Below are 144,179 nucleotides of genomic sequence, written 5' to 3'. Positions count from 1 at the left end.
AGTCTGTACTGAATTTGCCTAAAATTGTCATTAACCAGTTTCAGGTCTGTGCTACAATAATTAGCTTATATTGTCATAGCCAAAGCTACATTCTCCAAGCTTTTCAGAGTTCACTCTATGTCAACCTAGTGATTTTCCTGATGTTCTACACCACTCCATTCATCTCTTAATCCCTCTTTCAGTTTAGCAAACAGGTTTGCTATTTTAAATGTGACTAATAATGAAAGAATATTTCACCCTAAAATCTATCTCTTTTCATTAGTGGAGAAGTGTGAAAGATGACTAAGAAATAAGATAAAAATAAAATGAAGAATTATTTGTGTGTGCTGGAGCGAGGTACAACAATTTCAACATATAATAATTTTTAGTTTTGAGAAGCTAAATGGTAGGTGAAGGGACTGGGGCTAGCTTGAGCATGACACACATGGCTTTGGCAGGCTTTGCCCTTCTCCCCCATTCCCCTGTCTTGCTAAAAATATTAAATGACACTCCTAGAGTTAATCACCAAGTACTATTCCCTTATTTGGTCACCTGTATCTCCTCTCTATGGAAAGGAAGACCTTTGAACCTCTCTCTGGGGGAGGAACAAATACCCCTGATCCTTTCCCTTGTCTCTTTTCCTTCTCCCTCATCCTCTTTCTCTTTTATCACTGCATCCAAGCCCATTCTAACACAGACCTCCCCGTTATCTTCTCTTAAAATTTATGCCTACAAGGTCATTTGCTGCTAGTTTTCTACCAGAGTCAGAAAAAAAGCCCCTTTAATTTTTATTTCCTGGTAAATAAAGGAACTCTCTGTTACTGCTGTCTGAGTGGCCAGGCTCCAGCATCACAGGGCCTTAAGAGTAATCCACAGGGTGAGAGTAAACCAGTCTTTTCTATTCGAGGGGGTTCAGGAAAAGAAACATTCACACACTCTCTTGATGGCTTTCTTCTTTCTTCTTCTCTTCTCTCGTCTTCTGTGTTCTTTCTACTGTGTACATTTTCCCCGACAGCTTATATTACCCCAACCAAGTTTTTAAGGCAATATAGTAATTGCAATGTGTTAACATTCTGCTTTTCAAGTGAATGATTGCAATGAATACAAAACAAACAGTAAAAAACAACATGTTTTCCATATTCCTTACACAATCAAACATTTTATGTACTACAGGTGAAAGCAAATTATCCCAAGAATCCACATACATTCATACCTAAACAACTTGTTGTAGATTAAATGTGTGGGAAACCAAGGTGTGCTTGTCAGGTCTTTTCCTGGCAGGCAGCATTTTGCAGTTACAAATAAAGGGCCAATTAGTTTATTCCTTTTCTTGAAGGTAATCTTGTGAAGAGTTTTAAAGGAATCACAAACCTAAACGTTTATATATGAAAAAGAATCTGTCAGCTGTATTTTAAATCTTTAGGGTACGTATCTACTCATCAAGAGTTTTACTAACAGAAGATTGAGGACAAAAATGGGTATAAGAAATCAATCATTACCTTTGTTTATCAACCAATCCTAGCAAGAAAGATACATCAGCCAATAATAATTGGGCTGCTTGGCTCTTATTTTCTAACCTTAACAAGTTTAACTATGTGCTTTTATAAAACTTCAGATTGTCTCCTTGAGTTTTTCACCTCAAAGCCATTTCACAAAAACATCATAGTCTAACTTTGCTATTTTCAAAGCTTCGTTTCAGCTGTGATGCACCCAAAACCTGACACATCTCCCAACATTAAGGTTAGAAGAATTTAAACTAGCTGGGCTACTGGAACTCAATTGTTAATCATTAACTTGAGCTACAACCTATGCAGTTCCTCACAGACCCTGTCTGTTAAACATATCCTCATATTTATTTTTATTAAAAAAAACACTATATAGGCTATTATTATAATAATTAATTTAGATATTACAACATAGGGAGGGGTATTCTTCTTGATAATCAATAGATAAAAATACCCAGTAGAATGAGATCTTTCCAAGAGATAAACACACTGTGTTATAGGCTGTGGAGATCTCCCCACATCCACTCACTTCATGCTACATACTAGAAAAAGAGAGCTGAAGCAAACATGCAAAGACAGAGAAAAGCAGAAGACACTCAGGGTATGCAGTCCCATGACCTTGCCTAAATGAGATTGGTCCAAGAAATTTTCCTTCTGGTGGCCTGACACCTGGAACTTCAGTTGCCACCTGCTTCTCCTCTAGCATGGATGGCCAAAGGTACTCTGTGAAAACAGGTGTTTTTGCATGGTTCATGCCTAATCTGTGGTCTGGGAGAATCTTCATTGTGTGGCAGTCCTTTTCAGTAGGAATAGAAATATTGAGGATATTGAGAGAGATTTTACAGAATGGTTGAAACTCCTTATTAAGGAAATTGTTTATCTCACAAATTGGCTGTGATCCTTATAGTCTCCCAGTTCTGAAATTTGAGTTGTAGGTTATTCTTTTAACTAATGACTGGTGCAGAAGAATTGTCTGTATTCTGTCAATCATGTTCTAAATAAACGCTGATTGGCCAGGCAGGAAGTATAGGCGGGAAAACCAGACAGGAAGTAGAGGTGATGCCATGAGAACAGGAGAATTTTGGGAAGGAGGAAGTTGATTCCTCCCACTCCTGCCCAGACCATTTAAGCAGCAGGATGTGATCTACCCCACTGAAAAAGGTACTGAGACGCATGGCTAACATAGATCTGAAAAATGGGTTAATCAAGATGTGAGAGTTAGTCAGTGAGAGGCTAGAGCTAATGGACCAATCAGCTTATAATTTATGGAGACCTATGTGTGATTTTCTTTGGGGCTAAGCAGTTGTGGGGTACCGGGCAGGACAAAAGCCCCAACAACAAGCAGGCTCCCCGATTGTGTTACAAATGACATAACATTAGTCAAAATTTTGCAGAAGCATTTGCTTTATTAAAATGCATCTTTGGTATTGAAGAAAAAAATCTTGCCTCAGTAGGCAATTCTTTCTCAAATAACATAGGTAATAATACTACTTTTATCTTGATTTCCTTAAGATCTATAGATGGCCACCTGCTTACTTATGATGATGTCAAGTACACACTATTGTCTTTATGTGTGAACCTGGATACAAAGCCAGTCATACACCTTTCTGTGTCATATTCTCTGTTTCTTAGTCTGAGATGAGAACTGCATGTCCCCTGAAATTAATAGACACAGACATAAACATTCTGTTTTGAGCTATTTGTAATATCTGATTGCAAAATGTCCCAAATCCCCATCACCTTACCTACTTCCCTGCGATTGTCTAGGATTAAATCTTCCTGTAGAACTTCTGGGATCCATATCTGGAGGACAAAATATAGTTTCTCTTGAAGCGGCATGGGTAAAACCAAATGTGTTGCTAGTTCATTTTATTCTTTGGCAACCGACTTTGAGGTATCATTCAAGCACAGACAAAAGCACAATAGAAAACTCGTCTTGTTAAAATACTACTGCTTAAGAAGGTTTACTAGTAACGTCTAATGAATATTTGTGCATCTGAGTATTTTAATATTCTGTGGAGTGACTATTGAGATTTCTGGCTTCATTGTGGGATGGGAAAAGCTGTAGTTTCAACTCCACATTTAACACAGCAATGTAACTTTGATTAAACTGTCAGACAGTAGAAATTTCTTGACAACTGACTTTGCTGTATTCTAAGGGATGAAAAGCTCCTTCAAGCAGAATACTTGAATGCCTGGAATAAAGTAGCTAGTAGTACAATACAGATAACATCGTTACCCAATTTCAAAAGCCAGGTGTAATAGGGAGTGAAACAATGTGGACCCTTTGGAGGGTAAAAAGAGAACAGAAAATTCTCTTGCTTAAGCATCTCTGCACCATAGACCTCAGCAAATGCTCACGAAGTTTATAAAGCATATAATAGTTGTTCTTTATGCCAGAAGGCTGAGATAAGAGCCAGTATAGAAAATTGCCCAGGAAACACGAACCAAAAGCTTTCTTAGAAACACTCTCTCTAGAACAATGCTCAAAGGGACTGTGGGGACTGGCTTGCACCCAGTTCTCAGTACTATGTTCACTAGAGCTTCTGCAATGGCTGAACTCAGCAAATTCATGGAGATGCAATTGGCAGGGGCCTCTCTGGAGCATAATGTGCACCCCAGTATATGCAGACGATTTAAGCATGGAGTCAAGAGATGTGTTGCTGGAAGCTTAGGATTCTGACCATTCACTGGCCTTTGGGACTCTTCTCATCCTAGGTTGCCTTGCCCAGCTGTAACACGTAGGGAGGTGCTCAGTCTTAATGCGCCTTTACATGCCATGCTTTGTTGACACTCATGGGAGACCTGCCCTTTACTAAAAAGATAACGAGAAGGAATGGATCGGGATCGTGGGAACAGAGAGTGGTTGTGGGGCAGGGGAGGGGGACTGGGAGGAGGGGAAGGAGGAGAAACTGTGGCCAGGATGTAAAAAACGATTTAATGCTCTTCACCCTGTGGAGATTTAGACTCATTTAGGTCAGCTATATTTTTTTTTCTGTCTCCATATTTTTCTCTTTTGTAATGAAGATGTCTATCTTGTACCTCTTTAACCATCTTTAAGAAAAACACAATTATTTCAGGAAGGGATCTGCCTCAGGAAAAACCATGCCCTGAATTTTATTTTATGATTTAAATAAGCGTATTGAATTTGAGTTGACCAAACCTTTGAGTTGATCTTGAAATGAGGTAAAAGTTTTGATACTATAAAGATAAATGTATTTGGGGGTGGTGGTTATAGGGTTAATGAGCTTGAGGGTTCAGAGGCAGCAAATGTGGTTGAAATGCCTCCTTAAAAACTCATTACTATTTCCCATTATAACAGTACTGCTAGGTGGCATCTAAAAGAGGGGGTTAGGATGTGATAGTCACATTTATAAATACCTAGATAAATGGTGTTGTCTGGAATTGTGTTCTTTATAAAACGGAAGAGTTCAGCCTTCCATTGTGCTTTCTCGTCCTCTTTTCTCTCTGCATGAAGAACGAAGGACCTTGCCAGGTGGTGGATTTCCCAGTCTCTAGAAAACTAGGGTTCATTACAGAGTCCTATACATGTACTGCTCTGTTATCCTTGAACAAAACAAAACAATGTGTTACACAAGTTCAACTCATATAATAGTTGACATTATTTTAAACCACTACCAAAACTTTCTGAATTTGAACCAAAACAACTACAATTTGGAATATTACTAAAAGTGAACGAAATAATCAGACATGCATTTAATAGAATGTTCTCATATTCTGAATGCTTGAACTGAAGAGAAAATTAAAGAAGACAAAGAATTTCTCTAAAAAGAGATTTAATTTTGTAACAGATGAAAGATTCAATATTGTTATATGTCAATAAAATTCTAATCAAAACCACACCATGATTTGATTGTAAATATTGACAGAATGATTCTAAAATCTATATGGGAAAGAAAACCAAACAGAGAACCCAAATAATTTGAAAAATAAGGACAAAATTGAATGACTGACACTTTCTGACTTAAAGACTTATGATAGTATAATAATCAAGACATTGTACTATTGATGGAAATAAGACTTGTTGATTAATGAAGCAGAACAGAGCTTTCAGATATCGACCCAAATAAATATAGTCAACTGCTTTATACCACAAATGGAAGAAGGCAAATTCGTGGAGAGCAGCCAGTGTTCTACTCTTCCATTAATAAATTGTGCAGAAAAATTGGATAGTCATGTGTAATAGCATGAAAAATCCCATACATTTCACATTATACACATATAGACACATACCTAATGTATAAAGTATAAAGCAAAACTGTAAATGTCTTGGTTACATTGTTTTATGCAAAAGTTTTGGGATAAGCAACTAAATTAAAAGTGTCTAAAAAGCAGGCATAAACAGACAAACATAAAAAAGGACAAATAAATCATAACATATTTAAAATGCTTGTTCTGTAAAATTCATTATGAAAGAAGAAAGAGATAAGCTAAACATTGAGAGCAAATATGAACAAATCTTATTCCTGTCTAATCACATGTGTGAGAATAGACAAGGAGTTTAGAGAACAATGATAAATCAAAAATATACCAAGCCCTAGAAATAAGACAAGATCTTAGTAGGCATCTCATCAAGAACTATATAGACTATAAGAGAGTTTTTGGAAGTTGCAAAATAGCCTTCATTATTAGTAAATGCAAATTAAACACTCAACGATATGCCATCACAAATATACCAGAGCATCAAAATTAAAGATAAAACAAAATCACTGTAAAGCATCATGTGGGCAAGGCTCACACTTTAGAGGTTGCAATGCAAAATTGGTAAATTAAGTTTTAGAAGAGTGTTGAAGATTACTAAATTTTACACATTTATGCTAAGCTTAGCATGCCCTAGACTCAGCAATCTCATTGTCTGTTATTTATCAACCACAATGAAAATGATCATATACAACTAAATGAACAAGTTAGTGATGGTTAATTTTCAATCTCAACTAATTTAAAGTCACTGGACACACCACTGTGAACATGTCTCTGAAGACTTTTCCAGAGAGGCCTGTCTAAGGAGCGTTGACTCACCCTGTATGTGAGCAGCACTGTGCTGAGAAGTAGAGCATCAAATGATATGAACAAAACCGGAAAAAAAAAAGGAAAGCAAAAATTGTACTCTGCTTTCTAATAGAGTGAACAATAGTATGCTACCAACTACCTCATGCTCCCTTAGCCTTGCCAACTCTTCAGAATGGGCTATATGTCTTTGAATCATGAGGCAAAACAACCCTTCTCTTTTTAAGTTGCTGTTATCAGGTATTCTGTAACAGAAGTAAGAAAACTAAATGATGCAATGTTTATAGTGTATTTTTTCATCATCATGGAAAATTTTATTTCTTTTGTGAAAGAATAAACAAAAATTAACAATTAATAACAATATAAAGAAATATTCTCTCTACAGATGTAATATACATATTATATATGTATCAAATATATATAACATCATTAATGAGTTTCAAATAAGTGTATGTCAATGAATAAATTTTAAAACAACAGAATATGCACTCTTTAATTCCTTTATCAAAGACATCAGTGTAGAAACCCAGATCAACAATGAACAAAGGAACTGAACCACTGGTTGACAGAGCACCATGATAGATACAATTGATATAGGATTCAAAATATGAAGGAATTTAGATGATGGGATGTGGAACTGTTCTTTAACTTAAGTGTGGTTGTTAGTAAATGGCTATTCTTTTAAGGCCATACAATATTATATCAAAAGAATCTTACAAACAAAACACCCCAAATCTTAGCCAGGTGGTGGTGGTGCATGCCTTTAATACCAGCACTTGGGAGGCAGAGACAGGTGGATCTCTGAGTTTGAGGCCTTTCTGGTCTACAGAGTGAGTTCTAGGCTAGCCAGGGATGTTACACAGAGAAATTGTGTCTCAAACAAACAAACAACAACAACAACAAAAGAAAATTCAAGAAACAAAAGAAACAAAACTCCCAAAACAACAACAACAAAATGAAAAAACCCAAAATATTTAAGAAGTATGAATAAAGAAGTAATATAGGTATGCAATTTCATAATAAAATATGCAAAAATTATTTACTTCTTGTTACTTTAATACCCCAAATAAAAAATTTTAGTATTATCATTCATTATAGAAAATATACTTCTGCAATATGATCCTTAGTTTATATTTTAAACCTCATTGATTTTTACACTTATTTTTTAACACCATTAACCTTTTGGTATTTCTAACAGCTGTATTCATGATAGAGCAGATTTTAAAATTCTTCCTTAAAAGTCACATGCTGTCAACAACATAAATTAATATAAATGAAGCAGCCAGTTCTCTTATCTTAGTGATAACTGCCTGAGCATTCTTATATTTGTGAACTATTAAATGATTTTAACTTATCCATACAAAACTGAAAACTCTCTTTATATTTCACCTATATACATGATGTATACACATATACATACCCACACAAAGGAACTGTAGAGAAAAATCAATAAATAAATGTTCAAAAGAATTAAAATATATTTATGGCTAGAAACCCATTATGAGTGAGTACATCCCATGTTCCTCTTTTTGGGTCTGCCTTACCTCACTCAGGATAGTGTTTTCTATTTCCGTCCATTTGCATGCAAAATTCAAGAAGTCATTGTTTTTTACTGCTGAGTAGTACTCTAATATGTATATATTCCATACTTTCTTCATCCTGGACTGGGTCTAAAAAAAAGCATGGGATAAAACCAGACTCGCTGAACATAGTGGACAATGAGGGCTGCTGAGAAGTCAAGAACAATGGCACTGGGTTTTGATCCTACTGCACGTACTGACTTTGTGGGAGCCTAGGCTGTTTGGATGCTCACCTTACTGGACCTGGAAGGAAGTGGGAGATCCTTGGACTTCCCACAAGGCAGGGAACCCTGACTGTTCTTCGGGCTGCTGAAGGAGGGAGAGTTGATTGGGGGAGGGGGAGGGAAATAGGAGGCGGTGGTGGGAGGAGGCAGAAATCTTTAATAAATAAATAAATAAATAAAATTAAAAAAAAATAAAATACAAAATTTAAAAAGAAAAAAGGCTCTAACATGATATTATGAGACTAGGTTGCTCTAAAGATGCCTTTGAGGTCATTTTCTACTGGAAATCTACTCCTGGACATGTAGCTTACACCAAAGAGTAGTTTATTTCCTCAGTAAGATTCCCTTGAAGGAAATTGAGTTCTCATTTGCAAATGGCTATCATCTGGCAATACCTCTGCATTGTGAATAAGGGCTGTAACCACTTCTTTCAGTTCTAGGGTATAACATGTTGCAGAACCTGCTGAAATTGCTTCGGTTTCTGGGAGTTTGTTATATGTATTGGTCCTATTGTATTTATAAGACCACTTTTCCTTGATATCTCCCAAACCATCGGGCTCTTTAACTTCTTGTCTCCATTTCTAAAGGGCTCTCTGGGCCCTGAAGGGAGGGATTATATGGAGACATCTCCATTCTTCTTAGGGCCCAGCGTTCCTAGGTCTCTCATTCTCTGGACATTGTATGTTTGTGGGTCTCTGTATTTGTTCCTATCTGCTGCTGCAGGATCAAGTTCTCTAATGATGGATGGATAAGGCTCTGATCTATAAGTATGGCAGAATGTCAGTCGGAGTCATTTTCTTGCTATATTTCTTTAGCAAAACAGTAATATTTGTATTTACCCTAGGTCTCTGATCTGTCTAGTCTCAAGTTCTTGGTCACTCAAGAAGCATTAAGTTTGGTTTATTTTAATTCTAGGTGTTGATGTCTAGTTTTCTCTTTGATGTATGGGTGTTTTGTTCCTTGGTTTCTGATCTTTAAGAAGGTGTAGAGGCTGTATCTTGCCTGTAGGGAATTCTAGGATACTGCCAAGTATGAGCACTGGCTGTTCCAAGTTTAAATGTGTTAGGTATTGGGAGCTGACATATAGGGATTAGGCTAGGTTAGGTGTGGGGGTGGGGTGGGCTGGGGTGATAGTGATGGTGAAAATTCTACAGAAGGTGGGCAAACAGGTTGTTCTGATCAGATCTGCCTATGATCTCCTGTGAAGGAGATCAGAGAGTGAGGAGAGGACATAATAAGTAGTAATCTACAGAGCTGAGGGTGAGACTGGGGGATTATATTTGGAGGAATGGCAGGATATTGAAGCTGACTTCCTTGCTGTGTAGGACTGTTTGCATTTCTGGCAGGCTGGTGCGGTGGTTTCCCAGGGGATGTCTGCCAGAGTTGGGGGCTGTGACAATGGGATGAGTAAGAAGGAAGGTTAGAAGAAATTTGTGTCATCTGCTGGTGGTGGAGGCAGACAAGAATGGGGAGGGGTTGAGGCAGGTGGTCTGTCACATAACTGGGGGTGAGGAGATAGACCTTAAGTCTGCAATTAGGCTGTCCCTTTGCCTGCTGTCATGGCCTGTGGGTTCCAAAAGAATCTCTATAAAAGCTTTTATGAAGCCCCAGTTCTTAAAGACTAATATCTGTAGAGACGGGGGGGGGGCACTTATCCAAACTATATCTGTTGTATAAAAGAATGAACTACAGCTATACATATTTGCTGTGGGATAATGCTCTTGTACACTGTAAAGATCTGTCAACCATATTAGTTTAATAAAATGTTGGTTGATCAGGAAGTATGGGTGGGGTGACAAGACTAAGAATTTTGGGAAGAGAAAAAGCAGAAATCAGTCACCAGCCAGATGCAGAGAAAGCAATATGAGAATGCCTCACTGAAAAAAGATACCAAGCCATGTGGCTAAACATAGATAAAAATTAAGAGTTAATTTAAGTTGTAAGAGCTACTTACTGATAAGCCTGACCTAATACACCAAACAGTTTATAATTAATTGATTTTCAAGTTCTTGTTGCACAAGCTGTTAAAGTAGGCATGGAAGATAGGGCTGTTAGCACCACTGCTGACATGGTATTCAGGAACACTAGAGAGCTCTGAGAACTGTCAACATTGTGAGTTCAAGTACCTACTCCCCAAACATGGACCAAAAAGAATTGTGTTGAGCCACTGAGGATTTTCCTTGCTACCTGTCCCCAATCATAATTCCACAATGACACGAAGACCACTATATCAGGTAACCCATTCTCTTTACTCATTATACATATTTGGGCATTGAACCAACACATTTCTTTTGAAATGCATTGTCTTGACTGACACTATGAGGGGGAAACTGTCGTCAGTCCTTTGATCTGACATGTAATCTTACATGAAGCCTCACCAAATACCTGTGCGTGATCTTAAGAAAGTAAGTAGGAGCCTCCAAGTGATTGATTAATTTATCAGTGGTACAGAAGTAGAGACACATAGAATAGTTGACTTTAGTAATTTTCTATGTTGTTAGTGTAATTCATGTCTAGTTGTCTATACTAACCAATGATAGCATTAATTAGTCTTCATTTGGATTGCCATTAGATTGTCAGGTGGTATTGAGTTCTATTTTAAATGATTAATAATACTCACAAAGTCTAAATTAGCATTTAATTGCTCTAAACCTAACGTAACAACATTGTTTCTGTTTAAATGACTCTTCTTAAAGAAACTAGGAGTATGATCCCTACAGTAAGTGTGATGGTGCTGGGGCGTAATGAGGGGTCATTAACACCATCATCATTGGAGCAGACTCTGTTTTGAAGGCGAGAGTTAACTCAAGCCCCAACCCCCACACTATTCCTGTCATGCCTTTTGGCACTAGAAGACAATAAGAAGATCTTTGCCAGATGCTGGCTCTTTGACTTGCAGGCTTCAGAAACAGGAGAAATGCTGTTCATTAGAAACACTGGGTGTATAGTATTCTGCTATAGGAGTGCACAGTAGACTGCTATTCTCTGAGTTCTTGGCAAACCAGAGTTCTGCAACAATGCTAAGGACAGAATGGTGTTACTTATCACAGAGCCTGTTAATATGACCATTATAGAACTTTTATTTTCATTGCTATATCTTTTATATCAAGTATAGTGGTTTGTGTGATATCTAATAATAAATTAATAACATTTCAGATTTCTTTCATTATCCCCACCTCTTGTAAATCTACTTATTTGATATTCATTCAACATTTTTTTTTAATTTTTCATGTGTTTCCTACACCTTGTTCCATAACTCTGGTTGTTGCTACCATAATAGTGGAAAAAAATTGCTTTTCTAATTACTACATCTTTAAATTGTCACAGTATATCCAACTCTGGGCATTGAGAGCCAGCTGGGTCACCCGAACAGGGTTTCTGAGCTTCATTTCTGAATGGTATTTAATAGAGATGCTGTGTCTTCTAGTACCAAATTTCCATGAGAATTCCATCTGCTATCACAGTCTTTTATTGCATATGTTCCCACAAGTCATACTCTTGACCTGACTGTAGGATTTTAGAACCATTTCCCAAATTAAGTGAATGTGAAGATAATATTCAAGGGAAAATATAAATGTGTACCAACCTACATATTTCTACAAAGGAGAGTTTTAATGCACTCCTATGAGCTTGATAAATAAGCATTAAGTTGATAAATAAGCATTAAGATAATAAATGTCAGGAATACAACCTTTTTTTTTATTTTTGTTTTGTTTTCGAGACAGGGTTTCTCTGTGGTTTTGGAGCCTGTCCTGGAACTAGCTCTTGTAGACCAGGCTAGTCTCGAACTCACAGAGATCCGCCTGCCTCTGCCTCCTGAGTGCTGGGATTAAAGGCGTGCGTCACCACCGCCTGGCAGGAATACAACCTTGAAGATGGTCTAAGTTCTCCTTGCACAGACTCCTCTTTGTCTCAACATATGATGGATACTTGTTTAGCAACAGCAGCCTATAGAGAGAGAATGAGCCAATTCTTTAAACTTCCCCCTTGAAATAATATGGTATTTGCTTCTTCTTAATCTTTCCTGTCACTAAATCCAGAGATCATTTCTAAACTGGAGCATTCAGAGTCAAACCAAGTCATTTATTGGCTTAATTCTTTAATATGTAAACTCCGATACTTCTCAGGGTCTGTCTTTACCTCCAAGTCACCTTACAAATCTGAAAGGACCAACTGGTTTTAAACACCAGGACTTTGCACATAGAAGCCCCTTGTCTGGACCTGTCATATTAATGCCCCTGTACCGTAGAGATTAGCTTGATTTGGGAAATAACCAGGCAAGCTAAAGGATGAAACAATTATATTTTTATTTATTATCAGGGGAAAACTCATGAAACAGGAGCGAGAAGTCCAAGATCAGCTATTTCAGCCCCACAGAAATCACAGAGAAAGAGCATCTGGGCTGTGCACCCATTTAACTTCCGGTCCTAGCAAGCCATGCCTTAACTTGGATTCACCTCTTAAAGATAATTGGCTAACAAGATTTCCTCATTACCTCTCCCCTTTGTCTAAACAAGAGCAATACAAACCTAACACAAAACTATGTACAGTAGGAAAAGATATCAAGGATAAAATTACAAACAACATAAGCAATATTAAGCAAGGAATACATGATAAATGTTTTAATAAGCATTATATTTCAAAGCTTGCATCGGCTTGGCTAAATCATGAGAGGAAGGTAACTACAGCTATCTAAACTTCAACCCCATTGAAGGCCTGAGAAGGGAGATGATATAACTTTTGTTGTCAGGAAGTGCAATCAAGCAGCTTCCAAAGCCAGCCGTATATAGTGGAGCACTTGAATGGGGTTTGTGGATCTGCTTGGAAAAGTAACTGAGACCACGCCCACAGCTCAGCACCACCTGCCCTTGTCTGGGCAGGCAACGAAATCAGGACCGCTAGGAGTGCACAGGCGGAAGAGCATGGTGGATTTTTGACGCCATACACAGAGATATTTCCAGGCCAAGCAATGCTCTGCATGGCATATCTAGCTATTACTCAGATAAAAAGGGTTTATGTGCTGCATGCTCGTTCTCAGAGTTAAAGTGCTGAGCATGGCTCCTACCTGAAAGACCCAGAACTGGCAGTAATGGTACCTCCACTGTTTTTAAGTGGAGAAAGGCGGAGTCAGAAAAAAAAAAGCCTGAAGTCCCCACCAGAGCCAGACGCCAAATCTTTAGCCGGTAAGCCACAAACACAAATTACTAGAGATGGATTAAATTAATATATAAAAGTTAGCCAATAAGAAGCTAGAGCTGAGAGGCCAAACAGTGATTTAAATAATATAGTTTCTTTGTGATTATTTCAGGGCTAAGTGGCCAGGAACTAACTAGTGGCTTCCTCCTACACGGTACCATCCTCTCTTTCCACTAAGGCCTTCAAATTTAGAGGACAGACCATCCGAAAAATCTAGACTATGAGAGAGTATTGATCATGTAATAGTTGCTATTAAGGTGTATTATCAAGCAAATTGGAAGTAATCATATATTGTTCAATGAACTGTGAATTTCTGTTTAGCAGTTTTCACGCAGTTTCCTGAGAAGATGTCATAGTTCAGAAGCTTGCTTCATCGCACCTGTTAAAACTGATATAGAGATTTTTGTAGTAACCTTCCATGGGACATTTCAAAGGGAAGCCGGTTGCTCAGCGGTAAGCAATGCTTCAGTGCCTATAACTCGGGTCTCATACTCTTTATTCTTATACAACATGAAGAGTTAATTTAGTTTTAGAGGAGAGGCCTTTCTGTGGATACATGCCACAAGAGTGTCAGAACCCTTCCTTCGAACTTTTCAAAGTGAGTGGCAGGTGGCTTTATCTAAATGGAGGGTGCTTTTCTCCTCTACCTTTTAATTGTGGATCGTTCCTTAAGGTGTTTTATTGTAATTGTTCACAGCTTGCCTTGCTTTATTGATTAAACTGCTGTGAAGCTCTTGGTGGAAGTGCAGCATAAACCATGTGATAGGAGCCTTTTAAGATCACTGCTATGCTTGCACTCAGATGGCTGCGCTTCTGACGGCTGTGATTGAAAAACAAATGAGATGTTTTTAGGAATCTGGAATCACATTAATCTTGACATTTCACCACTCTCCTCCCCACCCAGGGTGATTATTAAATTCCATTTTTAAAGAGAAACTTCTAATTAAACATTATTTCCTCTTTTGTTGTTAGGAAAGCATTCAAAATCTATGTAAATCTCAGCTCCTGTATGGAATGTCACTGTTTTTATGTTTGGGTGCCTATTAGGTAGGCAGATGACTGAAATATACTTATACAAATATTTTAAAGGGTGTGGGCATATATTTCCTTCTGGTGAAACTTATTGGGAGCTACTTAGAAAACAGAAAAAGTAAATGTGGTTCAGAATGGATCTGTTTTTGGTAACAATCATGAAATATGAAGTCATTGAGTTCACTAAGCTTAAATAAGTCAATATAGGAGGTACATTGCATGTCCCTGAGATGTCTAAGCACAGGGAGATGTAATTTTCACACAGCAAAGTCTTCAGGAATGCTGAGCGTCTGATTACTGTATTTCAAATTAAGGTTCCATTACCTACTTGTTTTGTGATGTTAGGCAACCCCTCAAACTCCTTCAGTCTATGACTCCTCATCTACAAAAGTAGCATAAGGGCAATGTCCCATGAAGGTGGATGATCATAGTGTCAGCTCTGCTCTACTCGTTTTCCATAGACAGAAAGCTCTGCTTGCACGTGGTCTAGAAGAAAAGAAAGGCAATTTCTGTTCATTGGGTTCTTAAGTAGCTTAGGATGGATGACACTGTGCTGAATGCGAACTTGTTAGAATTAAAATAGTGGCATCATTTCCCTTGGGTAGAAGAAAATATCACTGGAAGCCTTGCTAAGTCAATAGATGGTTGATGTCGTGCATGTGAATAGTGTGTGTTTTTAAAGAAGGCATTTAGACGGAGGAGGAGCCACCAGTACTGATGCATAAGTCAAAGCTGTGGCTGGCCAGTATATTCTTCAGAATTGATGTTACCAGTGTTTTGTATTCAGAGATTATGGTAAGAGTTACTACTTGTATTTCATTACATGTGCACGGAGAACATACATAGTCAATTCAAAAAGAAATACTAATTTTATCTAGTAGGAAAAGTCTCAGTATATACCATTATGGATGACTCTGACTGGCATTAATTATTTGGGCATTGTAACATCAATATTCAATTTACCAACATTAGGACCCTTTTCAGGAATGAAATAGCCATGATTTATCACCCTACATTAAAAAGGTTGAATGGCATTATCACACATACATAATTCATTTTAATTAAATGCATATTCTCAAATAGTTTCTTAATGGCTATCCAAGGCCTCATTAATCTTAAGTGTAACAACCTGAGATCCTCTGAGAGGTCATGTGATAATTCAAAATTCACAATCAAGACATGGAATGCCCAAGTACAGGATACATTAGTTGAGACTCATGGGTTAAGTATATGTTAAATTTAATATTTATTTATTTTACAATTACTTCAAACAAATATTAAAGAGATACAGGCACATTTTGATAAAAAAAGGTGGAGTTTTTCATCATCATTTAAAAAATTCCCTTCGAAAGGACACTGAAATGTGCATGGTTGCCAATTTATTTTCACTGAGCAGGTTATACAGCAGATTGTGATATACAGGGTTAAACAACAACAACAACAACAACAACATGGTCACCTTGCCTTGTGTGAGAGTATCCTGTACACCTTATACTATGAATTTATAAACATCAGAAAGTTCTGTTTTGTTTACTTCAACATCATCGGAGTCTAGAATTTTATATCACGTACAGGCACTTGGTAAATGTTCCACAGAGAGAAAGCCTGGTCTTTAAATAAACTAGAATATATTAGCATTGTTAAAGTCTCAGGGATGAATCTTCCCTGCCTTGAACATCTTTTTATTGAATACTTTGAAAAAAAGTAATATAAAGAATATTGCTCTAATCTCGAGTTAAGTCTTGTACCATTGTCCCTAATACAATGCATTCTGATTGTGAGGCATCAAGCTTAAAACTATGATTAGTAACTTTCAAAAAATTTGCTAACATTACTAGTGAGGAATACATAGATATGACATACTACAAAAAAGTCAAACAGAAAAAAAGCTTTTATCTTTGTGAACTCTCAGTAGTAAAATAATAATTACTCATGAAATAATTATAGTTTTCATGTTTTTCTTTAGTTTTTTCATTTGTGTTGCCCATAGATTAAAAGATCACATTATACTGCCCCTTAGTATTTTGCCAGTTTATTTTTAATAATATCCTTACGTTTTTATTTATTTATTTATTTATTTTTGGTTTTTCGAGACAGGGTTTCTCTGTGGTTTTGGAGCCTGTCCTGGAACTAGCTCTTGTAGACCAGGCTGGTCTCAAACTCACAGAGATCCTCCTGCCTCTGCCTCCCAAGTGACATTTTTATTTTTTTATTGATTTTATTGAGCTATACATTTTTCTCTGCTCCTTTTCCTCCTCTCCCCTTACCTTCTACACTCTCCCATTGTCCACATGCTCCCAATTTACTCAGGAGATCTTGTGTTTTTCTATTTCTCATGTAGATTAGATCCATATATCTCTCTCTTAGGGTCCTCATTATTGTCTAGGTTCTCTGGGGTTGTAGGCTGGTTTTCATTGCTTTATGTCTAAAAGCTACTTATGAGGGCGTACACATGATGTTTGTCTTTCTGGGCCTGAGTTACCATACTCAGTATGATGTTTTCTAGATCCATCCATTGTCTGTGGTTTGGACTAATTTCTTGAGTATTTCTTGTATATTTTGGAGATCAGTCCTCTGTTTGATGTGGGATCTTTTCCCATTCTGTAGGCTCCCATTTTGTCTTGTTTACCATGTCCTTGCTTTACAGAAGCTTCTCAGTTTCAGGAGGTCCCACTTATTAATTGTTTCTCTCAGTGTGTATGCCATGGGGGTTATATTTAGGAAGTGGTCTCCTGTGCCAATGTATTCAAGTGTACTTTCTCTTCTCTAAGGTTCAGTGTGGTTGGCTTTACGCTGAGGTTGACCACTGAGGGAGCAATAATATACTTCTTGATAATGTACTACTGCAAAAGGAAAATACATATCCTTGGTACATTAGTCAATCTGAGAGAGTGAAATGGTATGTAGATACAGGCATGCTTGCAGCAAACATATTTTGATATTTCAGACACATTCTCTTTGTGTCTGAAAAATTTTAGACAATGTTCTGTGTTTTATTATACTATCTACCTATCATCTATCTATCTATCTATCTATCTATCTATCTATCTATCTATCTATCTATCAGACTATTTTGTGCAAAGACTTGCTTTTAGAAACCATGAATTTTGTTATAAAATTCAATATTATTAATTTTTACTGATATTTTATTATTTCTAATTTTTCTAATAATTATTGGTTGTAATGTTATTTGAAAAAGTTCTTAAAGTAGGAACTTGGAGTATCAATTTAGGAGTCTTACCTTCTATATTTAATCATAAATCTATTATTTTTGCTTCTATAGTTTCTTTCTATAGTTTGTTTTAATTATTTCTTACCATGCCCATTTTACTACTAATTTTATGGTAGGTTCAACCTTTCTGTTTTTGAAAGTTTAAGTCAAATACAAAGTCTTATTATTGTTTAAGACATTTATTTGGGACTTGGCAGGTACCACTAGCCAATTTGTAGACAATCAGCTGCATAGATAAATGCAAATCAAAGCATTATTACATTCATTTCTCTCTTTAAACACATTTATGTAAAATAACTGTGTTTTAGTCACAGATAATAACCTAGGGCTCTAGAGATACCTTAACAATCTGACTTAGAACCCCTGTGGGAGAGCATCCAGGCTTCATCATGGGTCATGCAAATTGTTCTGCTTGACTAGTCAAGGAAGCTGGTTGATTTGTTTTTCTACTGGGTCAGTCATTGGCCTTAAGGCTTCTGGAGTCATTAGACTCCAGGAAAACTATATGAACATTCATGATGAATAGCAAAGGAGAAAGAAAAGCATTCATCTTTTTCAGTGAAGGAACAGGAATAAAGGTCATGACAATAGCTCTCTAGCAATCTGTTTAGAAATTCTAAATGCATCGCTCTTTCTATGGAGGCTGCCACCCATGGAGAGGAAGGAGAAAATGACAGATCCCAATAATGAAGAGTCTTTTTCTATCCCTTTGCTTAAATTTTATTGTAAATGAGTCTCCCATCTTAAACATTGCACAGCATGACCATGACCATTTAACTCAGCCATTGAGCTACTCATTGGATAATTATCTTTTATATGGATGACAGTTTTACATGCTTTCCAATCACATAACTCCATGCTTAAACACATTCAAAAATGATTGTGTACCAATGCAAATGGTGATAAGAGGAATATTAATAGCACTAAATGCCTTCATTAAGAATTTGGAGAGTCATACTAGTGACTTCACAACACACCTGAAAGCTCTAGAACAAAATGAAACAGACACACTTGAGGAAAATGGATGCCAGGAAATAAACTGAGGGCTGAAATCAGTAAAAATAGAAAGAGAATGTATAATACCATGAATAAATGAAACAAAGAGTAGGTTCTTTGGGAAAATAAACAAAATAAATAAACCCTTGATCAAACAAACTAAAAGGCAGAGATAGAATATCCATATCAACAAAATCAGAAATGAAAAGGGGACATAACAGTACTTCAAGGAAATCTAGAGAATCATTAGGTCATAGTTCAAAAACCTGCACTCCACAAACTTGGAAAATCTAAAAGAAACAGACAAATTTCTTAATAGAAACTATTTACCAAAGTTAATTTAAAATGAGATAAAACAGTTTTTAAAAAAACCAATAAACCCTAAGGAACTAGAAGCAATGATTAAAAGTCTCCCAGCTAAGAAAAGCTCGGGGTCAAAAGGCTTTAATGCAGAATTCTACCAGATTTTCAAAGAAGAGCTCGTACCAATACTTCTCAAATTATTCCATAAAATAGAAACAGGTGTGAGACTTGGTTCTCTTGTGGGACTCCTATCAGTGGGAAGAGAGACTTCTCTGAGTTTTTGATTGACTTTTGGTATCCCACTCCTCATACTGGGTTGTCTTGCTCAGCCTTAATATATAGGGAAGTGCTTAGTCTTACTGCAATTTGATATAACATGCTTTGTTGATACTCATAGAAGAGCTGTCTTTTTCTAAACAGAGGAGGAAAGGATTGAGAAGTGAGAATAGAGGGTGGGCATGAGGGATGAGAAACTGTGGCCAGAATGTAAAATAAACAAATGAATACATTTATAAAAAATGAATGTATACATGTTTATCTCAGGAAAGAAGAAAATTGCTTATATTTTTATATTAACTTTATTATTACTGACAGTTTTAGATTTTCATAAAAATCATGATAGATCATGAGGATTTTTTTCATATAACCTAAATACAATTAGATACTTATGTGTGCCTCTGTGTGTGACTTAGAGTGTGTGTATGTGTGTGTGTGTGTGTGTGTGTGTTTGTGTGTGTGTGTGTGTGTGTGTGTATACACGTTTGGAGGCTGGATTTTGGCTATCTCCTTTCTTTACCTTGTTTGTTGAGACAGTATCTCTAATTGAACTCAAAGCTAAACAAGATGGGAGATAGCTTCAAAGACACAGGGCATTCTGGACATAGCAGGGCAGCTGCACATATGACCTAGAGAAGATTGTGAGAGCATGAACAAACACTTCTGAAAGCTCAATCTAGCTCATGTTGCATTATCAAGAAGGAAGGTAAGCACAAACTCTGATGTATAGAAAAGTAGCTATTGATAATTGATAGCTTCTGGGAAGGGGGCAGTCAGTTTTTTTCAAGAGTGTAACCCCTGGTAAGTATGTCAATTGTACTCCAGTGCAAGTCAACACGTTCAAGAAAATACACAAAGTTCAACTTAGACTTCATGGTTTAAAGGAGAGAGAGAGAAAAGAAAAGAGTGCACAAAACTGGATGTGTAAGGACCAAAGGGTCGACCTTGAAAAAGTTGCTTGGGAAGGATGAATATGATCAGAACACATCATTGTATACCTTTCTTGGTACCAGAAAGTCCCACACAAGTTTCCAAAGGGAGACATTTGTCCTACAAAGCCTTTCTATCTACGAACCACAATAATGACAAGCATGACATCATAATCCCAAGACTGTAGTAGTGGGATAAATACCTTGGTGGTAACCAACAGTTCTCGAACCACATTCTAAATATGTTCACATACCTGCATATAAATAAGTATAGTTCTCTCTCCCTACCAAGAAAGCATCTTTTTGCAACAGATAAAGACCAATACAAAAATCTAAAACCAACTAAAATGAAAAGTTGTGGACCTCAGTATCTCTGGATACATATCCAAACACTCTCACATCATCCAGGGATCACTGCAAAAGTGGTGGGGAGGAGACAGGAAGTTTGAAAGACCCAGATCAGGCAGTTTGCTGTGAGACAGTATGTGCAGAAGCTACACCCATGAAGCCTCATCAACCAGACTGCCTAAACCTGAGCAGAACAAGGACTACAATAATCATGCTGAAGTAGACAGAGAAAAGCAAATAAGGCCTCAACACTACACAAAGAGCTACTGTCCACTAAGGAATGCTGAGAGTTGGAGAGGTGATCTTCCCCAGGGAAGAGTTGGACAATTGATTATCCAGTGCCAAAATGGTCATCTCTGAAAACACACATATAGTGAGTTAGAAAGGGAAACCTAATAGATGGAAATAAAAGTCCGGCCAAGCTTCAGTATTGGGGTACAGTGACTTTGTTGTTGTTGTTGTTTGTTTGCTTTGGTACTTACTCAGCAGATAGAAATGTTTGGCCTTGTTCCAAAGTGGGTAGTGAGAATCTTCTTGTTCATCTTTGAGATAAACTCACACTTTATCTCAGGGGCCTGGACCACAAGATCTTCCTCTTTTTTTGCCTCCTAAGTGCTGGGATCAGGGGCATTACCCAGCCTCCCCTATTCATTGATTCTATTCTAGTTTTGTTAATATTTATTTAGATAGGTCTGTTTGTTTTTTTTAGGTTTTCGTTTTTTGTTTTTTTTTTTTTTTTTTTTTTTAGGAGGATGGCCATATTAAGCTTCCTACAACCTTTTGATATTAGCACTCATTATATTTATTTGTTGACATGGTTATCCAAGTGTATGCACAATTTTTCTAATGTGGCTACTTATGGATTATCATTAGGTTATTCTTATTTCTTTTGTTTGGATATAAGTATTTTGTTAGATATGCCAATTATAACTATTTTCTTCTTTTTAATTTCCTTTTCATTCCTTCGTGTATATCTTTTACAGAGATATATTTAAGTCTCTGACTTCAATATTTGTTTTATGAATGATGCTTTGATTCTGTTTATGAAATTGTGCTGCCAGGTTTCTCCTATTTTTAATTCAAGAAGTTTTATAGTTTTCCATTTTTATACAGGCTTTTGATGTATTTTAAGGAGTTAATTGATCTTTATTCTTATTATTAGGTTGCATGTAGATATCCAGTTGTTCCAGAACCATTTGTTGTAAAGACCTTCTTTATAATTTTTCTTTTTCTTTCTTCTATCTCTTGTCTTTCCATCTCTCTATTTCTTCTAAGATCACTTGATTGCACACTTGATTATATTTTTATAGCTTTATTTCTGTTTCCTGTTGTCTCTATTTGGTTCCATAAATATGCTTGTGTGTTATTTCATCTAAACTATATCACCTTACTCTGGCTTTATAACAAGCCAGAAATTCAGACACTATAATCCCTTCAATTGTGTTATTATTTGGTTAGCTATTTGCCCACCTTTTTTAAATCAACAAATTACTTGCAATTTGTTTATGACTGTGTTAGCTTTAGAGATAAAAGATGATAAAATCTATTCATATTTCTGCATTTTTCTCAGCTGTTAAATAAGTTTTTTGGTTTTTTTATTTTTTTTATTTTTTTGGCTTTTTTGAGACAGGGTTTCTCTGTAGCTTTGGTTCCTGTCCTGGAACTGGCTCTTGTAGACCAGGCTGGCCTCGAACTCACAGAGATCTGCCTTTCTCTGCCTCCCGAATGCTGGGATTAAAGGCGTGTGCCACCACCTCCTGGTTAAATAAGTTTTTTAAACAGATAGTCTAAACTCTGGAGAGAGTGGAAATCTAACAATATCATGGACTTGGTAAGGAAATCATGGTGTGTAGAGTGATGCTTTCCTGCACAGTTCCAGAAATTTCCTTATGTCCATTTTAACTTTCAATAGTTCTTTATCTACATGAAACTTTTGTGTGTTCTGATGTACTGCTGGAAATTCTCCCAAAATATCAAATCCAGAATCATGTCAACCATAGGTACAAATTCTGTTTTGGTATTTTATTAGTTTAAGCACATAACTTACAGATTTAAATCATCTATCTCACAAAAGTAAATAGCTTGTGATATGTTTTTATAGCCATTTTAATATCAGGATTTTGAGTGCTAAAAAGAAAGGTTTTATTACCAAGAGTGGTCCACCCGGGAACACAAAAGGACATGCACTAACTCACCAGTTCTTAGCATGCCCTACTTTTTTTTTCTTGCCCTCAGCAGTCTCTGCCCCAATAACACCAGATGCTATAAAGAGACCACAGGAATAAAAGGCATGCACTTTCTTCACAGTACAATGTGTAACAATAGGACCCTTTATGTCCACAGATGCAAACGCAATGCAGGGATTTCCTTAGCAGTACCACAGTGATATTAAAAATTCAAAGTGCAGCTAAATGCCGCAAAGGTGCCCTCAGGACAATAGAACAATGACATTGTGCCTAAGAACTCACCACTTCTAGCAGGGGCAGAGCATGTGTGGGTGGGAGAACAGGTCAAACTCTTAAACAAAGACATCTATGTGTTCAAAATGAATCAGGTAAATCACAGATAGGCAGGTAGCCAGGTAGTACTTAAAGAGCTTACTTTTAATTTCAGGGTTGGTGTTGGAACTTCAGATTTTGTTGTATATTGAACTCTTTGGACAAATCAAATCTGAAATGTGTTTTTTAAAAAAAAGCTTTTCAGTTTGGTTTTGAGGAAGTAATTGTATCCCTTATTAAGGGCATATTTTAAATAGAAATTAACTATATTAAACACTCAAATACAGAGTACACGAATAAATTGATATTTTTGTATTTTATGCATAATTAAAATTTCCAGTCCCACTTGACTTTTATTAAATTGGTAATCCTAAAATCACTTAACATAAAACAGCTCTGCTAGCAAAGAATGAGTCATAAGTAAGTTTGTCTGACCATCTTAAACGCACAACTATTTTTGGCAAATATGGAAGTATCCCTAATTACCTCTAAGCTTTTTCTTAAAGTTCCTCCAGTTAAGGACAGAGTGATAAAAACAACAGCATGAAACTGGTCAGGCAGTTTTAGGCAGTGACTATGAGACAAGCATATCTAATTCTTGTCTTCAGCCTGAAGCTGGAAAAAAACGAAAAAAAACAAGAACTTCAAAACACTTTGGTTCTGTTTCGGGAGGAGGCCAGAAATGCCACAAGGTAGCTGTTTCCTTGTGTGACTTCATATCTTTCTTCCCTTCTTACCTATCCTAAATGAATAACCCTGTCTTGAACCTCTATCTGAAGAATTCTGAGAGACACCTGACTTTGTGGGTGGACTGGTTGAATTGATTAGTCTGTCTTCCCATCCCTCAACCCCTTTTCAACCCTAAACCCTATAAAATGCATGTATCCTGTAAGGGTCAATGTCCCCAATTTACTAGGATTTGATACTTTAATACTGGTTTTCTCTCTTACATTTCCACCTGCAATCCTGAAAAAAAAAAAATTTAAAAAAGTGCCTGTTTAGACTCTCCTTCCTGCTTGTGATTTTTACTTTTTAATTAGTTAGACAAGAGGCCTGGAAGCCACCACCCTGGTGTTGCTTTGACATCTCTTGATCTTTCTGAGACCCTAGCACACTGTGTTGCGCTCACATAAAGTGAGTGATCAAGCTTCAACTACTTTCAAAGACCTCACCCTTCCCATATCAAAACCTTGCTCAAAAGCAGCATTATTTAAATGATAAAATGAGAGGAAATGGGTTAAAACAGGTTAGTAATATAGTTAAAGGTCTGTGTGCTTCTAAAAGGGGTCAAATCACTCTGAAGATGGAGGACACAGTTTTTATGAAGTACTGATGGCTTAAATGAACATAAAATAAAAGTAGAAGGTAAAGGTGAATTTAAAATATGTGAAAGGAGTCTCGAATGGAGGACAGAATTGTGATGATTCTGTGTTCTGAGAATTCTGAACCAAATCACACAAATTGCCTGAAAAAGGCCCCCTGCTTGTTTGGGGTTTTAACCTTAGATTACCTTTAAGATTTTTGTTGCAGAAAATATCTTTTAAAAGATATAAAAAAGATTTGCCCTGTATGACAGATTTTCCATTCCACCCTCGGGGGTAGGCAGCATTAACTGCTTTCTGACCCCTCCTACTTTGACATCTTTGTTTTGGTGTGATCTTTGCAAGAGGATCAGATACACTGTACTGTACTTTAAAGCAGTGCTTCCCACACAGAGGTCCTAAAAGATAACACTGACCCATTGACAGCTGCTTGCTCACGTCAAAATAATGTAACAAAAGGCTCTCAGCTAAGTTTTTAAGCCATTTCTGTTTTCCCATTATAGACAAGAATATATTCTCTGATTTTCTTTGGCTGGGAGGGACTTGTGACTTCTTTTAATCATCATTTATTTAGAGACTGGGATGGTAAGTGGATGTGTGAACAGGTATTGATGTTGAAGAAAGGTTAGACACTCAAAGGAATATAAAGGGACATCTTCAGAGAGTTCATTAAGTAAAATCTCCACTGGCATATAGATGATGACTGTGTGTTTTCTACATTTATGCTCCCATTATGAATGAATGATGTACCCTGGCTATTTATATACTACTTTGCAAGTGATAATGTTAAAGGGAGAACACAGAAAAATCATCCGTTGGAGGCACAGAAAGAAACATTTTGTCATTTTGTCATGATCACTGTGTAGAAACTTAAAAATTGATGAACAAAATGTGTGGAAACCATGTACTGGAAGACGGTAAGCTTCTTCAAAGCTTCACACACAAGACAGGCTTTATTTATTTATTTTTTTCATTCTTTCTTACAGGATCAGTCTTTCCTGGAAAGGATCTAAGTGAATGGCTCCTTCTATAAAGGTTTGTATTTTGCATAACATTCTGTTGACCTTGGCATACAGACCTATATTCTTTGCCTCTGAGCGGTCAGTTTCTGCATTGGAGTCCCAGTAAATTGTGTCTGCCTTAGGTGCTTCCTCCCTCACTAAGAAGGGGGATTGATTCGAAGATGTAAAAACCCAAATACCTTTGATGAAGTTTGTCATGTTGGTTAATTTTTTGGTTCATTTAGAAAGAGGCAATGTTGACCTTTGTAAATTCTTCCATCAGAATGGCCTGTAGGCAAGCCTGTGGGATATTTTCTTGATTAGTGATTGATCTGGGAGGGCTAAGTCCTTTCTTGGTAGGCAGCTGTTCCTGAGTTTTGCTTTTTTTTTTTTTTTTTTTTAAAAAAAAAAAAAAAGACTAAAGACTAAGCTAACCATAAAGAACAGCTAATCACGGAGAGCAAGCCTGGAACCAATGTTTCTCTGTGGTCCCTGTTTTAGTTCCTACTGCCAAGTTTAGTTCTTGCCTTGAGTTCCTTCCTCGAATTCTGTGAATAATAGACTATGGCCTAGAAATGTAAACCAAATTACTGCAAATTTTCCCAGTTGGTTTTGGTCAGTTTTTGGTTACTGCAGTTTGGAAGTAAACTGGAACAATATCCAAAACAAACAAAATCTTTGAGCCTATTTGGGGAAATCTATTTTGTAATCTCACATTTGGATTTTTTGTCTTTTTTTTTTTTTTTTTTTTTTGATTTTTCCAAACAAAGTTTTTTTTCTGTGTAACCTTGGCCATCCTTGAACTCACTCTGTAGACCAGGCTGGCCTCAGTCTTAAAGATTCACATGCCCCTGCCTCCAATTCAACATGCTTGGATTAAAGAAGTGTGCCACCACTGTCCAGGAATTATTCTGGATAGTAACTGTTCCTTGGCAATGAACTTGAATAAAAAAACATAAATGATAGGGTTGGGGAAGATCCACCACTATTAGTATAGATTTCTATAGCTTCTGGCAGCTCAGTGAGAGGAAAAAGGAAGAGATGGGAGGAGGGAAAGAATATGATTAAAACATATTGTATAAAAATATTCAGGGATGAAATGATGTTAAGATGAGGCAAATCTTCATTTGTCAGAACAAGAAATCTGAAATGCAACAATGAAGAAGCTGTATGAGCAAATTTTAGTTTTAGGGAAAAACACCAGAGAAGTCAGAACCAGGCAAAAATTTTAAGCACTTGTTCCAAAGCACCAGGTTTAATATTAAAAAAGGAATAAGCAGGAGATGGCTGTTTTTCTTTTTGTTATTATTGGATAGATTGTTTTAATAAAAACTGATTTGAATTTTTAAAAAGTTGTAAAATGAACAAGGGAATTTTCTAGTAAATATTTGTTAAACAATTGTTAATCTGGATTAAATATGAAAAGAATATAATTTAGTAATCAAAAGTTTACCTGAAAAACAATTTTAATTAAAATTTTGTTTTATACAGTATATATTCCTGATTATTTTTATCCTCCTCCACTCTGAACAGAAGAATTTTATCTTCTTTATGATGATATTTTTAAAGGCAGTTATGCATTATATATGTTCATGCAATCTGGCTTCTTCTAACTTACCAGTAACCCTGCCTTAATGAAAGGCTTTTTGAGAAACAGTGTAGAAAGGACTCTTGGCAAAGGCTCTAGGCCGGATTTGTATAAATTATCCCTTCAAAAGTAACCTGACAAAGAGGATAGCAAAAAGCCCAGGAGACCCCAAGCCCACACAGAGAACTACACACTACTAAGGGATGTGAGTGCAAGAGAAAAGGTTTACCCAGGGAACAGCACACGAATTGGTTATCCAAGTCCTAAACGGTCAGCTCTGAAAATATACACACAATTAACAGAGAGACTGAGCAGGTTATATTTAGAAGTGTGTATATTCATACGATAGCAAAGTAAAAGAGGCCATCAATTCGAACAAGAGTAAGGAGGGGTATATGAGAAATTCAAAGGGAGGAACGGGAAAGAAGAAACCATTTAAATATATTCTCAAAAATCAAAACACTGAGTTTTAAATTGTAAACAGAAAAGTCAGTTTGTGTCATTGTAGTTCCACGAATCTTCTTTAAAATGTAGACTAAAGCGTCTCTTCAGTTGTTAAGTGACATTGCTGCTCTTTCTTGCGGCCAGTGGCCAGTTCCCAGCACCTATTTCTGGTAGGTCACAGTCACCGTTAACTCCAGTGCTAGGGGAATCTGATACACCCTGCGGTAATCCAGGGACACTTGCAAATGTGTGTGTGTCTGTTCAGTAAAAATACAGTTTTTAAAAATCCATTATATAGTTCATTATTCTTGAACTAAAATGGTGTGATTTAAATGTATTTCAAATTTCGCGGTTTTTATCTTTATATTTCCTAACTAATTTTTAAGTAAAATTAGTTCATATTTCACTATTAAATTTCATTCCACAGTAGGTTGGTTAAAAACTTGTGTAACTGATTACAATCAGTATGATAATCAGTTTATATTGAGGTGTATCTTTTACTGAAGATCTATGGAGTTTGAAGAGTATCTATATATTTTTGAGACAGGATTTTTATGTGTAGCTCTGGCTGTTCTGGATTCATTCTTTAGATCAGGCTGCCTCTATTTCCCTGAGTGCTGGATTAATGGTGTGTGCCAACACTGTCCAACTAATTTTTGAAATTAAAAAAAATTACATAGGCTGTAACTGTTCCTTTATAGAAATGAAATGTATCTGAGGGAGAACCTTCCTTGGTATGTTAAACACTTTTCATAAGGCTCAGCAAACATTTCTTGAGTCTGTTTTACTTGATTGTCCCTTTCTTGTTTTCTAGAATTTATGTTTATATAATAAGATATAACTTGTTTCTTGCCTAAAAGGCTTATGGAATCCATCAAAGTGGAACCATATTGCTACTAGTGAGCAAGTGCTGTGTGCATTGGAGTGGAGATTAAATTTCTACATATGGACTATAAAGTTAGAATGCATTTTTATTCATATTTTATTTGGAGATATCATTGCAAATAATCTCTAAACCTCAGAAAATATGCAAAATTGTCTTTTGAACACCCACTTATCTCATCTCAAATTATAAAATCTAGTGTCTTGTTATTTGTGTGCATTTCTGTTATTTATCACTCCCTGAATCATTTAAGTATAACTTTTAAGAAATTCTTTCACAGCTAGCTAGTGGTGGCATGCGCCTTTAATCCCAGCCCTTGGGGGACAGAGGGAGGTGGATCTCTTTGAGTTCTAGGCCAGCCTGGTCTACAGGCAAACCAAAGTAAGAGCATAACCTACATGATCTTCAGTTGTCATTCATTGGTGTCGTTTCATGCTGAGTGGGTCTCTGGTCAACATTGGCACCTTCATTTTGGAGTTTTGATCATTGAACATCTAGGAAAATGTGGGGGGAGATAGAAAAGAGGCAGAAGGGTGGCAGTATGTTTTTTAGATTACCCATGAGCACCAATGGAGACAACCCTGTGGGAGACAGATTTCTGTGAAGACATTCAATTTTACTCCAGAGTGTACGATATATATATATATATATATATATATATATATATATATATATATACACACACACACACACACACACACACACACACATATATAATCGGGGCACTTGATGACAAACTCTAATTTGCATTAAGTGTTAGACTCCCATCACAAGGCTCAGTATGTGGCAGAAGGATCTTATAGTGGATCCATATTGTGGAGCTTAGAGAAAACACTGGTAGGCTTATGGCAGGCCATGACCTCTAAGAAACCAGCCATGTATTTTGACAGGAACACATTAAAATAATGAACACAAAGTTTTCTTCCTCCTTATATCATTGAGTCACAAGAATATCTGCATATGTGAGCAGCTCAAACTCATTAAATCATGAAAAAATAAATGTTAGCAGTGTTAGTAGATGTCTGAAGTTTTTTTTATAGATTTATCTGCTGACGAGCAATTAAAATAATTCTAGAAAATCAAAGCTGATGCTTCAGTATTTTGCTTATTAAAAACAATAATATCAAGCAACCAGATAATAAAAATAATTAGTATTCAAAACAGTATATCTGCCTTAAGGCCACATGTTTTCACATCAGAGCCCTCTAGAATGTTTTCTATAATCCCTTCTCTCTCTCCACATTCCCAGTTCTCCTTATGTGAAATCCTGTCTTTTCCACAACCATTCAGGATTTTCAGGGATCATAACCATATGCAGCCATTCTTTTTCTGTACTGATTTCCTGTTTTTAACTAGTCATGTCTCCAGAACATGGATAGTTCTTTCCTAAAGAGTATTCTCCTTTTCACTTTGGGGATGTATTTATTTCTCAGCTCCTTTCTTCACACACCACCCTTTCATAATCTTAGTTTGGCACCTTCCTTTATGCTCGGCAGTCTACCCCCTTCACCAGTGCAGTTTTAATTCTACAAGAAATTGCAATCATCTCATGACTAGATAAAACTGGGACTTCTTATGTCCAACCTATTTCACCCTCCAAACTAAATATTGAAAACAACCTATTAAACTCACAATACATCTCTGTTCAATCAAGAATTTAAAAAATACCGCATGTTCTCTTTCAGCCACCTGCTCACCATCTTGTAGACCCCTAGTGACTTCTCTATTTCTAGAATAACAGAAATTAACTTTTCTATCACCCTTTGCATGGACTATTTCTTCTACTCAGAAGGTTTCATTTAGAATTCTCAAATCCCTCTCCTCCTCATTTTCCTTTTTCCTTAACTATCCTCAAGTGACAAGTGTGTCCAAAGTATGCTTTAGATATGCTAGATAATATGGTACTTCTAATAGTCTCCGTGCTCTCCAAAATAGCTATTACTGCTGTTCTCATCTTCAGATAGGAATGTTGAAGATATGAGCAATTAAATCAAAGCAGCAAGGCAAAAATTCCCAGCTGGCAGTTTTGTGGGAGTTCTTTATGGGACAGATTCCTGACATTGCTTCCTAACTGTCGTTTAACTACCAACTATAACTGCTATTGTAGCATCATGCCTTCTCTTGATGATGCATTTCAAGTACTTAATATCTTCCCTTCTGCTTATGTATTGTTCTTTGCCTACTACATATTGAATACAACTTAAAGGTAAATACTTAAACTTGCTCCTTGTCATTCTTTATCACTGAATATAATACCTGAAACTGTGACAAATAAAAGGACAGAAGGGGAATTAAGAGGGAAAAATGTATCAGTCAATTCCAAATATATGAGGAAATCCAATGAAAATAGGTTTTTTCAATGTGAAATGAAGATGTGAAATTAAGAGGTTTCAGATGTGCTGATTGTAACCAGGGAAAAGTGTGTTGAGGAACCTGGGTCTATGTCCTCTGCAAAAGAAATGAAATTAGGATACTATGGTAGGTTGGTTCATTTTCCAGAAGCAGAAGCCTTTTAGTGGCCCTGCCTTTCATTGTATAGACTATGAGTACTTGAGTTGGCTACACCAAGCAATCTGGTAACACAGATTTGCATGAAATACAAAAAAAAATGACTTAGTAATTACATACAACATTATGTATCTTAACAGTGTTTTCATTTGCAATTTTATTTATTACTCTTGTTTATGATGGTGAATATTTATTATCTTTATCTATCTCTTTGTAGGTATAACTGACAAATGGTTATCAAAATGATCCATATTTTATTCGGCTGAGTTATCTTTATTTTGGTGTGTATGCAGGAGAGAGAGACAGAGAGAGACATGGATGGAGACAAAGGCAGAAAGATGTCATTCTCTAGTTGCTTCCACTCCCTTTTTGATATGGGATATATCACTAGCCTGGAACTATCTAAATACACTCATCTGCTGGCCAGCAAGTTTCAGTGGCTCCTTTTCAGGCTGCTGTGTTTGGGATTGTAAGCACACAATCCATGACTACATTCCAATTTTTAGCATGGCTTCTGAGAATGGAATTCAGACCAATTATTTTGCAAGGTAAGTACTGTGCTGACTCAGCTTGCACCCCCAGCCTAGCTGTTCTCCTCTTTTAATGAAAGATCTTAATATTCTACCCTAGTAAATTTCCATTCTCACAAATGTACTAATTGGAGTTTTTCAGAGAAGCAGAACCTACTGTATATTGTATAGAGAGAGCTTTGTGGCAAGACAATGCTGACTCAGCTTGCACCCCCAGCCTAGCTGTTCTCCTCTTTTAATGAAAGATCTTAGTATTCTACCCTAGTAAATTTCCATTCTCACAAATGTACTAATTGGAGTTTTTCAGAGAAGCAGAACCTACTGTATATTGTATAGAGAGAGCTTTGTGGCAAGACAAAAGTTATGATTTTCATTCATGAGTCAAATACCTGAGTCATGGTGTAAAGAATGTAGTAGTTATGAAGTCAACATTTCTTTCTGCATGTTATACTTATGCACATATATATGTATATATACACACACATATATTTATATATAACCATCACAAGGAATACTTCACATCAGAAATGACTGTGGCCAATGGGAACTCTATCTTCCCAATTACACTCCCTGCATCTGGAAAGTAGACTAAAGCCTCTTTCTATTAGAAAACCTGGAAGATGCCATTGGTTAAACTCCCAGAGTTTACTGGAATCCTCATCAAAGTGTGGTAAGATAAATAAGATAGCTTATAATTGTTCTTGAATCCTGCAGACATCTTTGCAGTATGCAGAAGTACAGTCAATTAGCAAATGTGTTTATGATAGATATTAATATATTTCATATTGCTATAATGAAACATGAGTTTGAGTATTTTCATAAATTAAAGGTTTATTTAATTCACAGTTCTGATGACTTGAAGACATGCTGTTCTCATCTGCACGGTTCAAAAAGCATAATGGCAGATGAGAACAGAGCAGGAAAAGGTACAAAATTTGGAGCTCACATTGCAGTGATAAAGCCCACAACGCATGCAGAACCAGTCTCACATTGTCACCAAAGTTGAGGTCTCCAATGACCATAGGATCACCTGTGAAGACAGACTTTATAAGGTTCCATTGCCCCATCCCTCATATCACTGAACTGAGAATTAAACTTTCAATGCATGGAGGCTTAGTGTGCAAACCATATCTACCCTGCAGCAGTGCCTTAAAGTGAGGATATCTCTAACTGCATAAAAAACAAGATGCGGTGTGTAAAAAGTGTGAGACTATACATGGAGTGTCAATAAACCAAGATAAATAACAACACAAAAGAGACCCAGTGAGTCCCTGTTGTTCAGTGGTCAGAATGGAGAGTCTTTCTTAGAAACTACTGGCAACTCTATCCTTTTCCTGATTTGAAATGTTTAAAATCATGAGAAGGTTTGGGATCATAATAAAGACTGAGAGTTCACATGGTTAAAAAGTCTTGAGATAGCCATTTACCTTACAGAAAGCAAGATATTAAAGTGGGAAATGACTTAAATTATTTCTACAAAACACTTGACCATATCAAGTATACTTGAATAGGACACAGTAGACTGTAGCTTAAGAAACCAATGTTCTTCATTGGAAGAACTGATGAAAGTCACATTAGAAAAATCTTAGGAAACAAGCATAGCATTTACAACACAGTACTCACAAGTACACCTTCCTTGGCTATTGCTTCACTAAAGCTGAACCTCCTACAGGGGATTACTCATTCTCAACAGGAACTCACAGTCTCCCACAGTTACCAGTGTGGAGTCAACAGCACCCCCTCATCACTCACTAAGTGAGACAAGGACGGCATAGAGCACTGGGGAAGCTCTTCGGCACTGTGGAGATGAGAAATCTTTTAGTTTCTACTCAAATGAAGAAGAGTTGTGGCAAGGTTGCTTCTGCACAGTTTGCAGAATGCATTGGAACATTTATTTTTTTTCTTAATAGCTTGCTACTTATTCTCTCCCACAACACAACCATGAATCCATACAGCCAAAAGATGGGTCTTGAATTGATTTAAATGGCTTCTGCCACATCCAAAAATATTATTCTTCTCTTCCTACTAAAATATTCTTGTACGATAAGATCCTTCATGCACACCTCTTTTTTCAACAAGATTTTTCCCCCAGAGATCCTTTAGCTTCCTTCCAGGAACATGTTGTAAGTTTGCCAGTCTTAGATCCCAGCTAAATTTAAATAAAACCAAAGATGCATCTTCATTCTACATTAATGTTTGCAAATGTGTATTAGAATCATTATATATATATGCAAAATGTATACTGGTATGTGGTGGAGTGCCAGGGATAAAGAACTGAAAAATAAACATTTCCCCCTTAGACTTGTATATTAACAATGTGATTTTTAATAAGTAATTTATCTACATGAATTTTAGTATCTTCATAGAGTTGAATAGATAGAGTATCCTATATTCTGTGCATGTTTAAGGAGAATACCAAGATTAAAATTGTGTGAACTTATTGGTCAAACAAATACACAAGACAAATTCTTCATGACTTACTTCACAACGTAAAATCATTTGGAACATGCCAATATAAACAGGTTCTTCCCTTCAAACATGAATACATTGCATACATGTGACAATCTCTGGAAAATGTACATATTTTTAATGAAATTCATACATATTTCACTCCACCAACATAGGTGATGTTGTTTGTCCACTTCTTAAATTTTGGTAATTCCATTTAAACTTCTGCACACATATCCACAGTAAGGATGAAGAAAAGAAAGTATTTTGTTGTGATTTTAAACAGACAATTATTCTAAATATGTTTTCCCTGCAATTTGAACATTCATGAGAAACAAGCCTCCCGAAATCCCACTATGCATTATGATAGCTTTTTAGAAGTCGTAATACTAGGCAGCATTGTACTGAATCCTGGTTCTGCTTGGAATACTACATTTGCATGTGGTTTTCTATTGAAATAGAATATGTGCACATTACAGTTTTTCCCACATTAAAGAACAGAACATTCTGCCTCATTTTCTTTTCCTTCAAATGCCATCTATGAATGGAGGTCCTATTGATTTAAAAACTCATCAATAGGAGGGTGCATTAGATAAATTTCCACCAAACAGATCTAAGCTTTAAAGACATTATTCAAAATTTATTCCGTTACTCTTTCTATCCTGTCACTTTTAATAATAAAGAACACATTTTAACATACTCATTAAATTTTGAGGTTTTTTGGAAAACAAAGCCAGCTTCCACAATGCATCTGTAACTACTCAGTTTCATGAACCTCAAAATGAGTTTAGGAAATTCTGGGAAAGCTTTATCTATTGTGTCCATGTATAGAATAACATGAATGTGCATTGTATATTCTTTTGCTGACTTTCAAAAACAGCATAAAGGGTCACAGCTATTTCCTCACATATTTCTTTTAATAATTCATTCTTTGAGTATTTCATACATACATATACTGAAACATGATTGCATATATTTCTCATCACTACCTTCCAAACTCCCCTGGATATTCTAACACATCTCCTCATAACTTCATATATTATTGCTTTTGTTAGAAACAACTCATCAATTAAGTCCAATTAGTTCAGCCCATTAATGCAGGATGGCCTCCCCTAGAACATGGGTAACCTATCAGTGGCCATCTTCAATAAGAGTGATTCTCCCTAAGTATCAGCTATCAACCACCAGTAGCTCCTATGTAAGGGTTGGGATCTCATGAGCTCTTTGTTCATGCTTCATCTTGTACAGGTAATAGCAACTGTTGTGAGTTCATAAAGGCAATATCCATTTCATGTCCAGTGGACAGCATTTTACAGCACTCTTATCACTCTCTGACTCCTAAAATCTTCCTGTCTCATTTCTATTGTGTCCCCTGAGAAGTGATATGTCAACCAGAAACCAGGGGTGGATTAAGATCTCCCATGTAGGATGACACTCTCAGTCTCTATTCTCATCCCTTTGACCAAATACTGGTTTTCTGCATCACCCATTGCCCATTGCAAAAAGATGCTTCTCTTACTAAAGTTGTGAGCAACCCAGGTCTATGGGTAGAAACATTAAAGTAGTTTGTTAATATGATCATTAAGCAAAATAACAAAGGAAAGTTCTACTCTACGATTTATGACATTACCAGCCATGAGCTGTTGACCAATGTTATAGTTTCAGGCATGAAATTCCCTCCTCTAGATTAGGACTCAAAATCAAACCAGAAAGCAGTTAGTTTTACACACTAATAGCCATGGTATCATTTCACTAGTGGATGTATCTTGCCTGTAGGTTGGTGTTGTAGAATGCAGGATACAGTGACAGTTAACAAACATTGAAGTCTTTTCTCCATCAACAGCTTACAAAGTACTTTTTTAATTCTATGGAAACTAACATTCATGGAGTAAGTATCCTCGTTGTTTTGAGATTGAGATTGTTTTTCCTATGTCCTCCAACAAAGCAATCAGATCTTACTGTAGAGTTAAGATGGGTTGCTAAGAGCAATGGCAATAGCCAATGTTGTTTAGGAGATCTCTGGGGTCTCCTTGACCAATAAATAAGAAACAGGGACATATCCCAAGCCTGATGGTTGGATTTTCATTTAATAACTTATATCTTCTTAAGACAACCTTGTCAGCCCATACAAAGTATCTCCATTTAAATATCATTTTAAGATTATCTTACTAACAAGAGTTTTTGTAAGACTTTCATACATCCTTACTTTGATCTACTAACTCCTCAGTCACTCTGTTTTGTGTGACACCTATCTCTGTGATTGAAACATTCCATCATTCAGGGAAGCTCCTGTAGAAGGAAGGTAAAGAACTCCACATAAATTCTGGATGTCCCTGAAACTGACCAGATTCATTAGGTCCTCCCACTCACAGTAAGCAGTAAAGTAACTGAGGGTGATTCTCAGACATATCCAGTAACAAAGAAGATCAGTTGCCTGGAAAAAAAAAAAAAAACAGAGATAAGCCCAGTTGCCTGAACGATGTTTATAGCAATTGCTTCATTTGGAAAGGATGCTCTTCTAACTGTTGAGCTGCCTGTAGGCTGTGCAGTGTGCTCCAGCATCCCAGATTTTCTGGGCTGTCTCCCTTTCTGAGATGTGTTTTAGTGAACCAGCTGTCTTTGAGTCATTTCTGCTCCTATAAGTAACCCCTTATCCATATTACTTTATGTAACCCCATTAAATGTAATCCTTCACCAAAAACGTTAAGCTTGGGTGGTATCTATACTTTGCTCTGTTACAGACTCCCTGTCTGGGATGATAGATGTTTTATAGCATCATTTCAGGGATTTTTGTCACACACTGCTCCCCTACTCCCATGCCCTTGTCTACATCCTTGCTCAAAACTTAAACCTGTCTTCTTCTTTCACATCACGTATGTTTTCTTATCCTTTCCAACTATGAATTATGTATTTAATTGGGCTGCTTTCCTTTTAATTTTCATTTTATTCCTCACTAAATGGTACAGTCTCTACCACAATCTTTTAAACCTGAAATTTTGTGACCTAAGTGTGTGTGTGCACATGTGCGTGTGCATGTGTGTGTGTGTGTGTATTGTGTGGTTGTGGGGTGTGTGTACAGGCTATACTATTTCCAAACTTCAGCAGGAAAATACCAGTTGCCATATACAATGAGCAAAGTGGTCATGCTGTAGAATGAAAGGGTATTTGGGGCAGAGCTGTACTTTCTTAGTTTAGATTTAGCTAGATAAGCCAGGAGCTAGTTAGCTTGTGAGCTGACTTTAGATTAAAGGATGAGAGAAGTTAAGATCAGAACCATGGGCCAGACAAAAATTACCACTATAAGTCACTGGGCTAGTTACTTTATATTCTGAAGCCACAAATAAGTGATGTTGAAGGGCGATAAAATACCTCAGAAAGGTTATTTCTAATGGACCTGACACTAGAACCGAATATTTGCATTATAAACAAAGTTTTTATATAAAAAATACCTTCAAGGATTTGGAAAATTTTGGGAGTGAATAAATAGTAATAAGGTGGTTTTTTATTTATTCATTTAAGAGTAGTCACTGTGACAGTGGCAACTGAATGGACTTCTCTTCTTAATAATGAAACTCTAGGAGGAAAAATAATACCATGAAAAGTTCGTTTCACTGTTCCCTGAAAAATCAAACTCATAAGATTTAAGGATATTCTCATCACAAATTTCTAATATAATTCTGGTTTTGACTTTAATGAAAAAGTTTCACACCCTATCAGTAACACATGATGCACCTGTTTCCACAATCAGAAGGTCATACTGTTAGGTAGATAACTGGTAGGCAATAGAAAATTATTGCATTGTGTACCTTATGTGTTTCTTTCCATAGTTTTAACCAAAGATCTTTGGTCCACAATACTCGGAATTATAAAAGTCATTTGAATTATAATAGTTATTGAAAATTTTAATTTGTATTGAATCTGAATTAACATGCTATTAACTCTCAAGTGATCATGTATAAATTGATGATGATACATTTGATAATTGGTCTATTTTCATAGTGGTTTGATATTTTCTGGGCAAGAAGAACGTATCAAATGATGATGACAATGATGATCCATGTACGAGAAGGAAGGAAGGACAGAAGCATTTAACCTCAAATATGACGCTGATGCAGTGAAGGTCTTGCTTACCTCATGCTTCTCATATGTTAGTATTTCCACGGGGAAGAAAGTTACTAACCATGTTTTATATTGCTGGGGCTATTTCCTTTTTTTTCTCTTTTGTTTGTAATAGTGTTAATTGAATTCAAGATATCATATATGCGAGGCAAGTACTCTGACACTGAAACGCTTCCCAACCCTGAACTTGCTTTGCCTAATTTGTCTATTATGTAGAACTTTGTGTTTAAAGCATCAGCGGAGAGTTGCATTTATATATTGCCTCGTGTGTTACATACAAGATATTCATGTTTAAAAGTCATTATCTTCTGAAAGCTCTTCCCCAAAGATCTAGCTCATAATGACTCACATGAAAAGACTTCAGTAAATAGGTTTCTTGAAATACCTTTTCCATCTCTTATTTTAGACTATTGTCCCGTTAACCCCCACGCTTATTTCATGGATATTGTGAAATTGATTGAAGGGATTGACAGAGAACAAGTTCTAAAGATAGCTTTGCCACTTGAAAAGAGATGCTGATCTGAACAGGAAACTGTGAGTTTACAGAATAAAATATGCTCAGTTTGACTGTATCTTGATAACACAAAGCCATCCAACTGTTCTGTGCTACAAGGTTACTCCAAAGAATAATGAAAATTTAAATCAGTTGTCACAACATTGTAGCCAGTTCTTTTTTTCTTTTTTTATTGATTTTTATTGAGCTCTACATTTTCCTCTGCTCTCCTCCCTGCCTTTCTTCTCTCTTTCAACCATCCCCCAAGGTCGGCCTGCTCCCAATGTACTCAAAAGATCATGTCTTTTTCTGCTTCCTGTGTAGATTAGATCTATGTATGTCTCTCTTAGTGTCCTCATTGTTGTCTAAATTCTCTGGGATTGTGATTTGTAGTCTGGTTTTCTTTGCTTTATGTTTAAAAACCACTTACGTATGAGTACATGTGATAAGTGTCTTTCTGTGTCTGGGTTATTTTATGAAACAACCTTGTCTCAGTTCAGTTTCTTTTTCATATCCCTGTCTGATATTCTATCAAAGATGCCAATTGGTGCCTAGTTCCCAACAAGTTAATATTTTGACACGTTACTCTCTTTTGGGGGTGCATGAGTAGGCCTCTAATTACAGTTTTCTAAATTCATATGTTCGGTTTGTGTTTCTTTGCTTTCCCCACACACTGATAACTTACACTTCAGAATAACTAGACTCAGCATTCTTATGTGCTGCAAATGAGGCATTTTTTTTTACTATTTTAAAATGACCTTTCTTCATTCTGTGTTAAATCCGTGTAAATATCTACTAATATGAAATGAATTATACTGTGGCTATGAAATTCAGACCAACAAACTAAAGGATTCATTGAGAAGAGACTTCAAATGTCGTAGTGCACATTGGTTGAAATGGTCCAAATGTAAGATACATGTATACGATTGATATATTCATGAACACATGATATATTCCAAATCAGTAGTGTAGTAGTTTTAGAGTAGGGCTTATAGCCTTTTCTGCATTGATTCTGTGTGGTCTACTTGCCACACATAGTTTAAGAAAGCCTCAATAATGGAACTTTCCTTATGAATAAGAAGAAAATAATCATAAATGAATTACAAAAAAGCATTAGAAATATTTAGCTGCATTGAATTTTTCTCTTCCTTCCTTCCTTCCTTCCTTCCTTCCTTCCTTCCTTCCTTCCTTCCTTCCTTCCTTCCTTCCTTCCTGCCTGCCTGCCTGCCTGCCTGCCTCTCTCCTTCCTTCTTTCTTATTTTAAACATAAAATTTATGTTAAATTAAATGTTAAGAGAAAAAGATTGAGCTCTTGTATAGATGAAGGAAAGGGTTGCAGTGAGACACGTGAACTCATTTAAAAATAATTTTAAGAACCCGAAGCTGTAAAATGTGTTTGTGTGTGTGTGTGTGTGTCTCTCTGTATGTGTGTGTGTATTTTCATAGAAAACTATTGATCTTCATCTGAATTATAAGTTGAGAAAAGTTAAATGAAAATCTTTTAGGGAGAACATCAAAGGGAAGACAGATGTACAGTACCAGAGGGATGAACTGCTCAAATGCGGTGTTCTATTTAGCATCCAAAAGGAATTGTCAGTTCACTGCATCACAGAACGTGAACCCATTGTCCGATTCCTCTCTGTTCTACCTTTCATGAATTTAAATTCTCTAATTTAACAGAGTTTGCCTTAAACTTGTTTCAGAAAAAATATTTTGTGCATTTTTTTATACCTATTTAGTCAAGTAAAATGTAGATTTGTATCCTGCTTGACCTTGTTTGCTGAACTAGGAGCAGTTCAACCTCATAAATAAACAAGCCAGTACAAATTCCAATTCACTTAATGGTTAGGTAAGCAGCTTTATATTTATTCTGGTTAGGTATCAGGAGCAGAACAAATATAGGAGCTTATTTTAGTGTTTGATTTACTTTTGGTTGAATCATTGAATTAATCTATTGTCAGAGCCTCTAGGATGGATTTCAAAGCATTTAAGTATACTGAACTGAACTCAAAATCTCTGGGCTGGGAGTGCTGAGTGTGGGAGAGATTAGTTAGTGGTTGTAGTACACAAAGCAATCCCAGGACAATCAGAGTATCTGTGACTGAAGATTTATATGATGCCCACCAGGAAGTGGTCTCTTGCTTTAATCTATGTCTTCCAAATTGGGCAGTGAATGGAACTCAGAGATTCAAAATAATAATAATAATAATAATAAAATAATAATAATAATAAAATAATAATAATAATAATGAGTTTAAGTCACTTGCCTTGTATTGGTTTTCTTTGCAAAATCAAAACACTTGGTTTTTATTTTTAACTTACACAATTAAGGCCAAACTCATCTATCTGATAACTCTTTTAAATTTTCGTCAGAAGCAAACAATAAGCCAGTTTTTGGAATTCATTATGTCAATATTGTCTGCTTTGTTATAAGAAGGCAAAAGCTAAGAAACATTGTGGTACATTTCCATTAGGTGTGTCTGAAACTGAAAATAATCAGGATGCATAGACCTGACCAATGAATAAAGACTAAAAGATAACTCTTAGAACAAGAGCATGTCCAATTTAGACTATGTGTTTTATTAATTTACTCTGAGGGTTTGCAGCATATCCTCGTCATCAGGAGTGCTTGCTGCTTTTCCAGGAGGACACCAAGATTGGGTTCCTAGCACCAAAGTGCAGAAGCTCACAACTTCTTGTAATTCCTTTTCCAGGAAATCTGATATCCTCTTCTGACCTTGATAGATACACACGCAAACAACACTCACATGCACACATGCACAAACATACAAACAAAACACATGTTAACAAATAAAATGAGGTTACATTATAGTTAAAATGATTTTTAAATAATCTGTAAATTGCAAAGTATGTTGTTCAAAAAAGTATCTATTTAAATTATGTTCATGGATTGTATAAAAATGAATTATTGATCACATATACCTCTCTTTGAATTAATATCTGGATTTTTCTCTCCCTTACTCTGGCCTCCTGGGAATTGAATGAGGGAGGAAAATAAATATTAGAGTCAAACTGATTTCATCAAAGTGTGTGTATGATCTTCTGAGAATGCTTTGAACTTGGGTACTTATGCTCCTAATATTAATTTTATATTTTATTTGATGTTTATTTTTATATTTTAATTTTATTGTTATGTATTGTGGGTAAATTATTAAGACCTGGTAAATTAATACAAATGATGATAAATCCAGGTAGTTAGCCTTTTCATCTGTCCAAATGTTTGCAGTGATGTACGATGGAAACTCTCTAATTCTTCTACACTAGGGACTTAGAAATACACAGATTCCTATAGATTGTCCTTTTACGTCACAAAATAGCACAAGTACCTGCATATTTCAACACTGTTTGGATGTTAATTTACCTTTTCGATTATACCTATCATACCTGCCTAATCTTCAGTGGCCTCTTTTCTAACGTTTTATTCTATCTGATCAACACTTTTAGATTCTGTATTGACTGAGAACACACAGAATGATGGCTTCCTGCTACAGACTTATTTCTCTTAACATAATGTTCTGTGGTTCCATCCATGCTTCCTTAATGATCGTCATTCCTTTCTTTCATGGATGAATACAGTCTCTGGCATTAATGCATATTTGTTAATCCATTCATCTATTTTCATATGGATGGATGTTCAGGTTTTAGCTATTTTGAATTGTGCTCCAATAACCATGGATATATTCAGGAGTCTCTTTGACATAATGATGTCATTTTCTCTGCAATGCACACATATTATGAGATATTTGAATTGTGGTAATTCTACATTCAGTATTTGAGGTATCTTTATTTTGTTTTCTATAATAACTACAGTAATTGTTTATTTCCCAACAGTGTCTGATATTTCTATTTATACTCTTCCCATATTTATGTTTGATAATAGTCACTATAATTATAATTGGGATGTAATGATGAATTTTGGTAGTTTTGATTTATATTTCATGGGTGATTTTGTCATTTACAGATATTTTTATGGTAAATGTTTATAAAGTTTTTCATTTTTATTAGACTTATTTGATTTTTATATATTGATTTCCATTTCAATTAGATCCTTCCCTGAAGTCTCGTTATAGTTTCTTCAGTTGTGATTAATGGCAGCAGTGACAGGAGAATGGACAGAGTGTACTTATTCAGTCCTGATGATTGTTTATGGTCCAGTATATTAGTGGATGCTAGAACAATGAAGGGGTTATACCTCTTAAGTCCTGAGACTGTGTATCAAGGCCCCAATTCATGCCAAATAAAGTCATCTTTCCTTTTGGCACAAGGCCGTTGACATGAAGTCTTTTGATTCTTCTTGTGTGTGTTTGTGTATGTGTCCCAAGAGAGGCAAGTGTTAGGCCCCTTATCCACATATTTTTCTTCCAAATCATATTAGTGGTAAAATTTGAGATGTAAAAGTACTAATTCTAGTTCTTGATATATTGAAAACATCCAGTAAGTGTTAGGACGTACTGAGAAATAAGTGTTATAGCTCTTTCTTTGCATAGGTCATACCATCAATTAATTCTCAGAAAGTCATTACTTAATTGCTAAAAGTCACAGAAGTGAGAGCAAGACTTGTTTGAAAAACAAAGGAGTTCTGTAGGAATGAGAAGGGACAAGCTAAGCAACAGAATGCAGAGTACCTTACATGTCTGTAGCAAAAAGAAACAAAAATATATATGGCTAAACTCTAGAATATGAAATAAACATTTTTTTTCCAAATTTGCCTACACTCTGTGATTTCTCAAGGAATAGTTAGTGAATGAATGAAAAACAGCTACCTGGGGTGTTTCTGTTAAGACTTCTGGATTTTATATTATTGTTGGAATTTTGAAAATTCTTTTATTTTCTGAGATCATGATTTTATCATTTCTCCCTTTCTTCCACTCTCCAGACACTACCATATGCCCCTTCTTGCTTTTGTTTAAATTCATGACATCTATTTTCTATTAATTTTTGTTAGATATATGTATGTATATATATATGTGTGTGTGTGTATGTATATGTATATTTATAAACCCACAGAGAATTTTAAACACATACAATACTAAATTACCTGGAATAAAGTTTTTGACACTTCTAAATATTTTCTTAATTCATTCCAGCTACCTTCAAATGGAAGAATGAAACAAGAGAAAGAATAGTATTTAAGCACTCGAGTCAGGGATGTGGCAGCTCTCAGGAAACAGAATAAATCTCAATGATGACTGAAAGTGCTTTATTCTTGTTGAAGATGAACACAACTTTATGTCTGCAATGTGTGTCAGTGTGAAAAACAAAACCAGAAGCAGTAAATACATCACTTACAGCTTACTTTCAAGGTCAACATTTTGGTGTTTTTCAGTTTTTATCTACCCTGCAAAATTTATGTGGAGAACACCTGTATTATGAAACACCTTTATAAAATCTGGGGGATACTGGGATCATCTTTTCCTACACACTGTTCTGAGTACTAGAAGGTAAAGGAGATAAATTTGGAAAAAAAGTATGTCGGTGTCTCAAATATGTAAACCCGATGATTTGTGTGAACTTTGTGAATATAAACTGGATCACAATGAGAGAATGCTTGCTCAATGCTATGGATCCAGTTTCTCATAGGAAGGTCTTCTTCAACAGCAAAACTTGGCTTTGTGTATTGAAATTATATCAGATCAGCCCGAATTTGTATTTTTTGTGCCTCTTGAAATCACAGACATACTATTGCTCCTGGATTTATTAAGGGTCATACTAAGTCTGAAACAAAGTCCAAATACTCATATTCTGTTTCATTTAAAAGAGAGAAAGAAGAAAAGCTGTTGCTTCTGGCTATAGTTAGAAGATTAAGAGAAGTTTCTGGAGTAAAATGATTTAATGTCTGCATTTGGATTTTTCGCTTTTTCCTCTTCATTCTACGTTAGCTCACTATGGGTGGCTGACACCCAAATTGTGTCTGTTTTCTTTTCACAGCTGCCTAAATTGTAAGTCTTTTTTTGGAAGACAAGCTTTCCTTCTGGCTGGCTGAAACATTGGCCATTTTTTTTTTTTTTTTTTTTTTTTTGGCCAGTGTGTGATTCCTGGAGGAATCCCAATTTCATGGGACACAATGTTGTCATGGTCTGGAAGTCAAAGTGAGTGGTACAAGTTCTTTTCAAAATAATTAGTTTGCCTGACAGAAATATTGGTGGAACCGCTTCTGGTGTGAGGTGATTTCCAGGCTAAGTTCTGGGTTTGACAGAATTTCTAACCATGTTGTAGAGACTTCATTCTCAGGTTTTAAGACAATCAGAGACAAGGTGAGACACTGTGCTTGGGTGGTCATCATTCAAGTCAGTAAAAATAGATCCTCTCCGAGTAGAATTGTATCTATTGTACTAAGGCAAGTTTTACTAGAAGTCATAAATGTATGTTCTAAACAATGTATGGTCTCCAGGGAAATCGAATGGTAGACCTGTGAGAGGGTTCAGGGTTAAAGGCACTTGTCACTAAACTTGGTGGCCTAAATTAGATCCCTTGACCCACATGGTAGAAGGCGATAACCAATAACTAAAAGCCATACTTGACCCGTGCATGTTCACCATGACATGACTCTGTACCACAAGTACATGCTTACATGTACATGTGCACACACACATACATACACATTTATGCTAGATATACAAATGAAAAATATTATTTTGCTTCTTCTTTTTGTCTATTTGACAATTTCTCAAACCAACATTTTGTGAGCATTTTGTCACTATACAAGCTGTTTGGATTATTAAGAATCACTAAATCAGCATTGTGAATCTGTTTGTGGTCTAGAAACAAAATGGAAAGGCTTTAAATACATGTCTGTGCCATATTTTCATACTGGAATCAAAATTCAATCAGAAGTGTCTCATACTCACTGAGACATCTGTCTTCATTTGACTTCCTAGCAGTAACATAGTCCAAGGGTAATTAGATCATCGGAGTTCAAATTTTGACTTCACCCATTATCACTTCTTATCCCTGGAAAGTAACATATTCTCTATAGGTAAAAATGTTACAAGTTTTATGTATTTAATTTTACAGTTCTAAAAATAGGATAAGAAAAGATGCATATTTTAAATTGACAGTGAATGGTTACTCATTAAATCATGGCAATTTAAAATTAAATATACCTAGCTATAGTTCAACTGCAAACTATGCTAGTTACACTACCTGTCTTCCCATAAACCTCTACATATCACATTAACAATTCACATAAATGAAAGCCCCGGATATTCCTGTTAGTTTTATCAATATTTCCAGCATTCTTAATCTCCTCCAGTTTTCCTATCCTGGAGGAGAGATTTTTCTTTTGATTGCAGAAATTTCTGCCATTTACTCTTTTCATTTCATTTTTCATCATTACATTGGGAATTTTATGATCAGAGTGAGAATTTTAAATCAATTTTGTTACCCAGATTGGTTTTCTCCAATAACATTTTATTGACTATTAAAGCAAACTCAACCCTTCTAATCATGGCTGAAACATTTCCTATGTTCTTATTTTAAACTCTCATAATGTACTTAATCTGGAAGTATTCAAAAAGTGATGGTGTGACCTCATATGTCAAATAATATAAAATTTTAAATTAACCAAAGTTCAATTTTGTTGACAGAGGTTTCTGTGCCATCAGTCCTAAAGAAACACACAGAGGCCTACATTAATTACAAACTGGTTGACCTATTAGCTCAGGATTCTTATTAGCTAATTTTTACATCTTTAATTAGACTATAATTCTTGTCTGTTGAACACATGGCTTGGCACCTTTATCAGCGAGGAATTCTCATCTTGCTTCCTCTGTGTCTGGGTGATGACTGCAGACTGAGATTTTCCTCTTCCCAGAATTCTCCTGTTCGGGTTGTCTTGCCTGTACTTCCTGTCTAGCTACTGGCCAATTAGCATTTTATTAAACCAGTACCAGCGACAAAACTTTACAGAGTACAAGACCATTGTCCCACAGCAGTATCTCATGAGTACTATTTCATGACTGTATAAGTGAAAAGTTCTGCTTTAAACACACACTAGTCAATGAAAGGAGCATAATCAATTATAATTACATACTTGTAAGGTTTCAGGAGATGCTTCTTTGTTTATTTTTCAGAAAGAGCAAACGTCTGCCCTTACAGGTACTAGGTTCAATTAGAAATCAAATGAAGTGAAATGATTCTGTAGTAAAGGTTGGTGCTTTGAGGTAAAGCAAAAATCATGTTCATTGGGACTTAACCTTGATATACTTGCCTCCTTCCCAGAAATAATTTAGTTTCAGTGAAATGAAAGAGGAAAGTAAATTTGATCCTCAATAATATTCTCTCCAACTCAGAAAGAATATGCTCTATTCTTTCTGAGTTGGAGAGAGGGAGGGAGATGTAACATTTACTAGTCCTATTGTATAAAGAGAACTAGGTTGATTTAGATTTGGACAATTAAGCACAGTTATATAATTCTTGAGGTTAGCTGTAAGTAATGAAAGGATCTACTTTTAGAATTGTGTAATTTTTGCTCGATAAAAGCCTTTTTGGAAATCTAGACAGGCAGTATTTCTTCACCTCTCTCAGAAAAGTAGTGGAAATATTCTTATCCATGAATTTCATTTTACCAAGAGTGGACTCTTGTGTTCATACATTCCTGTATCCACAAAGACATTAAGAGGGGATAATATATCAGAAATTCTGATGTGCAGTGAATTTATAAATTAAACAGAAAACTTAATACAATAAATTGTGTTTTCATTGTTTTGTCTTATTTTGTTACCCTTTTGCATCTTTTCTCTTTGGGGGCACCTGCCATGTACCTCACAAATACATCACTTATTATAACTTATAAACACCCTGGCTTAAGCTTGTCTTGTTTTTTTGCCAGCTTTTCTGAACTTAAATTAACCATCTGGTTTTTGTCTCCGGAATTTTATCTTTCTCCATCTCTGTATATCTTACTTTCTCTCTTACTCTGTGGCTGGCAGAGTGGCTGACCCCTTATTTCCACCTCCCCCTGTTCTTTCTTGCTCCTTCCTTTGCCTTCCAGATTTTTCCTTCTGTTTATCCTCTCTGCCTGACTGCTCCACCTATCCTTTCTCCTTGCTCGCTTTTGGCTGTTCAGCTCTTTATTAGACCATTAGCTGTTAAGGACAGGCAAACATCTAAACAGAGTTAAATTCAGTATAAACAAAGCAACACATATTTGCATCAATAAACAAATGTCCCACAACATAAACAAAAGTAACACACCTTAAAATAGTATTTCCCAACAATAAATCTTTAATTCAAAGCATCATAAGTTGGGTTATTAGTGACATACATATCTGCTTCAGTTAATAATGGCTAAAGTTCTATGTAAACAAATGAAATTAGTTACTATCAACAACACATGTGGTGAAAATCAAGAAAAGAAAATATTTTTATATTAACTTTCAAAAATAGGATAGGTGCTGTGTTTATTAAATGCATGACTATGACACATGATTTTTAATTTCTCATTGTGAAACAATTACTATTGTTCATGATGATCATTGACCAAGACAGCATACTGATTTGTGTTGCCTGTCATGGTCATGTGTTAACAATACTCTCAATACTCTCCTTGATGAGAACTTCTACTTGTGTTCTTCTTCTCTTGTAGACCAGGCTGGTCTCGAACTCACAAAGATCCGCCTGCCTCTGCCTCCCGAGTGCTGAGATTAAAGGCGTGCGCCACCACCGCCTGGCTACTTGTGTTCTTCTTTACGTCTGAAAGTCTTCAAGAATTTCAGTAAGCTGAATAAGATAAAAAGAAAAAAAATTAACATTAAGAAATATTCCTAGCAATTCTTATATGAAATATGTACATAACTCCCCAATAATCATTATAGGTGGATTTTCTTTTTTCCTTTTTTATATTATTTATTTATTTATTTATCTTATTTATTTTGGTTTCTCAAAATAGAGTTTCTCTGGGTAACCATCCTGACTGTTCTGAAACAGCAGGCATTGTAGACCAAGTTGGGCTTGAACTCACAGAGATCCATCTGCCTCTGCCTCCTGGGTGAAGATCCATCTGCCTCTGCCTCCTGGGTGCTGGGATTAAAGTTGTGCACTACCATTCCTGTCTTGAGTAGATTCTCAAAGTATTTCAATTTTATTTGTTTTGAACATTTAATACATATATTTTTATAATACCCTTTCTGGGTGTCCCTCCTTCCAACTTATTCCATGACCCTCACATAACCTTCTCTCTAATTCATTCCTTCTTCTTCTGTACCTGTTATTAGTATATGCACCTCAAAGTTATTTTGTCCAGTTACTATTGTCAGCATGCACCTGTGTGTATGGCTTATCCCTTGGAGATGGGCAACCCATCAGGGCAATTATCTTCCAAGCCAGTTATGCTGCTTGTAGGTCTTTAAATCAGGGTGTGACGTGGGAACCTTTCTCCTTTCCATGCTAAGATGTCCACTGTTATGGTGTGATTCACATCTTCTTCAGACAAATCTATAGCTGAGAGTTCAAGGGCACACGATTCCTGTCATATCCAGAAGATGCCATTTTACAACACTTCTCTTGTTCCTTTAGCCCTCAAAAATCTTTCACTCCCTCTTCCATGATGTTCTCTGAACCTTTGGTATAGAGTTATATTTTAGGTGTTCTGTTTGGAGATGGACACTCTACCATGACTTATTCTTTTCATTTTGACTAGCTGTTGTTCTCAATAATAGCAAAACCAGAAAACAAACAACATAAAAAACATATTCCCAATGTGTGAAAAAGTCACATTCGTCTAAATCGTCCCTGTGCCCCTGTATCAATTCCTTATTGTTACTTTCAAGTAGGAAGACTTCATTCACAAAAGATGTATTTTCACAGTTGGACCAAAATTCTTATTGTCATTGATGCAAAGAAATGGAACAGAACGTAACTGTGGTTCAATAGAATGATGGCCATTTCCCAGAATTGGTTTGTTCTTGTTCTTCATTGGGAAATCCAAGAAAAGTCATGAAGTCCACAAATCTGTGGTGATATCAGAATAAAGATGAAACTCAAAATACCAAATAATGTTTGTGATTATCTGATTGGTGTTTGCATTGCACTTATTACAAAATTGGAATTTTGATATATGTAATTCCACCATTAAAAAGTCTACAGAAGGACTTACTGTGAAATTTAAGTGTGAGAAAAGAAATTTATAACTGTACTTTCTGTTTTTTCCAGAAATGCCCTTACAAACGATGTGAGTGTTTAGAAGTGAGTCCTCTCAGGCAAAAAGAAAAATACAAAGAAAAATCACTTAACAACCTACTTCAGAAATAACAAAAGCTTGGGGTGTGAATGTGTCTCTAAAAGTGGGCCAGGATCAGCAAGGGTTCTATTTTATCTAAAATAAGTTTCTTAAAGCTTAAGTATTTCAAATGTGTCAATGATTCCATGGTTTTCAAAGATTTCTTTCTTATTTAATAAATGTGTAAAAGTCAAGAATTACTAAAGGTGTATGCTACAAAGTTAATGCTGGGTGGCCTTAATTAAATTCTGTGGTACGCTTTGTATAGATAAACACAAAGAAACCTTGTTTTAGCAAGAAATATTGATCTCTCAAAAATGTGATTTTTAAATTTTTTGTTATAGTTTTCTTTTGAAAGGTATTGATAGCAAGCAAGTAGTAGAGTTTTAAAGGCTAAAACATATTGTTATAATCTTTATAGTATGGTAAATAATCATTCAGGGTTTATATTTATTCTTATTTCCAATGATAAACATTTATGTCAAAAATAATAAAATAAGTACATTTATTTATTTTTAAGAACTATTTTTTAAGGGTTAAAGTGGATTTTTTAAGTTACATATTAAATCAAATCAATAAATATAAACACAGATACTAATGGTTTATACTTATTATAAGTGGGAAATGACATGGAGAATTGAGAAGTAGGTACTTCATGTAATGGTCTCTGTTTCACTAATACTCTGATCTAGGTTAATGTGTGCTGTTTGTATAGTATCAGAATCAGTTCACCTTTGTTTTCGAGGACATCAGACAGTGGTCCGTGACCCCACCTCCAAAGGTGAATACAAAATGGTCATTGGAACCAATTTTTGAACAATTGAAAGGTCCTGTCGTTGAAAACCACTCTTAGAAAATTTAAAGAAAAAAAACATCAGAAATAGTATTTGATTTCCCCTTCCTTGGGAGGTCCTTGTGTTCTTATGAGATTTCTCTTTCTGTGAATGTGTGTGTCTTTTTGTCTGTCTGCATTTCTTGTGCTATTTCGATGACTTTTATTTATTTTGTTTGTTTCTTTTCTCCTATTCTGATTGTTAGTTTGCTGCGTAGACATCTATGTTTTTTCTAACAAGAGAGAGAAAAGAAGCTGTGGATTTGGATGGATGGGGACTTGGGAGACTCTGGAAAGGGAAATCATGATCACACAAATTATTGTATAAAATATCTATTATCAATAAGAAAAAGTAAATAAACATTACATCATTTTTGATTCAGTAAATATGACTGGGTGCTCAGTTTCTACCAATACATTATAGAACTTTGGAAATAGCATTAGAATTTAAGTTAAATATTCAGTCCTCAAAGCATGCAAACAATCTTTCATGTTGAAATTGAATATACTATTAAAATACTGTTGTAAAAATCTATAGTTCAAATGTACATTGCACATATTGAAAATATGGCTATCTATATTTTTTGTGTGTTTAATTGCTGAAGGGCACTTTTAAACACTCATTTACAAATACATGTTCCTTTTCAATATAGTTGTTTTCTGTTTACTAGAAATTAACAAATATTGGAAAATCATTTTGGAAATATTACTTTGCTTTATTTCATTGGCTATAGTAATATCAATATGAAAACTTTTTGTCCTTTTTCAATAAATCTACACTTTGTTTTCTGATTTATCAATAGATTTTTTTCTATTTGTTCTCCCCATATACTGATAGAGTAACACCATACCACTCTGGGCAAAGAGACCAGAGCACTGCATGCTTTTCTCACAGATAGTTACATTCTATTGAGACCACACCTATGATTTCAACATGTCATCTCCAACATTTAGGAGAAGAAATTTAATTCAATGTAGTATTAGTAAGCAGTAGCTGAGTTATGGGGGCTCTTTTCTCACAATTCCAGGTTTTCCTTGGAAACTTCACATAGTGCTATCTCTATAGTTCTTTATGTTTTTCCATGAAATCAGCCTTTCTCCTCAGTGACAGACATCTCCATGGGATCACCTGTGAAGCTGAAAGCATCCCTGGCCAAACAATGCAACTTGCACACATTGAACTTGAACTTCTAAGCTTATAGACCTATAGGAAAACAAAACCTGTCCTTCACAAATGACCCAGTCAGTGGCATTCTCTTACAGAAGCACAAATGCACTAAAAGATGGCATTTGAGCCTTGTGAAATAATAGTTAGTATAAGTCAAGTAAATATCTACTGGAACTATGAGAATTTTGATTTGATGGCAGAATCCATTTGGAGACTGTTTGAAGCATATAGCAAACATGTTTTTAGTATTATAGTTGTTTGCCTCCAGAAGTAACTGTGGTACTCAGGGGCACAAGACTGCCTGAACAAAATGATGGCTGTTCCGCTGAGAGGGTTTTTTGCCTGGTTTATTTCATATCAAAATTAGAAATGAAGTGGCAAATTATACCACAATTTCCTTCAACTCCCCCACCCTGGTTAATCCCAAATCTTTAATTTAGTTTAGAGGCAAATTTTGAGCATTTTAAAATGAAAGTTAGGATACTAGCCCTCCAACATGAATGCTATGAAGGAACACGGGAAATTATGAAGCACTTAAATGGATGCATTAGAAATTTGCCAGATGATTCTGTATTTTATATGTTCTCTTATACACTCACAACGTCGCATGAGCATCCCACCATCGGGGCATTATCTGTAGCTGTTTATTGGCTTGTTTGGGGTTATTTGTGCAAAGGGATCCCAAATGTGACAGCTATGAAGCATCCCACTGGCTGTCAGCGCGTTTTGGCAGTCTTTTTTGTAATGTTGCTTCCAGTCCTGGGTTTGTTTGTAATTTAAAGAACAATGGGAAATGGAATGATTGTGTTTATCACTCATAACAGAAGGACACAGAACATGGAGGGACATGTAGGATGATATATTGTGTTAGGGATGTGTTGTCCTGATTTAATTTCGATCACTGTACTAGTTTCAGAAGGTTCTTGTTTCCTGCTGACCTTGTCAGTCTAATGATCTTACTGTGGGTTGTAATTTTTTAAGCACACATTATTTTCTCTCTTTGTTCTATAATACTTCCAGTCTGATTCTGAATTTTTACCCACTGCTGCTTCTATTATTTAAATATTCTGTTGTTTGCTCTATGACTATAAGCTATTAAAGCATCATTTTCTCATGTGTCTTAATAAATAGCTTCCACATTATTATGGATTCTTTCCTCATCTTAGAGATAACTCATATATCTATTCATTTGAAATGACAAACAGAATGATTTTACTTTGGGATTCAGTTACCAACAGGGCATTAAGTTTTCTTACCTGAAAACCAAAAAAAGCAAGTATCTAACAACAATCCTACCTTTGGCATGCAAGAGACTCTGAAGTCTAATTACAGTGAAGGAGTTTAGATTTCTTTCACTGTGCACTCACTACTGTATGCTGCTATCCTTGGGGATATGTATTATGTCTGTACCCCATCAGAGGGAATGGCTGTATTAGGATTTACTACCTTCTGCATCCACTGTAACCATGCAGCCTAATCCCAATGCCAGGATGTCACTGTGCTCTTCTGTTATTAAGCACCATTTTCTAGGATTCTATGCATACCTCCATGAGGTCATTCAAATAATCTACAAATGTTCCTCTCTACCTGTAAGTTTTTGATGAGTGAATTTTGAGATCAAAGAACTTACCCTGCTTTAGTAAAATCTCATGACCTTGGCAATGCACATATGGAGAATTTGTGCCAATGAAGGACGATACAGCACTTCTTTTCAGCTTGGATGGAGCAAAAATAGGACATGCTCTGAAGCAAATGGAAAAGCAGGAATGGAGTGGTGCTCATTGAGCATATATTTTTGTTTCCTGTCCTTGCTTACATCCCTTTAATTTCTGAAACAACATTATGCAGTTAAGATAGGTATTAATTGAGGTTAATCATATTGAAAAGTAAGTGATGATCTCAAACATAGAATTCGTATTTGACTCCAAAATTACAAACCCTTTCACTACATCTTGACCTCCCTTGAAGCTGGGGAGATGGCTCTGAAGTTGACAGTACTCAGTTTTCTTGCAGAGAATCAGATTTTGTTCCTACCACCAGTATAATGACTAATAACTGTAATGTCAGTTCCTGGGGATTTGATAACTTTTTCTGGCCTCCATGAACAGTGAGTGGATGGAGTGCACATTCAGGCAAAACACACACACAAACATACATATATATATTATAAATCTTAAAAAAAAATCTTTCCCTTTTCTTTTCCACCAAGAACTTTCCTTTTGTACAAACCTGTGAAGATGGCAAATGAAAGTCTTTTCATTTGATTTTGTTCTGCTTGGTTATTTGTTTAGGAGGTAAGGTATTGTTAGGGAGTCTCTGTGTTCTCAAACTAATGGCATTCTCCTTCTTCAGTCTTCAAAATGAAGGGATGCTGGGCATGGACCACTTGTCCCAGCTATAATGAGAATTATTATTATTTTAGAAGACAATTGCCATTTGACATCTCATCATCACTAGGAATATCATCTTGCTCTGAAAGCCACTTTCTAGAATTTTCCAAACATGCATGCAGACTGTTTTTGCTCCAGCTTTCCTCCAGCCGCTCTTATGGCTCTAATCATTGAGCTACCCATTTCCATAGTTCTTTCAAAAAATCATAGTATAATTTGTTATGATTAATTGAAACATATATAATTTTAATTTAAAGAGGTTATAATAATCTAGTCACTTCATATTAAGATTAGTACAGGTATTTCTAGAACTTATTGAACATGTGTTATGTAAAGTTATTTAAGTTTCTACAGTCATCTGTGTGAATTTCATTTATGTCAAACTCATCACTGCTTAGAGAATCATCACTCATCTCTGAGATTAACAGATCCTTCTTGATTTGACAAGGATTTGAAATCTCTTCAGACTTGCTCCAAGAGGGATTATCTTCAGTGTTTGAAACAATTGTTTAATACGGGGTGTCTTTGCCATGCCAGGCACTGTTATAAACATTAAGCACCTTATCGCTAATCCTCATAACACCCTGCAAGGCAGATGGAAAAAAAAAAAACTTCATTTTCTATATGTAGAAACTCAGGCTTAGGCAGTTCCAACAGCTGGAATGAAGTCAGAACCATGGCTAGCGGCAAAGTTTGAAATCAAACATAGCATTGGTTATGAAACTCCACCTAGCAAGCTCTCCAGGCAGATCCCTTTCATTGTCAAGCCTTTTGTTGTGTCTCTGTGAAAGTGAGAGGCATTGTACTTCTAAGCCCGGAATTAGGGATGGACACAGAAAGGTCTGCGGAATTTGGCAATTCAGAAGCATTTGTAATAAAGCACCCAGTATTGGATCCTGGCTGGGTCCTCAGTGTTTTTGTTGATAGCGATTTATCAGTATATCCAAATTTCAATACAAAGGCCAACTTTTCTATTCAAAACATGAATCTTACTCACAATGCTGTTCTCTTATTGTGCAATCTCTTCACTGTATTTTGGTTTCAAAGTAGACAGATTATCTTTCTTATTAAATGTTTCAATAGTACCAGAATACAGAAAATGACATGATAAAAATCCATTTCCTATCATCAAAGATTATTTAATTTCAGAATTATTTTTTTTGCAAGTTACACATTGTGCTACTATTTTGTTTCTATGACAAAATACTTCTTAACTTAAAACATGTCATTGTCATTGTATTTGAATTTGGGATTTAGGCAGATCTCAATGGGGACAGCTAATCTCTCCTCTATTTGCTATCAATTGAAGAAGCTCAAAGCCTGAGGCAAATGATGGTTTGCTATAAAGATATTGCCTATGTTGTGTACTTCACTTCACGGAACATACACATATGATCCGTAATTTCAAAAAATAACATTTAAAGAAACAAAGGCTAAATGGCTGATTCAATAAGTTCTCTGATGATATCTGAAGTCAGTTTTATCAAGAAAACATAGACTAGGGCATTGTTTACTATGGCTTGTTTTAGATACTGATAGTATTGAGGGGTTATTACTCAACCGGCTTAAGGTTCTGTTTACTCAAAAAATAATAAGTTCTGGAGATATGATATATATCACTGTGCTTGTAGTTACTATTATATTAGATACTTAAAATCTGATCTCAATAATAGAGCTTGATGTCTGGGATGGTGAGGCCGCTGGATGTTTCTTTATTTTGGAGGATTATTTGCACTATCCTAGATTGTTTTGTTTATCCGTGTGAATCTGCATATTCTTCTTTCAAGGTCTGTGAAGGGTTATTCTGGAATATTTGTGGGGACTGCACTGAATCTGTAGATTGCTTTTGGTAGGACTGACATTTGTACTAAGTGACCCTATCTATCCAAGAGCATGGGAAATCTTTCCATTTTCTGATATCTTTTTCAATTTCTTTTTTCAAAGACTTAAAATTCTTGTCAAATAGGTCTTTCACTTCTTAGGTTAGTGTTACCCCAAATAGTTTATGTGATTTGTGGCTATTGTAAATGGTGACGTTTCTCTGATTTGTTTCTCATCCCATTTATCTTTTGGATATAGGAGGGATACTTATTTTTTAGGGTTGCTCTTGTATCCTGCCACACTACTGAAGGTGTTTATCAGCTGGAGAAGTTCCCTCATAAATTTTTTTGGGTAACTTATGTATACTATCATATCATCTGCAAATAGTGAAAGTTTGACTTCTTTCTTTCCAATTAGTTTCCCATTGATCTCCTTTTGTTTTCTTCTTGCTCTAACTAGAACTTCAAGTACTATGTTGAATAGATAGGGAGAGAGTGAACAGCCTTTTATGTTCCTGTAAAATCAGGAATCTCCTGAGTTTCTCTTCATTTAGGCAAATGATAACCAGCCTATACTCCATTATCCCCAAGAAGCTAGGTAACAAGGAAAACCCTTAGAGGGAATTACATGGATCCCCTGGAAAGGGAAAACAGATAAGCTCTCCTGAAAAGATTGGGAGTATGGAGGGAATAAGGTAGGGTGGAAAGGGAGGGAAAGGGAATAAGGAGAGAAAGGAAAAGATGAGAGAACAGAATGCTCAAGGAAGGGGAAGGACAGAGAGGGAGAGTAAGGAAAGAGATAGCTTGACTGCAAGAGCAATCAAAGGGCTAAAGAGAAACATGGCAGTAGGGAATTTCCCAGGGATCCATTGGATGATCTTAGCTAAGACTCTAAGCAATGGTGAAGAAGACACCTAAACTGACCTTCCCCTGTAATCAGACTGATGACTACCTTAATTGTCATCATAGAACCTTCATCCAGCAACTGATGGAAGCAGATACAGGGATCTAGAGCAAGGCCCTGAGCCAGACTACCACAGACCACTCCAAGAGCTGGAGGAATGATAGTATGAGCAAAAGGGCCAAGACCATGATGGGGATACCCACAGAAATGGCTAACCTGAGCGAGTGAGAGCTCACTGACTCTGGGCTGATAGTAGGGGAATCTGCCTAGGACCAAACTAGGCTTACTGAATGTGAGGGATAGTTGTGAGACTTGTGCAGTTTGTGGGCCACTGACAATGGGACAAGGATTTATCCCTAGCGGATCTCTGTGAGTTCGAGACCAGCCTGGTCTACAAGAGCTAGTTCCAGGACAGGCTCCAAAACCACAGAGAAACCCTGTCTCAAAAAAACCAAAAAAAAAAAAAAAAAAAAAAAAAAAAAAAAAAAAAAAAAAAAAAGAATTTATCCCTAGTGATTGAACTGGCATATTGGAGCACAAGTCTTTGGTGAGATACCTTGCTCAGCCTAGGTATAGAGGTGAAGACCTATATCTTGCCTTGAAGTGAAGTGCCAGACGTCGCTGACTCCCTTGCTTCGCCTTACTCTTTCAGAGAAGTGGATGGGAGCTGGGGGGAAGAGCAGAGCTGGAGGAGGAAAGGGAGTGGGAACAGAGATAACTATGTAAAATGAGAAAAAAATTGTATTATTAAAAAATTCTTAGTAAAAAAGACAGAAAAAAAATCTGATCTCATGAAAGGGTTATCCCACTTACAGATTCATAATTTCCACGGCTTATGACTTTGCTTTGGAAATGAGTGCTTCTCTTCTGTTTTCCTGACTGGCTGCCTTGTGGTCCACAGAAAATCCATTAAGCCATGCACCCTGGCTCAAGGATTCACCCACTCCCGAAAACCATCTGGCCAAGGAACCACAGCCATGAACTGATTCCAGAAGCTGAAGCAAACATTTCCTTATTTTGTTACCAAACCCATAGTTGTGTTTGTTTGTGTGTTGTTGTTTTGGAGTGCTTTTCTTCCGAGTGATACAAACTCTATTGAAAGACCACATTGAGAGGCATTTAGAATAAAAAAAAATAATTTTCTCTAATATATGTGGAGGATAACATTTCTTTGATAAGCACAAATTAGCAAACACACATAGCTTAATTACAGAGAAGAAGCTCACCCTGATATCTTCTAATACTCTTCCTTTATCTCCATTGTTCATCATCTGTCTCTCCTTTGATTTATTGTATTAAATTCAATTTCTTCCCCCTTTAGGAAGTTATCTTCAACAGAAACTACCTGACTTTTTAAACCTTGCTCTGAAATGTTTCTTTCCACCAACAGACTTTTATCAATTCTTTGCGCATTCATACATGCATACAGTTATTTTGAACATATTCATTCCCATTTTCCCCATCTCCTCGAGATCTATTCCTTCATCTCATATTTATTCTTTTATTTTCTTTTATGTTAAGAAAAATATGCAAGCAGTATTGAGCATATATATATTTGGTTTTTTGAGACAGGGTTTCTCTGTAGCTTTGGAGCCTGTCCTGGAACTAGCTCATGTAGCCCAGGCTGGCCTCAAACTCACAGAGATCCATCTGCCTCTGCCTCCCGAGATCTGGGATTAAAGGTGTGCGCCACCACCGCTCCTCGCATATTTTATTATGCTTAGGATTCTACATTTACTTTAGTAGATCAAAAACCACAGAATCAGAATGTTAATAATCATGGTACACACGATTATATACAATTTTGTTTTCTATTATTTTTGTATTCATTTTCTCCTTTCTTTCTAATTAATATCCTTGTAATACACATTGTCTTTCTTATATGTTGTGCTGTCTATTCATTACTGATATTAGCAGATCAAATAGATTTAGCCATTCTGGAGGGAAAAGGAGTAAAATGTCAAGAGTAGAAAAGCATATTTTAAATGTCACTAAATTAAAGCAGAAATGTCTAACAGGAGCGGTATACAATCCCAGCACTCAGAAGAATTGGGTAAGGGAACATGGGATCTCTGCACTCAATCTGGAGTCCAAGGAATTCAGAAAAAAAGTCCCCCCCAAAAAATGTGTTAAAGTTTAAAGAAACAGAGGGGAAGAAAAATATAAAACATATAAAAATCGTACAAACAACAGAACTCTTTAATGTTATTCCTCCATGTTCTTTTTCTATTTTTATATTGTATTTTAGAGATTTTAATTACATATTTTTCCTTTTCATTTCGCCCTCCTAACCCTCTCTTATACCTCTCCTTGTTCTATTTCAAATTCACAGGCTCTAATTTTATTAGTTGTTATTACATGCATAAGGAATATGTATATATTGCATCCCATACAATATATATAATATATATGCATATACATACATGGTCAGAACTAATTATTGATATTGGGTAATTAGTTGGTGTGCTTTTCCTTACATGTACCTCTAAGTGTTGCTCACAAACAAAAACAATGTATATTACTTGTCCTCATATCATTACACTAGATTATATGATTCTCAAAACAAAAAGAGTAACTTACCTCAAAAGCTGTGTGAAGGAAGGCACACATATTATAAAAGATAATTTACCTGAATACATTTCCAGTAAAATGAGACAATAAAATAAATGTAGAGATGGCTTTAAACTCCTCTCTCTGCTAGACATATACCAGTATATGCTATTTATGAGGGTTGTTTTTTAACCATTACTATAATGATACTTAATTATGATTGTTATTATGTAAATTTTATGTAAATCTCAGTGATTATTATGGAAATTTGAGGCAAATTTCATTTGTATTCTATTAGTAATGCTTTGGATGAGGATGTAGGTTAATTATAAACACTCTTTGAGGTGAAATTTTAAGAAAGAAAGAGGAGACTTGCTGGTAAATTCTCAAAAAACATTTATATAAATAGTAGTAAATAAATACTGTTCATTTATTTTATTTAATCTTTTGGAGAATGTCATGGGTTTATTGGTATATGCTGTATTTCTTTTGTCTCTACTTTAACCTATGAAACACCTTCAATTTGAACACAAATGTAAATTTTAATCCCTCATCTTTATTTCTTATAGGATTATAATTTTTTATGCCTAAAATAACAGAGATTGGTTTTGACTGTGTGGTTACTAAACTATAAAAGTGCATATATATATATATATATATATATATATATATATATATATATATATGGGTATATTTGTTTTTAAAATTCTAAATGGTAAGATAAACCTTCACAGGCAACAAAGCCAATATGTACTTTACTTTGACATTATATTACCAATTAATATTTTTGAGATAAATGTTTATTTGCATAATCAAAACTATAGCATCACATGGTTGAACTGATGATTACTAATAATACCTTATCTGAATATAGCATAAACATTTATGAAGCAATTTATTTACATTATTTCAATTAATTTCAGTATGATGATTAGCAGTGAGATTGAGTTTTACTAGTTTTCAACTTTTTAAGTGTTGAAGCAGAGAAGGGACTGATTTCATTGTTTGTCTGAACTTCAATAGATTTGGGAGCTTTATTTTTGATTTTTCTAAATGTGAGCTACAACCATTTACATTTTTATCAAAGGAAATATTGTGACGTTGAGCCTGAAGCTTACTTTAGGTAATTAATAAATGGGGCAACACTTTGAGTACTCTTTCCTCTTCAGAGAAAGGCTTAGAAAAATGAATGGTATAATAGAGACTTTCTGCACGTCTGAAGTGTTAATTAGACTACATAGAAAGGAAGCTGTCAGCTCTATTATGAGTCAGGACAAAGGACTGGGTACTCAAAACTACAAATGTTAAAGGAAATTGAAGAATTCAGCTACCACTGTTTCTTCACTGGTAAAGCAAGGGCATGCCATAAGGTCTGGATTCAACCAGCAGGACAATGGAATACAGAGTTAATAAATAAGTAAAATAAAAAAATAATTTAAGAACTCATGTAAACTATAAGAAAATGTGAAGCAAAGAAGGCGTTTGAAATAAAAACACCAGAGCCGGGCGGTGGTGGCGCACGCCTTTAATCCCAGCACTCGGGAGGCAGAGGCAGGCGGATCTCTGGGAGTTCGAGACCAGCCTGGTCTACAAGAGCTAGTTCCAGGATAGGCTCCAAAACCACAGAGAAACCCTGTCTCGAAAAACCCAGAAAAAAAAAAAAGAAATAAAAACACCATTAATCTATACAATGGATACCTTTATTTTGTGCCAACTATGCATCCAAAGTGAAAAAATTGGTAAATGTATCAGTTTCATATTTTATTCATTTAAAATTTTTATTTACTTAAAATTTTTATTTATTTCTTTGGCATGTGTGAGTGTGTGTGTGTGTGTGTGTGCGTGCGTGGATGAGTGTGTGTTTGTGTGTGATTTTTGTGTGTGTGTTTGGGTATATAAGTTTAAAACAGAGGACTATCTGCAGGAGTCAACTCTCACATTTTATCTTATGGTCCCAGGGATCAAATTCAGGCCATCCAGTTTGGTGAGTGTGCTTTAACAAACTAAGGAATCTTGCCAGACCATAGTTTCACATTTTAAAAATAATTTAGCCATGTCTAAGGCTTTGGTTCATTTCTGTAGTTTTGTGTGGTTTGTATAGAATTCCCGAGCTCAGCCCACGGGTACACTGGGATCTAATTCCCTAGGAAAGAAGAACCATTTATCAAAATACTTTCTAAATATAACTTCCTTGTTTTAAAAAAAAGTTCACTACTGTAGTAAGTAGCCATAATTGTAAGAAATTCTATTCAATGATTCAATGCTTTCTGCCAAAATCTATAGACTAACAAATACTCAGTAACAGACAGAATAAGCACTCACCCTTTTAAATTAAAACATTTTTTCACATAATATATTTAGTCTATTTTTCTGATTCCCCAGTTCCTCCTAGATTCTCCCCTCCTCCATACCGCTCAAATTTATGTTCTTTTTCTCTTCGTTTCTTCAAACAACCAAGAAATATATAAGCACATTCCATCTCAGAAAAGGATAAAAACAAAAACCAAAATCAAAGAAAAGGCAATAAAAAATATAAACAATGCAAAATGAGACACAAAATACCTACAACAATGCCCCTGGTTATATTTTGTGCTGCAGCTACCCCTGGGCATGGGTCTTTCCCTGGAATATAGTACCAGGATACCATATGGAATATGAACCCAGTGAAAGTTCATCGAAGAAAAACTATGTTTTTTTTTCTCCTGCCAGCAGGTATCAATCTGATAGTTTCTTGATTAGGAGTGGAACCATATATCTGATTCCCCCTCTCTGTGCTTGGTACCCATTCACTTTGTTCCTATATTTGATCTTGTCCATGCTGATACAGTCTCTCTGAATTTGTACATGAATTCTATTGTGTCTCAAAGACACCTTACCCACTTTCAGCTATTACCTGTTGCCACTATAATAGATCTGCCCTCCTCTTCCCCTGATCCTTGAATGGAGGACACTGTATTGCCATTTAGAACTGAGTGCTCCAAAGCCTCTCATTCTCTACACATTGCCCAGCTTTGGATAGCTTTGTCAGTTCCCATCTACTGGAAGTATAAGCTTCTCTCATAAGGTTCAGCCAAGGTACTTATCTATGGGTAGAAGAGTATGCCAGTAGGAATTTTTATATTACTAGGTCAAGCTGGTGCCTAACCAGAAGTTCTACCCCTAATGACTACTATACCACTTTAGCAGAATAATAATATTGCGCCTTGCCAGGGGGTGGTGGCACACGCCTTTAATCCCAGTATTTGAGAGGCAGAAGCAGGTGGGATCTCTGTGAGTTTGAGTCCAGCCTGGTCTACAAGAACTAGTTCTAAAACAGGCTACAAAGCTACAGAGAATCTTACTGTAGGCCCATGTCCTATGTCATAAAATGGGTCTTACATCTGATTAGAAAGATGGTGGCTGTTCCCACAATGTTTCTGCAACTATTACACCAGTATATTTTGCAGGCAGGTCGCAGGGATGGTAGCTGGGTGATACTGACGATTATCTTTCCTCCATCAAGGAGCTTGCAGAGTAACCTCATGTAACATGGATGCTAGTCAGTAGTTAGACACAGCTTGGTTTCTCTAGTTTGATCATATACGTTGGTGTCATTTCAACAGCAGGGTCTCGCCATTCCTTTGTGGAGAGAAGACAGTAGCTTTGGTCAATAGACCATGATTGAGGATTTCTATGAGCCCATTCAGCCAATAATTTGACAAAAGTAAGTCATTATTGGTTCTAGAAACTTTCTTTCTGCTTCTTGTTTTTTTATAAAAATCCCCTGTCCATTAGCAAGATTGGGGTATTAAATCACACACCATCAACATGTGAGGATCAACACGCGATTTTAGATGTGGTACTGTTTCTTTTATAAACCTGGGTGCCCCTGTGTTTGGTACGTAAATGTTTAGAATTGCAATGTCCTCTTAGGGAATTTTTCTTTCATAAAAATATGTTGACCTTATTTATCTCTTCTGCTGAGTTTTGGTCTGTAGTACATTTTGTCAGATATTAAAAATGGCTGTACTTGTATGTTTCGAGGATCCTTTTGTTTAGAAGTCCCATTTGCATCTGTCTTCTCTGAGGTTTTATCTGTTCTTGATAGTGAGTTGTTCTTGAATGCAACCGAAATATGGATCTTTTTTCTAATCTAATGTGATAATCTGTGTCATCATATTGGGGAATTGAGACCATTACTCTTGAGAGTTATTAATAAAAAGTGTTCATTGATCCTTGTTATTTTGTTGTTATGGTGTGGATTCCTCCACCCCTCTTTTGATTTACTGGTCTAGGACTATTCGATTATTTTCTTGGGTGTGATTAACATCTTCAGACTGAAGTTTCCCTTTTAGTTCTTTCTATAGAGCTGGATTGGGGTATAGATGTTTTTTTTTTTAAAATTATTTTTTATGGTTTATTTAACTTTTTATTATTTTATGTGAATTGGTGTGAGGGTGTCAGATCCCCTGGAACTGAATTTTCAGACAGTTGTGAGCTGCCATGTGGGTGCTGGGAATTGAACCCAGGTCCTCTGGAAGAGCAGTCAGTGCTCTTGACCACTGAGCCATCTCTCCAGTCCCTATAGATGGTGTTTTAATTTGGTCTTATTGTGGAATATTTTTCATTCTCAGTATATGATGACTAATAGTTTTGCTGATATAATAAACTCAACAGGCATCTGTAGTCTCTCAAAGTTTGACCAACATCTCTCCAGGCCCTTCTGGCTTTCAGAATTCCCATTGTGAAATCAGGTATTATTTTAATGGGCCTGTTTTTATATGTTAGTTGATCTATTTCCCTTTTATTTGAATAAAAGAATACTTTAATATTCTTTCTTCATCCTGTACACTTAGTGTTTTGATTAATATGTGTCGTGGATAATTTCTTTGCTGGTCCTGCACATTTAGTAATTGTGTATGTTTTTTGTACACTTCTTTAGGTAAGGCACTTTTTTCTATGACTTTGTTTACAAATATTTCCACACCTTTAACCTTTTTTCTACTTCCTCTATTCCCATTTTTCAGAGATTTAATCTTTTCATAGTGTCAAAGGTTTCCTGGATATTTTGTGCTTACATTATTTTGATTTAACATTTTCTTTGACTGAGGTATAAGTTTATTCTATCTTCTATTCATCATCTGTGATTTTCTCTTCTGTTTCTGGCAATCTGTTGATGAGGCTTACTTCTGAAGGTTTTTTGTGTGACATTCTAAAATTTTCATTTTCAGTTTTAGTTCTGTTTGAATTTTTTTTAGTGATGCTATTTCTCTTTGAAATTCAGCTTTTCTGTCTCAACTTGTTTTCATTACTTTTTCTACTATTTGTGATTTTATGGTCTTCATTAAGGGATTTACTCATAAACTCTTTGAATGTATTCATAATTGCAATTTGAAGTCCTTGTCCTGTACTTCATATATGTATTAGTCAGGGCATTCTGAAATAGTGTTACTGGCTTCTATCTGAGGTGTATTCTTTTGGCTGCTAATGTTTTTGTTTCTCTGATGGACTCTAGAGTGATGGTGCTTGGTGCTGACATTTTTTCTTTTTCTGTTGGGGTTGGTGCTGTTGCTGTCTCTCTCTTGGCTGGGGAATTCTTTGTAGAGAGTACTTCTGTGGGGGAGAAATGAATGGAGATGGACTTGGAAGAGACGCTCACAAAGGAACTAAAGAAAAAGTTAGGGGAATAGTGTCTGTACTTAGAGCCCAGTTCCTCAGGGAATGGAGTAGGGGGTAGATTGGAATGAGGGAACCCTGGAAGCAGGCTACAGTAGAACAAAGAATAAGCCTGGAGATATAAAAATGGAAATTCTAGGGGAAATCCTGCATCGGCACCAAGAGATAAAGTCTTCAGACAATGCAAGAAGCCTCCTTTTGAGTAGGTGTTCATGGTTGTTCAAGTCAATCACCAAACTACCTAGATTGTCTGTATATCACTAGGTTGCTTCCTCAGGGACTGAGAGTGGGTTCCGATTGTTAAAGACACTATACACCTAGTCTGCATACTTGGGTTGACCTGGATCTGACCTAAAAGCCCTTTCCTATGATCTAACCACCATGATATCAGAAAATACTGTGCAAGCATCTGAGGGTGGGCATTGATCAAATGCCCTTATTGAGCTACAATACTTATGAACAAGAACCAGCATGGCAAGTTACATGTAAAGTTGCATTAGTGCCACTCACATATGGATGATAACAAGTAGCTGTCTAATTTAACATAAGGCCGACTGAACAGGAGAGAAATTGTATCTGGTAATAAAAACCTCATCAGCTTCCCAGAGGTAATGAGGTCATAGATCTTAGGAAACAATCTACTACCACTACTTTGTTAGAAGAGAATAATTCCTTAAATATCTAAATTTTATCTTTATATACACAGGTAAATATAGCTATTACTCCTCCTTTAAGAGGTCTTTATACTAAATGAAGACAATCAAAGAAAAACATAAGTGGACACAGAAATTAAAGGACCATGTGGTGTCCATCCACAATGGATGTATCTGCACCATAGCTTTTGCATCTATCACTCGTGAACAAATGGAAGATGGGGCGGAAAGATTATGAGAACCAGAATATTAATATGTTTGCCGTGAGACAATCTTTTCTAGTAATTGCTACACAAACAAGATCAGAACAACATCTTTATTTGTGGATATATTAATGTGAAGGAGAAATAAGTTTGTGGTATCTCACTCAGAGACAAAGAATTATGGGAAAAAAATGATTGCTAGGAGGAGGAGAGTTAGCTCTACCAGGGTTAAGCCTCTTATGGTTGCCTATTATGGGATGGTCAGCCCTGAAACTATTCATATAAGAGCAACAAAAATGGACTTGGCAAATTGTATTTATGATACATTTATACTCACACATTAATAGAAAAGGAGGCTATTAACTTGATAGGGAGTAAATGCATGGGGTTGGTAGAAGGGTACACTACAGGAGTCAGAGGGGGAAGAATGGAGAAAATGATATAATATTATCTCAACTAAAACTATTTAAAAAAGAAAATAATATGCTACTTCCCATACGTTAAAAACATAAGAGAACTTAAAAAGAAAAGAAGGTAGGAAAATCGGATATTCCCAAGGAACACTGTGACATGATTAGCCTAGACTTTGGTAGGATAGTCTGAGCGTGAGAAAGTAGCCCAGAGACACCAGGCTCTGCAGGGAGTTCCAGCTGCTCACCTTTGTAAGGAAGTGGTATTCCACTTGCCCAGTCCTCTTGGGTGTGACCTGTGTTTCAGCTCCTTTTTCTCTTGATGGCTCTTTGGGATTCTGAGGATGCTCCTGTTTTTCTGTCACACATACTTGTTGAATTCTTCTTAAAACTGTTGTTTCTTAGTGCCCAGAGAATGTTATTATGTTTGTAACAATTGCTGAGAGAAGAAAAGGAAAAATATCTCCTAAAAAATATCCTTTTCCTAAAGAATGAAATTGTCACACCAGTGGCAGGCTTAGACAGAAGATGCGCAATAATTTTAGCCAGTGTGTCTTACAATTGTACTCTACAAACCTTAGGGCATTTCTGAATAGTGGATCCCTGGGGTTGCCTAGAAGACCTCTGGAAGATGCTTCTGAGAAAGCTCATTTTGTGTTAGAAAGGATGGGCTGGTCATACTCTTCATTCTTAATGCAAAGATTGTGATTATTTATATTTTAATGTTATGAATAAGTCACAACAAAATAAAAACCTTATAATTCTAGTAAGTGAAAAGAATTTGGTATTTGGGGACACTGGGAAATAAGAGTCAGACAGATAGATTGTAGATAACATAGTTATTACAAAGAAATGTATTAATGATAGAAAATATAAATATGGTCATTGAAAATAATAAAGTGAAGGCTCTTTTACAAACATTTATTTTCATGAAAGCCTCATTTTCCAGAATATTTTACTTCTGATCTTGTAGACTATAAAAAGAGAACTTGCAACAGAAGATTATAGAATAATTTCTAGAGGCAGCTTTTAGCCACCCCTACAGAAATTTTCTCCTTCTCTTCCTAACCTTCTATTATAGAAATATTCATTGTAAAAATAGCAAGTATAGTGAATTTCTTTTTATTTTTCACACACTTTTCAATGATAGTGACCAATGTGGTTGATGCTATTTCTTTATCCAACCCTACTTGCTGTGCACATCATTCCTGCACAGACACACATTAGCTTCAGTGTCACTGTTTCACCCTAAGAAAATTTGGAGGAAAGTACTACACTTTATATAAGTTTGCCTACATCAATTTTGTTTTTGTAATGATTTGGCTTTAAAACATTCATCACAAAGTTCTCACACACATACAGTGAGTGAGCAGTTAGTTTGAGATGTCTTCAGACAGCTAATGAATGTTTAACTTTATTTGCATCTTCTTAAATTTTCTCTCTGTCTTTCATCTTCAGAGGATTTGAATCATATACATGCCAACTTGTTGAAAGACCAGACTTTAAGCTTCTTTTCTTTTAGTTCTTATAAATTATGTATTCCCTAAAGTTTTCCTGAGCATCTATATTCCTTCACTGGGGGTAATTGGCATCATATAAAATTCCTCTCCTCTGAACCTCTCATCTATTTGGCATTAGATTTGGGATCACTATTAGAAGCTTTGGCTTTTGATACTGGTTCTCATATTTTCTTGAAAGGTCTTTCAGACTATGACCATATTTCTATTATTATGATAAATTTGTCTCTCTTTTACATTGATCGTTGTATTAATTTTTAATGTCAAGTAGAATTAATCCCATATGACTTTAGTAATAACTAGGATGTACCAACAGGTTTTTTTTTATTCTCTAGAATGTTTCTATAATACGCATTTTTATTCATGTTTTGGTTGGTTAGGTAGGTTTTACAGCCAAGAATAATAGTACATTGTTTTCCTTTGTTTACCTTTTAAAACATAACTAATTACTTTTTCTACCAGGTTTGATAAGGTGACCAATTAAGGTTTTGGGTTTGTTTATTATTTTTCATATCTTTATTAAATTAGGAAGTACTTGATGTGCTCAATCCTTAACAATGTTTCAGTTTCCTGAATTTTGATGAGTGCGGCTTGGTCAAGTGATTCCTGAGTACTTTGATCATCTTCAGTGACTTCCTAGCTTGTTAGTTTGAAAAATCTTTTACATTTGCCCCATATCTCAGACCGGTCTTTTTCAAGAAAGACACTCTTTTCTTTTAAGAGACAATAGTGGTTGCAGAAGTGGGGACTCACTCACTGCTCTGAAAAGTGTTCGGTGAACAGAACTAAATTTCCACAGTTGAAATAGTCACTTTGGGGAATGATGTCAACAGTATGGAAGAACAGATGCTCCTTGTTTGTATCTCCAAAAACAAGTATGCTGAACTGATTCGTAGACAATTTTAACTTTAAGGTAGCCTTGTGATTTAACTAGGAGGTTGTAAAAACCTAGTTAAGACCCAGACCTAGGTTGTGTTATTTAAAAGATAGAGGATAAATAACATTTGAGGAATTTGAGAAAATGCTCTTGTCTGTTGTTGGTAGGAATATAAATATTTACTGTGGAAAATAGTATACAAGTTACTCAGTAAACTAAAAAATAGAGTTACATTAGAAATGTAATGTAAAGACATACCTGTCTGTGTAATAGTCATTGGAGCACTAATCCCAAAGGCTACAAAAATATGGAATTACATACATAATAAAATCCTAGTCTTAAGAAGAAAAAAAGCTCTGTCATTTCTGATAATATTAGTGGAATCTGGAGGATATTTTGATGAGTATAGAAACAAAGTATAAGGCTGAAGTACTAACTCAGCGTTATACTCTTGTTTAATGCCCAGAAGATCTGAGTTTATTCCCAGCACCTAGATCAGAGGCTCACAACTCCCGGTAATTTCAGCTCTGAGGACATTTGACACCTCTGGCATTCATAGCTATCTGTACATATGTGTATGTATATACACACATGGACATATAATTACAATTAATAAACACCTTAAAAGAGGAAGGAGCAAAGTACAGAGATAGTGACTCCATGATCTCACTTATAGTATGAATAGAATAAATAAAAGCCAGAGACGAATGAATCAAAAATAATGGTTATCACTAACAGTACGAAAAGAATTTCTGATCATATACAATATACACACTTTTAGCTAGATAGACAAAATAAGCTTTAGAGAATTCTTACACAGAATGGTAATAAATAATAATCATTAAAATATTTCAAATAGCTAAAACAAAAAGTGGTAGATAACTTCACCAAAGATACTAAGTATGATTGTTCACATATTTATTTATTTATTGGTTTGATTTAATTGCTACATATTATAAACATACCAAAATACTATGATGTGCCATATAACTGCATGTAATTGTTATCTGTCAACTAAAGATGAAAAAAAATGAGTTTCTAGGTCCATAAGCATACTTCTAATTTAGGTTGTTTCAATTGCAGCAATCTCAGCTGCTTGTCAACTGTCTTGCAATACACCTCTCCGATTTTCATCACAATTGCACTCTTTTTAAACCCATATTAGAAAGATGCTCTAATGTTTCTGAGAATCATTTTACTGTCTGCTGATTCTCAGCATTCTTCGCATAAGGGTATTAAACCAAATAACTACAGTAGAGGCCCTGAAAATTATTATATAGATTTTTGATTGTTCTCCAACTACAAAAGTAGATTAAAATTCGACAGATTTCTTGGGGGAAGCCAAGTTCATCACAAGGCTTAAAATGGCCAAGCTGAATTCAATTCTTTGGGAGGAGGATTCATTTCATTTTCTCTTCATCTTATAGATGCCAACTACTTTGCTTGGCTAATGTTCTCTTTCCTTCATATTGGAAGACAGCAATGTAATTTCATTTTGACCCTTCTCACCATGCTCCCTGAACACAGCTGAAAGAAATGTGTCAGTTTTTTTTTTTTCAGCTCCGTAGGATAGGGTAATTTTTTGAGTTTATGTTTGTATCAGAAAGTATGTTTTACACAAGAGCTCTTAACACTGACTAAGGAATAAAGTTCTCTACAACACAAGAGGGTCATCCAATAGCGTTATCTTTTCCTCAGGAGTTAAAACACCAATGATGAGGGAAAACGAACACATGTTTCAAAGCTTTTTGAAAATATGTTTTTGTTCAGATGACTAAAAACCATGATTTTAATTTCTTCTTTATTATTAAATTTATTCTTTGACACTTTCTTTGTTAGTCATTTTACATACCAACTGCAGTTCCCCTTCCCTCCCATCCCTTCTTATTCTCTTTCCACCTCCCCCCCAACCAACTCCTATCCACCCCTAAGAGATGGTAAGTCCTCCCATGGGGAGTCAACTAAGCCTGGCATATGAAGTTGTGGCAATACCATGTCCCTCTTCACTGCATGAAGGCTGAGCAAGGTATCCCACCACAGGGAATTGGCTCCAAAAACCCAGTTCATGCATCATGGATATCCTAGTCTTACTGCCAAGGGTCCAAGAAAAAAAATAAATCAAGTCACAAAACTGTCACCCACATGAAGAGGGCCTAGGTCTGTGCTATGACTCTTCCCTAGCTGTCAGTCTACAGTCCATGAGCTCCCACTGCCTTGGGTCAGCTGTCTCTGTGGGTTTCCCTACTATGATCTTGCCCCCTTCAGCTTGTTCATATAATCCCTCCTCCCTCTCTTCGACGGGACTCCAGGAGCTTTGCTCAGAACTTGGCTGTGGATCTCTGCATCTGCTTCCTTCAGTTACTGTATGTAGGTTCTATGATGACAATTAGGAAATCAACAATCTGATCACAGGAAAAGGCTGAATCAAGCAAACCTCTCCACTATTGCTAGACTTCCCTAGAAAAAATCATCCTGAGTGAGATAACCAGACCCAGAAAGGTATGTCCTCACTCCTAATAGATACTAGATTTAAAGCAGAGGATAGCCAGGCTACAATCCACAGGTTCAGAAAAAGGTAGGTAACAAAGATGACCTTAAAAGGTACATGCATGGATTGCCCTAGGAAGGGGAAATAGGTAAGATCTCCTGGGTAAACTGGGTAAACTGGAGGAGAAGGAATGGGATATGAAACCATGAAGGAACAGGATGGTTGAGTTGTGAGAGGGACTGAGAGAGCAATGAAAGAGACATCATGACAGAGGGAGTCATTATGGGCTTAGGAAGAAATTTTTGATATTTTCATGCATGCATATGATGTGTTCTGCATACTCTTGCCCTTACCCATTCCTAACTCCCTTCTATCTTGATCAACCAGTTCTCCTCTCCACAGGTCTCTTTTCTTTGTTCATGTATTGATTTATATTTTTATTTCAGTATTCAGGACTTGCAGGGCCTCTTGCCCCTGTGACATCTGTGTTGTCTGTTGACAGGCTCAGTCTCCTCCTTTATTACGGAAGCCAAGTACAATTGCACTGAGTTCATAATTGCAATGCCTATATGATGCTTATCAGATGGCACCCTTAGCTCTTCTTCCTCCCTTCTGTTTTTATACTCGGCACTTCAATTTTAATAACTCATGATTAGTATTGGATGAACAGTGATAATCCAGGATATCTTCTCTTTCTACCATTGGATTACCAGTGTGAGAGCTGCAGAATCCCCTTTAACAGGTAAAGTATATATTGAAGTTCTGAGCACCAAAATATGGAGATCTGTTATCTATCTATCTATCTATCTATCTATCTATCTATCTATCTATCTATCTATCTATCTATCGTTTCACTTGTTTCATTTATAGGGATAGTTTATTAATAAAACAGTATTTATAGAAATGATCTGCATGTTTCCAAAACCAAAACTATGAATCAGTTGTTTTCAGAGGTTTTTACCTTCTGTTTTGTGCTATAAATGCTATTTATTTTTTTGGCATACTATAGACAAGCATTTTTGTTAGTTTAAATGCCAACCAATTATTTTTTAGATGTGATATATAAAAACTTACCTATGTTTATACTACTCCTATAGTGCTAGATAAATAACAGCATTTTATGTTAATTACTCTAAAATTTTGATGTAATATTAAATTTTGATACTTCTTAGTCATACTGTACCATTCTCAGTCTTGTTGTGCTGTAAATACTTGATTCTGTGGGTATGTCTTTCTTGATTAAGTCACTCTTGATGAGGGTTGGATGATATAATACACCTTGCACTTTAACACATCACAGGGACATGCTTTAATTTATGTCTATTTTGCTCTATTTTGGATACTGTGTTGTATATTACTTTGGGTTAGATTCTGACATATAAGATTGGTAAATAAAATCTTAAAACAACATATGGTTCAGTTACTTTCTTTTTATTTTTTATTACTTTTATTTTATTTTATTGAGCTCTACATTTTTCTCTGCTCCCCTCCCTGTCTCTCCCCTCCCCTTCAACCCTTCCCCAAGGTACCCATTCTCCCAATTTACTCAGAAGATCTTGTCTTTTTCTACTTCCCATGTAGATTAGATCTATGCAAGTCTCTCTTTGGGTTGTGATTGTTGTCTAGGTTCTCTGGGATTGTGATTTGTGGGTTGGTTTTCCTTGCTTTATGTTAAAAAACACTTATGAGTGAGTACATGTAATAATTGCCTTTCTATATCTGGGTTACTTCACTCAAAATGTTTTCTAGCTCTATCTATTTGCCTGCAAAATTCAAGATGTCGTTAATTTTTTCTGGGAAATTGCCATGCTGACATCCCAAGGGGCTGTACCAGCTTGCATTCCCACCAGCAATGCAGGAGTATTCCCTTTACCCAGCATAAGTTGTCATCAGTGTTTTTGATCTTGGCCATTCTTACTGGTGTAAGATGGAATCTCAGAGTTGTTTTGATTTGCATTTCTCTGATGACGGAGGATGTTGAACATTTCTTTAAGTGTCTTTCAGCCATTTTAGATTCCTCTGTTAAGTGTTCTCTGTTTAGGTCTGTACTCCACTTTTTTATTGAATTATGTGTTCTTTTGATGACAAATTTCTTGAGTTCTTTGCATATTTTGGAGATCAGACCTCTGTCTGATGTGGGGTTAATGAAGATCTTTTTCCATTTTGTAGCCTGTCATTTGGTCTTGTTGACTGTGTTCTTTGCTTTACAGAAGCTATTCAGTTTCAATAGGTCCCGTTTATTAACTGTTTTTCTCAGTGTATGTGTTGCTGGGGTTATATTTAGGAAGTGGTCTCCTGTGCCAATGTGTTCAAGTGTACTTCCCACTTTCTCTTCTGTAAGGCTCAGTGTGGCTGGCTTTATGTTGAGGTCTTTGATCCATTTGGACCTGAGTTTTCTGTGTGGCAGTTACTTTCTTTCAATTTCTTCTCTCTAAATTTGTGACCTTTTCTATGACAGTCTTCTGTGGCCCATAACACACAGAACTCTGAGCAATGTTGATGGGTAATGACTCTGAACCTGAGAACACTATTTGGGGTTTTTCTATATTGTAGAGAGGCTAATATTTTGTGCTTGGTTGACTATATATTCAATGTTTGGAGAAAACAAAAGCTGTTCTGTTTGAGGGTTAGATTAGATATATAAGCAAATATGTATAAATATGCTTCAATATTCATTTTATCTTAAGACAAAGTTTCATAATATAATGCTTGTTGGCCTGGTACTCTTTATATAAAGTAAGCTTCTCTCAGCTCACAACATTCTCTTTGCCTCTGTCTTCCCAGAGCTGGAACTGTGTGCGTGCCTCAGTTTGTATCCTGCTTTACTTAGAAAACAAGAAATGATCTCAACTTTGTCTGATGACTTCGATGCTGTCTCTAGAATATCCACTTTGAGGATACATTTGAAGTACAATGCTCAAAAACTCTCTTTTACGCTAAGTAATTTTTCATTGACAAAAATTCTAATTTATACTGCAAGTAATTGAACATAAAGCCAGTTCTTATTTAAAAAAAGAGTCAGCACTAATAATAACTAATAACTAATGAGATTGTGTATGTTTGAAACAATCTTAGAAACATGAGGCAGCTAACAATCTCTTTGAGTTCTCATGGAATCATCTTTCTCTTTAATAGAAATCTTGTTGATTGGCTATTTTGAATATTATGCTTCAAGTTTATACTGAGAAACTTTTGCTTTATATTATCTATTAATGAATTAACATTATAAAGAAACTAGGAATCTTGTGGCTTGGGATACTCACATTAAAAGATATCAACATTTTTATACAAAAATATAAAAATTCCTATTAAGATTCAATCTCTAGTTTTTATAGGAATACTGAAATATCTGCATTTTATTTTAATAATATTAGTAATAATAATAATAATGATATCCAGTTATGTCCGCACCACTTGTTGAATATGTTTTCTTTTTTCCACTGTATAATTTTAGTTTCTTCATCAAAAATCAGGTGTTCAGAGGTGTGTGGATTAATATCTGGGTCTTCGTTTCAGTTCCATTGATATACCTGTTTTTATGCCAATAACAAACTGTTTTCGGGGATGCAAGGAACATATCTAAATATATTAAAAGCAATATATAGCAACCCAACAGTCAACATCAAATTAAATGAAGAGAAACTCAAGGTGATTCTGCTAAAATCAGGAACAATACAAGGCTCGTTATTCTCTCCATATTTATTCAACATAGTACTTGAATTTCGACCTAGAGAAATAAGAAAACTAAAGAAGATCAATGGGGTATACAGATTGGAAAGAAAGAAGTCAAACTTTCACCAGTCACAGATGATATGATAGCATATATAAGTGAACCCAAAAATTCTATGAGGGAACTTCTCCAGCTGATAAACTATTTCAGTAATATAACAAGACACAAAATCAACTCCAAAAAATAAGTAGCCCTCCTATATTATTTTAATAATTTTAAACATAACTAGGAGTTAAGTGGTATGGCAGTTCATTTTGTGACAACTGTTTTAATATACTGACCTACAATTTATTGAAACATATTGACTGACAGTTTTACTCACAGAAACTGATGTATATGTTTACATGTGATGCACTCTGTTCTTCCTTCTGGCAGTAATAAATGAATGTATTGGGTTGAACTGATTGGAAATCTAAACTGTATTTTCTTTTGCTGAAACTCAACAGAGCTTTCTGTATTATTCAGTTTAGCTAGATGAATTAAATATTATATGATTCCATATGTTGTTTTCCTAAATTGTATGTGCTAGCCAGATTGCCATCAGTACCTTAAATATGACACTTGTGCCTGCTAATTCTAAGCTTTATAAAATCTTCCTTACTACAGACACATTTGCTAACCCAATTTTCACTCCCGCACTTTTCCTCCCCCATTTATTTGAGGATTATCGAGTTTATCAGGGATTGTTGTTGATTATGAGTAAACATAGTGATTGAAGCATATTTGCTTTAGTGAAAATTGTAAAATGCTGTCTTCTGGACACCACAAGTCTATTTTACACACAAATCCACAGAGAACTAGTTCTCTCATGTGTAGTTCTAGATTTTTCTACTGAAACGTAAACACAATAGTAGAAGCAAGTCTGTCTAGGAAAAATAAATGGGGACAACAAAGAGCGACAAGTGCTTATGTAATGAATATGATCAAGGTACATAATATGCTTTCATGGCAATACCTTGGTAAATATCATCACTCTTAGTTTTATTTGTGTTGCTGTGATAAAATACCTTGACAAAAGCAACTTAATAGAGAATGGATTTATATTAGCACTCAATTCTAGGTTATGATCTGTCATTATGTGGAAGTAAGGCAGGACTTTGAAGCAGGTAAGTCACACCATAACCAAGGGAGAAATTAAGGAGAAATAAATGCCTGCATATTTGTTGCTCAGCTTCCACCACTCAGAAAATTCATGGTAAAAAATCTCCAATGATGCTGCCGATGTATAGGCTAAGTCTTTCCCCATTAAGGCATTCAAGACAATCGTACACAAATATGCCCACAAGCCATTTTGATATTGACAATTCCTCACAACCCGGGTGATTATAGATTGTTGACAATTACAACTAACCATTAAAGCTGTATATAATGAATATACACCAATTAAAAAAAATCAATGAGACCAAAAGTTGGTGGTTAGAGAAGATCAATAAAACAGACCAGTCTATAGTACAATGATTAAGAAAGGAAAAACAACTTTCTAAAATCCATAAATGAAAGTGAAATATTATCAACTCCATATATAATATATAAGTGAATACTATGGGTAATTGTGTAGTAAAAATAGAAAATGTAGGACAAATATGCAAATTTCTAGAAACAAGAACTTGCTATGAATAAAAAACAGAGAAACAGAGAAGATGAGTACTATAACTAGAAAGATGACTGATCAAGACTCAAGAGTATCTCAACAAAGGATAGCCCACATTGTAAATATTTATTCCTTTATCCACAGATAAATGTAGCTCTCACCACTCACCCAAAAAACCTTCTTGCCGCAGATAGATACCACTACAGTGGACAACAGCTTATCAAAATTCACTTAAAATGTGATTGTGGATTCTCAGTCTCAGTTGTTACATTTAAAACACAACTTCTGTGCCAAAGAAAATATTTTAAGAGCCAGAAACCCAGGAATTCTACTCTGAGATTATGTCTCCTGGAGATGACAGGGAAGCTTCACTCATGATAGATACGTTAACAATACTGTTACCCAAATAAGGCTCGGTGAAGTACAATACTCATCAATAGATATGCTAACAGCTAAGGAGTTTTACTACAGAATGACAGACATTAGTAATCTTTTCCAGGGGTGCATACCCTAATTAGTTACCCAATATGAAATGATCAATCCTGACATTATATTCCAACTGGTCATAAATGGAAATGGTAAAATGGATGTATAAATTAGAACTATATATATATATATCCTTCCATTTTATTATATATATATTACTATGCATATATGTGTATATATGTAAATAGATATGTAGTGATTTCAATTAAAAAAGAGACCATAATTTTGAAAGTCAACAGCAAATATACATTAAAAGAGGAGATATTGGATAGAGAAAATAGGAGAGGGAATAATATAATTATATTTTAGTTTAAAAATAATATAAAATTATTGTGCCTTGACCCAGTGGGGTTTGCTTCTACATTTCCACATATGAAATATCTGTCCACCAAAATAATACAATGTAAATAGAATGAAGCATAAACCCCATGATGATTTCTATTGATAAAGGAAAAACTTTTAAAATTTCAACATCTCTTTATGAAAAAACACAAAAGCTAAATATAAAGCAATTTAATTCAATATAATGAAGGGAGTATATAAAATTATTCACGTATATCATCTACAATTGGAAGACTAAAATGTTTCCTTTAAGATCAGGAGCAAGAAATGTTTTAAATTTTATTGGTGGCCTATAATTTTGCATGTTTTAGATAAGATTTTATAGACTGCTAAATGTGTGTTTTATATCCTTTGGGTGTAATATTTTGTATATATCAGCTTAGTCCACTTGGAACATGATAGAATCCATCTCTGAAGTTGCTTTGTTGAATTTTAGATGGCATAAAATATATAAAAATGAGAAGAAACTTGCTAATTTTGTATCAGGTAATTTCAGCTTTTTTATTTGTGTTTGTCTTATTAAACTGAGAACCTTGATATTTGATGCAATATATTGTTTTACAATTGCGAGGTCTTTTAAATTAAGCATTCTCCATTATTTGCATGTAAAAGCCTTCCTAACTCTTCAGAGTAGTTTCAACTGGAGGTCTCCCTAATCAGAACTGAGAGTAACCATGGCAGCCTATCCTCCATTTCTGTTAAAGTATGATTTTAATTAACTATTAGTGTGTGTGCGTATGTATGTGTGTTTGTGTGTGTGTTCATGTGTGTGTGTATATGTATGTGTGTGTGTGTGCATGTGAATGTGTGTGCCGTAAAAACATATGGAGGTCAGAGGACAACTTTATTGCATTGGTTCTCTCCTTTTACCTTCATGTGTGTTCTAGTGATAATCTCAGGTTTTCAGATTTTCACAGTGAATGTCTTTTCCCACTATGCCGTCTTAGGGACCAACTTCCATTTTCCTGACAGATCTATTCCTATCCTTTGATTCGGCCTATGGATGTCTTGTTAATGAAGGAGTTTCTTCAATGTGTAGTTGAATATTATTTGTTAACATATTAAATTAGTTGCATCTATTTAATAATGAGTTTAGGTCATTCATATTTAAGTTTATTAATTATCAATATTTCCTAATTCCTTGTTGATCATTTCTTGCTGTTGATTAGACTGGCTTTTGTTCTTTTCTTTTTTTATTAGTATTTGGTTTTGAGGGTTACTGTGTTACACACAATGTAATCTTCTCCTTCGTCTCTTTATGCATCGCATGAATACATGTTTTTCTGTACACTCATGATAGAGGCTTTCTTCTTCCTCTTAGTGTAATATTCATTTAGACTTATTTACACTGCTGACTTAGTTGTCTACAGTTAATTTATTCTTATTCTCAAGCATGATTATTTTGGCATCAATTTGAAGATAAAGATATTTTATGCCGTGGCAAAAAATACAGATATGCAGGGACACACATTACCAATTATGATGCCATCCTCTATGGGATCTCTGTAAATGCAATGTAAACCAACTTGCCCAAAAGAGGTGTGTATTGAACCTCAGCTCTGCACTATTGCCCTATGGTTTTAATGAGCACATGTTCCCCACCAAGGCTTCAGAGGCTCATAGGTCTCTCTGCTTCACTAGATTTGACTCATCTCTGCAGATAGTCTTGATCGTTTGTTTCCACAGTAATATATCGATTCCTTCTGGTTCCTAATTTTCAGAACAAGAGACACTATAAGACCACCAAATGGAGATCTACCCTGAAGTCCTTTAAGATTAACACTCACAAGATAGCCGTAGACCAGAGCACTGTTTTGGACATTCTCCACAGTGCATGTGTGTCTCCCAGAACAAGTCCAGGTGTGTATCAAAGTTTTTCCACGATGTGGTTATCAACTCTTCCTCCATATTTCTAGAATTTTCCACTGCTTGGAGTTAATATTAAGATGGCATCTTTTCTCTGATGAAGCAATGCAATGGACATGGTGGATGCTGAAACTGGAGAAAAGTAAACCTGACTGTCCAAAAAGGTTTCTTCTTCTTGATGATCTGTGGAGATATGTAGAAAATATAGAATACATCATGTTCAAGTCTGTGCAGCAGCAGTAGAGCTCCTTGACAGACAGCATCATCCATTTAAGCTGCAAGCCATACCTGGAGAGGCAGTGAGCTATATGTATGACTTGCAGGTGTTGATGTGAAGAAAAACACAGATCTTTAAAGATCTTGACAGCTAATGACAGGCTAGGATAGAAGAATGTAATCTTTCCCAAATAACTACTTTTTTAACAACATAAAAAAGTCTTATTTTGTGAAGGGATCATTTTAAAACCTTAAAAGACTGTATTTTGACTTTAAAACCCAAGTAGTCACACAGGTTTTTTGTTGTTGTTGTTTTGTTTTGTTTTGTTTTTGTTTTTCTATTATTTTATATACCTACAGCAATTGCCCCTCCCTCCCTTTCTCTTGCCCCTCATTCCTCCACCTGCCACTGCTCAGAGGGATTTAGGCCTTCCTTGGGTAGTAAACAAAGTCTGGCATACTAAGTTAAGGCAGGACTAAGCCCCTCCCCCAGTATCAAGGCTAAGCAAAGTATCCCGACATAGGGAATGGACTCCAAAAAGACAGTTCATGTACCCCAAGATAAGTCCTGGTCCCACTCCCAGGACCCTGCTCCTAAATAGCTCAAGACACTTAACTGTCTCCCACATTCAGAGGGCTTAGTTTAGCCCCATGCAAGATGCCCCAGTTGACTTCCCAGAGTCCCTGAATTCCCAATAGCTTGCATAGTTTTGATCCTTCTCAAAAACAAGTGTTTGTTGTCAGTTTGCAAAAACTGTTCTTACAAGAAATACGCTAAATCTAAAATTCATTCTAAGACCTTTTGAGCATTATCTTATTTGGAAATACAGAGGTAATCTTTTCCTAGTGTGGTTGTTTGAGTAAGAGTGGACCCGATGGAATCATATCTTTTAATACTTGATACCAAATTAGTGGAATTTTGGGGGAAGAATTAGGAGGTGTTCACTGGTCTCTTTAGTCCGCATTCTACTGTAATACAGCTTCATAAACTGGATAATTCATAAAGAGGATTTTTTTTCCTTCAGACTTGAGGCTAGGAAGTTAAACAGCAAGACAACAGTTGGTGCAGTGTCTGGGGAAGCCACCTTTCTGTTCATAGGCAATGCATCCTTTCCCTGCTCTCATATAGGACAAAGGGCATGTCATCACTTTCCACTCTTTGAAAGGACAGTCAATCACAAAGGTTTCATCTTCATCCTCAGGACCTAAGCAGTTCCTGACGGTCATTCTAAGGTCATCATCACATTGGTGAACAGGAGGGAACAGCAGACACATTTAGCTTGCTGAGCTCAGTTTCAAACGAACCTTGTTTTATAGCATTAGAAAGTGGAAATTAACTGTGACACTGGATAGATTATAGTTAAGTAAATTGTGGTGTAGACACACAGCAGTCTTACTCATGCTTAAAAAGAAGGGGTCGTAGACAGATCATGTAACAAGTAAACTCTGAGGCTATTTCACTAAGTGAAATAAACTCCAAAGAGTAACATATGATTTCCATTCCCACTTAATTGTGTTCCAGAAGTAAAAAATTAAAGACAGGAATTAGAACTGGTACTTCCACTGACTGCAGGGAGACCTGAATTGTGAATTTTGTTAAAAGAAAAAAGATGTCTAAGATAACTAACAATAAAATTTTCCTAAAAACCACTGAATTCAACATTTGAAAATTGCCAATATTAAAAGTCAATATTATCACAAGAAATTGAAGGGAAAGTCCCATATATATCTCCTTTAAATATGACTCTGTAAAATGTAAATATATTTCAATCTAAAATGGAATTAAATTTATTAAAAATATTATGTTCCTTTCACCATTAACTTAAGAACTAAATTTTTATACTAGCTTATCTCTTGTCTGTAAAATTAGCATGTTCTATCCCAATATAGTATTTAACACAATAAAAGTTGTCAATAAACGTATTTCAGTGAATGAAATTGTAACATCTGCACTGAAATTATCTGAGAATTAAAGAATTTTTCAGTATATTCACAACTGTGTTGAAGTATTTCTCTACTATAAAATCTTAATGTTATACATTTTACTATGTAAAGCTTTATAGTATTATAAAGTAAATTTATATGCTATATTTTCATACATAGTTCCTTCTGCTGAAATATTATTTCTCCAGTATCTACATGACAGGTGTTTTGTTTTCTCTCAATATTTAAAATGAAACCCATGGATAGACTTACAACTTACTTCCCTGTTGTCAGCCCTCTGTATCACATTCCCTAATATCACCACAAATGAGAAATGCTGAATCTTCTGTTCGTTGTTAATTTAAAATGACTTTAAAGTTGTTCTTTCTAAAGACATATAGCCTAGTAATATTAACAGGCAAACATGAAATAAGCGAACTAATTCAGCTTATAAATGCTGTGCATTTGTCTTGAGGGTGCAGTGTTGATGTCCTATATAATTCAAGAGTTACTGACTTTCCAGTCAGCAGAACAGAATAGAGAGCAGTCTGTGGGGAATTCTACTATCTCACCCTTTTCATGTGGCTAGAACTTTATTTGGTCAGGATCAGCAAAGAGAAACATTAGCTGGCACCCACGTGCTGTGTAGCTTGATTACCATTTGAACAAATTAATTGCTGCATTAGTCAAAACACACGATATTTTTAAATTTGACAAAGTCAAGAAAAATAATTGGCTTATAAATGATTTTCTTAAAGCAGCATTTCTTGCTTCTGACATTACACTTTGAAGATTCAGTGGGTTTATTATTAAAACTGAGTTCAATAAAGATGTGTTAATGGTGAGTTCACCGAAAGCTGCATCAGAGCAAAAACAAACAATCTGTACCTAGTTTAATGCTGATGATACAGTGAGAAATATATTTGTTTAGAAAACCATCTTCTCTGCTTTTATGTGCAGTTCTATGGTGGGTAGCTAAACTATCATGGCTATTTTCTGAAAAAGGCATATGCTATTAAAAGCAGTTATGCACGCTTCTGCCCCTAGACGTTTCTTAAAGACATCATTTTGTTTGGTTTGCCATTTATTGGAAATGGCATTGGTTGTCTTGCATAAGCCAACCTTTAATATATGTGTGCTTCATCAAAATTTTAAAAATGTATTAAGGTCAATAACTTAAACTTAAAAAAGATAAGAGACAAATGAAGCACCAGTTTATTCAACAGTTCCAGACTTTTAAAAGAAATAGTGTTGTTCAGGCCTATGACTTTTAACCTGCTTTTCTAGAAAATGAAAGAGATGCTCTATAAGGAATTTGCTGAATCTAAGGTTTGATGATTTTACTAACTATCTGTATACTTCTGAAAGAATAAAGTTTTTAAAATTCAGCACCCTCGCAGGGTCATATTAACATTATACAACACGCTTCTTTTTAGAGGCTACATTAAGACTTCTTAACAACTTAAGAGTAGTGAGAAATGTATAACCATTGAGAATTGGATAAGGAGTCTGTACATATACTCACAAAATTTCACAAGTGTAAATTACCAACAAAGCTTATGTCTGTGACAGATTAGAGAGCAGATCACACACGGTGTCATTCTTGGTGTTTAAGTCATCTCTTACCAAGAATCAGAACTAGAATAGAAAAACTTCTCCAGCATCACCAGGTTTTCCAGGAGGAACCCTCTGACTTGGGTATGTTGTCTCTATTTTCCTTTGTAATCTCTTGGAAGCAGCTATGCCAGTGAGTGATTTTTGCTCAAGGAAGACCTTAATCCTTGGTATTCTCCCATAGCGGGTTCCACAGTTGTTTTCTTTCTTGATGACAGAGTTTCATTGGAAAGCTAGCAAGTTATCTCCTTGGAATATTATTATCCAAGAACAAGTATTATCTTCCATGTATGTGATTTTATAAAATTCTGTAGTTTTGTATTTTGTTTTGTTCTGTTTGTCTGAATATTCTTTCTAATTACCTTTCAGAATGGAAGTTTTTTTCTTTAACTGTATGATGAATTTAAATTCTTGATGATGTGTTTGTTTAAAAGAACCAATACTCCCTAGTCTGATTTGTATTTGGTAATGCCATTTTCCATAAAAGGGGTTCCCCGTTTGTAGTGGGTTGATGATCGAGTAAAGAATTTTTTAAATTTACTTTATATATAAAATTTAGTCAATAAGTTAGAATACTAAAATATTTTATTTGGTGATGTAGGAGGATCTTCTATCTATCTGTTGATTTCATTGCTTAATTAATAAAAAACTGCCTTGGCCTTTTGATAGGTCAGCTGCTTAGCTAGGCAGAGTAGACCAAACAGAACGCCTGGAGAAAGAAAGCAGAGTCAGGCAGATGCCATGGCTCTCCTCTCCGAGACTGATGCCAGTGAGACTCATCCTGGTAAACCACAGTCAAATGGTGATACAGATTATTAGAAATGGGTTGAATCAATATATAAGAGCTAGCCAATAAGAAGTTAGAACTAATGGGCCAGGCAGTGTTTAAATGAATACAGTTTCTGTGTTATTATTACCGGGACTAAGCTAGCCGTGTGGAAGCTAGGCAGGACGAAAAGCAGGCCTGCACGCCTCATCACTACAATTTGGTCCTTGAATTTTGATTATGTCTTTTCTTTGAGAGAAACAAGGATATTTTCTTTCTGGTCATTTGCGGAGGAAAATAAAGGAAGACAGGGAAAATAACAACAACAACACACACACAAAGATAGAGACTTAGAGAAGATGCTTTCCAAACACATTCTAAATTTTTCTCTGGTTTCTTGTTATAAAGATCCAAGTTCATTTGTCTCCCTTTGCTTTCGGCTCCAGTATCTGTGCCTTGTTCTCTCCTCTCAGTCTCTTACTAGCTACACAGTCAACATAGTAAACCCCATCACAGAACCAATACTAACCATAGGTAAAGAAACCCACGAGATGCATTCAATATCCTATAGAAACTAAACTTACTAATGGTGTGTGGGGTCTGGGTTATTTCTCACTTATTTGTCAAAAATGAAGTCAGAGAGGAAGGATAATCACATCTGTGCATGTGTGTTTCCAAAGGTCCCCAAAGCAAAAGTATCAGGCAGAGAAAAGAGCTGAACCAGGTGATAAATTCATTATTGCTAACATATGAAGGTCTTTAAGTAATATAGCCCATTAATTTATTTTCACATTTCCTAGGGAATCTCAATGTTAAAAATACTTTCTCAGTCTCCTTCTAATTTGCATACTTCCTTGCGCGTTAAAAAGAGATTCTTGTAATGAGAATGAACACACCTCTATAATACTTTCAATGTGATTTTCTGCTATTATGAGTTCTTCTAAGATGGGACTGATTAAACATGGTCATATAAAAATAATTTTTTTATTCATTGGTTGAAATTTTGCACAAAGCCATTTAAGTAGCTCCCTACCAGAATATGAATGATATTTTTTGGCTGGAACAAAATATGGCAATAATAAAAGGCATTTCAACTGTGTAAGAAGTTAACAACCAATTTTCTTGATGTCTCTGATGATAATGTTCATAAGTTCCAAGTTCATTTTCATGGTATAATACTGTTATTAGAATTAGCATAAATTTGAAATGATGGGTAATTCATATCTATTAGACAAAAAGTCATCTTCTATTTAGGCAATTCTTGTTGCTGTTGAGTAACTTGCAAGTTTTAAATTAGATTTTCTGATTTGCATTAGAGTTAAAGCTGTAAATAGTTTTCAGGAATATATAATTGAGTTGATTCTGAGTGTATAGATCGGGCTATCCCATGAAAATACAGAGATTTCTATCAACAGTTGAGCTATGATTGCAGAGACACAAACAGAGCACACAAGACAGGCAATAAATATAACCCTGGTGTGAACAGTATTTCTGAGCTCTTCAAGGCTCACTAGAGAATCACAGAGGAAACCGAACTGAGTTATAATACAATTAATGTTTCCCTTACAGCTGTATTTTACCAAACACCATAGACATAACTGGGTGAGAGAAAATACAAAGAGAAACAAGAATTTCTGTGTTGACCAAGGGAAAACCACCTGAACCCTTGACTTATTAAGTACAGGGAAGCCTCTAATTTTTATGTGTCACAGTTACAAAGAAAATAAGCAATCCACTTGGTCTGTCTATGAGTTTTTATAATTGTATAAATAAAGTGTCTAAGTTATTGATTTCCCGGGATCTAACAGCAACATTTAAACTTACAGGTGTCTTAGTGGTGGGTTATTGGCAGATTATTATCTGAATGATATAAAATTATGTAAGCAGCAATACCTCATCATGTTCCGACTCTTATGGAAAATTTCTCATTTGCTCTCATATTCAATTCACATAGATGATCATGTAGACGACATGCAAGTTTTATCCATCACCACTGTCTCTCTCTGCTACTGTGTCACCAGCTCACATAGACTCTGTCCCTGCTGTGACAATGATTTTCAAATCAGGATCTCCACATGATGCCTTTTCTTCACCTGTATTTATTCAAGTTGTTTCATTGAAATTTTCCCTGGGGTATAATGATCTTCACCTGTGATACAAAAACAGAAAAAAAATTAATTTCAGGAAAGCCTTACAGCTTTGTGTGTTTCTTCTCTGGTCACACATATCCCAGCTTCTCTTCTTGTATTTGTTATGGTAGACATTCCAGCTGAGTTCCCTTTCTCTTTCTTCATTTGGTTCTTTTAAATCCTGGCTCCTTAAGTTATCATAATTTCTTTCTTCTCCCTATTGCTTTGTATTTCTATAGTCTGGTTCCTTTGGTCCTAACCATTAGGCATCCCAACTTGGTTTTACTCTATGCCTGTGAGGAGAGTGACGGTGATGCAAAAATCATACACCATTTTCTTCCTTTACTTCCTACCCATCCTTCTTTGAGCAACTATTCATTGCCTTGTCATAATCTCAAACTTTTCCTCATTATTCCACTCCAGACATGGTTGGGAAAGTATTATTATACCACTTTTTGTTTCTGAGTCTGAGTTTTTGCTCAACACAGGTGGCTTGTAATTGTCAAACTTGTGGCTATGATTAGTGGAAAACCCATCACATTGGACTGTTGTAGGGTCTCTATATCTCATTTTTATTGCCACAGATTAGAATCTGTTATTAGGCCTATATATAGATATTTAATATAATAATATTATATTAAATTATAATATAATCTATATAATAAATATAATATTATCTATATAATAAATTATATATGTATATACACACTATATATAATTATATAATATTAGATATAATTTATATATTATATATATATATATATAATTCCCCCTTACTGCCTTTGCCTTGTGTTCCAGTCAGAGCTATTCAGTGGGATTTTTTTTTTTTTTTTGTGGTTTTTCAACACAGGGTTTCTCTGTGGCTTTGGAGCCTGTCCTGGAACTAGCTCTGTAGACCAGGCTGGTCTCAAACTCACAGAGATCCGCCTGCCTCTGCCTCCCGAGTGCTGGGATTAAAGGCGTGCGCCACCATCGCCCGGCTTCAGTGGGATCTTCAAAGAAAATCTACTACTATCTGTCCATCATTCCATCATTCTTCAAACTTTCTATTCATTCCTAACCAAGCTGGTTCGGTGGAAAGCATTCAATAACTCCCTAGAGAGAGGCTTATTCTCTACAAATATCCTGACTCAAGGACTACTGCAGTAAAACTATAGTTTATAAAGTAGTGACGATTAAAGTGCTATGCAGATTCCCTAATATTTGTGCATAAGTTAAAAAATAAAAATGGCAGTAAGTAAATGTCAATTTAATGTGGTTGTGAACTTTGTCTGATTGTAACATTTAACCTGTGCCGTTTATTGTATATAACAAATGCTCATTCAGTGGCAGGCTTTAATCTTCACAGTAATTAATTTATGTCTTTGAATTTCAACTTTCAACAGTTAAAATCGCAATCGTAGGCACAAACGGCGTCTTATTTCTTAGGCTAATCTCTGGCTCCTGACAATTCATCTGTACACTGGAATTATGGGTGTGAACCATCATCTCTTATGTTGCAACTTCTTTTTGCAGTGATCTTTTTCATACCGAGAGACATCGCTCACGGGGCAACTCTAGTGGAGGCTTCTGCCATCTATTATGTGGAACAAACCCCATGCTCACAAAGGTTTCACACCTGTTTTAATGCCCTACGGTGGCTTTCTTGATATTCTCAACACTTTTTGAACAGGGAGCATGCATTCAAAATGTCTTTTTTCCACAAATTATTTAGGTCTTTTTATTTTAGCGGATTAAGTAAATACTTAAATAAGCAAGCTATGAAATCAGTTCACTGCAGGTTTTATCTTAATGCCATGATTTTAAGAAGAATATCCTCCATAGGCTCAGGAATTTGAACACTTGGTTCCAAGTTGGCTGTGCTGTTTCAAGAGGCTATGGACAGATTCAGCCTTACTGGATGAATTGAGTCAATGTGGGGAAGAATTTGACAGGTTTTAGCTTCACCCTTTTTTTAGTCTGTGCTCTTTTTGTTTTCTGTTTGCATTTGAAGATGCACCCTCTCACCCTTCTTTTGCCTCTGCCATACCTGTCACTTGCTGCTATTTCTTCCCTCCATGGCGGAATTCTCTCCCTCTGACCATTCCTTCTTTCACAAATTTCTTCTAGTCCTGATGTCTTAACATAGTCAGAACAATGTAACTAATACACTTGGCTACATTAAAATTTTAGTAAAATGGTATTTTTGCGCTAGTTTCTTCTGGTATTAAATAAGGTTGTTTCTTTTTCCTTTGTGATTTATTGGGCAGACTTGATAAAATGTGTCAAATACTTGGTATTCTATATGAATATTAAATATATAAACCAGCTACCATATGTTGATTTTTAAGAAGGAAGTGAACTGTGTTCTTAGTCTGAAAATATTCTGGTCATTGAAGATAATTTCTTTTTTCCAGTTCACACACAAAGATAATTGTCTAGGAATTTACCTATCAGTAGAGTGGCTTGTTGATTATCTACAAACATTCAAAATCATGTTTGGTTATATGGAAACAAGGCCTATATGACAACAGACTTAATGAATCCAGAGTCCTGTCTAACTCATCTCTTTAAGGTATACAATTTGCATTTTTATATGTTCCTACATATCCAGACCTGTCTCAGAACCTGGTTCAAAGTCTTACACATAAATAGCTCCATAACACCAATTTCAAGCTATTGCTTTGCCTGTTAAATACCCTGTTATGACTCATGTCTAGTCCTCTATAATTACAACATCCCATTTATAAAATAAAGTTTTTCTCACCTGTTATGATTTTGTCAACACCTACCTTGCATTAGCTGGCTCATGACCTTATAACCAAAATCATTTCAAACTTCTCTAGTTTAAAAATCACTCATTCAATCAGTTTACATCTTAGCCACAATCTCATTTCTTATATTGCCTTTTCAAACACTTGTATTAAGGCCTCTCTCTCTACAGAGCTTCAAGTGCATCTGAGACTATGCTTTCTTCCAATGTGTTGGTTTTCTTTCTTCCTAAACTTTTAATTTGTTTTAGAATATTTATATGTTTTGCTACACTTCCTAACACACTCAAGACTATACTTTAAACACTCATGCTTTTCTCTTTTGTCATTGGTCTGTCTGACTCAGCTCTATGCTGTCTACCTTCAGCATGAATGGTTTTAATACTTTGGAATAATAATTAAGGGCATTAATAACAGCATAAATCATTATATGTTAGCAATTATTGTCATAATTAGAAATAAAGTTGTCAAAGCATCTTCATCTGAAGATGCCATGGTAGCAAGCATAAGTAACCCTAAAAATCTCAACAGAAATTTCAAAGATTAAAAAAAAATGTTAACTCCTTTCAATGAAGACAGAAAAAAAAGATGGTTGCTTCCAAATATTTTTCTGATGGAAAAATGATTAGGGAAGTGTTTTCTTGGGTTAATGAATTAAGGCAAATTCGTGGATGCTATACCTGGGTTCCAGGGGACCAGGATATATTTCAAGCTGATAGCAGAAACTCGTGTTATCCTTGAGGCCTGAATGAGTGTGGGCATTAGGAGGCTTGAATACTCATACATCCTAAGGTGGGTCAATGAGTAGCAGAGGAAGGTTCCCTACACAAAGATCTTGAATCGGCTACTTGTTGTAAAGCTGTGATGATGGTATTGCCCAAGTTGCAATGATATCCCAGCATACTGGAAACAGACCAAATCAGGAGCATTTGCCAGGTAAAGGGGCACTAGTGTTCATGTCTCTACTTCCTGACAGTGGACATGATGTCACCAGCTGTCTGATGCCACCCCAACTAGGGACACTCTCAGTGCAATAACTTCCTGTCATGATAGACTGCATCCTCAAGCCAGGAGCTTAAATTAGATTTTCCTTCCTTGAGTTGCTTTTGCTGTGTATTTTGTCACAACAATGAGACAAGAAACAAGTACAACCTCAGAAACCTACTACCATCTTCATGAGTGTAAGTAGTCTTAGGTCCTAAGCTCAGGGAGGAGAGGACAAGCAGGCTTGAAAGGTGCTTCACAGAATCTGCTGTAGTCGGCAACTCCCTCACAGTCCCTCCTGTAGCCTGTCATTCACTCAGTCCCTCTTGTAGTCTGCCATTCTGCTGTTTCTCAGGTAGTTCAGTAAACAAAGTCAACAAATTTCAATTAAAATTCGAAATTCCTATTATACCATCATGTCAGCTTGCCTAGATAATCGTACATAGTTGGGGTTTTCATAGTTTGACTTATTTGCTTTGAGAAGAGTATATTTATAATTTGTCCTATATAGTTTTATGTTAACTTGATGCAAGCAAGAGATATCTGAAAAGAGGAACTTCAATGGAGAAAAAGCCTCCAAAAAATCCAGTTGTAGATCCAGCCTGTGCTGCCTAGAAGACATCAATGGGCCCACCTGATCCCATTTGACTCAGGGTTGTACTAGCTACCCACAAGCTAGCCTCAAGATCTGGACTGCTGAGGAGACAACCATGGGCCTGTCTGTGCCATCAAGAGGGTGGATCCACTCTGATAAATAAATATGTAGTGGAGACATGGGAGAGAAAGAGAAACAGAATAAGTCATGTGTTGCAGAAAGAGGTAGAACTGAAAAAGGGAAGGCGGTGTGGAGTAAGTTGATGTGCGAGGCCTGCTTGTCACCGAGGGAGGGTCATGGTGAGGTCCAGACTTGGACTGCTACCAAAGGACATGTCTGGACCCATATTCCTATGGCAGTTGGGATCTTTGTTGAAATTCAAGGCCTGTGTTGCTACCGAAGGCCACACAGAAACCAGGGAGTTCGGCTGCAGTCTGTGAGCTTTTGGTATCAGAGGGCTGTGTTAGGACTGGCCTGGGACTGAGCTGTTGCTGTAGACCAGGAAGCTGGGCTGCAGTCTGTGATTTTGTTGGTATCAGAGGGCTGTGCTCAAGCTCTGCTGGGGCTGTGCTGTTGCTCTGGACCATATTGGAATCTGTGGTCCTGCTACAGTTGGGGTCTGTGCTAATATTTGTGGCCTCTGTAACCATAGGGGTCATAGGAACCATTAAATGAATCACTTTCTATATGAATATTCTGCACTCAAGTGATAGTTCTTTTGGTAACTTTGTCTTCCCTCGATAACTTTAGTTCTTACAAATGTAAGGGTGACATAGATGTCCATAGGTTTTCATTACCATGGGCTTGAAACATAGTAGTAGTTTGAAAGGCTGTCTGATGTTTGATAGTAATCATGGTAATTGTTGTATATTGTGCTTAAATAAATACTATGTCCCGCATGGAATGCTGGGAAGACATTCTGGTTTTCCTTTTTGCCACTTTTATACTCTGGGCATTTTCCAAAGCATCTTATAAAAACCATTTATTTTAAGAGGAAACATCTCTGTGTCTGGTTAGACTCCCAATGTCTTGGGGTGCTGGGAAAGAGAATACCATATTAGAAAGATTTTAAGGTTTTTACAAAAGTCACTTTTTGGAGCAACCAGGACTCCTCCTGTAAGACAAAGTAGAAGTGTTTTGGGGGTATGAATTCATCTGCCAAACTGGAAGAGCCAGCTGAGAATACAATGGCAATGGCAGGCAAGGAGAAGCATATTGAACCTCACAAAGCTGAGGCCTGGGGTTGATGCTGTCCACAATCCTGCATAATTTGCAAATAGCAAGACAGCCTGATTGAGTAGCAGAAATGCAAGCTGTGGAGCTGAGCTTGCCTGAGGTGGTGTGAAGTAACTGAGCAGGGAAATCTGCTGTCTTGGGGGACTGCAATGTTCGGAATCCACCTGTGGATAATCAATTTTGCGCTGATGACTGTATATGCCTCTGGGTGTTTTTGAAACACTCACTCTTCCAGAATAGATGTGATATTAATTAGTTGTTCTATAATCTGCTGTATTTCTCAAAGGTAACTTTTATTAAGCAGAATTGCCCTCAGTGTTGACGCTGGCAGCTCAGGCTCGTGTCTACTTACTGGTAATCATTCCAAGTCTTTTCTGTCATCGTGGCAAAGCTTTGTGACAATGTCAGCATTTATGTTAATAATGATTGCTGTGTGAGGCAACAAATGTGTATCCCACATGTTCCCATGACAATAGCTGCCAATTTTCGGTGAAATAATTTGTTTTATGGGAATTTTTTTCCCTTCAGAGTTTGCAATTATTTTAGGTATAGAAGTTAAACTTACCAAAGTGGGGTTTTAGAAAGTTTCCTATTACATTCTTTCTGAGTTAATCAACGTATTTAAAACAGAACAAGGCATTTTAATGGGACAGGAAATGTGCATTATGAAGAAATTTTGTTTACTTTAAAACTGTACATGAAACATTCCGGGGTACAACATGGTCAAGATTTACTGACTGATTGATTTAAAATACCATATGATATGGTTGCTTCTAAATAGTGAAGTCAAAGTTATTGAACTATTCTAAGGGATTGTAATTGTTTGTGTATATTTAAAGGTGTTTTAACAGGTCTAAATATATAAGTCACTCACTCATTTATTTTGTTTCTTGATCATAAATCTAATACAAAACTATCTCAAGTAAAGTAATATTAAGAGAACATCTTACAGATATAAAAGAATTATGTTTAAATGGCTTGTGAAGAAACATGATTCACATTCAAAAGGGGTCTCCTTGTTTAATTCTGAGAAGGTAAGCATAAAGTGAGTCCATTTCCATAAAAGCGATTGAATATAATTTGTGAGTGGAAACATCTGAAAGAAATGTGATGTTTTAATTTTAAGATATAGAAATTTATCCAAGAAAACACCAATAAAGAGTAGAAGACCTGAAAAGCAGAGGAAAAGCACAGCCTGAAGAAAGGCAAGTGGAGAAGTGATGATCTGACCCTAAGCTTATCTCCTCACTGATACTTCACACTGTAAATATCTGCTACTCATAGATTCACAGTTATACTCAATAATCACCTTATATTAGTAACGTATAAGTTTTAATGAACTTGTAAAACATATGCTTTCACTAATTCTGGATAAATAGTAATTCCTTACACTATATGGCTAATGACTTTACTTTTGGTAAAAAGAATGATTTGAGGACTATAATGAGAGAAAGAGGGATGAGAAATCAAAGAGCTTGCCCTGTATCAGGACATGAGCTTGAGCCCTATACTTAATATAAAAATATCTCTGAATTCTGGAGTATACTGAGGATGCGAGCCAGGTAAAGCAACATGTGAGGTTTAGTCTGGAAAATAGGCAATAGACTTGAGTATTTTTCAAGAGAAGACAAACAAATGGCATTTAGCATCACAAATTATCAGAGAAATACAAAGAAAATCACAATTAAATAGTACATCTCTTCAGTAATGATGGCTATTATCAAAAAGGCATAAAATGGTAACAACTGATGAGGATGCATAGAAAAGAGGGCCACTGTTAATTGTTATTATGATTGTAAAATAATGCAGCTATTATGGTACATAATATGGAAACTCATCAACAATTAAAATGGATATACCACATAATCATATAAAATTTATAGAAATTTAAGTGAAGGATGTACTCCATGTTAACACTACCCAAGATATGGAAACAAATGTCTATCAGCTGATTACTTGATAAAGAAAAATTAGCACATATACACAATGGAATGCAATTCAGTCACAAAATTTCATAAAATCATATTATTTGTGCTGGAATACATTTCACTGAGCAAAATTCAAAAGGAAGGACAGACAAAGGAACTACCATATGTTCTCCCTGATGTGTGGAAATCTGTAAAAACTGCCCTCACACAAGTTGATCATAGAGTGAAGTTTCCCTGAGGCTAAGAAGTATAAGAGACAGAGGTTAGATAAGGGTGATTAATGAGAAAGAAAGTATAGGGAAGCAGATATTAGAATTTCTGATGTGTATTGCACAGTTGTGTAATGGTAATATAGATAATAAGGTTGGGTTGAATATATCAAGTGTGTTTTTTGAATAGCTGAGTAATGTAGGTAACAAGGCTGTGTTGAACATGTCAAACATCTAGATAGAATTATTAATGTTGTCACCATAGAGAAATAATGAATACATACATACATATACAAGGCATATACAAGGTTAACTTGATTTACACATTATATACAATATATTTTATTGTATTAATTTTTATGTCTCATCAGTCAAAAATAAATTTCAAAACTTAAGGAAAAATTGAATGAGGCAATAAATATATGTTGATGATAAAAATGAAACCCCTTTATCAAGAAATATTTCTGCTTTTTACTATCTAAAAAGGAATTTTAGACTTTGTGTGGTAGCATATACCTTTAATCCCAGTACCCTTGGGAAAGAGGTGAGTAAATTCTGTCATCTGAAGACCTATATAAGGTTTATATAAGGCCTATATAACTAGACTGTGTTACAGAGTAAGACCCTGACTCAACAATTAAAAAATAATAACAAACTAAAAACATAAAAGAATGAGAAAATTTTTATAATTATGCTTTATCACCAATTTTTTGTAAAAAAGAATGTAATCATCTCAAAAGAATTAAAAACACAATGAAAATGAACATTTTTCTATACCATATGTACAGTGTCTGTCTTGGTGAGATTTTCAGTTAATGATAATATCAATAGATTTTCTACACACACACACACACACACAAAATGATTGTTGACCAATTATCTTCCAAAAATCTTCCTTCAAACTCTAGAACATGTGTTCTAATGCACATGAATACCATGAACACAGGTAGTTTTTTTACAATTTTTTAAAAATAAGAGTTAAGATTAACAAAAAGTAATAATACAATATCCTGTTAATTGCATTTCTACTACATTACATACTATGTCAACATAATCTATTCCAATCACCCCATAAACTACAGAGGCAGCTATGACCCTCATTTGATAGATGACAAATCTAAGACCTTGGAGGGTCAACTGCTTGACCTCGCTGGGATTTATAAATTCAGACGTAGACTAAACTGATGACATTCAACAACAAAGAATATAAAATTGTTTATTGATCTACATACCACCTAAAGCATCCATTAGGTATTATATTGACAAATACTCCTGCGACATCATACTTTGTCATCTATACAAACACACACATAATGTCTTTTCCTGAACAAGTACCAGTAACAGATGAGAGTGCCGACAAAGGAGAATGGTCCCATTATGCTTTAAGTTTTCAGGCCAGCCAAGGCGGTAAGGAAATCGTGGTAACTCTAGCAACTCTAGGCATCTTAAAGTTTACTTAAAACTCAGCCATGTGAAAGAGAGCCTTCAGTCGTGAGGCCACCTCATTCTCTTCTTTATCAATCTTGACACACATCACACTGTCAAAATAAAATAACTACGGACAATTGCCAGTGAACACATACACATCTGAGTCACCAGGGACAGAGAGACTTGCCCTTTACCCTACCCTTTCAGACCCTTGTTCCCTCCTGAGAATGAAGTGGGTGGGGAAGTTTTCTAATTCTCATTTCAATATTTGATTTTGTCATGCCACTAGAAAGTGGCTCTGTATCTTTATTTTTTAATCCTCATTCCTAGATTCATGATCAGTCTTAAAGGCAAGAAGTCACAATCTCCTTATGAAAGCACATTCTGAGGATTATTAAGTACTCTTCCATATGCAGTCAGTGTTATTTGTTTCCACGTTGCTCCAGCTTTTACATTTGACCAAAGTTTCTCTTCTGAAATATTTGCTTTCCCCAAATTCATTCATAACTTCACCAAATACCCTAAATTTATTATTTTAATCAAAGATTATATTTGCACTTTTTCAAAATGGTTTGATTGTATCTCAAACCATGTCAACTTCTCTTATATAGTTAATAAGAGAAACTTAGTGTTCATCTCTTTTCTTAGTGATTTCTGAACATGGACTTCAATGATCCAATAGTCTACTTGGTTAGTCTTGGAAAATTCTTTTATTGGAGGGATTATTAGCCCATATCCTTCTCTTGAGGGATCTAGGGAAACAATCCCTGTATTCCTAAGAGTTACTCTTGGTGATGAACAAAGCGTATCACCTTTGGTACTGATTGAACTGATTAGGCACTTGAGAGGAGAAAATATTTTGGTGGCTAAAAGATAGCAAAAGTTCAGAGCCTTGAGAAGAAAATGGAAAAGATTGCTTATATACAGTTGATAGAAAAAGAAAATGAAATTTCTCTTTATGGGAGGGAAAGTTTTGTGGTTTTCCTTCCAAATTTTACTTCAGATGCTATACTCACCCTTAGCTGTGTTTTGCCGTCGCTCCATCATTGCATCTTTCTTTCCTGTCCCTCCAGGTAGGTTCTTTCAGCACATCATTATTCCTTAATCATTTCCCTCGCTCTGAAATTACCTTCATCTCTCTTTGTATTTGACTGTGCTTGACACAAAACACCCCGAGCTTCCGAAAACCTTGATTTGTCGTTGGACTCCTGCACCTGTTCCTCGATTCCATCCACCCGTCAAGCTGTCAGGTGCTGAGATTGGTATGTGGGTATTGCTTGCGGCAGTTTTGATCATTGCAGACAGACACAACCATTTTCCATCCAGTGTCATTTGCCAGTAGTCAACTCTGCAGCTGTCATCATATAATACCACCATGCTTCATCTTACTGAGGAGAAGAACATTGGAATAAAACTTATGTTGATCAGACATTTGCATTTTTTATACACAAAAAGAAAAATGAATGCACTTCAGATATGCTGTCTACTTGTTCTTCAGGAAGATTGTGGGCATTCATCAGTGTTTATGTCTTAGAAACCAATTTTTATTTAATAAGAACAAAGGTGCATTTGTGGGAAAATCATGGAAGCTAGAAGAATAGATTATTACTTCAAATATGATAGATAATTAGGTGCTTATACATGTTCAACATTGCACCTAATATAAACCTGAATTTTATTTGCATTAAAGACATACATAAGATTTGCTCGTAGTAAGGAATATTAATGATCAAAATCTCACATAACTTCATTGTAACTTCATGACATCAAACAACACAAGACACGGATCTATTAAATATTGAGGTAGACTCTTCCCTAGGTTTGAGGTGGAAACTCTTGATTATTGCTTTATTGAAAATTGAATTGTATATCCCGACTATCTGCCATTCCATAATAACATGAGCATGAAGGTTTCTGAGCAATCTTCTCTTTTAGGATTCCCTTTGATATGCAGGTGTCATTGGAAGATATTGACTCTGAAATTGTTTTCTTTAGTACACAAACCATCAGAGTTTCAGTTAGCCCTGACTTTTGGGAAATTATGTTTTTGCCTCCTCTGGAGCTTTGAGTTTCTACTTCTCTAGGTATCATAACCTCTGAGACAAAATACTTCCTTCCTAATTTGTCAAGTGTCAGAATTATTAGACATGAATAAAATTGATTTTTGTAGCAAGAGCTGCAGTACTTTCCTTCTCTAAAAGAGTTGGAACTGACAGGTTCACACTGTAAATAGTCAAAAATCAAAGGTTCCATTGCTGAAGAGCAAAATGTTACAGGAGAGAGCCAATTACCAGGCAACTTATGATCCAGACCTTTGTCATTGCTATAGATGGTTTCAGACCCTGCTACTAGATAAACAACTTCCAGATGAATAACCACATAAAGCGAAGGAATTTGTCTAAGTTTGCAGATTGAAAAGGAAAAACAAGGTCTGGAAAGATGGATCCACTGTTAAAGCCTGAGGCTCACAATCAAAAGGAGAAAACAAAACCTACTCTATGAATAGATAGAAAATGTTCTATTTTAACTGCTGCTTATGAAGTGACTGTCACATCTAAGAATTTTATATGTAAATTTGTGAATTTACTTATGTATTGTGTAATATTTAGTTCTTCAAATAAATTATGTGGAAGAATGAAAAGAAACTATTACTTAACTTAATAATTTTTTTCTTTTTCCCACCATAAACAGAGTTGTTTGGTTTTAGTCATTTTATGAGTTAATAATAATTGGTTTTCCACCTCTGTGTGTGTGTGCGAATTATTTACTCAGCCAATCACCTCTGTGAATTATAATAGTAATTAACTACCCACAGATAAAAACAGATTAAATTCCAGATATTTTGAAACATTCCTTCCTACTATCTTTCAAAGTGATAGCAAACTCAGGAAAAATATGATATATTTTAATCAAATCCTCTATCCCATTCTTTTCTTAGACTTTCTGTGAATGGATCTTGTAAGTCTATTGCTTTTTCCTAATTCTCCACTTACTCTTATTCTTTCTCTTTTTCTTCTTCTGCCTCTTCTTCTGTCTCGTCCATAATCCAAGTATTCCAATCAGAACCATCTGAATTGGCATGCATAGAAGGTCATGGACAAAGTGCAAAATACAGTACCCTGAAAAAAAAAAAAAACAACTGGTTCTCTCTTACACATCAGTCATCAGCTGCTAGGTAGGGGACAGCAGCAGCCCCTCTCCCCTATTCATAATGGAAGGCTTGCATCTCTCCATATCTATGAGAGAATGTTCACTTCCTTGATCTTGTACAAGTATTGTACAAGGCAACCACAGTTACTGTGAGTTCATGGCCCTTTCATATATAGAAGATACTACTTCACCATGCTCCTCATGGCTCTCTGGCTCTTAGAATCTTTCCAGCACATATTCTACAATGTGATATTATCTGAACTTTGGAAAGAGGAATTGATATATATGTCTAATTAGGACCTTAGGATTTCAATATGATTTATATTAATATTAATTATGAATTTCTGTGTTCACTTCAATTCATTGCAATAAGTAGCTTCTCTAATGAAGAATGGGATCTTTACTAATATATGTGATAAGGATTTAAGAAGGTGTTTGATGCTAGTTCCATTCAGCAAACAGTAGTAGCTACTTTCTTAGATCCTGTGTGGTCTCCATCCACAGGATCTTCATCGTGTTTAAAGGAACCATTTGTGAATTCTCTTCTATGGAAGTGGCCTTAAATTCAAGGAGAAATCTGTTGGGTACATCAGAAATATTTATGCCACTATTGCACCATCTTGACATTATTTTAGCTAGGAGGGTACATAGGTACATAAGATTGTTGATAACTTTTCTCTTACTACAGCTTGCACTGTACTTTCTTGAACTGAGAGTTAGTCATCAGTGAGGAAAATTTTACATCAGAACCAGCTTGATTTCTTCACTTTTTTTGACCAAAGTGTATATAGTTTATTTTCAGTAATAAGGGTGTACAATAAAGTTCTCATGGGATGGATGACAAAGGGCAATAACAAGCCCACATTTTTTATGAAGGGTGGTCTCTGGGACTTTCCTGACTGAAAACTTGAAGGGAGCAATTTAACACTTGGCAGTGGAATCTTTTTGACAACCTATGTCTTATTCAGCCATGTAATATCAATTATCCAGGACAAATATTCTTAGAGTAATGATCCCAAAAATTATGTCATGTACCCTACACCTGTATCCCCTCTTCACCTGTACCTCTCTGTCATTACTTATTTCCATTTTCATACCAACTATGTAATGTTATCCTTCTCCATCAAGTTCTAACTCTTATCCCTCGTTTTAATTTCCTGCCTTCAAAAGGTACTCCAGGTTAAACCCACATATCTCACATATGCTAGGGTCTTCATGCCGGGGAGAAAGATCTCTCTGGGTCTGGGATACCTCAGTTAGTATTTTTACTCCCAGTCCCATCTTTTACAGGACTATTTAATCTATGACATTGATGATTTCTGTTTGAAGAACTGAATAAAATTCCACAGTGTATAAATATTACATTTTCATTTTCAACTCATTGACTGATGTACATCTAGTCAATTCCTGTTTCTTAACTACCATGAATACAGCAGCAATGAATGTGTAGCCAGTCAGGTTTCTGAAGTATGACATCAAGACTTTGGGTATATGTCTTGGGAGTGGTAAAACTGGATCATACAGTAAATCTATTTCTAACTTGAAAAACTTCATGCTTATTTCCATAGTCTCTGCACCATGTATCACTCTTACCAACAGTGAATAAAGTTATCCTTTTCCCAAATGTAAACCAGGATATTCTTACTTGTTTTCTTAATCTTAGCCATTTACGCAATGAAATCACAAAGTGATATTAATTTGCATTGCCCAATTTTTGATTCAGTGATTTATTTTCTTAAGATTTTTTGGAATTATTGGTTTTCTATTGGATGTATATAATCAATAGATTTTTTTTTTTTGCTCTACCCTGTAGTGTTTCACTTCACTGGACTATAGTTCAGAAGTTTCGTAAATTTCCTTAGGCTCCATGTATCAATAGTTGGAGTGAATTCCTGAGCAAATTGCTTCCTTGTCTGAAATCTCTTCTTTGCCTACATATTTTACTGTGATTACTACCTGTTTATCCAATAGTTTTAGAGTTTCATGTTTTGAATTGAGGTCTTTGATACATTTGAAGTGATTTGTGTGCCATGTGCAACATCAATGGAATCAAATGCAAAATTCAAAGTTCAGTTTAGACAATTATAGCCATCCAGTTTTCAACAACACTGCCAAAAATACTCACTGGAGGAAAAAAAAAGCATCTTTAACAAATGGTGTTGAGGAAACAAAGCTTTTGCTTTTAATAGTAATTGTCTTTAGGAGGGAATATATTGAACAGCACTGTTAGTTCTAATGTTTGCTCTTTTAAATAATAACTCAGATAAACTTCTGTAAAAACAGAAGTTGGGGGTAGGCAGGATGGTTCAGCAAATATTGTGATTTTAATATGAAATATTTCTCATAGATGAACTTGGTGCACTGTTTATTGTGCAGTGTGGGGAAATTATGGAACCTTTAGGAGATGGAGCTTTGCTGCAGGCGGTGTACTCCTATGATAAACTGTGAGGTTTTATAGGATACTCCTACATTTATTTCTTTTTGTTGAGATACAAAGGGACAAACACAGGTATGCAATCCTGCCTATTCTGCCACTGTCCTGTCCCCTTGCCCCCTTTGTTTCCTAAATCCAGATGGAATGTGATCAGTGTGCTCCCACCATCAAGCCTTTTATGTCTTTCCTGTCAGCTTGAACTTCATTCCTGTGACTGTAAGCCAAAACAAACCCTTTGTCTTCTAAGATAATTTTTCTGAAGGTATTTTATTTCACCAACAAAAAAGGAATTAATAGAGAGAGCAAAACCACTCTTCCGGGACCCACAATGAGATTCTCAACCCTTGTGACCCACATGGTAGAAGGAAAGAACTGATCGTGTGTCCATGATAGTGAGCTCTGAACAGATGCTACCTGTTGAGATGACATAATATATTTATCCCATTTTATTTTTAGTTGCTAAGAAATTAGGAGATGGGAAGAAAATTGGGAAACAATGTGTAAAGTGAAAACTCAGATCAGAATTTGAGAGTATCTTGGAAGAAACTTACCCCATTGCTTACATGGAAAATCTGTAGTCCATCTGCTAAAGCCACGGCCATTCATGCGGCCTGGGGGAAGAGAGCAGATGCCAAAGTGGAGCAATTATAAACTCGGTAAACCATACCACTGCTGGCAAGAGCCTCCTTTCAAATTGGCTCAAGTCAGCAGAAACGTTGGCATTATAGTTTAGCAGGGAGATGGTCTGGTTGAAAGCCAGAAGATCCGGAGTTAAAGCTTCATTTTTACTCTTGAAAATGTTTTCCTTAATATGTCTTAATACTGCAGTAAGTTATGTTCATCAGTATGTGCACTTTTTTATGAATACTGAAAATCCAAAGGTTTCTCTTGCTGTACAAGAAACAACAAAAGCAACAGAAAAATCTTCACTGGCTCTAAAATCAACTAACCCTCTTGATAGAATACAAGCTGCATAGACCTAAGGAGAATTTTAATGATCTAGCTATCAATAAGACTCTTTCGTAATTATGAGGAGAGCTTAAGACTGAAAGTATTCAATTTTCCAGACGAGAACTATGTTATTTTAATTAATAAAAATAATCTATTTTCCTTTCTTTTAAAAACTTGACTTTCCCTCTGACATTTTGAAAGGGAGATGATGCTTGTGACTGATTATAACTTCCACATTCAGTCATTTTATCACTTTATTGATTTATCCCTTTTCTTATGTTCTTTGCTTTGATCTCATTTAGCATTTGGATATACTTTATTGATTTAATCCTGTGGTCATTTTGCATTACAAGTTTTCATTCAATTTAGTAGAACTACTTCTAATATTAATTATTATAAAGAAATTTTAGAGGTCAAAGTGAGTCCTCTGCTACACCTGCCTTTGGCAAACGCCCAAGGGCAAAGTTGGAATTGTTCTTGTGTGCTAATTAAAGAATATTTAACTATTCTGCAATTGTGAGAAAATTCTGCTAAAATAAAATCACTTTATGATGTATTTAGAGACGATTCTGCAAGAAGACTTTTGTGCTCATTCTTTACTTTGCCAGAGAGGAGGCAATGCAGGTGGGGATATAATTGTCTCCATTTGTGTGGCCCATGTTTCCATTGTACTCTTAGCTCCATTTGAAATATAAGAACAGCTACAAATTTTATTGTTTCAAGAAAACTGTAATAGTGAGGGTTTATGAACTATCTAACTATGCTTCTATAGTCGGTTAGTGTTCTACCACTAGGCGTGCATTCCTTCCTCTGGAGTGGCCCTCCATTTATACAGCTGCTAGTTGCCATGTAGCTACAAGTGCCACCATTGCATCATTGGTGAACTATTCCAATGCCAGATCAGCCTTACAGCCAGATAGGTCTTTCGATTGCATTTATCCCTTGGCATTTTATATAACACCTTTAGGTATTATGAGAGCTAATTCCCAGGAAAGAGACTTTCAAGACACTACTGACTATTCTTTAAGTCCTCCATCTGCAAAATGTGCTAGGAACAGAATACTGGCAATTCAAACTTCTGTCTATCACTAATTGCTACATGACAGTCTTGGCCATATTAGTCAATACCTGTGTGATGCTATATTCTCATCAATAAAAAGAGAGGAAATATGGCTCACTTTTTATATCCACTGTTACCTGTTCCTTCTAACCCTCAAATAACTATATGATTCCTCTTCAAATAAGTCTGTTTTTTAACAGATGGAGAGTATTACACAAATCTGCAACATTTTTGAGACAAAGTTTTTCTGCACCTTTGGAGTCTGTTCCTGGAACTCATTTTGTAGACAAGGCTGGCCTTGAACTCACAGAGATCTGCCTGTTTGTCTCCCAAGTGCTGGAATTAAAGGCGTGTGCCACCACCACCCACTAAATCTGTAATTTTTAAAAATGTAGAAAGCAAAGGAACCATGGGGTTCCAACTCCCAACTGACACGTCTATAATACAATACCTAAATCTATGTCCCAGGAAAAATTATGAAAAGGGGCAGACAGATTGTAAGAGACAGTGAACTAGGGTACCTCTGGAGGGATAGCATCTTCTAGGCATCACTGGGAAGCTGCACCCATGAGACCTCAATAATATGGTTACCTAAACAAGATCTTCATAATGACAAAAGCAGTTTGCATTACAACATGGAAGGGGGAATTTAACAAGGACTTAACACTAAATGAAGAGCTATAGGCAATGATTGACTTCTGAGAGAAGGAGAATCAGTTTTCTTTAGGGACAGTCTCCTGCTAGGCTATGCACTATCAAGTTGTTATTCATAAATGTATGTTTATATGAGTAGCACTGAATGGGTTCATAGTTTTTCTTTGTGTGTGGGTGTGGTGTGTGATGTATATACATATGTGTATGCGTGCATGTGATAAGTGTGGTGTGTGTACGTGGTGTTGTTGTGTGATTAAGTTAGAGACGTCTGAGACAGATGAGAGGATTTGTATGCAGAGTTAAGGGGGTAAATGATGTTATATGGTATCCACGTATGAAATACTCAAAAAAGATTACATTTAAAAAATTTCAACTATAACTTGTAGAGAGGTGTCATTTCTTACACTTTCCATCTTGTCAAAAATTGTATTAGATTTATATCATTCCTGAAGACATTTGTCTAGTAAAAATCAACGAGTAAAGTGAAAATTGCACAACACATAATAGAGAATATGTCACAAACACAATATCACAAAGATGGTGGGACTTTTCTCCTGAAAGCTACCCATGGTGTGGGATCACGTCCTGATTCCATAATCTGATATATTTGAACTAAAAGATGAGATATTGTTTCTGAAATAAATACAATTAGAACCGATTTAAATTCTCTCTCTCTCTCTCTCTCTCTCTCTCTCTCTCTCTCTCTCTGTCTTTCTCTCTCTCTCTCTTCAGTCTCTTGCTCTTTTGGAAACTCAGTGACAAGCCTTTTAAAGAGATGATGAATGTAATGTAATGTTTCTGAACATGATTTTCTGTTGTGGGGGGAACCCAATTAACCAAGGTAAACTACTTCTATTCAAACACTTCAGAAAGATAACACCAGTCACAAATGTTAAATATCTGTTATGCTTTACTTTGCTTACTCATGCATTTATTCAACACTTGCTATGGCAGTTTATCTAAAATTAGGTCCAAAGTAATTTAGGCAGCCATGCCCTGTGTGAGAGATTCTGCAGAAAGCTTTAAATCATAGTGACAGCCATTAGAACTTCCTTAAAGGAAATGCATTTTTGAATAACTACAAAGAAAACAATGCAGAAAGAGCCAGGCTTATATCCATAAGGTCTCAGAAGGAAATATTCATTGCTTAGCTATGTTTTCAAAGCATAGAATAGGAAGTATTATTTCCCATGTATTTGTATGTACACCTATTTAAAGAGAATAATAGCATATTTTTTGAACATATATTCTGTGTCAGGAAGTACTTTAGAAGTTGTGTGTTATTATAATACTGATCTTTCTAGTCCTTTTTTAATTGAGTAAAACAAGGTATTGTTGGTCTCCTATTACTGATAACAAATTAATAAGACAAATGAACTAACTAATAATATTTTTTCCATCATTGGTGTAAAATTGGTGACAGACAGGCATTTTAAACACCAGCATTCTGATCTGAGCAAACAGCTTTCTAGGTTCTGTACTTGTTTCTACCTTATACTGATTTCTGTGTATCATAAACACTTTTTTTATATTTCCCAGCAATCCTGAGAAAGTCAAAGTCATTCTAGAAATGATACTAGAGACTGCAAGTGTTTTTTTTTTTAACATTATTTTCTTTGTTTAGAAAAAATAATCACTGAGTTCAAGGCCAGCCTGGTCTACAGAGTGATTTCCAAGATGACCAGAATTACACAGAGAAATCCTGTCTGGAAAAAAACAAAACAAAACAACAACGAAAACAAACAAACAGAAAAGAACAAAAAGAGAGGTCTGGTGACAAGGGAGAAGGTGAAGAGAAGAAGGGAAAGGGGTGGGGATATTTGTCCTGGAGCCACAAAGGATTGCCTCTGGATAGAAAGCAGATAGACGTGGCATATAGGCGAAAGACACTTTATAAAGGTAAAGAGGGAAACCCATGTTAGGATGAGGTATTTAACTTTAACTGGACATGTTTGTTAGGTGAAGGATCTTCTGATTGCTGGACTTTGGTAGTCTGTCTCAGCAGGAAGAAGGAAGCAAAGATGGGAATAGACCTCGGTGATTCGATTTATGAAAGTAATCTAACAGTTTGTTAGCAAGGCAAAGGGAATGAATGGGGAGAAGGGCAAGGCCTGCCAGGGCCACATGTTTAAGTGGGGGTAATGTTCCTTCAAATGCTGTGTGCAATACACGAGTGAAAATTTTAATGCAGATATATTACATCTAAGGGTGCTGACAAATAGAGTTAATGTAGACAGTAAATGTGCATGTAACTTATAAAAATGCCTGGAATTTTCTGCATTACCTGAAGACATCTTGACAGGTCAGAATTTGCTGTGCATTGGATATTTGGTGACTCATAATCTTGGGGGAGGGCCTTGATTGACTTGTTTGTTTCATGAACTGCTGGAGACTTATGAGGTTTCTTTACTTCTGATGTCTCATGAACCTCCTCTATCCTTCCTTCCAGGGCAGTTTTAAGTTAACTTCTGGATTGTTGAGGAGATTCTATTCAGGAGAGTTTTTATCAACTTGGAGAAAATTGCACCAAAAAAAGGAGGTTTTATGGAATGAACTATCCTCATTTTTTACATTATTCTGTAAATATTCTCATTTGTCACTAAGTAACTACGTGAAATTTTAGCTTTATTAATGACCATTCTAAGTACGTATTTTATGTAATCTTGTAAACAGAGACTGTGCTTACTCTTTCAGACACCCTAACCTGAATAATCACAGAGAAACTACATTAATTACAACTCTGTTCGGCCAATAGCTTAGGCATATTCCTAATTAGCTCTTACATCGTTAATTAATCCATTTCTATTAATCTTAATTATAATATTATAACTATTATATATTAATTATTGTTAATTTCTATATGTCTTGTTACCTCTGTAGTTGACTAGTATCTTTCTCCTTTGACAGCTACAGAGCAGCTCTTTGACTCCTCCTACTATGGAGTCTTTTTGACTCTGTCTAAGCTGTATATCTCTGCTCAGATTCCCCACCTGGCTTTGTTCTGCTAAGCCTTTGACCAAAACAGCTTTATTCATCAACTAATAAAAGCAACACATATACAAAAGGACATCCCACATAATCTTCCACTTTCTGTCTAGTTAAAAACGAATGTTTTAGCTTTAACATAATAAAATTACATATAACAAAATTAAGTATCAACGAAGAATTACACTTACAATATTTAGTCTATTTGCATCCAAAAAGTTTGATATTTAATTTATTTTTATCATAGCTAAGAAAAACTACCTATAATTATCTGTCTTCAACTCTTCTAAGACCCTAGAAGGATATATTATTACCTAAGTAAACAGGAAGTGCATTGTAAGCAGCTTCCAAAGTTCTAGATGTGACAGAAACCATCTTGCTGCCTGGAGAGTCACCCAAACTTCTTCTGTAACATTGAGGTATCCATCTTCAGCCTATAGGTCCATAGTGTCTGGAAGACTTTTCCATGGAGCAGAAAGAAGCATTCCCCACATCATAATCTAACTCCAAATCTACATTTTTTAAAAAAAATAATTTTAAATAAAATCAACTAAATATAAGAAGAAATTATTTTCTTATATTACTTTGTATTATTCTGCTTTTTCATATTTTCATTAAATTTAATTTTGAATAATTTACAATTACAGAACAAATAAATATTTATAATGTTGCTATACTCATGTACCTTTTATAATATTCAAATCAGGTTAAATATTTATCTTCTGAACCAGGAAGTGGTGACACCCACTTTAATTCCAGCACTATGGAGGCAGAGACAGGTTGATCTCTATGAGTTCGAGGCCAGCATGATCTACAAAACTAGTTTCAAAACTGGCACCAAAGCTACACAGAGAACCATTGTGTCAAAAATATCAAAAAATAATATTTATCTTCTTAAACATTTAACATACTTTTATGTGATGATAACTTTGAAATTTTGAAAGGATCTTAATCTTTGATTTTCGAAGGGTCAAGTACATTATTGCTGTCTGGAGTTACAACAGCAGGCTGGGGCTTCTTACTTCTATCAGTTTCTAAGTGGATACTGCCTGTTCTTCATTCATCCCATCCACAATTCTGGTTAGCATCTTTTAAACACCAGTGCTCTCCACCTTCTTGTTATCAACTTTTTATGTTCTACATTATAAGCAAAGGTCATTCACTACTCGTGCTTTAGTGCCAGACTCATGTTACTCAATGTAGTGATCCTCAGTTCCATCTGTCATGTTGTTGATAAGATCTCTCACTCTTTGAATGAGTGTCTAGAATTATTCTTTATATGTCCATTGCATCTTATTTATGGATCATTAATACAGGGACACTTAATTTTTTATATTTCTTTACATCTGTGGATATTGATAAAATAAACATGCATTATATATGCACTTATATATATTGTGATAATATATATATATTAACCATTGAAAAAATGTATAGTGTGCTGGCTCATTTTATGTCAACTTGATACAGGCTAGAATCATCGGAGAGGAGAAATCCTCAACTGAGAAAATGCTTCCAGCTCTAGGCAAGCCCATAGGTAATTTCAATTAGGGATTGACGTGTAAGAGCCCATACCATTGTGAATGGAGCCACCACTGAGCAGAGGGTCCTTGATTCTGTAACAGAGCAGGTTGAGCAAACCATGGGGAACAAGCTAGTAAGTAGACTCCTTTATCCATCTCCATCAGCTCCTGCCTTGAGGTCCCTGCCCTGCACGAGATCCTGCCCTCACTGTTTCTGATGAGGACCTGTTATATGAAAATGTGGAAGAAATAAGCCCTTTACTTTCAGGTTGCTTTTTTGTATGATGTTTTGTCAAAACAATAGTTATCTTAACTGAGCCATATGGTTTGTTGATATTCTCTTGGATTCTCTAGATTTCTCTACAAACTGAGAGTTTTCTTCTTTGATTTCAGAACCTTATCAGTCTGATGTATCCCATGGCCAGTTTTGCTTTTGTTTCTTTTACTTTTGTAAATTCTCTATTCATATATTTACTATTATTGTTTAACTGGAAAAGTACAATGAAAACTCTTCATGTAGTGGTGGGAATATTTTATTTCTTAAGGGTATTTTACATATTACTTAACTTTTAAATTGATTTTAGTTCATGATGCCACATTATTTACTTTTATTCACAGATTTTTGAAAGCTATTAATCAAAAAAAGAATAAAATTACTGTCACTTTAATTGAGAAATAATTTATGTGTAACAAAATCACTAGGTTTTGAAAGACTGAGTTTCATCTTGTTTATTTATTTTTTAATTACCTATAATAGTATTGCATATAGAAATAAAATGATCATTGCATGAATGAGCAAAATAATTAATGAACTTCTGTCATATAGCAGTTATTTTTAATTATACCCTAGAGAGGGAATTTAAAGTAGAAATTCTAGACCAAATCTTCATTAAAATGGAAATTATCTATATTAACTTACAAAATCAGAAAATAATACATCTTTACATTATATTTTTAAAAGGTTAGGTAATAAAATAAAAAGGTTAGGTAATATTTTAAAACATAACAGAATTAACCTGTAGAAAATATTAATTATAGGTAATATTTTGTATATTGAATCATGTCATGATATATGTGAAATATCAGTAAGACCTTCCCATATATCTGATAAAATTTCACTTACATGTAAGATTTTCAATGAATCTAATGTGTTGAAAGCTTTCCCTTGATGTAATAAGAGAATGGGAACTAACACCCTAGAGGAAATGACTTAAAAGAAAAATGGTATGTCTTATGACATTTAATAATCTAAAACAAGGTGAGAAAGTAGAAGGGGTTTCCAGAAAAGTCATACCCATTGAAAAATGAAGGTATTTCAAAGTCCATGGGGAAGTATATAATCAAATTGTACATAATAAGTCAAGAATACATGCAGAAGAGGATAAAATGGAATCATCATATAAAAATGCAAATTTTACCTAGAGAAAATTAGTTTGAAATTTCATGTTCAGATGATGAGGCAACTCAGAAATCAGCAAACTAAATCATGTTGAAATTTCCCAAGTGCTAAGTTTGATCTGAGCATATCTTATCCAGTAGTAAGAAAACTATAGTTACATTTTATACTTAGAAAAATATCTGGGTTTGAAACTTCCAAGAATATTTCCAATGCATTAGAAATCTGATCCTGGAAAGTTTCTAGAAAAATCCCTGTTTTGCTTCCTTCTTAGGAATATCAAGGAGACTTATTCAGATGAAATTGTGATGTCTCACACTATTAAGAACAATGCTGAAGCTTGCGTTTTGTGAATTAGAACAGTTAACTTTGTACAGGTTTGGTATGAGTTGGCATTCTGGAAAATCACAGTGATGCCAACTGTACAGTGAGCTTGGACAGTAGTGAAAAAACACTCAATTTTAGTTGAAAAAAGCTGAATTGTACTTGATAATATTAGCCATATTACATGAATACCGATAGCCTACATCATGACATAATTATTCTGTATTTATTACTGTTTCACTATGTTCCGTAAACAGAAGATGTTGGTTAGATTTTCCATTGAAATTTTAGGATGATGATGATGAAAATTGTTAGAGGAGCCTAATCCAATCTCGACATATATCCTGTCTTACATTAAAGAGCAGGAGTAAAATTGTTGTATTTGGAGTTGATTTTGCACAGGGTAATAGGTATGGATCTATTTGTATTGCTCTATATGCAGTCATTCTGTCTGAACAGCAGCATCTGTTGAAGATGCCTTTTTCTAATGTGTATTTCAGATTCTTTAACAAATATCAGGTGTATGTAAACGTATTTACTTACATCTGGATATTACATTCAATTCCATTAAAAAACATGTCTATTTTGTAGCCAAGTCCATATTGTTTTTGTAACTATGACTCTGTGGTACAAGTTGAGGTTGTGGCTGGTACTAATTCCAGCAATTTTCTTATTTAAGATGTTTTTGGATATCCTGAGTTTTTATTTGAAGTTGAAAATTATTTTTTCAAGATCTAAAAAGAATTGTGTTGGAATTCTGATGGAGATTGCATCAACTCTATAGATTAATTTTGGTAGAATTACCATTTTTTATGATAAATACCCGACAGATCCAAAAACATGGGAGATTTTTCCATCTTCTGATACCTTCTTAATTTCTTTCTTCAGTGTTTTAAAGTTGCAGAACAGAAGTCTTTCACTTGCTTGGTTAGAGCTATCTCAATACATTTAATATCTTTTAGGGTATTGTGAAAGATATTGTTTCTCTGATTTCTTTCTCTATCCATGTTTCACTTGTATATAGGAAAAATACTGGCTTCTTTGTATTAATTTTGTATCCCATTACTTTGCTGAAAGTATTTCTCATCTGTAGGAGTTTCCTGGCAGAAGTTTTGGGTACAAATAAGTATACAATTATGCATTAAATAAAGATAAATTGATTTTTTCTTTCCTATTTTTATCTCCTTGATCTCATTCATTGTCTTACTGCTCTAAGACTTTGAGTACTATATTGAATAGGCATGGGGAGAGTGGGCAACTCTCTCTTGTTAGTGTTTTCATTTAGGTTGATGTTTGCTGTGGGCTAATTATAAATTACCCATATCATTTTGAGATATGTCCCTTGCATTCTTAGACTCTCCAGCTGTTTTATTATGAATGGGTGTTGGGTTTTGTCAAAATTCTTTTCTGAATCTAATTAGATGATCATGTAGGTTTTGTCTTTCAGTCTACTTATATGGTGGATTACATTTATCAGTGGACTTAATGTGAATCTTTTCACTGATGGGATAGTCTCCTTGATCATGGTGTATGGTTTTTTGATGGCTTTTTGTATTAATTTTCCAAGTATTTTATTGAGAATATTTGTATCTATGTTCATAAGAGAAATTGGCCTCTAATTCTCTTTCTATGTTGGTATGCTCTTTCTATGTGGTTTAAGTATTAGAGTAACAGGAGCTTTAAAAAACATTTAGTAAAGTTCCTTTTGTTTCTATTTTGTGGAATAATTTGTAGGTTATTGATATCAATTATTTGAAAACCTAGTAGAATTCTATGAATAACCTATTTGTTCCTGTGGATTTTTTTATTTTGTTTTGCTGTTAGGAGACTGTTATTACTGCTATTTCATTGGGGATATAGGTCTGTTTATATTGCTTCTCTGATCTTGATTAAATCTGGATAGAAGTATATCTAAAGAAAAATATCCATTTCTTTTCAGATTTTCCAATTTGGTGGCACGCAGGTTTTAAAAGTTTATTCTTACAGTTCTGTAGATTTGCTCTTTGTCTTTTGTTAGGTTTCCTTTTGGTCTCCAATTTTCTTCATTTGGATATCATTCCTCTGTCTTTTAGTTAATTTAGCAAAGGGTTTGTCCATCCTATTGATTTTCCCAAATAACCAACTCTTCATTTTATTGAATTTTTTGTATTGTTTGTTTCTATTGTATCAATTTCAACCCTGAGTTTGACTATTTCTTGTCTAATACTTCTTTTGGATGTTAATTCTTCTTTTTGTTTTAAAGTTTTCGTGTGTGTTACTAGTCAGTATTATGAAATCTCTTAAATGATTTTTGTGTAGATACTTTGCTTTATGAACTTTCTCTTAGAAGAAACTTCATTAGCCCATAGGTTTGGGTATTTTTCATTTACATTTAATTCTAAAATGTTCTAGTTTCTTAATTATGTAGTGACTTATTTTTTATAAAGTAGTGAGCTATTTCATAAGTTTATAAATGTTCTGCTGTTACTGTCATTGATTGAATGTAGACAATTCTCGAGAAAGTTCTATGAGACAAATTTGTGTGAGAGTGAAATATTTTGTAAATATCTACTAGGTCCAGTTGGGTAATGACACCAAAGACCTCAACATAAGACCTGTTCCACTTAATCTGTCAGAAGAAAAAGTGTAGAATAGTCTTGAACTTATTGGCACAGGAAAAGACTTTTGGAAAAGTTAAGTGATAATACAGACAGATTCTAACAGATAATAATTGGAACCTCATGAATCTGAGGAGCATCTGTTTGACAAAGCAAGCCATTCATCATTCATCAAAATATGTACCCTACAGGATGGGAAATATTTTTAACAGCTACTCATTTGGGGGAGGATTAATATTAAAGAATATGTAAAGAATTCAGCAAATTGAGCATCATGAAAACAAATAACCCAATTATAAGTGGATTATAGTTCTAAGCAGAGAATTCTCAAAAGAGGAAACACATATGACTGAGAAACACATAAAGTAATGTTTAGCATTGTTAGTCACGAGGGAAATGCAAATCAAAACTACTATGAGATTTCTTCTAAACCCCGTCAGAATTGCCTAGTTTATTAAAACAACTTACAACTCATGTTGGTGAAGTTGCGGAGTGTGGGGAACATCATACATTCCTGGTGTGATTACAGACTTGCACAGTCACTATGGAACTTAGTGTGGCAGTTTCTGGAGAAGATGGAAATTGATCTAACTCAAGATTCAGTTATTCTGCTCTTGGGCAAATATCAAAGGGCTCTACATCCTACTTCAGAGATACTCTCTTAACCATGATCAGTTCTGATCCATAAATAATTATTCAAAATTGGAAATAGTTTGTATGTCTGTTAGTGGATGAATGGTTAAAATAAAATAATAGCATATCACTCAGCTATTAGAAAAATGAAATCATTAAAGTTTCAATTATATAGATGGAACTATAAAAAAATCATTGTGATTGAAATAACCTAGATCTGGAAAGATGAATACATCTGCATTCCCTTATTTCTGGATGTTGGCTGCTAAGTCTCTGATAAGCAAGCTTTGTAACCACAAAATTAGGTATAAAATAAGTGACTAGGGGTGAGGAATAGATCTCCAAAGAGAAGGGAAATAGAAGATATAGTTATGAATGGACAGATTGGGGAGCAGTATTAAGAGAATCGAAAGGGAGGTAGCAAAGACAATAAAGGTGGAAATATGGGAAAGGAAGTCTAAAACTAAGAGTCAGTCATATGTAAACCTAACATGGTAGAAGCTTCCTAATATATGCATGTACTAAGATGATTTAAATAAAATTGCCAAATAATAGAGAAGATGGAGCCCTAACTGGATCCCTCTCTCTCTGTCTCTCTCTCTGTCTCTCTCTCTCTCTGTCTCTCTCTCTCTCTCTCTCTCTCGTCTATGTTAATTGTTAATTTTTATTGATTTTTTTGAGCTCTACATTTTTCTCTGTTCCCCTACCTGCCTCTCCCCTCTCCTTCAACCCTCTCTCAAGATCCCCATGCACCCAGTCTACTCAGGAGATCTTGTCTTGCTCTAATTCCCATGTAGATTAGATCTATGTATGTCTCTCTTAGGGTCCTCATTGTTGTCTAGGTTCTCTGGGATTATGATTTGTTCTGGTTCTCTTTGCTTTATGTTTAAAAACCACTAATGAGTGAGTACATGTGATAATTGTCTTTCTGGATCTGGGTTACCTCCATCAAAATGATGTTTTCTAGCTCCATCCATTTGCCTGCAAAATTCAAGATGCCGTTATTATTATTTTTTTTTTCTGCTGTGAACATCTCTTGTTACAAAATTAGGATTTAGTGCCAGGAGAGATTACATCTAATCACATTTTTGGCCAAATGGGTCCCATGAAAACACCAAAAGAAACCAGTAAATTGCCAAGGATATTGGATGCTCTCCATAAATTGACAGTAAGGTGCTATTGCTTAGAACAGCATCTATACAACTCATTGAACATGGAGCAGTGAATCAGGCGCCCTGCTAGAGTCTTTGCCACTATGCACTAGTGTTCATGGTGCTGATGGGTACACTGCATGCTACCAAGACAGAAAGGTAAACAACAATCCAGCTACAAACTCTTGGTCTACAATTGTGACTTGCTTGCAAGATGTGCTCATGAAAGCGTGGCACAAAAGCTGTGGAAGTAACCTACCACCTTATTTGTCTTGAGCCCCACTCCATGAGATAAAACTTATTCATGACTAATCTCTGGTGTCCAAGAACCAGTGAGTAGATAGGCTATGTTTCTAGAGGAAAACTGAATACCACTGTTCTGCTACAGGAATAAACAATAAAATGACTTCTAACAACATTCTACTACACTTTTATCAGTACTTACTCGGCCGACATCAGAGAAGTTTACTCCTGCATTAGAAAAAAGCAAATATAGAGACGCATGGTAGAACAATGTGCAGGAAGTGAGGAAAAGGGCACATTGAGTTCTAAATGGAATGAGCCCATCAAATCCACCCCGCCCCCCCAGGTCCAGTAAGCTCTATGGGAGAGATGGTGGAACACTAAGAGTCTGAAAGGATCAAGGTTAGTGAGAAAATGCGGCTCTGTAAATACAGCAGAAGCAGTGCGATATGAATTCATGCAAACTGTAGGAGCACGCCCAGGGTATGCCAGAGTCTGCATGAGTTGGGATCCTTGCACTGAGAGAAGAATGGGCTAAAATTCCCATCCCCAAACTAGAAACTATCTTCAGCTGATAGCGACTTGCAAATGAAACTACTAATTTTCTCCAAAAGAGTCTCACCGGTGTTACAAACCACTTTTAAGTGTAGCCTCCGTGTCCCAAACACAAAACAAACTCAATGGCATTTTGGGGATTTCTTTGTCTCATAATGTTATCTCTTTCTGTCTCTCTCTCTTTAGGGTTTATGTCGTGACTATCTGTTTTGTTTTTTCAAGAGATTCCTGTATGTGCAAATTGTATTTCTCAATATGTATTTCTTGTATTTTTCCCCCTTTTGCTTGTTTTTATCCTATCCTGGTTTGTCTAGTTTTGTTTGCCATTATTTTATTTTATTACTATTGACTAGATACATGCTTGTTTTCTCTTAAAAGATAGGAAGTGTATGGATATGGTTGGAAGGGATAGTGGAGAGAATATTGGAGGAGTTAGGGGAGGGGAAACTCTACTCAGAATAAATTGTATAAAAATAATTTTTTTAAAGAGAAAAATAAAAAGAGATCAGATGAGCTCCTGTGGAAACAGAAACAGACCATCCGAACTTCTTAGAGTGTACATCCATCTGAAAGACAATAGTTATCAGCCCTTTGTAATTAATGTTTCTCATCAGCTTGGTGCCATCTCTCCTGGCATGAAAGATGTATGTAGCCTACCTCTCCTAAAATTATTATTTCTAACATTGTTAATGATTTATCATTCATCAAATTATTGACAGGAAAATATTTATTTTCCAGTTTCTGAACAGTGGCAAAATTATTTAAGATGATTAATATTGTTCTGTGTCTCCCCTCAGTTTGTGCTTATATCCAAGGGCCGCGGTTCTGGAAAGGTCACTAGCCAGTATGCTTCCATAGCAATGGGATCTTTTCTTATTTTCAGATACTACTATGTTGTAGTAAGTTTTCCAAAGTGACTTTCCTTTTATCTTTTCCTGCTGTGCTTTAAAAAAATATACAAACTTCGATTTTTAATATACTTAGTGATCCTCTTGTCTTTGGCAGACTCATCTTTAACCAGAAATTAGTCTTCTGAAAAGACATCATGCTCAGCTTATGAGATCATGGTTTCTCTGCATTTTTATGTCCAGGATATTATTTGTTGCAGAACTGAATTTTCTCCCCAGAGGGTTTCATTCAGATTACTGATAATGTTCATTTATTCAGAACGTGTTTTAAAAACATTTTGCTATAACACATGTAGAGTACTATCATCACACCATTCCTTTCTCAGGAGACCTCAGACTTCAAGTTCCTCAAGGAATCCTGAAATTCTATAAAAACTGAAACATCAAGACACACACTCTCATCACTTTTTATCAAAGATAAATATTCTGGGATTCCCTTGTCAATATAGTCTGGATTTAAAATATCACCCTTCAAACACGTGCACTAAATATAGTCCATTATTTTACCCAGTAGTTGAACTTTTAAACTATTATTGGGAACTAAAGATATGCTTCAGCAGTTAAGAGCACCTATTACTCTTTTGGAAGACCAGGGTTTAGTACCCAGAACCCATATAGCAGATCACAACCATCTCTAACTACAGTTACAGGGAATCTAACTTGTTTTATTGGCATACGTGGGTACTAGGCATTCAAGTGATATACAACCACACCTATAAGCAAACCAGTAACATTAAAAGCCTTTAAATAATATTTCTATTAAATCTTAATTGAATTTTAAGACAATTATTTATATAAAATTATACACAGAGAGACAAACATCCATGTACGAAGTCATTCAATTCCCCTTTTAATGTTCTTTATATGTGATATATTTGTCCTGTGAATTTTATTTGAATCCAAAATGTGTTCTTACTTAATTGTTATTTGGGGATTTTAACTAGTATAATTAACTTATACTAATATGGAAGATAACTGTTTTTTATGTAAAAAGACAACCTATCTTCAGAAGATCTTGGTATTGGCCAGTGTTGGCAGAGGCTGTTCATTCATTTCCTGGCCACCCTGACTCAAAATAACAACACAGAAATGTATTATTACAACACTACTTGGCCAATAGCTTAAGCGTATTGCTAGCTAGTTCTTATATCTTTAATTAACTCATTTCTATTAACTTGTGTATTGCCACGTGGTTGTGGCCGATGTATAAGTTTCTGTGTGGTATATGTCTCCTATGGCAGCTCCATGGCTTCTCCTCGACTCTTCCTTCTCTCTCTCTACATCTCTGTTTGGATTTCACTCATGGCTTTACTCTGTTAAACCATTGGCTGAAAACAGCCTTTTCATTAACCATTAAAAGCAGCATATATACAGAAGGACTTGCCATACCAGGCCAGCCTATGGTTCTGTAAGAAGTCAGAGTCAGCAACCAGTATTTTCAAAATGCCTAGAAAAAAATGTGTGTGTGGGTCTTAATGTTATGAATGTATGAATAGAGCATATTCATGTATATGTATCTGTGTGTAAATGTATGCATGCCTGAGAAGCAGAAACTAATTACAAGTCGATATAATATCAAATCTATACAAGTTTTTGCATTCTTAGGGATTAGCTATAGGAATTACCACTGAAAAATTCTTAAATACCCTTGTCTCTTCAATAAGGAAGCAACTATCCACAAAATAACATCATTGGTCCGATTTTTCAAATATCTCGTTTAATATTAATAAAATTAAGCTTCTGGAAAATTCAAACAACATTAATAAAGATACTTCAGTTTATTTTCATTAAATACAGCATTTGGAAGTGAGGATTATAAATTCTGTTAACAAGTATTCTTCATTTGTGTACAGCATCAATGTTCAAAGTCCTCCACATTCAAATGGCCTTGAGTGGTTATAGAAAATACTTAAAAATATTTGTAGAACAAAAAATCTACAGGTGCTTTCTATAAATTCTACCTCAAAGCATACCATAGGTTTAAAATTATGTGTAATTTCTCTCGTGCTTGCTGTATAGTGATCTGTATTCTTAATACTGGAACTGTCCTTGTGAGTTTATTGACTTTAACAACCCTAAGGTTTGTCTTTATTCTTCAAAAGAATTATTCAGATAAATAAAAGAAAATTCAAACTTTATATTTCCTACATATTTTTGAAAAAGTCTACTCTTGACATTAGAATATTTAAGTATAATATGGTTGTGGTAAAAATGTGTCCAATATTGTAGCGCATGTATTTTTGGACTCTAAAATTTAGAAAGAATATTGACATTCATAGTTAGACACTAGTTCATCAGAGATGAACTTTATCATTTACAATCATTTTTATTCAATCACATCATGCACAGGAAATAAACATTAATTTTCTATCTCTAAACACATAATTTCTCATAGATCTTTTTATCTTATTGGTTAAAAAGCTTATTATGTTTTTTTGAGTAAGTATTAAGTATATATCTTAGGGGTTAAAACTGTGTTTGTAATTAACCTTTGAAATTAGCTATAATTAATATGCAAAACAGATTTGTGATTCTAAGTCTATTGAAAATATCTTTGCTTATTTACTTTCATCATGAACATGGTGATAATTACACTATAATTACTAGTTAGCTAAACATTTATGTGCATGTGATTACATTGAAATTTTAGTTAAGTTGTTTACAGTGAATATGGAAGGGTATTTCTATGTGATTATATATTTTCCTATGTTGTATATTTACATAGTTATCAGCATAAAAATTATACATAAAAATGTATAGATACTTATATTTATAAAAATGTATTAGGGGTAAACTGTAGTCAATATTATAACCTAAATGTCCCTAAACTGAAGAATGGATAAAAAAAAATGTGGCATATTTACACGTTAGAGTACAACTCAGCAGTAAAAAAAACAATGACATCTTGAAATTTGCATACAAATGGATGAAATTAGAAAAGACATCCTGAGTAACCCAGATCCAAAAAGATGAACATGGCATGTACTCATTCATAAGTGGATACTAGCTGTAAAGCAAAGGATATTGAGCCTATTGTTCATGATCCTAGAGAAGCTAAGGAACAAGGTAAACCCTAAGAAAAACATACATAGATTCATCTGGAAAGGGGAATAGACAAGATTGTTTGACAAAATCGGGAACATGGGTGTAGGGGAAGAAGGGATTGTCAAAGGGAAAGAGGAGGGGAGAAGGGGAGGGGAGAAAAGAACTTGAGGTAATGGCATAGTCGAGATGGAGGAAGGACAAAGATGAGAGCAAGGAAAGCAATATTTTGATTGAGGGAGCCATTATGGGGCATAGTCGAGATGGAGGAAGGACAAAGATGAGAGCAAGGAAAGCAATATTTTGATTGAGGGAGCCATTATGGGGCATAGTCGAGATGGAGGAAGGACAGAGATGAGAGCAAGGAAAGCGATATTTTGATTGAGGGAGCCATTTTGGGGCTAGCAAGAAACCGGGCTCTAGAGAAATTCCTAGGAATCCACAAGGATGACCACAGCTAATACCCTAAGCAATAGAGGAGAGGGTGTCCAAACTGGCCTTGCCCTGTAGTCAGACTAATAAATGAATATCTTAAATATCACCATAGAACCTTCATCCAGCATCTGATGGAAACCCACCATGGAGCACTGGACTGAGTTTCCAAAGTCCAGTTGAAGAGTGGGAGGACTGAGTATATGAGCAAAGAATTCAAGACCATGATGGGGATACCCACTGAAACAGTTTACCTGAGCTAATGGGAGCTCACCAACTCCAGCCAGATAGGGAAGGAACCATAAAATAGGTTCAAACTAGACCCTCTGACTGCGGGGCCGCTGGCAGTGGCACCAGGATTTATCCCTAATGCTTGTACTGGCTTTTTGAGAGCCTGTTATCTTTGGAAGGATACCTCGCCAGCCTAGATATAGTAGGGAGAGCCTTAGATCTTCCCCAAAGCAATGTGCCTTACCCTCTCTGAGGAATGGATGAAGATTGGTTGGGGAGTAGGTGAAGGGAATGAGAGGAGGGTAGGGAGTGGGAACTGGGATTGGTATGAAAATAAAAAATATATATATAATTTATTTTTCTTCATTTAAAAAAATAAAATAAAATAAATCAGAAAACATTTACAATTGAATTATCATTTTCTATGAAATTGTGCTTTAAAGACAGTTTTGCTTTTAATAAACTCTTAATAGCTTATTGATTAGCCATTTACAATCTGAGCAGAGCTAAATTTTCTTAAAAATTGAAATCCTGGGGAAGGAGATTAACCATCATTCAGTGGTTAAGAACACTTGTTGCTATTTCAGGGGGCCCGGATTCAGTTCCCAGGACCTACATTGGGTGGCTCATATCTACCATAACTCCATTTCCAGGGGATCTGACACCCTCTTCTGTACTGCACATACCACATACACATGTCTGTAATTTTAAAACATACATAGCCTAATAATTTTGAAATTTTTGAATTACATAAAAGATCCCTATAACATTTGTTTATTTAATAAAAAAATGTATCTGGAGAATGGAAGCAACCCCTACAGATCAAGAGGAATTTCATAAACGTAAAATGAAAGTCATTAATATACTGTGTAAATACATTCTGAATAAGTTTTCACTGTGCTGATTTCCTAGCTCTTTTAAATATCTTGGTACTATGTATGAGTTCTTGATATAAGCCATTGCAAATATAGCAAATTGGGCCTCCTTAGTTATGTTTCAGGTAAATTGTGCTTTCTAGAATAAATTTCCTCAGTCTTTTTTTTTTTTGTGTGTGTGTGGGGGGGAGATGGGGGGAGGTGGGAACAGGGTTTCCCTGTGTCACAGCACTGGCTGTCCTGATACTTACTCACTCTGTAGACCAGGCTGGTCTCAAATTTAAAGTTTCTCTGGCCTCTGCTTCCCAGTGTTGGGATTGCTGGCCTGTGCCAGAGTCAAACTTTTCAGTCTTAGCTTCAGCATTGCACAGTGCTTCCTAGAGAAGCAGCACAGCTATCTACTGTGCCTACCTGCTGGTAAATTTGGTTCTTCTCTTATGCTAAGAACATAGGAATGTGCCATGTTGTGTCTAGGCTGTCCTTACATTTTCGCGTACTGTAGAACATGTACCTCTCTGTGTCTCTTTCTTCAGCTTCAGTTTTCTGTAGATTTTAGCTCCTGCTGTAGCAGTAGCAGACTCCTCTCTAGTCCTTCATTTAGTTTTGTTTGTATCTCGGAATCCTTTGACTAGAGTTTTCTTTTCAACTCATGTTCTAGATTCTCTATAATTTCACATTTCCCTGTACTCCATTGTATTCTACTGTCCTTCGCTTAATATGTCTCATAATTGATGTGCCTGTCGCTGACGTTCAGGACTATCATCTGGAAAAAAACATAAAGCATAGTAAAAATGCAGTAAATAAGCATTTGTTCAATGAGAAACAAAAAGAAAATAGCTACCAAAGGGGTGGGGGGAAGAAAAAGGTTCCATGGTGCTTTTTTGACAAATGCTGTTTTCTATACCTTGGAGAGACACAATACAAATTAGCATACTAAAGGCTACGCATATTTCATGATAGAGACCTATTTTATTTTGTTTGACTCTGAGCTTCCCCAACCTTTTTAAATATAAAACTCTTTTGTTTGTTTTATAAATAGTGACACCCGCTGTCTTTGTTATTATAGTCCTTCAACACACATTAGCCTTTTAATAAAAATCTCATCAAGATTTTAATAATAAAAATATTATTTAAATAAGCACTGTAATCGGTATTTGGAAAGAAAGACTTAAAAAATTGAGAGGGTCAAATGTATTTTCTAAGTGAATTGAGTTTGAAAGGGAAAGGCATTTTGCCATTAGCTTTCTTGCCGGTGGTTGACAGTTGATGAAATAGCACATGGAGCAATATGTTTTACTTTTGCTTTCTAAATTTGTATTAAGCCCATAGCAATTCTGCAGCAAATTTAATGATGTTGTGGGGGAAAATGTCTAATATAAAATATTTTATCATAAAAGTACCAAACATTAAGACTATACTGTATCTGCTTCTCCTCTATGGCACCACAGAAAAAAGTATTTCAGCTATAAGGAAGAACGTAAAACAAAATGAAAATTCAGAGCCCACCTGCGTGGGCATCACTCCCCAGTGTTCAACTCCACGGGATGTTTTTATTGTATTTCCTGTCTGACAAAACATAGTTTCTCATGTTTCAAGTTTTGGGGACATTTAGCCTGTTCTCGCATAATGGATTAAGTTACATGGTCTCCTGCCATTCAAGAAATGATATGTTGAAGCCTATTGCTATACTTCTTTCATAGAGTTTTCAGTTTTTAGTATGAAGAATTTTTGACTTGAAAGGATGTGAAAGTCTTTTTTTTTCTGTTGATATTTCTATGTATTCTTTTTATTTATAAATATGTTAGGGAAATAAACTGTATTTTAAAATGTCATTTCAAAAATAAATTGTAAGTAAAACAGCAGGACCTCCTGTCATATTCTTTACAGTATTGATTTTCAAGACAGAAAATTATAAAATAAAGATCTTTGATATTCACCTAATCTAGCCCATTAGAGCAGGTAAATTAATATTGTCTATAGAATGTATGTTTACAGATGGTAGATGGTTAGAGGTTAAGAGTATTTGGTGCTCTAGCAAAGGATCAAGGTTTTTGTCCCAGTATTTATGTGGCAGCTCAAAACTGCCTGTAAATCTAGTTCCATGAGATGAAACACCCCTTCCTAGTCTCTGGTATATCCTGCACACATATGGTGTATAAATACTTAAATATGCACATGTACATAAATTAAATTTTAATTAAATTATATTTATAAATGATATAGAACTTTAAAGAATTTATAGTTCTAATCAAATAAAATTTATAATATCAAGTAGAGCAATATCAATTGAGATAAAGGGTATAACATAGCATCAATTTCTTAGAACTGAATTGCTATCTTATGAAAGAATCAGAGAGACTGATAAGAATTGGGAATACCAGTATAATATAATGCACAATAATATTGCTAGATTTAAAAGATTTATGGGACCCTTCTAAGATTATATATGCTCTAAGCAATAGTTGGGTAAGAAGAAACTTTTGGATGGAGCCTTCCTGAAGTTGACATAATTATAGCCATGTCGAGGATGTCAATGTCTCAGACCCATGGAAACAGTAAGGCTAGGATCCGAGGAATGGTAAGCTTTTTGCCTGGTCCTATCACGGGTGATGAACCACGGTTGAATTTTAACTAACATATACAGAAAGTATCAATGGTAGCTTCTTCCTCCCAGATTTTGACCTTCAATGCCGATACTATCCTCGATGAGGACAACTTGAGACTGCCCTCTCTGGAGACCTACTGAGATTAGTTAACTCACCTCCTCCTCATTCATAGCTGAACTTCTACTTTCCCTAGCTGCTGGTGGTGTATCTCCATCAGAACACATGGCTTACCCAATTCCAGCTTGTTTGTATATGTGTCTGTTTTTCTACACTCCCCGTTTTCTCTGTTAGCATTATTCCCTAAGTTGTGCAGGTTGTAGCAGTCAATATTTCAAAGTTTATTAACCTACATCATTTATTTGCTATAAAACTTGACCACAAATTATATATATATATATATATAATGTATTGCCATATGTTAATGCATTTTTCAATGTAGTGGCCTTCTTTAATTCTTAGGTTACTTAAACTGTCTATTTGTGGGTAAATATTTTCTTATTTCATCTCTCTTGCTCAAAAAATTTCCTGTTGTAATTATTATATGCATATTTGAGAGGATCCAAAGATGCCCAGGCACTTAGTAAAGTTCTTCTTTGTGTGTCTGTGAGAATGTTTTCAGATAGCAACGTTTTATCTATTAAAGAAAGTAAAGCAGAAGGTCTCCTGATATCTGTGTTCATCTTACCCATACTACACAGGGCAACATAAGGAAAACTTCCTGAAAATCTCATCCCAGAGTGTCTTTCTCCTCAGAGCTTTCATGTTACATTTATATTTCTCTATTTCATATAATTCTGCATCATAATTAGCAGATACTTTGCTTCTAATGGCTGGGCTTATATAAAATAATTAAAAAAAATACATTTAATGAATCATCTCTTTTTTAAGGCCAAAAACAGTGACCATAAGAATGAAGATGTGACTTTCGTCACTTTGAGCAAAGTTAGTAAGAATCATGGAGGAAAAGAATAGTCAGGTGTTTTAATTTCCTGTCTTTACTGTCATACTCCTTGTGGGTAAATATATGTGTATGGTTATATTTCATAATAGTTTATTATTGACTCAGTGTTCATTAAAAACAAGCTATAGATTTAGTTCCAAATGTCTTCTTTGCAGACTAATACTTTCACAGAAACTCATCTATTGTCTGTCCTCTTGAGGATCTGTGCTGAATTGAGGTGACCTTATTGAAAACAATTCTTTAGTCTCTTTTCATTCTGTAGTAACAAGATCTCACCATAAACCTTAACACACAAAGTAGCCCCTGTACCTCTAAAGGATCTCTGCGGTTGATCTCTGGATCAATGACTCTTTATAGTCATCTACATGTAGACTTACAATCAACTCAGTCTCCTTCATCTTCTTACTTACCAAAAATTCTTCAATGAATGCTATACTCCTCTCACAAAATATGATGTGGATGGGACCACAGTCCCCTGTGCAGGTTGACAATCAGTATAATCATGATCTTTTAGGGAGAATGCTCCTTCACTCTTCATTCAACTCTACTGAGTGTCTTTTATTCATTTTCTATTTAGGGTTTAATTGCTGTGAAGAAACACCATGACCATCGCAAATCTTGTTGTGTATCTGTGGTATGTGTGTATATGTGTTTTTGAGTGTGTGTCCTTTAATTCTTAAAAATCATTCAAAATTCTAACTCAGTGTGGTGGTTTGAATAAAAATTAGCCCCAAAGCCCATATGGGTTGGTACTATTAGGAGATATGGCTTTGTTAAAATAGATGTGTTATTGTTGGAGAAAGTGCATCACTAAGGGACAGGCTTTAAAGTCTCAAATGTTCAAGCACTATCTAATGTGACGTCATTTCCTGATGCTTGCTGATCCAGATGTAGAACTCTCAGCTGTCTCTGCAGCACATGTCTGCCTGCATGTCATCATGCTTCCTGGTATGAACGTAATAAACTAAACCTCTGAACTGCAAGCCAGACACAATTAAATTTTTTTTTACAATACACACACTCCCACAAACACCACAGACTCTCACACACACACACACCACAGGCACACACACAGACCATTCTCACAACATGGACTCTGTCTCTCACACACATACACATTGAATCCTTTTAGCTTTATGACATCAACTTGATTTTGTAAAGAGATAAGAATCCATTCTTTACGAAGGAAATTTAAAAAATATAAGGAATTTTAAATAAATACAGATTATTATAGGATTGGAAAGGAAAAAAATGAAAAGAATCCTTTAAGTAATAAGAAAGTATGTTGGGCTCTGGAATCTGACAAAATATGTTATTACACTCTGAGGATTATTTGATCAGTTTCGAAGAATAATGATTTTTTTGAATCTATAATTCATTAAAAATGTAATTTCTATAAAGATTTTTTCAGAAGATATTTCCTAATTAATTTTCTAAGAGCTTTTATCTTTTCTTTTCTTTCCTATGCAAATTAAAATATTTTCCTGGTTAAGGATTTCATAAATAAACATGTTATTTTGCTCTCACTTTTCCCCTTCCCTCCACAAACTAAAATAGATTCTCCCACCGTGTTATGTTTCCAACTTCATGGCTTCTTTAGTAAGCATATGAAACTCGTTAGTTCTTCCTGTATGTGCAAGAGTGCAGACCGTTCACTGGAGTATGGCTACCTTACCAGCAGCTACATCCATGATAGAATGCTAAATGAATTGATTTTGCATAGGTCTTAACTAATTAACCACAGGCACCATGAGCTGATGATTCCAATTCTACTTTCATTTCCAGAAACACTGCTCAGCTGAAGCGGTCCCTGCCTTTGGTTCTTGCATTCTTACTGGTCCCTGTTCTATGGTTTTTTTCAGAGGCTTGACGGTTTGGAGTCATGTTGAGAAATCACAGTAATATATTTCCTGCACTTTGCCTAGTTATGAGTCCCATTATTAACTGTCTGTCACTGTAAACACAAACTTCTCAGATGAGGGCTGACAGCTGCACTAATCTATGGGTATCTGGATAGCTATCCAGAAGGCAATTTGATACTGTGTCCATTAAGCAAAATAATAGCATCAGGTTTACCCTTATGGTCTAGGATCTCTCAGCCAGGAGAGTATGTCTCAGTTTCAAGTACCAGGAATGAGTTCCCTTCTGTGAAGCTAGCCATAATACAACTAGAAACTAGTAGAAACAGCCTGCAATGTTCATCAGCTGATGGGTGGATAATACAAATAAGGCACACATATACAATGACATTTTAATCAGTTGTGAAGGAAAAGTGAAATAAAATATTTAGGTAAACCAAAAGAACTAGCTAAATGGTTGTTTTGTAAACTATAGATGTTTAAGACAATGAACTTGGGAGTGAAATTGAGTGTACTTTGAATGTTATTATAAACTATTTTGCCTGTTTTTTTTAATCGGTAGTCACTACCTATTCCTTCCACTTACTAGATAGTAATTTGAGCAATGGAAAAACGAAGAATAATAATTTTGTTCTGAAATTATTTTCCTTTCCCTAGGGGTCTTCAAATTAGTGAATTTATATTCATCTTTGAAATTTTATTTTCATGATTGGATTTTCAAAGTTTCCAAAATGGCAGTGTGTCTTATGCCTTTGCAGCAGCTATATAAAAGATATGAAACATGATAAAGTGTTTGAAAGGATTATAGATTATAGAATAAAATACTCACCATTTAAAGTTCTGTGTTTAATTGCTAATTTATTATTTGTGCTGTTCAAACAGATGCCATTGTTATTTGCCCATAAAAATATGTTGATCAGTCCTGTGGGGAAAAAAAATCTGGCCTACAATTTGTTCAAATTTTATGCCTGTATAAACTGATAGAGGGGGCTAAAGAAAAGACACGAAAAAACATATATAGACTGAGGTACACATGTTCACACACAAGTATCCCATAAAAACAAAAACAAAAAAGCAAACAAAGTGTCAGCTACTACATATACACAAAGGCCTTCTAAGGTTAAAATAAAAAAAAAGAAATAAAACCAGCCCTCCCTTAAAAACTATGAGACAAAGACTCTCGATTCATCAGTTGATGGACATTTATGCTGTTTCCAATGACTATTTTTATTAGAGCAGCACTCAGTATGGCTGAGTAAGCATGTCCACGGTAGAATGAAGCACCCTGGGGTATAATTTCAAGAGTGGTATAGCTGGATGTTGAAGAATATCTACTTGCAGCCTTCTAAGAAAGCATCACACTGATCTCCTTAGTGACTGTTGATATTTACAGTCCCACCAGTGGTAAATTAGTGGTCCTCTTACTCCACATCCTTGCCAACATGAACTGTCATTTGATTTATTGATCTTGGCCATTCTGACTGTGTAAAACGAATCTTTAGTGCAGTTTTATTCACTGAATTATTTTAATAATATCTACTGTAGAAGATGATAAGTGTCTAAATTAATAAGAAATTAACTTTTAAATCTATTCAGATATATTTTGCTTCTCCAAATAAGAAATTAAAAAACCTTTTAAAGGGCAGGAAGCCCTGTTTGTATTTTATCTTCCAACAAAAAATATAAAATAAGAAATGTTTCTAAAAATAAATGAAAATACAACAAATATATCCTTTAAATTTGTTCATAAAAATGATTAATTTTAAATTTAAAAAGCAGTGCTGCCAGTTCCCGATGTCTTGGTGGAGACCTCCAATTGCCGCGCTCCGCACCCTTTGGGCAAGGGGGCTGGAGTTTAAAATACACAGACACACACAGACAGAGAGACAGCGACACGGGTATCCTTGAATTCCCTAAGAATGCCCCCTTTATTGTGTTCAGAGATATATAGAGATATAGAGATAGCCACGCCTCAGCCAAACCCACCAGAAACCACTCTCCTGCCATCAGGAACTCCTGAAGGTCTAGTGCTCAGAGCAGCTGTAGACATTCAGATCAGGGGATTACAAGAAATTCAGAATCTTGGGTCTCACTGCTCCCAACACAGTGCTTCATTTATAATAACAAAATGATACAATTAGTTGTATAAGGTCAGAGAGAATTTTTTTCTTACTAATATTTTGCAAATGATATTTGTTCGGTTATTGGGATATGGAAAATATTCTATTTACCTAATGCATTCATTTTCATACAAAATTTACGTAATGAAAATTTAATTGAGCTAATAACATAGCGGTAAACTCTGTGATGGTGTGTTCAGAATAAAAGTGATACTGTGATGGGATGTCTGCTGTTCCAGAACCGACAGACAAGTGTTAAGAACCCTTTAGCACTCAGTAGATCATGCTGTTTTTAAGGATATGTTAGAAGTATTCATAAAAGCAGCATGGAAGTACAAACTAGTACACATGGATGATGGGAATCTGAAGAGGTTCCCCGAAGGGTGACATTTAGCACTTGTTAGAAGGACAGTGTAGAGATAGAGACATACATACAAAAAAAAAAAAAAAAAAAAAAAAAAAAAAAAAAAAAAAAAAAAAAAAACCAAGATGCAGATTTATCGTAGCCAAAGATTTTATATTCTACTTCCAATCTTTGATCATTCAATAGCAATTCGAATCAACTCTTCAAGCATCTCAGAGCCTTGCCTTCACGTTTTACAATACTGCCTTTAATACCTGTATCTTCTTTCATTCACTTTCTTAATCATATGCCTAAATTGACAGTATTTGACCATTTTATCCTTTTCTTAATCCTTAGTTCTTCTTTCTTTTTTAGGTAGTTAAGGACAAAGAGACACTTTGTACCTAATTTTCCTCAAACATTACCTCTATCATAATAAGTAACTTCCAATTTTTCTCCTTTGCTGTAAAATAAAGCAGGGACCATAGAAGGGAAAGACTTTACTGTTCAAGATGTTTTGAGAAGCAAAATGATACTTTTATTTGAATATTTTGGTAACTCTGAAGTAAACGATGATGGCAAAATGTTCACTCAATAAATAAATTTGCATTTTTAATTTTGACCTGAGGTACATAATTGAATGGATCTACCAATAATTCCTATATAAACATCTCCACTTTAAGATGTCTTCAATGTCATGGTAAGCAGTCAGGGAAGGGTTCATATTCTTGTTCCTATAATCCATGTCTAAAATTGTTCACACTGAAGATGAAATAGAAAGAAATCGACTGCTTGGGTTACTGACACCTGCCCGCAACTAAATCTCTGAGCAATGCACCCTAAATCTTATAAGCACAGCTGACATTTTCATGCCATTTTTATTTCGCCTAGACTAAGTTTGAAAGTATTTTAAAAGGAAATGCAGTCTAGTCATATTCTTATTTCTCTCTCTCTCCCTATCAAAAAAAGAAGAAAAAAGTACCACAGAATTGGAAGAGCAATTCACACGCCCTTTCTCAATGTGTTTAAAACTTAAAGATACCGCACCATCAGAATCACTGGGCAGGTTTAGAAAATCATGTTTTTTTTTTTTTTAATCTTAGTCATATTCCTTTGAACACCTTTACTGTATGTTCATTCTGTTCATATTCTTTGTGCCTTGTCATTTTCACTGCTTCTGGATAATGCCCTTGAGCTTAGGAAATATGGTTTGAAGGAAATTCGCTCTGCCTTTGATCATAATAGCACAAATGGCAAGTCTCCAGGTGACCCACAGTGCCACAACACAGAGGCAATTTGCATGTTTAGTATTAACAAGCTAGCAAAGGGACACCCACGGTTGTGAGGACACAGTGTGGATCACTGACAGAAGTGCTCACTCTGAAGTGATTGTGGTATTGAATTGCAAATCTTGGCTTAATGTATGTTGAACTGTCATTTTAAGAAACAGAGAGGTTCGGTTAAAGTTATGAAAATATTCTGTGGATTCACTTGATATGCATCTTTTAAGCAAAATGATCCCATTTGGGGTCACTTGCTTATTTTCATTTCTCTTTTCCTTATTCTTCTCCATACTCCAGACAGTTATACCCTCTCCTCATTTTAATGAAACACCAGGTTTTAATGTACACTAAAATATAACTGCATGATAGAATGGGGATAGGAAAGTAGAAAGCATACCGAATATTCATGAGTCTCAAATTAGGATAGTCATGGATTGTTATGCATTTAAGACATGTAGCGTTATCTTCTACTCTTCTGAGAGCTACTATTTCCTAATATGAGGTCCACTAACTTTAGAAACTGAAAGTAAAAATACATTATATAAAGTGAAAAGTGTTAAAAATTCTCCTGTTTCCTCTAATCAAGGTTCTCTGCCACTTATAAAGCCTCTGCAGGGTTTTCTATTTCCAACATCTGTAGAAACAAGACAACCAAAGCAAAAGAAACTGATTTCACAGTTATTGTTTTTCTTTGATTTGATTTACCTCGTGGTTCTCATAGCTATAATTTCAAGAACAACAAGATTTAAAAATTGCAGTCACACACACGAAATGGTAACATTGAACATCAGTAAATGGCAATCTTGTGTTCATACACTTTTGCCATATCACTAGTTACCTGATATGTCTCAAACAAATGTAGAATTTTTAATGTAGTATTAAGTCAGTTATAGCTCTTGGTTTTAGAAATGAAAACACTGTGATAGAAAAAAACTCTAAACTTTTAATTAAAATTAAATGAGAAAACTATTATAGTACAATGCTGATGAATTTAGACTAAATTCTTAAATTAAATACAGAACTTAATGTACTTAATCTGTGTTGATTTTTTTATGATCTTTATTGTTTAGCTTGTAGTAATCCTTTCATATCTAGGTAATTAAAGCAAGGCATAGCAAATATCTCATTGCTCTCTTGTATAGTTCTGTCCCCCTTTTTCTCAGTCTTTCTTTCATAAGCCTCTCTGTTTTTTTCAGAGGTTCAAAGTAGCAAAATAAGTAGGGACTTCACTGCTCTTTTAGCATGAGAATTAAAGGACCTACAGAAACCCTACAGTGGTATTGAGACATGAATGACTGAGAACTGATTTTGGTCTGAATAGCATATGTCTTTATGCTGTATGTTTATAGATGCTTTACTTTAAGAGGAAAAAATGGGACTTTCAGCATTGCACATCTGGAGAAAGCTGAATGAAGCCTTTTCAAAATCCAAGGATCTGATTTATACTTGAAACAGCTAAAGGAAGGAAAAACGCAGGCATTGTGGAGCAAAGTGGGGCTGAGAGTTAATGGTTATAACTATGAGAACTATTTATCTTGATATTTTAGAGTTTAAATTTTACATCACTAAATAAAGTGCAGACATAAAAATAGACTGCTTTTTATCAGCTTGAATACCAATCAGGGAAAATAAAATGCCTGTGAGTTTAAAATGAATGTAGATTTGGTTTAGCTGATTTCTCTGGTAGTAAGCAGCCAGCAAGATGTCTCAAATCTCACTTCCAAAAAGCCCATTTTCTATTGTTGATGATAAATTTGCCCCTTGCTCATACTTATCAGTGGGTGTTCAGTTGTTGCAGCAGATTGGAAGTGATTCAGTTCATTTCTTGGGTATTTTCAAAAGCAGAGAAAGATTTCACACTCTGCGGAGTACTGCTTCACCAACAGAAAAGAATATCGCAGCTCATGCGAGTGATAATTAAAGCCAATAATAACCTAGAAGTCGCCTGGGCTCTGCAGAGTTGAGAATAATACTCTCCCATTGTACACCTGTCTGCTTGGAGATGCTCTCTTTGACTCCCGAGTTAGCCCGAAACTGCAGTTCCAATAGAAACTGTTGAAATCATTTTACTAAGCTATCTTATGGAGTGTAAAAATGCAAGTAAATGTTGCAATGAGAAAAGTGGTTTATAAAGGTCTCAGCATTTTATGCAAGAATAAACTAAGGACTTTTTCTAGATACAATATACATTCTTATATGACTGAGAAAAATAAAAAATAATTAAGTGATTAATAAGATAAACTCCCAAAATAAAATGCCCAAGATATTCTGAATGTTGTATAAGCTATGCCAAATAAATGGAATGGATATTTATTCCATTTTCTTTGAAATTAGTGAAACAGATACACTTTCAGATTTAGCAAATAATCAGTTGATGTATTCAAATTACTTTATGTAAAATTAGTAATAAATAATGTATGTAGGTAAATAATATTGTCAATGTGGTGGTGCATAATCCATCAATGATAGAGATATAGAATCAAATAAGAGCCTCATCATATTAATTCTATATGGGCAGTCAACATGTTTATATATATACCATGTGCATGCCTATGTGCTTACTTGTTGTGCGTGTGTGAATGGATGTGTTTTATGCTTCTGTGTCGGCATGTACATGCACATGCATGTGAAAACCCCAGAGTCATTTGAGGAGTCTTCCTTACCCAGCCTCCATGTTATAGGGAAGAAACGTCCCTCTATAAAACCCAGATCTGGCCAAGGTGGATGTGAAATTAACCAGCTTGCTCTGGAGTTTATTTTCATACTTCCAAGCTGGAATTATAGGTGGATTTCATTACTCACATAGCATTTATAAGGGTTCTGGAACTTAAAATACTGGTTCCCTTGTCTTGCCAATGCTTAAGTCATCGCCTCCGTGTATAGTTTTCACAATTATTAATTCCAAATAAGATTTTTCAGCATGATGAAGAAGTGCTTAGAAGGGTTTCCAGAAGGGAGTACTCTATGTTGTCTACTTGTTAGAAATAACTTTGTATAAAAGGCGGGGGACGTAGTGGAATTACATTAATGGAAATAGAAGTTACATTTCTTTAATTTTCAAAATACAGCTTTTGAGATAAACAGGAACTGATATCAAATGAGATTATGTTTTATATATGCTTTCACTACAAATAAGGAGCTAACATCCCCAAATTGAATGTTAAATTAGAGTCAACCCCAGTACCTATCACAGGTGTCAAACTCAGAGAGTCATTTTAGCCTCAATTCCCACAGTTATAAATGCTATATTACAAGCAATAATAATAATCATCTCAAGTCATGAATAAAAAATAATGTTACCCAAAACAAACCTCTGTGCACGCTTATGTCATTCTAAGTATTATTTTTATAACACTAATTATAAACTCTTCTTATAAAAACACCCCACTTCTATCTCCTTATGTCATCACACAGCAATTACTAAACAGTGTACTGTTACATACTAACCACTCACATGATTATTAAAAGAAGCTGCAGGAAGAGATGGTTTCTTATTTTATTACTAATCTTAGCTTGGAAGGTTTTGGAAAGTCACCTTCAGGAATCTTGAGAAGGTTTAAAGATTATCTCTGCCTTGGAAAAGGTCTAGGTTCAGAGACACCTCTGAGATAGGTGTTTGGGAATTCAGGTTTAGTTAGTGATTTTTTTCACTTTACTGACTTATTGACATAATTTGGTAGACAAGGACTCATGATGTAACTGTTAGGAAGAAGGATAGAAGATTGACCTGTACTGTTTTAGTGCTTTTTACATGTGCACTTTACATCTGTGAAACATGAGGATTGGGGATTTTTGGATTGAGTTAGACAGTCAAGTCAGTGTTTCTTGCCAAAATCTTCCAATGCATAAATTTTTACCTCACATGTTGTTCTAAAGCAGCAAGAGAGAAAGCTCATTCTGCCCTTAGAAATTCTGATAAGAGCAATTTAAAACATGTGACCTCATTCTGGAATTCTTATTTTGGAATTGTTGCATATGAAAATTATTATTTTCAATATAACTATTTTAAAGAATATGTACATATGTATACATATAATCATATAAATAATGTTTTAGCATTATTTTAACTTAAAATTATAAATTATATTTTTATTGATTTTTATTGAGCTCTACATTTTTCTCTGCTCCCTTCCCTATCTCTCCCCTCCTCGTCAATGCTCTTCCAAGGTCCCCATGCTCCAAATTTACTCAGGAGATCATGTATTTTTCTTCTACCCATGCAGATTAGATCTTTGTATATCTCTCTTAGGGTCCTCATTGTTGTCTAGGTTCTCTGGGATTGCGAATTCTGGACTGTTTTTTTTTTTTCCTTTATGTTTAAAAATCACTTATGAGTGAGTACATGTGATAACTGTCTTTCTGGGTCTGGGTTACCTAACTCAAAATAATGTTTTCTAGCTCCATCCATTTGTCTGCAAAATTTAAGATGTCGTTATTTTTTTCTGCTGTATAGTACTCCATTGTATAAATGTACCACATTTTCCTTATCCATTCTTTGGTCAAGGGGCATTTAGGTTGTTTCCAAGTTCTGACTATGACAAACAATGCTGCTATGAACATAGTAGAGCACATGTCCTTGTGGCATGATTGAGGATCCTTTGGATATATACCCCAAAAGTGGTATTACTGGGTCTTGAGGAAGATTGTTTCCTAATTTTCTGAGAAATCACCACACTGACATCTAAAGGAGCTGTATCAGTTTGCATTCCCACAAGCAATGTAGAAGTGTACCCATTACTCCACAAACTCTCCAGCACAAGTTGTCATCAATATTTTGATCTTGGCCATTTTTACAAGTGTAAGATGGAATCTCAGAGTTGTTTTGATTTGCATTTCTCTGATGACTAAGGATGTTGAACATTTCCTTAAATGTCTGTCAGCCATTTTAGATTCATCTGTTGAGAGTTCTCTGTTTAGGTCTGTACTCCTTTTTTTTTTCCATTGGATTATTTGTTCTTTTGATGACCAATTTTTTGAGTTTTTTGTATATTTTGGAGATCAGACCTCTGTCTGACGTGGGGTTAGTGAAGATCTTTTCCCATTCTGTAGGCTGTTGTTTTGTCTTGCTGACCTTATTCTTTGCTTTACAGAAGCTTTTCAGTTTCAGGACATCCCATTGAATAATTGTCTGTATACTGGGGTTATATTTAGGAAGTGGTCTCCTGTGCCAATGTGTGTTCAAGTGTACTTCCCAATTTCTCTTCTGAAAGGTTCAGTGTGGCTGGCATTATGTTGTGGTCTTTGATCCATTTTATCCATTTCATGCATGATTATTGATATGAATCTATTTTCATTCTTCTACATGTTGATATCCACTTATGTCAGCACCATTTGTTAAATATACTGTCTGTTTGCCATTTGAAATTTTTTGTTTCTTTGTCAAAACTCAGGTGATCGTAGGTGTTTGGATTAATATCTGGGTCTTCTATTTGGTTCCATTGATTCCTCCTGTTTGTTTTTATGCCAATACCAGGCTGTGTTCAGTAGTGTAGCTCTGTTGTCGAGTTTGAAGTCAGGGATTGTGATGCCTCCAGAAGTTCTTTTATTGTACAGGATTGTTTTGCCTATCCTGGAGTTTTTTGCTTTTCCATATGAAATTGAGTACTGATCTTTCAAGGTCTATGAAGAATTTTGCTGGGATTTTGGTAAGCATTGCATTGAATCTGTATACCACATCCATGAACAGCATTGTTGTTTTTTTTTTTTTTTTTTTTTTTTGGTTTTTCAAGACAGGGTTTCTCTGTGGTTTTGGAGCCTGTCCTGGAACTAGCTCTGTAGACCAGGCTGGTCTCGAACTCACAGAGATCCGCCTGCCTCTGCCTCCCAAGTGCTGGGATTAAAGGCGTGCGCCACCACCGCCCGGCTGTATTTTGTTTTGCAGATACTTTTTGTCATGTTGTTTATGAAGCTGTCAATCAGCACCCTCTGCTGTTCAATTAAAATCATGGGCAAATGCCAATTGTATTTTGCCAGGCTGTTGTATTTGTCTTGGATACAATAATTGAATGATAAGGGAAAACCACAACCTTTTTTGGGATTTATTGTGATTTAAAAGATTTATTAAAAATTTAAAAGCCTTATGTCTTTACAATTCCAAGTCACCAATCCTATTTCTCTTTTTGTGAAGAGAGCCTACAAAGTAGCTCAACCAACAAACATAGTTTGTTAAAGTTAAAACACAGTTAAAAAAAAAAGGAAAGAAAAACATTGAGATGAGACTTGCATGACAATGAGCTATCAAGTTCAGTCATGAGGCACAGCTATTTTCGCCCACAAAATTCAATTTCAAAACAACCCACTAAGCTCAGTTTGTTCGACCTACAAACTCACAGGTGTGGTCCTTAAACTAGAGCATGATAGGCCTACTGAGGACCATGCTATTAAAGAAAATTAAATCTCGGTACTTGTAAAGGTGGAGACTACGAAAAGACCCCTCCCTTTTCCATGATGGGGTATTGACTGGCTTGGTTTTGGGCTGGCAAGAACAGCAGCTGCGGTTTCATGAGTTCAGAGTTCCTGTCATATTCATAAGTTCTCTGCTCTTCCATTCTTTCTGTTTGTTCCTCTCTGCTGGTCTTCCTTCATTCTGAGAGGAGTTTTGATATGATGTCCTATTTGTGGCAGAGCCCCTCACAGATACTTAATCTCTGTACTTTAACTAATTTTGAGTTTCTGCATTTATCATAGTGCTCTATACAATAAAACTTCTGCATTAGGATCTGAGAGCTGCACAAATCTATGAATATAGAAATAAAAATTTAGAAATGTAGAAGTCAGTTTGATATTGTGTTTAGCAAAATTGCAGTAGTAGGCTCATATCTACTCTGGATTTAGAGTTTCCCAACCATAAGTACTTTTAAAGCAGATTTGCAATACCAAACATACATAACCTCCTGTGGTATGAACTTTAAAACCAACTGGAAAGCAGTTTTTATACCCATAACAGTTATGCCACTATTACAACAATAGGCATATCTTGTCACACATTCTTGTAACTCACACTAATCACAACTGAATATGGCTATTGATCACTTTCTTTCAGCAGTCAGTTTTTGTTTTATTTTTTACTAGTAGACACTTCTATTAATTTATATGTTCATATGTCTTCCCTGTATGTATGTATTTGTACAACACTCATACCTGGTGACCATAGAGGACATAAGACAGTGTTGGATACCCGCAACCTAGGATTACAGAAAGTTGAAGACCCCATACAGGTTCTAGGAATTACATTTAGGTCCTCTGCTAGAACAGCAAGGGTTCTTAATTATTAAGTCACTCTTTAGCATGATCTGTATATATGTTTTAATTGCTAATTCAATGGTAAAGACAATTGTGATAAAATTCCTCATGGTCTTTTAGACGTATATGTGAAAAACTTTTCTATAATATTTATTGGGATAAACCACCACTTATGTTGAAGGAAATCCATTCTATTATTGGAGGAAGAACATACACCAAGAAGAATGTCCTTACATATCCATAGGAATAACCTCTTCAGTCTCCACTTATCAACTCCAGTGATATGATATGAAGAGTCCTTCAGACTGATGCAGTTCTTCTTGTCCCATTATGCTTTGAATTAGTCTAGTATCCCACTCTACAAGTAAAACAAAGCTTTGTTGTTTAACAATATCTGGAATATTTAAGAAACAACATGAGAAAATTACAATACATAAAAAAGTTCCTTGGATGATTTGCTCTCATTCTGCTTGAGTTCTTTGGCTGAATCTTTACCCTAAAATTCCTTCTCTCTTTGGATATGGACACAACAGTGGTTTCATTAAGCCCAAACAACAGAAGCACATACAAACAAATTATCTCTTGAATTCTATATTCTAGAAACTCAGCAGCCAGAAGGATCTCCTCCCAACCTAAGAAAGGAAAATAATAAAGGGAAAATTATGTGTAGTTAATGGCTTTATAGAATTCCTCTTTGTATGGAACAAGGACCTAGCTCATTATTAAGCAGAAAGCTTAGCATCAACATCATTACTTGGACACAATCCCAGATGGAAGACTTCCTTTGTATTTGTACAAGGACTTGCTAACATTGGTTGCTTTAAAGAAGGAAAGCTCACCTCTAACTTTAAATACACAGGAGAATGAGAGTACACTCAAATTTGAAAATAGTATGTGACTCAGTGTATATCCTTTATGTTGTTATTCAAGTTTTTAGGCTTAAGCTCAGAAAAATTAATTTTTATGGTACTATAAAATTAAATTTAAAAATGAAAATGTGACAATGTATTGCAACAATAAATAGAAATGTATAATGCATGAAAAATTTTAAATGAGTCAAATTATAGCAGCTTCCCCCAAATAAATTGCGATCAAGTAACGATAAGAGGAAATGAGTGAGACTATATGAATAAAATCACAATCTTCTACTGGGAATCACAAAAGAACTTAAATAATCTAAGAAATGACTAATATTTCTGCATTTTCTAGAAAACTTAAATATAAAGTGATTTCAATAAAAGGCTTATTTGACACCAATAAAAAGAAAAAGAAAACCCTACCCAGTACAATAAAACTCTATAAATCTAACTGGAATGAATCCAAATAATTATAAACTCCAGGATATTAGAAAGTGAGTATTGGCAAAGTTAGGCTAATCAAATATGAACTTTAATTGAACACTAGTTATTTAAAGTTATCATATAGATAGATAGGCAATTATCAAGTGCTGATATAGCAAACAAACTCTGATCTGTATATAACAAGTAGCTACATAGACAGACAGCAGAAAGTTAAATACAGAAAGTGTTATACTGATGCTTTTATAAGAAATAAATATGAAAAAAATGTTTGTGTACTTTTAAAAATCCAAACAACTTTCATGTCAGAAATAACAGTAATTAAATTAAATGAATGATTAAAAAACAAAAGTGCCTTAAAAATAAATAAAATTTAGCAAAATTTTACATTATTCCATACAGATAAGACAGTCTTGAACTGTAGAAACATTTCTGCAAATTAAAAGTACAACATTCTTAGATAATGTAGAAAAATGAGCAAAATATACAAGATAGACAAACTGTTAAAAATATCAGATCATTAATATTTATAATATATAAGATAAAGAAATACCATTTTAAATGAAATATGATTTTCACAACATATATTCTGATTCTAATTTGCCCTTCCCCCAGTTCCTCCCCATCCACAAGTTCAAATTCACATCTTTTTTTGATCTCTTACATTAGAAAACAAATAGGGAGCTAAAATAAACCAATAAGTAAATAAATAAATAAATAACATAAAATAAAAACAACCAAAACAAACAGGAAAGCAAAGATCTGTAAACAGAACTTCTAGTCCCATCCATTCCACAGCCATTTATTCCCATAGAAACACATAGTGGCTTATATGAATTATAAACTCTTTGGCCTAATAGCTCATACTTATTATTAACTAGGTCTAACAACTTAAATTAGCCCATAATTTTGTCTATGTTTACCCACGTGACTTGTACGTTTTCTCACTGAAGCATTCTCATCTTGCTTCCTCTGTGTTTAGGTTGTAACTGACTCTCTGCTTTTCCTCTTCCTAGAATTTTCCTAGTCTGGTTACCCTACCTATACCTCCTCTCTGGTTATTGACCAATCAATGTTTTATTAAACTAATATGAATGACAAATTTTTATTGTGACAAGAGAATTATCTCACAATAATTTCCCTTTTTCATTTCAAAGCAAGAACTCTGAATCTAATCTCCTTTGTTTATCTTTTCCGCTGACCATTATCCATAACAACTTATAACCAACACTCTAAAAAAAGACAAACATCCATAATGCGTTTTGTTGGAAAAGTGGCATAGCTTTCTAGGCAATTTCCTGATGCTTATGGGTGCTGGTAATATTATGGGAACCCAAAGATAATTTAGGATTATGGTCAAGTTCTGACTGTACTGTTCTGTGAGGCTTGATCCTCTCAACCAGCAGCCTTGAAGCAGTTCTGGATACAGAACTCAGAAGAAACTCCAACAGGAGTTCTGAAACATTGGATCATCTTGGCCATCTTTTCCCACTGGAGATTTTTCAGGGTGTCTTCCTTGATCAAACCTTATTTTTCTTAACCAAGAATGAATCTACAGCCTCACATTTCTTGTGGAAACAAAAGCAAAACCTCTTCTCCAAAGTAACATATCTTTTGACTTAAATTTTGAAATCAAGGCATTTTCTAAATATATAGGTTGGATTAATTCCCAATCATTTATAATTGAATGTTTTTAGTAACTGTTGCTTCTTCTTTCATAGTCAAACAATTCAAACACAACACAATAATATATATTATTTAGACTGTCTGTGTATTTTCCATCTTTACCTGTCTTTTTTCTTATTCTATTTATTTTTTGAGGATATTCTCCATTCTTTTCCTTTTCTCTCCAAAGCCTACATGTATTTTTAGACACACCATATACAATTTAAAGATTTTTTTCCATCTGAATCTGTCTTTACTGTATATCTCTATCTTTTTCTGACCATGTGAATCTTTAATTTGCTAGGCAGCAGGATTAGGATTAAATCTCAGGGTTGTGGGTTTGAACCTCACATTGGGTGCCATTTGTTGATGGAAGTTTGTGTCACACCCTGTTTCACAGCCATTCAGCCCCAAAGAAACACACAGTGAATTAAATTAATTATAAACTGTTGATCCTATTGTTCAGGCTTATTACTATCTTCCTCTTACAACTAAAATTAACCCATAACTATTATTTATGCTTAGCAATGTGGCCTGGTACATTTTCTCAGTAAGGCATTCTTATCTTGCTTGCTTTGCTTCTGGATGGTGATGGCATCTCTGCTTTTCCTCTTCCCAGATTTCTCCTAGTCTGATTTCCCTATCTATACTTCCTGCCTGGCTTCTGGCCAATCAGCATTTTATTAAAATAATACAAGTGACAAGGTCTTAAATAGTCCTGTGTACACTGTTGTTTTAATAAAATACTCATTGTCCATATCACTAAGCAGATTAAAGGCTCATGTGATTAGTAAAAGAAAGAGTTATACAGTAAAGACAGATTCAGATGAAAAAAACACCTCTAAACAGTTTATAGTTTGTTTAAAAATATATGTAGGCTTGGGAGAGAAAAGCAAAAAGATAAAGAAAGTCCTTTAAAAAGTTGAGTGTGGTGGCACATACCTTTAATCCTAATACTTGGGAGGTAGAAGTAGGCAGATCTTCATGAGTTCAAGGCCAGTCTGGTCTAGAAAGTGAGTTCCAGGACAGCTAAAGATACACAGAGATACCCTGTCTCAAAAAATTAAAAATTAAAAAATGAAACCAAAAGAAATAGTTTAAAAAAAGCCAGGTAAAGATGTAAAATACACAGACAGTCTGAATATTGTATGTTTTGTATTGTCTTTGAATTGTTTGACTGTTGAGGAATAAGCAACAACCGCAAAAAAAAAACCCATTTGATTATAAATGCTGCTAGATTAATCTAACCTATTTATTTAGAAAAAGCATGACTTCAAAATCTAAGTTAAAAGTTATATTACTTTGGAGTAGAGGTATTGCTTTTGTTTCCACAGGAAGTAGGAGGCTGTGGATTCATTCTGGGTTAAGAAAAATAAGGTTGGATCGAGGAGGAATCTCTGAAAAAAAATCTCCAATGGGAATGGATGTCCCAGATGATCCAGTGTTTCAGAGAGAGAGTTCTGAGTTCTTCATCCAGAACAGCTTCAAGGCTGCTGGTTAAGATGATCAAGCCTCATAGAATACTATATTGTACTTGACCATAATCCTAAATTTTCTTTGTGTCCTCAAAAAATCGTCAGTGCCTCCAATCAGCAGGAAGTAGCCTAGAAAACTATAATCACATTCTTAAAAAATGCATTATGGCATTATGGATGTTTGTCTTTGTTTAGAGTATTGATTACAAGTTGTTATGGATAATGGGCAGGGGAAAAAAAGGAGATTAAATTCAGGGTTTATTTTGAAAAGAAAAAAAAAAGGGAGGATGGTCTGGGATAATACTTTTATACACTGTAAATATTTGTTACTCATATAGTTTTAATAAAATGTTAATAGGCCAGTAGCTAGACAGGAAGTATACCTGGCTCAACAAGACTAGGAGAATTCTGGGAAGAGAAAAGACAGAAATGCAGTCATCATCCAGAAGCAGAGAAAACAAGACGAAAATGCCTTACTGAGGTAAGCCATATGGCTAAACATAGATAAGAATTTCAGGTCAATTTAAGTTGTAAGAGGTTGTTAATAATAAGTCTGAACAATAGGCCAAACAGTTCATAATTAATATAAGTCTCTGTGTGTTTCTTTGGGACTGAATGGCTGTGGGTCAGGGTGAGACAGAAATTTTCATTTACAAAGATCCTTTTGGTAGAGAGCAGAATACCTTCCAGTACTGGTCTAGTACCTTATAGTACTAGTTAGTACTAGAGTACCTTCCATGGACACAAGTCTGTAGGAGTGGAGGCTCTAAGTAGTCTAGGCACCAGTTCAATTTTTTGTGTGTTCAATGACTTATGTACTTGTTGTCTTTAGTAATTGGGACTTACCATAAATTTGTGGATAACAACCAATAGACTTGGCAACAGCCAGGGTTGTTTGTCAGTTCCTTTGAGCTTATTGGGCCAAAAACTTCTAACCCATTCCCTATCTTGGAGGCTTTATTTTGTGAAAAACATGGCCATCTGGAGCTCCATCTTCCCTACTGTTTGATGACTTCATTTAGATCACCTTCATCATGTATATATTTTAGGAAGCTTCAACTGAATTTGAGTTTTATAAAACCCTTAATGGCCCTTGGCTATAGTTGTGCCTCTCTGTATTAACTCCCTAATTCCCTTCTTCACTCTTCCTCTTCTTCAGTTCTCCTTTTCCAGTCTTTCTCATTCATCCATAACTATCTATTCTATCTCCCCTTTCTAAGATGATCTGATTCTCCCTTTAGTCCTTAATTTATACCTAACCTCTATAGCCCATAGTCTTGCCTGGAGGGTGGTGTCCTTGGTCAAACAGAAGGTTCCATTTTCATGAGCTACTATTCACTAATTGCTGTGCTTAGTGCATGTGCTAACTGTGTTCTGGTAAGGAAGCCCTTTAAGGTGTCAACGAGTTCAAGACCATTCTCAATTTCTATTCTGACAGAATCTGTAATTAGCCTTATGTTTAGATTTTTGATCAGTTCAGTGTTGATTTTGCTTTGCGGAATAAATTTGGATTACTTCTATTGGTCAATTTTTTTTATATTGTATCCTGTTTCAATGTATTATTTTATTGAAGATACTTTTTCCAGTAAGCATTTCTGCTTCCTCTATAAAAAACAATCATGTATTTATAGAAGTATGGAATAATGCCTGGGTTTTCAATTTGACTACACTGAAAAAGAAGTCCCTTTTTATGCCAATAATTTTCTTTTTATCACTATTGCTATGTAGAACAATTTGAGGTAGCGAATGTTGATATCTCCAATGCTCCTTTATTATTCAAGTTGCTTTTAGCTGTCCTTGGTTTTGAGTGTCTCCACAGGAAACTGAAAATGGTTCTTTCAAGATTGGTGAAGTAGTGTATTAAAATTATAATGGGAATTGCATTAAATCTGTAGATTCTTTTTGGTAGGATGACCATTTTTACTATATTAATCCTACATGAGTGTGAGAGATCTTTCCATCGTCTATTATCATCTTCAATTTCTTTTTTCAATGTTGTAATGTTTTTATTATACACGTTTTCTCTTGCTTGATTAGAGTTATCCAGGCCATTTTATATTTATCAAGGCTACTGTAAAAGGTATTGTTTCTCTGATTTCTTTCTCAATCCATTTATCATCTGTTTATGGGAAGGTTACTGATTTTTATGTATCAGTTTGTACACTGATACTTTCCTGAAAATGTTTATCAGGAGTAGGAGCTTCTTGGAGGAATTTTGAGGATCACCTATGGATACAGTCATAGCATCTGTAAAATAAATTTTATTTTGTCTTTTGCTGTTTGTATCACCTTTATCTCCTTCAGATGTCTTAATGTTCTTGCTAAGACTTTAAGTACTGCACTGAAAAGGTATAAATGGCTAACCTAGCCTTATTCCTGATTATTTGTGAGCTTTTATCTATTTAGGTTGATGTTGGCTTTATATTGGCTTTATCATGTAGAGGTTTGTCTCTGTATCCATAGTATTTTCAAGACTTTTATTATGGAGGGATGTTGTTTCTTGTCAAAGGCCTTTTCTATATCTAATGAGATGAGCATGTTGGTTTTGTGTTTCAGTCTGTGTATACTGTGCATTGCATTTATTGATTTACATATTTTGAATTGTAGTGATATTTTGGTTACATTTTTCACAAATAAAGCTTGCCTGAAGATCGGAGTACAAACCTGAGACACTAGGGCCTGTGGATGGTGGCACACACCTTTATTCCCAGGACTCGGGATACAGAGGCAGATATATCTCTGTCAGTTTGAGGCCACCATGGACTATACAAGATTGAACCTATCTGAAAGAGAAACAGCACACACAAAGGTGATCCAATCACTTGGGATTTCACATCTTTAATACCAGCACTATGAAGGCAGAGGCAGGAATAATATGGCAGAGCAGAGAGAGAAATCTAAGGAAGGATAAGACAGGAGCTTAATGCAGTCTGAGGATGCAATCTGAGCATGCTGTCTGAGCACAGGTCTGAGTATCTGTAGAGGTGACTCTGTTTCTCTGATCTCTCAGCTTTCACCCCCTAATACCTGACTCCAGACTTTTATTAAGAACAGTTAGAATTTATGTTACATTGAACACCCCTGACCTTCCAGTATGAAGTCTATGTGATCATGGTGGATGATCTTTACTATGAATTACTGGGTTCAGTTTGAAAGTGTTTTGTTGATAATTTTTTTTTGCATTGATGTTCATAAAAATGGATTGTAATTTTCTTTATTTTG

This window comes from Chionomys nivalis, chromosome 25 (genome assembly GCF_950005125.1).
Source record: "Chionomys nivalis chromosome 25, mChiNiv1.1, whole genome shotgun sequence".
Lineage (NCBI taxonomy): Eukaryota > Metazoa > Chordata > Mammalia > Rodentia > Cricetidae > Chionomys > Chionomys nivalis.
The sequence above is the reverse complement of the archived record's forward strand: the minus strand, read 5'-3'. Positions refer to the sequence as shown.